Source organism: Oryzias latipes, chromosome 1 (assembly GCF_002234675.1).
Source record: "Oryzias latipes chromosome 1, ASM223467v1".
Taxonomy (NCBI): Eukaryota; Metazoa; Chordata; class Actinopteri; order Beloniformes; family Adrianichthyidae; genus Oryzias; species Oryzias latipes.
The window spans coordinates 30,074,861-30,219,039 of NC_019859.2; the positions used below are offsets into that span (position 1 = coordinate 30,074,861).

The 144,179-nt window shown below is 43.3% G+C and overlaps 4 protein-coding genes and 1 long non-coding RNA gene across 7 annotated transcripts in view; 3 read left to right on the top strand and 2 right to left on the bottom strand.

Moving 5' to 3' along the window:
* Nucleotides 1-45,500: 45,500 nt before the first annotated feature.
* On the top strand, nt 45,501-58,841 carry LOC110015594. Its single transcript, XR_002290810.2, has 4 exons — nt 45,501-45,574; nt 45,648-45,710; nt 56,655-56,878; nt 58,643-58,841. It is a non-coding gene; the product is annotated as an uncharacterized LOC110015594 (long non-coding RNA).
* A 9,474-nt stretch (nt 58,842-68,315) lies between these two features.
* Nucleotides 68,316-106,687, bottom strand: LOC101156558 (coiled-coil domain-containing protein 85A). Of its 2 annotated transcripts, XM_020705635.2 has the most exons (4): nt 105,878-106,687; nt 103,862-104,942; nt 74,645-74,702; nt 69,090-69,303 (listed from the first exon to the last, which is right to left on the bottom strand). In XM_020705635.2, the coding sequence occupies exons 1-4, from the start codon at nt 106,121-106,123 to the stop codon at nt 69,285-69,287; spliced, it is 1,404 nt and encodes a 467-aa protein (XP_020561294.1). In that variant the 5' UTR covers nt 106,124-106,687; the 3' UTR covers nt 69,090-69,284. The 2 variants fall into 2 exon arrangements, with proteins under 2 accessions (XP_011477970.1, XP_020561294.1); XM_011479668.3 differs by lacking the exon at nt 74,645-74,702 and having other exon boundaries at nt 68,316-69,303; nt 105,878-106,684.
* Nucleotides 106,688-109,506: 2,819 nt separating this feature from the next.
* LOC101163146 (protein transport protein Sec23A) lies at nt 109,507-119,694 on the top strand. Its single transcript, XM_023960211.1, has 19 exons — nt 109,507-109,678; nt 113,676-113,903; nt 114,104-114,161; nt 114,262-114,348; nt 114,469-114,705; nt 114,813-114,895; nt 114,983-115,127; nt 116,288-116,446; nt 116,527-116,642; nt 116,720-116,843; nt 116,929-117,009; nt 117,086-117,175; nt 117,294-117,400; nt 117,524-117,677; nt 117,815-117,892; nt 117,996-118,157; nt 118,244-118,330; nt 118,411-118,632; nt 119,242-119,694. Exons 2-19 carry the CDS (start codon nt 113,683-113,685, stop codon nt 119,329-119,331), a joined length of 2,301 nt encoding a protein of 766 aa, XP_023815979.1. The 5' UTR covers nt 109,507-109,678; nt 113,676-113,682; the 3' UTR covers nt 119,332-119,694.
* Nucleotides 119,695-127,220: 7,526 nt separating this feature from the next.
* Nucleotides 127,221-133,650, top strand: LOC101156799 (germ cell-specific gene 1-like protein). The gene is made up of 5 exons (XM_004066250.4): nt 127,221-128,273; nt 129,288-129,335; nt 132,165-132,317; nt 132,428-132,539; nt 133,000-133,650. Exons 1-5 carry the CDS (start codon nt 127,997-127,999, stop codon nt 133,292-133,294), a joined length of 885 nt encoding a protein of 294 aa, XP_004066298.1. The 5' UTR covers nt 127,221-127,996; the 3' UTR covers nt 133,295-133,650.
* A 2,952-nt stretch (nt 133,651-136,602) lies between these two features.
* Nucleotides 136,603-144,179, bottom strand: part of tmc5 (transmembrane channel like 5) — a 14,011-nt gene continuing 6,434 nt past the window's right edge. The window contains exons 7-20 of one of the 2 annotated variants that reach the window (XM_011479693.3): nt 143,068-143,149; nt 142,732-142,986; nt 142,469-142,611; nt 142,232-142,376; nt 141,963-142,115; nt 140,798-140,976; nt 139,859-140,038; nt 139,688-139,783; nt 139,530-139,605; nt 139,050-139,183; nt 138,566-138,739; nt 138,380-138,458; nt 138,208-138,291; nt 136,603-138,131 (exon numbers count right to left, since the gene is read on the bottom strand). In XM_011479693.3, the coding sequence (XP_011477995.1) occupies nt 137,421-138,131; nt 138,208-138,291; nt 138,380-138,458; nt 138,566-138,739; nt 139,050-139,183; nt 139,530-139,605; nt 139,688-139,783; nt 139,859-140,038; nt 140,798-140,976; nt 141,963-142,115; nt 142,232-142,376; nt 142,469-142,611; nt 142,732-142,986; nt 143,068-143,149 (2,491 nt within the window). In that variant the 3' untranslated portion in view covers nt 136,603-137,420. The remainder of the gene's footprint in view (nt 138,132-138,207; nt 138,292-138,379; nt 138,459-138,565; nt 138,740-139,049; nt 139,184-139,529; nt 139,606-139,687; nt 139,784-139,858; nt 140,039-140,797; nt 140,977-141,962; nt 142,116-142,231; nt 142,377-142,468; nt 142,612-142,731; nt 142,987-143,067; nt 143,150-144,179) is intronic. The other variant, XM_020705631.2, reaches the window with a different exon arrangement.

Genomic DNA, 144,179 nt, shown 5'->3' on the forward strand with positions numbered 1-144,179 from the left:
GAGAAGGTCATTCTCTCGTTACGTCGCATTTGTCTGCTTAGTTCTTGTTTTACACGACCTGGCTTAAGCCCAACCATGAGCTGATCTAACAAAAGATCTTCACCATCATGCTCATCTTCATCTTGCTCCCACCACCTGGCAACGAGCTCTCGTAATCTCAACACAAAAGTGTGCACACTCTCGTCGGGCCTCTGCTTGCAATTAAAGAAACTGGCTCGCAGCTGCGCTCTGGAGGCTGATTGGCCATACAGCCCCTGTAAGATGTCCAACATCTTCTGGCTAGTATTTCTTTCTCTTGTACGTAAAAGTTGTAGCTCTCGTTTGGCTTCTCCTTCTAGGGCACCGAAAATAAAGTCAGCCTCTTGTTGTTGATTAAGTCCCTTTGCTCGCAGCGTGTCTTCAACCTGAGCTCTCCATTCTACAAATTTAGTTTTATCGCCATCAAATTTTGGAATCCAAGCAGCCCCCATAAACCATGGCACAATGTACTGTGTAGTATATGTAGGGTGGGTACTACCGTAAGCGGCCTCCATTTCTAACGGTGGAGCTGGTATCCTGCCGACAACGCCAAAAAATTTAAAGATGTCGTGCCTTCAGCGCAAGGTTCTGGGATACCAGCACGAGTTCCACCGTTAGAAAGGAGGGACGCAAAATATGTTGGTGTCAAAAGAATCTTTAATATGTACCAGTGGTGACTACCACGAGAGAAAAAAAAGCTAAAAAAATTCTAAAAGTCCCAAAATCATAAAATGGCCAGATAAAAGGAGCAAAATCGATCAAAAAACATGCCTATAAAAACACATTAAAAGTCCATCTTGGTAGTTCATGCATAGTAAAGAAACAATAGGAAGTCCTTCAATTTAAAGCAGTCGATGTGCAGCAGTCCACGACAGGGGGTCCCGATTAATACTTTTCTGCTCCAGCAGTGGCCCCCTTCCTGCACGCCACTGGAATGGGGAGAAGGAAACTCAGCTGCAGTTCAACCCGGCTAGACAGTGGCCACGTTCGTGCTCACAACACCAGTTACGTTCCTTTAAACTTAGCTTTATGGGCGATTCATCACATCCATTCCAGGCCCATCACAACTGGCCTCTGGGGTTGGTCCTCCGCAGCCCCCCTCGATCCGACCACACGCCTCTCTTCTCCAGTCGGCTCTCCTGCTGGTCCCTGGCCGCTCTCTGATGGTGCTGCTCTTCTACTGCGAGCCAGCGCTCGATCGTCTGACTGACTCGCAGGGCGGCCCGTTCTGGCACCACTTCACCCCGAGTTGCTTCACCCGGTGAGCGTTCTTCGGGGGGGGGGACTCCTCCGCTGTCAGTCCGAAGCCTGCTCGTGCCGCAGCGATCCTCCCTTGTGTCGGTCCCGGCACCTGCTCGTCTCGTGGTGCTGCTCCTGTTCCTCCCTCTACCGCCTGCCTCCCTGTCAACCGTTCTCCTCTTTATAGACTCCTGTGTGCTTCAGGTGCGGCTCATCAGCAGGTGTCATGCATCACCAATCAGTCCATGCAAGAGTTCATGCAAAGAATCAAGGAGTCCACTACAAAGTCATGCAACACAGAAACCCGCATAAATATTCAATAAAAACATGTGATAAACCACCCGACATATTTCTAGAAATCCATGTATTGGTGAGTGACTAACAATAAACTGTTTGTGTGGACAGAAACAGCAGCATTGAAAAGTGTCCAACTTAGAACTTAACATACATGAGACAAGCATATTCAAAAAATCTAACTGCACCAAACGTGCCTGGAAACAAACAAATGGGACTAACAGTAGCTGACAAACAGCTGATGGGGTACATGCAATATGCCAGGAAAAAGTGTATTTTTCTGATAAAAATGTAAAGAATGTGAGCAGAAGAATTGTGCAGGTGAACAATTAGTCTGTTGCCACACTGCAGATACATGTACTTTGAGAATACAATCCTTTTTCCAAGAGATGGTAAGCATAAAATAAAACACATTTGTGATTTTAACAACCCTGCTGTATTTCTTAAAGGTGCAGTACTTACGTTTTTGTTTAGGGTTATATTGGGGGAACTGGGTTGGTGCAGGACGGAATCTGGTGAGAGAGGGCTGCCAACTTTGTGTGATTGTCCTGTGTTTTCTCTTCTTATTAATTTTCATATTTTATGAGATATGAAAATTTTATTTTATTTGCTTTTATGTTAAGCACTTTATGTTTTCAACCGGAATGAAAGGCGCTAGACAAATAAATAAAGTTTGAGTTTAAAATACTGCCCCCTTGTGGTCAATTTGACTTATTCCAGTCCGTAGTTTCGCTAATTTCTAAATGTTCTTTTAAAAAAACATGCTAAATTAAAACCATATTATTAAAAATATCTGCAATGCAAAAACACCTATTGTATAAAACACAACAGGTATCCTGAAAATCTCTCCCTTGAGCACACACACAGGAGGGTTTTTGGTTTCAAATTGTGAGATATTTACATTTTAAAAATAATAACTTGATGCTTCTGATTGCATTATTATGTTTTTGCCTTTGCTGAGAACATGTACTTAACTCTCAATCTTCTTCAACAAGAGTTTGTCCCCTTGCTCTTATAGGGCTTATTGATGTGCTGATGTGGTTTGGTTTGGATGAGTTTACCAGTGGTTGCTCACTAAATGTATTCAATTACCGGTAGTTGCAGAAGACTGATTCTATGGTTGGGCCAATTTGTTTTGAGATTAATCACCTTTGTACCACAAAAGATACATTATTATCTCTTGGTCAATCATTTAGTGCGAGTTGAATCTCAGCCACCAGAGAAAAATCAATGCAGTCCAAGCAGAGCTCAGCAGGGGTCAGGAAAGACTGTTCCTGTCTTTTTGGAATGACCAGGGATGGGAATTGAGAAAGAAATGGTTCTGCTAAATAATTAACGAAAAAAATTAATCAGTGACTTAAAATGGGTTGTTTTAATACAGGTCTGTAGGCCAGCAAAATATAAATAAAACGGATATTTGTAAGTGGACTACAAAGGATAGATAAAGAAAACTCATCAAAATGCAGAATCTTTAGAGCTCCCCCTCTCCAGTACACTTAGATATTTAGATGTAAATTTTTCACAGAAACATGCTGTCAATAGTGTGACCTATGTCAAAGTAAAGCTCAGGGATGTGTGTGTCATGGTGGAGTGGAAGTTGTCTTTGGGCTCAGTGTGCCCAGATGAAGGACACTGAGACACTAAGAATGCACGGATGACTCAGACTGCATCAAATGTCACCAGAAGATCCTTTGCTCCATAATTACCTGGGAACATATTTAAATGATCTTCAATTAAAAAAAAGTGTCCTCAAGAATGAAAATAAAGCATTTGCTGTGAACATGATGCAAAATTACCACAAAAAATAAGCATGTTTATTGTTGTAATGCTTTATTTTATTTGTTGATATAATTTTATTTGTATATGTCATGATTTCAAAGAACCGAGGCAGACCCAGGTGCTGGAACCCGGAAGGAAAACAGGAGAGTATGGGGTAAGTTAGATGATAAATTTTTGGAGGACATAGATCCGATGGCGAGGATGACGGCCGAAGACAACAGATGAGTAGTTGAATGAGAAACGGTAATCTTGGCTTGAAGTCATGGCGTGGCTGTAGGTTTTCAGCAATGGCTGAACTGAAGGGTTGGCATGAACAGGAATCGGGGCAGGCTTGAGGAGGACCGATAGCTCTGGAGGTGAATCCCAGGTTAACACTCCTGGTGGGTTTTTCCTGAAAACAAGGCATAGGAAAATATTTACTTGAGGCACAAACTTCATGAGCGAGATCATGAGTGACCAGACTAAGCACCATGGAGGAGCAACGAACTGGCGATGAATGCTGGATCAGGATCTCCTTAAGAAGGCAGCAGGTTGATGAGTAGATTGTAAACAGCTGGGAGTCCTCAGGAGCAGAGCAGAGGGCTCTCGTGGACCAGTTTGATCTGGGAGACATGAATGGTGGGATGTGCCTTGAGAGCAGCGGGCAGTTTGAGGCGCACACAGGAAGGGTTGATGATCCTGTCGATGGTGTAAGGTGCAATATAGCGGGGAGCCAGTTTTCGAGAGGTAGCCTGGATGGGGATGTTCCGCGACGAGAGCCACACCCTTTGACCAGGCTGGTCCGTGGGTCCCACCACCCTGTGGCGATTGGTAATCTGGCAGTTGCTCTCCTTGGTGCGGAGGAGAGCGGCCCTGGCCTGGTGCCAAATTTGTTGGCACCGCTGGAGGTGGAGCTGGACCGAGGGCACTGCCAGATCGAGTTCCTCTCACAGAAACAAAGGTGGGGAGTACCCAAGGGAGGCCTCGAAGGGAAACATCCCCGTGGCAGAAGATGGGTGAGTATTATGGGCATACTCGACCCAGACCAGGAACTTGGACCAATCAGAGCAGTTTTGGGCTGCCAGACAATGGAGTGCAGCTTCTAATTCCTGATTGGCTCTCTCCGCCTGGCCGTTGGACTCTGGGTGATAACCAGACGTCAAACTGACTGTGGCACCCAGAGTGAAACAGAAGGCTTTCCAGACCTGCGAGATGAATTGGGGACCACGGTCAGAAACAATGTCAGTGGGTATTCTATGATGGGGGAAGACCTGATCGACCAGGATTTCAGTGGTTTCGGTAGCTGTAGGGAGTTGTGGAAGGGGGATAAAACAAGCAGACTTCGAGAAACGGTCGACAATGGTGAAAATCACAGTGTGTTCATGAGAGGGTGGCAAACCAGTAACGAAGTCCACAGCGATGTGGGACCATGGGCGACTAGGAGTGGGAAGTGGAAGCAGGTAACCAGCAGGAGGTGTGTTAGACGTCTTGGAGCGGGCGCAGGTGGTACAAGCCGCCATGTACTTTCGTACATTCTTCTCCATGGCGGGCCAGAAGAAACGTCTCTTCAGAAGATTGAGAGTCCTGCGAACTCCACCATGGCAGGAGATTCGTGAGGAGTGCCCCCCAGTAAGAAGTTCTGACCTGAGGAAAGAGGGTACGTACAGAGCTCCATGGGGACAGGGAGCATGGTTGTGTTCCTCACCCTGGGCCTGTAAGACCCTAGTTTCAGTTTTCCTGTAGAGAGCATCCAGCTTAACACTGCGACTGCCGGGACGGTAAGTGATTATGAAATCGAAACAGTCAAAAAACAAACACCAACGAGCCTGAAGAGAGGTTAGGCAAAGGAGATTGGTACGAAGGGTTGGATGTTTGCTTACGGTTCTGATGATCTCGTTGCCGGACATCCGATCGTAGTGCTGCGGCAACTAGGTCTTCAAAATGATTGGCTTCCGGCTGGGAACACAAATGATCTTTGATTTTATCATTGAGAGTTTCATCGAAAATTCCTTTAGGCGCGGGTTCAGGCCAACTGCCTCCACCGCCAGTATACGGAAATCAATCAAGTGGCCACTGACCGGCAATTGCGTTGCTTGAGGCTAAGCATGTGGACATCCCTGAGGTTTTTTCCGGAATCCGTTTGTTTTTTTTAGTTTTTCCTTACCGCAAAGGGGGGGTCTAAGGGCAGAGTTTAGTTTAGGTTAGGTTAGGTTAGGTTAGGTTAGGTTAGGTTAGGTTAGGTTAGGTTAGGTTAGGTTGGGTTAGGCTGGGTTGGGTTGGGTTGGGTTGGGTTAGGTTGGGTTAGGCTGAGTTGGGTTGGGTTGGGTTAGTCTGTTTAGTTAAAGTTTAGTATTATCCTATTGAATTATATGCATTTATGATCCTTTTTGATTGTATGTTTACCTTACAATTACCGGTACGAAGCCCATTGAGATGACTGTTGTTGTGAATTTGGGCTATTCAAATAAAACTGAATTGAATGGAATCGAATTGAAGGTTCAGAGCTTGATCTGGACCAAATTAAGCAGACTGGATCCGATACAAACTGAAGACACCATAAATATGGATGTTTTTCTGTTCCGTCAAATTCTGAATTTTTAAAACCATAAAATTTTCTTTCGGGATGTTTTTTCAAACCCTTGATTTTCAAACACCTAAAATTTTTGTAAAAAAATTGATGGGAAAAACTTTACTTCTGCCGTCTCTGTCATGGTGCCTCTGGCAGCTCTCTTCCCCCGCCCCTATCTGCTCTGTTCCTGATCTTCACCAGCTGTGGACACTCAGCTCATCTACCTCCAGATCCAGTTCCAGCATTCATCGTCAGTTCGTTGCTCCTCTATGGAATTATTATTCCCCAAGTGTCCACCTGGGTTCCAGCTCCAGAGCGCTTCCTACACCACGACTGCGGATTGACTGCATCAACCACAAGTTCTCCAAGTTCGTTCTCTGCCGTATCCCTCCAGCCACGCCACAGCTGAGCATCCCGTTCCTCATCTCTCCTCTCATCCACTGGACTCCACCTCACCAGTAATCGTTGGTAATACATCCAGGAAAAATAATAAATCTTCTAACTTACCTTCTCGTTGTCCTTCCGGGTTCCAGCGTCTGAGTGTATCTCGTTTACGAAATCTGAGAACACATCAATTACTAGCCAATCAAATCATGGCACTGATGTGACGTCAGAGTTTACTACGTTCAATAGCCTACGTGCACGATAGAACTTCCGGTTAACTTCCGTGTTTCGAGTGTGAGGCCGACAACTTCCTGTTGGTCGTGTTATTGTTGTGGGGAGTTTTGTTGAGTTGCTTGTTTTGAGTAAATAGGAGCGGATTTCGGGTAAAAGAAAGGCGTTTGGTGTTTCAACGCGTGACAAAGACATCACAACATTGTTTTGTACCCGTGTGCGAATTTGTCAAAGTACAACAGTACTAATATAAGCTTTCATAGCTTTCCAGTATATGTGTCGGTGAGAGCCGAATGGATGGTGAGCACGACGGGAGGACTTCACCCCAAGCAAGACGAGTCGTGTTTCGTATTTGCAGCAATCGGAAAGAAAATGCGTCATGTAAACACGCCGTTCGTAATACTTTGCCCCGGTCAGATTCGTTCGGATCAAAATTTCTTTCCGATCGAGATAGCTGGGTATACCGATCGTTGTTCATGTAAACGGTCATTCCGATCGTGTGTCACTACTGCTCTGGGTTACGTCATGCATAGACGGTGTTTCGCTGAGAGAAAGCTTTGGAGCGCATATGGGACCAATCAGCTGCTCTGCGGACGCCCCGCGTAAAGCCCCGCTCCGCTCTCGCCCCGATGGGTCTCCCCTCTTTTTCACCCCTCACGAGGGAGATGCGGGGGGGATGCGTGTCCACTGACTGAGGTCTGGACCCGGCATCCGAGCTATGCGTTCGGGCTCCGGTGCCAGTGGACCGAGTGAACCTCTCTGAGCAGAGCAGCCGGATTTATTAATGTGTTTGAGGGGAGGGTGCTTTGTTACGTGTGCGTTTTGTTATGTGTGAGAATTCGGACTGCGAGCCGAACCGCCGCTCTGGGTTAGCGGCTGCCGGACTCGCGAGGACAGAGCAGAGCACAAAGTGTGTGTGAGCTTAGAGCAGAAATGCCGCTCAGTCCTTAGAAACTGTTAAAAAAAAATCACGACACATGGAATTATGTTTCTAATTGTGCCCCGACAAATAAAGGCTGATCATTTACGTGCAGCAAGGATGCAGATTGCAGCGTTTCCCACATGGTTTGTCCTGGATTTTGTCTCCATCAAAAGGCTAATGTTGTTAGCCCGTGTTGTTAGCCTATCCTAACACTGGGTTGTTCTTCACTTCTGTTCTTCTTCCACAAAAAAAGCACTGACCACAAGGATTAAATATAAAATGATAAGCGAACAGGCACTTCATAATATTCATAAAATTAATAAAAGCACGTTTGGAAGATCGCCTCGTATATTACCGAGCTGCTGCATAAATATGTGACAGCACAGGTTTGTTTACAACGGGACTCATTTCGGTATTTTCGACACTATATATTTTAGACACGATATTTTGCCCATGTAACCACGCACTGGTCGACAATCCTGTAGATGTCGTTCACGTCGATTTTCGGGAGACCTTGTAGAAAATGGGTGAAATATACCATCTTTCGCAATCAAAATCTGCCGTGTCGCTGCTATAGAAGTCGCAAACCGGAAATGGTCGGCCTCACACTCAAGGCGGCGGAAGTAGAACTCCTTACTTTCGTGCACGGAGCCTATTGAAGCCAAGCAAACCGACCAGTGTTTCATCGGTGAGTAAATAATGCTTTGTCTCCCTATTTTCTTCTCATTGACATAGTTTAATAGAACACAAAAACGTACAACTTTGGTTGTTATTTTAGTTTTTATTTTTATCAGTAGATCTGTGTGTTTTTGTGTTAGGATAATAATTACGGGGAAATTGTGCAGTCAATCCTGGTAACATCGCCTGGGAGACTCCAGACCACCAAAGCTGGTGTGTGTGACAATCAATGACAAAAGCACTAGAGGAACCCGATGGAGACTTGACTGTTTTGACATGATTTGCCGTTCCTGTTTTTGGTGGTAACATGACATGAAGCCCCGAGCAAGCCTGGATGCTTCTGTTATTCATATAGTAAATATATGGCATCAGTGTTGCTAAAATATACTTGAGATGGAAATCAGTAAACAAGTTAATATGTGAAATTTAAGTACATTGTAGATATTTGAACCATATCCATAAACTAACACTTAAGTGATGAACTTCAAAAGTACTACGCTGAGTTAAAACGTGTTATTTCTGCAGGTCAAGTTTCTAGAAGCGAAGTTCCAGAAAAGTTTGTGCAGAGCCAGGAGAAAAGATGGCAGCTCTACATGGGAATACAGATTTATGTGAAATATGATATGACATTATGATAATTTAACCTTAATCTCAAAACTTAAAATAGCATTTTTTTCTCTGTTTCTGCCTGCTAAATAAGCCTGATTGGTTGTCTTGGGGAGTGGAAGTGGAGCCATGTTTCCTGCCTTAAGTGGCTGGCTGAGGACCTGGAAAACCACATCTATGAAGAATTGCATCAAACAAGTTAATGTTTAATCAAAACTGCATTTTAAAATGTTCATATTAGACTTGCTTTATTTAGGAGTTTGTGTTTAGTGGCTCCATGTTTACCGTTTTGAGTTTTAAAGCATTATTAATGATTTGCTGCCATCTTGGGCTTCAATAGAACGTAGTAAACTCTGACGTCACATCAGTGTCATGATTTGATTGGCTGATAATAGATGTGTTCTTAGACTGACTTTTTATTCTGGTGAGAAGGTAGAAGTAAAGTTTTTACCATTAATGTCTTTACATCCAATTTTGAAATAAAAACACTGAAATATTTAAGATAGAAAATAATATTTTTGGGCTTAAAATGTTGCTGTTTGAAAATCAAGGGTTTAAAAAAAAAACAGAAAAAAAATTCAAAGGTTTGAAAAATTTTGAATCTGATGGAACAGAAAAACGTCCATACCCCAACTTTCTTTGCTGTTTGTAAGGCAAAATTTTGTCGGGTAGTGCCTGACCATAATTCAAGGACTTCATGAAGGTCATGTTTGATTTTTAGAACGGGTCACATGGAGAATCATCATGAAGAAATACAACTTAAATGTGCTAACTTCAACACATAAATAGATTTAAACTGATTATTCCAATGACATCAAAATAAGAAATTCAAGAGATTTCAAATGACAAATATTTTACATTTAAAATAATCCTAAAAATATCACAGCAGCAAAAATGTTCTTGTTGCTCATGTGTTTATTAAACCAAATCTGTTTGTCTTCTTGGGGTCTCATGGTTTAACATGAGCTTGTCCAGGTGATGGTTCAGCCAGATGGGGGACGGATCTCCTAAAGTCCCACTCCAACTATATTTTCCCATTTGATCAATGCTAAAGCTTTTTAACTTGATTGGGCAAGAACAGAAGAATTACTGAATACTAAGTTAATTATTCTTTACTGTTACCATAACTATTTGGAGCTGTCTCAGAAAGCCTTGTTAGCTTTCACCGGAAACAGGATGTACACACAAAATGAGTGAACTTTGTGGAAGAAGATCTTTTACAAGTGTAAGGTAAATCCAAATTCTTCCTCTACCCCTCCGGCAAATCCCTATCACTCCGATTGTTGGGGCATTTGGAGGTACAGGGTTGTCCGAAATCATTTTTTTAACCCTTGTGCTATCTAATGGGGTCCACCCTGACATTGATGTGTTTGATTTGATTTTGATTTTATTGATTTATTTTAAGCATTGTAGTCAAAGCAATAAAGAATTTACACATATTTATCAAACTCATTACAGAAATGATGAAATGCATAGATTAAAAAGACAGAAAACAAAACAAAAACGTCACTTAAATCATACATGCTTAATTAAATACAGTGATCATTAACTGAGGTATAAGTACAGTTTGATTTATTGCTTGAAAAGGAGTGGGAAGAAGCAAGTTTATATAATCCCACCCCTACGGAGTTCATTCATTTGATAGTTTTACAGTGTTTTAAATCCGGTTCTGATCAGATAGATTCTCTTGAAGTAACAAAATCCAGTGCCTAGAAATGATTCATGATCTTCAGAAAACATTCATTCATGATTTCAGTAAACAGTAACGATACCGATATGTAATAATAATTGATTATCATTAGAACACATGATAACATTAAACCAGTAATTATTGCTTCACATTGCAGATCAAGTAAACAAAATCAATAGCTTATTGATTGTAATTTAAACATTTCAGTAATCATTATTGCACATTACAATGTAACACTCAGTGGTTGTAATTAAAAGAGCTTTGATTATTTCACCAAAATCCAGTTCACACATGTATTTGGAATTATTCAAGCACCTGTTGATCCTTGAATCCTCTTATCTTCATATCCTGAAATAAGAGTTTCTTTATACATTTTCTTGAATATTTGAATATTTGAACATTTTTTGAGCTCATTACTTAAACCGTTCCAAAGTTTAATGCCACACACCGACACACAGAAACTTTTTTTTGTGGTTCTTATCAATTTGATCTTGAAGTTCCTACATCCCCTCAGTCTGTAGCCTCCTTCATTTTCTAAGAACTGTTTTTGGATGTTGAATGGTAACGATTTCCAACTGGCTCCGTATAAAAGTTGCGCGGGGTAAAAATCCATGACAAAGGTGGATAAAGGTGAAGAGGATTTCATGTAATCCATGGACAACAGTGAAGATCACAAGTCATTGAATAAAAAAGGTTCAGCGCACTGTCTTGTGGGTCTAGATGACCCAACTCCCACTGTTAAAGTGCCTTGGATAGTTCAAGGGTTAAGGGCTAACCCTCGCGGTGACGGGAAGCCCTCAGTCGCAAGGGCGTTTCATGTCAAGCGCTTTTCTTCACGTGGGTGTTGATGCACAGAAGTTTTCTTTTAAATGTAAGTAATGACTTTTAGTTAGTCTTAGCAAGACCTTTTAAATGTATAAAACCAATGTTCTTATGTATTTCCGGGCACTAGCAGCTCCGCCCTTACGTAGCTGACCTGTGACTATTGACAACATATAATCAATTGGGAGTAGCGTTCGAATTCAATGACATAATTTTTCCATAACTCTCCATTTGAAGAATTTAGAATCAGCCTAAATCTGCTGACAGGTAAAAGAGAGCCTGTTGTATTTTTAATGTGGAGGTGAAGTCCATCACACTGGATAAGAAGTGGAATTACTAGCATCTTGAGAACACTACTAACTGTAAGTCACACTGTACATTGTGTACTTTATGTTACTGCAACTCCTGATGCAACACTTTCACAATAATTTCTCTATATGGCACTTGCTTTGTAAAGTGCTTTCCTTTTAAAAGTCAACTTGAGATGTAGACTTAGTTTATCCAAGATCAAATGTTGAGTGTACATCGTTTCAATAAATCTCTGAGAGGAAGACACAATTCCAACTCTTCATCACCTCTGAGATTAATACACAGGAGAAGCCAGAGAGCTCTCTCAGCTGTCACCTAATTCACAGTCTGCCTGTGCTGCAGTTATGGTGGCACTGCAAAAATACTTCACAACACAGACACTTATCCAAAGATGAAATCTTAAGGAGATAAAACTACTACTCAGCATTGCTTACTGCACATGGAAGCCAGGCATGGGAGCGCACTTTAATGCTCCTTTGGAGGAATAGCAGGGATTGTTTGGAGACTTTTGGTCATAAAAAAAATCAGGATTAATTAGTCATGCCTGGTCTCCTCCACCACCAGTCCCTGAAACAAACAGTAAATTCTAGAGGTGTAACGATTCATTATAACAACGATTCAATTTATATGAGTTGTGGTCGCTGAGACGATTCATTGTCAATATAAGTTCATTTTGAACAATTTAATTCACTGACTTTATTCCAGGACATCTTTAGCCGAAACATCAACCAGTGTAACTCAGAGATAAAAACCTAAGTACTGAACAGTGCAGGTGAAGTTTTCCAGATTCCTTGCAATATAATCAAGTGTAAAAACAAGTGTACTAACAAGTAAGGAAAGCAGATCCATTCACATTTCCTAAAGTTCAGCCCACTGGTTTTTTTTTCCACAGCAAGGGAACATTAAAACATTCTAGCACACTGTAGGGTCACATGTTTCAAAAAATTAAGTGTTTCCACACATTAGACTGGAATGATAGCTGGATCATTTTTTCCTGCCATCACGTGTGTCTTGTCTGCTGTGATGCACTTGGTCATTTTTATGTCACAGTAAGATAAACCTACCATGCAGCAATTATTGATTTATCTAATCTTAAAAAAATTTATTTTACTGATTTAGGTCGACTCGATTTGATTAACAACTTGCCCCAGACAGATCGATTTGGTTGGATCGTAGGAAGTAGAAATCAATTCATCAATTAACTGTTACCCCCCTTGTTACAAATAATTTTTTAAGATTTCTGGTGTGTTTCCAGGTCACTTCCCCTGTCGCCACATTCCTGAAACAAATTTTAATAAACAAACTCAAAAAGGCAAAACCCATGTAGGAACCAAAAGGTGACACAACAGAGCAGATGACCTGACAAGGATAAACCAGACACTTAAATAGGCTGAGGGCAATTAACTAAAATGATCACAGCAGTGGATCATGATGAACCTGGAACCAGTGTGACTGAGAGCAACTTGGAATATGACCAAAAAAACAAACAAAACCACAGAACCCTTACAGTTTGACCAGTTTAAACCTTGTGCTATCTTAGATGACCCAACACTTACATTGATGTGTTCTCCCTACCATGACAAAGGTGGATAAAGGTGGAAAGATTTCATGTAATCCATGGACACCAGTGAAGATCACAAATCATTGAAGAACAAAGGTTCAGCGCACTATCTAGTGGGTCTAGATGACCCAACTCCCAATGTTAAAGTGCCTAGGATAGCACAAGGGTTACGTTGTGACTTTCTTAAAGTAAAACCGAGGCAGTATGTACTTTCATCCTGGAAGAGTAATGAGATTACTGTTGGAGGACATATATAACACTTTGGCTCAAGCTGTAACACTCAGGAACATGACTTAAGTTCTTACGTAACAACATCTGTGTGCTTGATTGTCTTTGCGACTCCCGAAGGGTGCTGTTACACAAACTGATGGCAAGGGCTTCGTTCTGCAGTTTATTTGTAAGATGAGCCAGCGTTAAAATGCATTTTTAATTCCTGCAGCCCTTGCAGCATGAGTTGCTGCCTTTAACAATGATTCAACAATTAATGGCACATTACAAGCCAGCTTTGGGGGTAAATGGATAGCAAGAAAATTAAAGCAGTTCCCAGGAGCACCCAGGCTGTTGATAAATGAAGGGAAATCAATCAAGCCTTTCTCATTAAAACGATAATCAAGTGGGTCTGCTGTAGTGGCATTGATTGGGAGGCAGCTTGAGTGGCAGTCACGCTAACTTCAGGGGGTTTGGTGATGAGTCATGGTAAGTGGGGATTTTGAGGCACCCTGTGTGCCACTTGTCATATCCCGATGCCTCCGCTCCCCTGATCCAGGAAGACACTAAAGGCCACAAGTCATGTCACTGTCCGAACCATCCACAAGGTGATGACTGAATTCACTGTTGATTTTATTGGGAGGCTTTTGAAGAACAGGGAGGGGGGAAACATATTTGACTCACTGTCAACAACTGTATTAATTGGTAATGCAGGACCATAGTAATTAATTTAGGCAAGGCAAGTTGCCTAAATTAGTTTATTTGTATAGCACAATTCGTACACAAAGTAATTCAAGGTGCTTCACAAAACAGAAAAATGCATTAAAATCACAATACATCATAGAAATAATCAACGTAAAATTTAGAAAAGAAAAAAATTGAAAATTGATTTGAGAATAAAGGAAGGAAAGGAAAGAAAAGTGCAGATAGGACCTTTCAGTCATATATACGGCTAAACAGAAATGTTTTAAGTCTAGATTTGAACATGAACACAGAAGAGGCCTGTCTTATGACTTCAGGGAGGCTGTTCCAGATTTTAGCTGCAGAATATTGAAACGCTGATTCCCCTTGTTTAGTTCTGACTCTGGGCATCAACAGGAGGCCGGCCCCTGAGGTCCTCAGAGTACGAGATGGTTCATATGGCACTAACATGTCAGAGATGTACTTTGGTATTTAACTTTGTTTATCAAAAATAAAACACCATATCTAAATTCTCAAGATTGTGGATGACTTTGTAGAAAGTTGCTTTACTCCAACACACATCGCTTTATAAAAAAGAAAAACAAACAAACAACTATTTTGATGTTGAGATTTCAAGAACCTTGTCAGGGCTGATCTGATCTGCTGCAGCATTCACAGTCTTTGTGGTCTGTGAATGCTCCTTATGGACGGGAGAGAAGAGCAGCCACTTCAAGGTAGATCTTAACCCTTGTGCTATCCAAGGCACTCTAACATTGGGAGTGGGGTCATCTGGACCCCACAAGACAGTGCGCTGAACCCTTTTTCTTCAATAATATGTGATCTTCATTGATGTCCATGGATTACATGAAATCCTCTTCACCTTTATCCACCTTTGTCATGGTAGGGATAACACATCAATGTCAGTGTGGGGTCATTTTGACCCCACTAGATAGCTCAAGGGTTAAGGGGAGTGTGTGTTGTAGTTCCCTTGAGGCCTTTTTCAAAATGGAATATACGATTGTTGTATGTGTGGTAAATCTATCGTCAAAGTGTTTTCTAAGGCTTATAGAAGTTGGATGCACCTGTGACAGGTGACACTGCCTTACGGTTCCCTTACGCCAAACTCTATAGTTAATGTTAAGCCTTGGGGAGTACTCAAACTGGCTATTTTTGATTTGCTTAAAGTGAGCTGCTCTCCTGGTTGGGCTGGGGTTTGCACTCTCTGTCCCTCTATGCCTCCCTGCTCTCTGGCTTTGGGGGCCAGAGAGGAGGGTGGTTGTTCTCTATCTGCTACCGTGCGAGTGTTGGGGGGTTCCTGCCTGCCGCTGCTGCGGTGTGGGTCTTGGTGTGGGGATGGCTGGGCACTCTCCCTCTTTCTTTTAACATTCCATCATCCACCTTAGAAGAACATAAATACTCACCCGAGCACAGTTGTTAGCTCACCTTTGCACAAATAGTTTGCGTGACTGTATGAACTGTTTCAAATGTGTGAGTGTGTGTGGACAGGCCCCGCCCCTTTTAGATTTGTATTACTTCTAAACCTAACCGTAATGATTGTAAACATGCAGCAACTTGTTGCTTTATGCTGCTTTATGCTGCTTTGTGCTTTTACCCAGCCCCCCCATAATTGCCCTTCTACCCCTCCCCTGTAGTATCCCTCTCTATTCTTCCCTCCTTTTTTTTCTGTCCGGTCCAACACAAAATTGTTACAAATATAAGTAAGATGAACAAATTAAAAAAGGGGTTTCGTTCAAATATACACCTACTGTGTCAAAATTTTCATAACCCCTGTTTTAACAGTAAAATATATCCAACACAAGAGGCTTTCACCTCTCATCTGTTTGCTCATCTGTTGGACAGGACAAGTTAAAAAAAAAAAAAAGAGATCTTTTGGAAATATAGATTCCCGTTAAAAAAATGTCACTCTGTTTATAAACACTGAAATGCATTTACAGAAAAGGATTTAAGAAATGTTCGCTTTGAAAAATCTTTTCATGCCAGTAGCTGTTTTCTTTTCTTCAGCATAAGTCAGCCTCTTCTCGCTTCTCCCATAGGTCCAGTGATGACTCACAAAAGCTGCTCCTTCAGGTGCCTGTCTTAATGTTCCTCATAAAGGGCTTTGTGTTGTTCACTCCCAAAATCCCAGTGCAGGGACAGGCTGACCAGGTGCTGAACCATTCTGTTATTCAGTTAGATGTTCAGGGAGATGTTCATGTGGGGGTTAGATAATCAACAACCCAGTTGAAGCTTAGCCAACAGATTGACTAATGTAAAAGGAGGCTGAGCAGACAGGTTTTTGGCGGTCTGTGCTGAACACGTCTGTCAAGCTGTCTGTCTGTCATTGTGCATGTTTTGAGTGTGGCAGGCGCAGAGGTGGCAGCTGTGTAACAGCACACTGGGGAAATCACTGTCAGAATGCAGGACATGTGTGTCGGCCTGACCCCAGAGATGACCACACGGATTTAGCAGGGTCTGGTGTGCTGTGAGCCGTATGTGTTGGGGGGGACGACAATATTTTTCTAGCAGTACAGTTTCATTTCTTTTTTTTTTCTTAGGTCACACAAACATTTGACACCATTGCAGCTCGAAAGCCCCTTTCAAAGAAGCCTTTAGAAGACTTTATTTGGATGTGAAATGGATCCAAACCCGGTTACGGGTTACGAAAGTCAAGTCAAGAAAGCTTTGGACTGGTTTTCTTGACTTTGTTTCTTCCTTCCTTGGACGGCCGTGATGCAGTGATAGGGCGGTCGACCTCCGATCGGAATATTGTGGGTTCGATTCCCGCCTTGCTTCCCCATGTGTCGAAGTGTCCTTGGGCAAGACACTGAACCCCACCTTGCCTCTGGTGGAAGATTGGCACCAGTGTTCAGCAGCGGAGCCGCCACCAGTGTGTGAATGTGTGTGTGACTGTAAAACGCCTTTGAAGGAGGCAAAAAAGCGCTATATAAATATTTTGTCAGGAACTAGTGGTGGAGGACCCAAGATGCAGGAGACCAGGCATGGTGAAAGTAAAGAAAACATTTAATAAACAAACGGAATCATGACAAAACCAATGGACTGACAGAAAAGGTGATTCAACAGTGTAGAGCAGATGACCTGACAAGGATGAACTCAAAACCAGACATTTAAATAGGCTGAGGACAAATAACTAAAATGACGACAGCTGTGACTGAGAGGAACTCAGAACATGACCAAAAACCAAACAAAACCACAGAACCCTTACACATTTACCATTTTCTTTTGGTTCCTTTTAAATGCATAGGAAGTCTACCATGAGTTTGCTCAGAAACCTTGGGACACTAGGGGTCCCTGAGGACCATTGAAAATGCCACATTTGATTTTAGTTCTATCCGCATCTGGATTTCTCTGATGTATGAAGTAGTGTTTGTGCCACCGCAGTAAAAACCAAAGTCACAGTTTTGAAATCAAATATCCTAACAAAATGTTTAGCTTTAAAAATCTAACTTTCTTAAATAATAAATGTTTGTTTGCAAAATCCCATCTGTGTTTTCAAAATCTCTTTTTTTGGTTGCAAAATTCCTTTTTTGTTTAGTGACCTTCATTTATCAAGTCCACACAAATATTTTCAAAGACATTCTCTCTCTTTCTCTCATTTTTTATTTTTGCTTCTTAACTATACAAATGTGCCACTAGACCAGCCAATGACAGCCTGGGTCCATCCTTATTGGTCTAGATTTTATCAAATAAAGTGTTTTTGCCCAACAATAGCTGTGAAAACCTCCAGCAACGATCCTGCGATCCTCACAGGTATTAAACAGGGTAAGAAGAAGAATGGATATGTGTGTTTTTATGTGTGTGGAGTATACATATATGTCAACATAAAAAAGCATTTATTCAGTATTGACCAAGTTTCAATGTAATTGGATCGAATTTTTGAAGTTTCTCCAAAGTTGTTCTGTGTTTTTGGGGACTTGGATGTAAATAAGCCCAATGGTTTTCCATACTCCCTCACATCTGTTTACATATACATTTTCTTTATTATGTTTACATTTTTAAGCATAATATAATATAGAGTAATAATAATGGATTGGATTTTTCTGCGCTTTTCAAGACACCCAAAGCGCTTACATTATGTCCATTATTCATTCACTCCTCATTCATACTTGGTGATGGTAAGCTACGGTTGTAGCCACAGCTGCCCTGGGGCAGACTGAAAGAGGCGTGGCTGCCATTTCGCGCCTACGGCCCCTCTGACCATCACCGGGATCATTCATGCGCATTCACACACCAGTGGAGCCACACTGGAGGCAAGGAGGGTGAAGTGGCTTGCCCAAGGACACAACGACATTTTGGCTGGTGGGAGCGGGGATCGAACCGCCAAGCCTTCGATCATTGGACGACCCGCTCAACCACCTGAGCCACTGTCGCCCCAGTAGTAGAATAGAATGCTGCTGTACCACCGTGTCTGATAAAGCAGCCAGTTCATTTCCTGATGTCATTTTACGTGACATGGATGTCATTAGGCCTGTGAAAAGCAAATGCATATTTGTATGGGGGAAAGGGAACTAAATAAATAAAGGGAATTATATAAAAATGACGTTGAAGTGAAGGGTGGCATTCAAGCAGCATGAGCGTCTCTGCAAGCCGCCTGAGAAGTGCCTCTGAATGTCCATAAAGGAGGTGTCAAATGGCCTCTGCAGTATTTACAGCCCGGCACGGTAACCATATACCTGCAGCAGCATCAACTCGCTCTGTGGTTGTGTGTTTATGGGTAGGCTGCTTAGTTTCCACAAATGACTCCTGACGTCTGCTGCATTTTCCACAAGGAACTCAAAGGCTGTTGTACCGCAGTGAAGAAGATCAACCACCTCTACTTCATAGCTTTCCTCATTTTATACAGAAGAATCTCTTTCTCTTCTTGGTCTGTATCCATTATTTTGCTAAAAATGTCTTGAGAATAGGATAAATGGACTACTGTCAATTGATTTATTTTCCAATTACAAATTACAATACAAAAGAAGTTGTTCTTGATATTTTTATTTACAAAAAGGTGATTCTCTCTCACTGAAGTCATGTGTCTTCATGTGAAGTGTAATAAGCTAAGTTACAAGGATTGCACTTGCTTAGAGTTTTTCAGTACTTGCATGGTTTTAAAGCAGGCTGTTGATTTTAACCTGTTTGGTGGTTAAAAAATAAACCTTCCCTGACAGATAACTAAGGAACAAAGGAATAGTGTAATGAAACAATAAATGGTAAAAGTATTAGTAAAGAAAAAAAAATAATGATTTGATGAAGAGATTTGAGAATGAGAATTGTAGATGTGATTTGATAAATTAAACCAAGCTTTTCTGTTAATCACCAATAGAGCTTTTTGAATGAAAGTGTAACACTGCATTAAATGAGAGTATTTACAAAAATTTATCAGGGATCTCATTCATTAACTGAATGTGTTTGATTCTTTTTCTCCATTTATACAAAACAACTCCAACACAATGAGGTTTCCCAGGTAATTATGATATATTGAAATATACACATATATTTACAACTTCACCTTTAGTAGAAACCACCACCCAACTACACCCAGTCTTTTTCTTATTTACACAGTACTTTAAAGTTTCTTTTGTCCGTCTTTTGTCCCTCTGGACAAAGCAGTCTCAAAGATAGAAGGGCCTGTGATGCTCCGTCCGCATTCTGATGGTCAACGACTTCTTACCGGATCAGCTGTGATGGAAATCGTGAGACTTTCTGATGAAGGAAGACCTTAGGAAGGGTGGCAGAAAGTTCCGGTATATTCCTCAGCTTTGTTTAATCCATAGAACCATCCGTTACTAATCCATCCTTCAAGTGGCACTCAAACGTCACCCCAGCCAGTTTGTTTCTCCTTCCTCCTTGCTTGGCTCCATCTTCCCCTCTTTTGTGCTGTCATTAGCTGTCATCAGCCACACACCTGAGTAACCGGAAGTCACCGGCAGGAAGTCTCTTGGCCGCCATATTTGTAGTCCACAACACATAATCCAAAACCAAATACATACAAATCAAACTATTATAATGTGCTCACCTGGAAACTTAACAATGACATACTGGACCATTAATATTGGTGGCTAATTTGGAAAGCATTTACTGTTTTTTATCCCAACAGCGATATGACAATCCTATATTTGTGTGGCAATGCTACAAAAGGAGAGAGGAGAAACGTTATTGCTAATGTAATAAATATTTTATGGCAATGTTAATAAGGTCGTGAAACATTTATCCTATGTTAGTACATATAAAAGACTTCTATCGTCAGTGAAGCCTTTTGCACTGAGGGACCGGTGGAGGACCCAAAATGCAGGAGGTCAGGCTTGATAGCACGAAGTAAAAGGCATTTAGAAATAATCTTAAATGGGGGGAATAGTCTGTTAGAACAGATGAACTAAAAGGCAGACACTTAAATACACTAAGAGTTGTGAACTAAATTAAAACAACTAAGAAATGATGTGGGGAAACCCCAAAGCCTAACAACAGATCAATAGAACCAAGAAAATATAAAAGGGAAACGCCAGATCTTAAAATCCGCTAAATGATTATGTATAATTTTTATTTTGCAACAGAAAGCACAATTCTGATGGAGCAACAGAGTGTGGGAGTCATTATCTGTGTATGTTTTTTATTTAAGAGTAACATTTAGTTTTATAAACATCAGTTCATGCTTCTAGTGGTAATTCAACTGGGCACAGTAATTGTTAATAGTTTGCAATCGTGTGGCGCTTTTCCATATGTGGGGGCTGGGGGGGAAGGCATTTTTCATTACACATTACAACAATCAAAAATCTTAACAGACTACACAGGTCTTCACCCCATCCACTTTATGTTTTCCTATTTGTTAAAAATTTGAAAGCATCATTTACGAAGAGTTCAAACAAAGTGCACAGAATTGCATGCTCACTTGAAGATGAATTACCAGGACCAGGCAGCAATGCTGCGTGTGCTAATGGATGAGCATGTTGCATCAATGCAGCGCAGAGTAAAGACGGATTTCAAAGCAGGACGAACTGCTGGAACGCATGAAACCATCTGCAGGTCTTGAAGACGGTGAAAGCTGTCCCACAGAAGGTGCACTGTTTTCTGTGACAGAGGCTTTGAGGAGAGATGCTCAGTCTATTGCAGTGCACCCATGGTAGCTGATCAGGTTGTCTTCTGCACGGATGATGGACAGTTAACCCTGATAGGAGGATCACAGATGGGGTACAGGCAGTGGCGAGGGCTCTTTACAGCAAAGCCCGTGAGCTTGGAGAGGAAGAAATGCAAGGAGAGAGGAAGGGTAGAAGCTTTGCAATCTATTTGGATGGTTAGTAAATCAGGTACAACATTTTTAGATTTGAATATTGATGGTTTTTATGGCTTTATTATTTTTATTGTTTATTGTTTACTTTCGGGATTGACAAAGCTTCTTCTTCTTCTTTTTGGGGGTGCTGTTTGGTTTGCACGCATTTTCACACACGAAAATCTTTTTGAAAAGTCTTCTCTTTTTCTTAAAACCAAAAGGTAAAACTGTCTGTAAAGACTGTCTTTTCCTCAAAATACCTTCCACAACGTTGCGAGGTCACATGACTCGCACCTCTATCTTACCACCATGTTATTTAAAAGAGCCGCTGCCATTACTGTCTTTTCAGTGTCACATACAAATGATCAGTACATAACTAAGCTTTCAAAGCATTAGCCTGCATTTGGTAAAAATTCTCTCTGGAAACAACAAATGATTCTTGGCTGAAAATTATGCTAACTTGGATTGAAAAGTAAATTAACACTGGTGGATGGTTTTAGCCCTGATGGCAACAATGGTGCAGACTTTTATAGTTCTTCTCGAGGGAAATTCTCTCAAAAAGTGAACAAAAGTCACCTCTCAGACGACTCTCTACGTCAATTAATTAAGTTAAGATGATTATGTAAAGCGAATTATCTGTCAAAGGGGGCTCAGGCAGGTCACCAGAGTAATTTGGTCTTCTTTTAGCACTGGAGATTGCTTGGAGATGCTTTTCGTGTGTGCACCATGCAGAGCCCAGATAATCCGCTGAAAGACTGACTGCGTTCAACTTCATCAACTGAATTTTCAAAGTTTATTAAACATGAAAAGCTAATGTTTTTACACTGTATCCACACAGCTCGTTTATTTTGTTTTGAAGATAAATCTAATAATTTAGATTTGTTTAATTTATTATTTAAGAACTCCTCCTGGAGCTTTGATATCTGATCAGATATTAGCTCATTGTTCTCAGCTTGCATATTATGGGGTTTGCTTTACCGATTTTAAGACCCATTCCATTGAAAATGCTGTTTTTGGTGTTTTTATATATGAAGAAAATTCGAATTAAAACTTCTTTCTTGAGTATTTTTTTATTCAAATAGATGTGAATCAGGAGCAGATGAAAACATATTGTTTGAAAAAGCTTGTAGTTGTTACGTACAAACAACAGCTCCCTGCATTGCTCCATTCTGATGCATCCACTCGTTGACTAATAGATCCACGCAGGTCTTAGTTTTCCTCGTCTGAGCTGGCATTCGGCTCAAAACTGGACGGCTGGATAGCTCCAATATTGTTCACAATTGTTGTTGCACCGCTAATATTAGGTTGAGGTTGTGAGGGGCTGTAAGGTAGTGGGAGAGAGTGGAAACAAAGGAATGATGTGAAATGGAGGCGGGCTTTTTCCTCACCACCAGTTCTGCCTGCTAATCAGAGGTGAATTTCAGGTTAGCTTCTGTCGCTCTGCAGAAATATGTCCCAGAAAACGACACAGTTTTTTTTATTTTGGCTAAAAACAGCATAATCATAATTTGAAGGGTTACAGCCTTCAGTTTTGGCTTTGTTGGATGTCTCCTGCGTTCCATGTGAAGCACTTTTAGTTTACCACAAATGTGAATTTGGCCTTTCTCACAAAAAATAAATTTCAAATTTAGAAAAAGGTCCTAACTTTAAAAATTCTCACCATATTGAGAAATGAACCAAGTGCAGATTTGGTCAGTATGAGCACAGATAGCACCCAATGACACAAACCCTGAGCCAGTACTGAGGACAGATGGACGTGTGATAGTTGTCATACTTTTTCTTATCTGTTCCCAACTTCATCTGATTACTGTGTAACTGTCTGTGCAGTCCTTTGACAAAACTGGGTAACAGATTGCAAAGAACATTTGCTCAGACGTTCATTTTGGTTAATGCTGGGTAAATTTAGTTTTTCACTTGTGATGCAACATGGACTGAAAATCTGAAATCCTTCTGAAAACCCCCAACCAACCCCCCAAAGTAATTTGGAAATGGGTAATTGTGAATATACAGTACAGACCAAAAGTTTGCACACACCTTCTCATTCATTTCAATGAGAAGGCGTGTCCAAAGTTTTGGTGTCCAGGGTTTTGGTCTGTACTGTACATAAATAATTGTTGCATCTACATATCTTCACCATCTGGTATTTATGGGACCACCCCTGCATTTGTATATCTGAATAGAGGACTTCCATGCTGACCCGGGTTCCAGGTCCACTGCTGTTCACACTAATGTATCAGGGCTGTTTCTACCCACATTAATGCAGGTGACCCAGTGATGTCTGACCTTATGACTCCGAGCAGACCTGGACAGTGAAAGTGAGGTAGACTCCTGCAGAAGCAGCTGTGTAAGTGGAGGTCAGCAGCATGCAGACAGAGGACGCTCCTGACAGCTCATCGCACCTACCAATCCCACCAGGGCTCAGGAAAGTTGGAGGAGAACACCTCCTTCCCCTTCTTCTTCCTCTAAAGCTTGGCGATCAGCTGCACCTCCATCTGGTTTGGCAGCTGCAGAACCTGGGACAGGAAACTGGTCCAAAGTGTTGAAAACAGCAGAGGATCATCTTCTCCATCCATCTGTGGTTATGTACACAGATGCTCTCCAACTAAAGCCTCCAGTGTTCTGATAGACTGCACCCCCACCAACCAAATTCTGAATTGGTACCCTGGTGCCCAATCTCTGGGCAGCAGATCCTCACCGGTCCATGGGTAACCTGGCACTCAGAGAAAAAAAAAAAAACAAGTAACTTACTTTACTTCTGCTGTATGTATTATCAGATTATAATAGATGTTTTATTTTGGAAAACTGCAGATTCTCTCCACTAGATCTGTTTATTTCTCTCTCTTGACACAAGTCAAGTCATTCTCCTCGGTCACATACATTGTTTTCTTCTCAAAGGAGCTGCTTGAAACCCCCAAGTTTACAAAATTGGTAAAAACCAATACTCTTTGGGAAGTTACTTTGAGCAGAAAAGAGTCAGTGAGCAAACAGAAGAACATTTGATCTTAAGAAAAGTAAATCTATTTTTTTGACAGAAAAAACACAGAAGTCATCCTTGGAAATATGGATTTCATCTAACAGTTGTTCCCACACCAAAAACCCAACAGGGACCGACTCTAAATGTTAAGAGGACATAGGGATTTATGTTGATAATTATTATTTTTAGAAAATGTCAGCTTTTGTGACATTTTGCTCTTTTATTTATATTAAGGTGTGGTACCTTGAGCTGGGAACACAGCTGAAGTCTCAGTATAGCTTTGAATGTTTTTGGTAAAGTTATTGGAAAGTCTATTAAGTGCTTTTTTATCTTACATTTTCCTCAAAAGTTAAATAAACCGGAAGCTTAAAAAAATGGATGCTTGCATACAACAATAAAAAAGACATATTTACACACTATATTCTGAGAGTTAACATGAACACAAACATTATTTTTCCACTCGAAAAGGAAGTAAGATGAAGAAAAATCTTCATCCCGTCCAACTGCAGCTCATGCGAGCTTTCAAATGTTGATGTCGTTGTTAACAGAAGAAAAGATTACATTAAGTTCTTGTGCTGCTCAGCTTATCCTATTTCGTTGAGGAACATTTAAAAATATGAAATAAATAAATAACCAAAACAATCTGAGATTGAGAAAATATGTCCAAAGCTAATATTTTCTATTGCGGTGTTAAATTTGACTAATAGCAATTTTTTTGTTTATTTAAAGCCAAATGTACACAACTTAGTTTCATTCTGATTTATAAAAACCTTAACCCAACTTTTGAATTTAATAAACTAATAGAAAATTTCCACAGACACACAAAAAGTCTTTTTAACATAATAATAACAATAATAAAGACTTTCTCAACGGGCTTTTGTATAACTGATCTCTTCCAAAGGGAAACTCAGCCGGCAGGAGTGGAATCACATTTTTTGGCCGTTCTTACTCCAAAACTCTGCTTACTCTGATTAGGTCAACGTAATCCTTCTGCTCGACTTGATGGAGAAACTCCTTCTCACCGGGGTGGGTAATCCATACAGCAAGTTCAGCAAAAAAATTCATCCACAAAGGTCCAGGCGCGGAGAAGGACCAAATCCCTCAAAGGGCTTTGCCTGAATGACGTAGAGACGGGAACCAAAATGACTGATAACTGTAACCATTGGTGATCTCTGTCTGAGCAGTCAAATATTTGATCTAACAGAAAAACATCTGGTCCCACAGAGAATGCAGATCTGCTCACAGCAGCGCTCATAGGAGAGATGTCATCACTCTGGAGGAGGCCACTTCTGTGAAGCATTACTTTATCAGCGTAAAGCAAGTGGTTGCTTTGATTTGTGGCGAGCCGTTCCATTGGAAGGCCGGATGGACATAAATCATGTCAGCAGAGCTAAGTCATCAGACGCCCTCGCCGTGGGGGTCAGGTTTGGTTTGGTCGTTTGTCGTGGGGGTCCCAATTTCTGTGCTGGTGGGAGCCTCCATGCATGGGAAGCCTGTTCCACCCCCGCCTGCGGGTGATCTTCATCCTCCCTCTGCATGGGGGGGGGGGGAGACAGCAGGCTCCTCTGATGTCATCAGCTGTATCCCACAGGGAGGCTGTTGTACTCTCCCTGCCTCATCTTCCTCCTTCCCTTGCCTCCTTACACCCCCCACATTTATATTCGACTCCTCAGAGTGACAGTCTGAGCTGCCATTCCCAGCCTGCCTGGAGGCTGTCAGCAGGGCGTTGTCAGAGGTTTTCTTTTTATACACCGAAGCGCTGATGAGAGAGACCACCTGCATTTGCAGCCAGGTTCCATCACAGGCAAAACAACAAGTTGTACTTTCATAAATCAGATTTATTAAAGTAGCACAACAAATCCACCCAAAATTGATGATAAAATGATTTCTTTTTTGATATTAATGCGAAAAAATTTAAATAAATTTGACAATGGTCCCAAGTGTTTAATAAAAAAAACTGCATTGAGATAAATGTAAAGAAATTCAAACCAAATTAACCAACGTTTAAATCTCCACAGCGGGCAAGCATTTTTTTTGTTGTGCACACATATGTACTTGCATACAACAAAACAAAATACACAGTTACACAATACATTCTGTTAACATGAACACATACATTATATACACATACACACATACTATATACATACAACAGCAAAGAATCTCAAGGTAATGCAAAAAGGAGGATTTAATCATTGAAGAGAAAGTTATACGGTTCAAAACGGAAAAGTTATTACACCCCTGATGAACCGTTGTCAACACTTATCTTCTTACCAACTTCAATGAAAATTGTGTTTTTGGTGTTTTTAACACGTTCTTGTGGCATTTTTCTCATGATGGAGGGCATATATAAAGAAAATCGAGCGTAAAATTGCATTTCAGAATATTTCTTTATCCAAATTGTTGTGAATCAGGAGCAGATGGAAAAATGCTTTGACTCGATGCAATCTGCAGGCCACAAGCTCCCTGTTCTGGTTATTCTGATTCATCCACTTGCAGACAAATAGATCTGTGTATGTCATTTTTCTCCTGATCCGAGCTGGATTGAATAGCTCCAATGCTGCTCACCATTTTTGTTTCACCGGTAAAGTGGTGTTGAGGGTGTGAGGGGCTGTAAGCTAATGAGAGAGCATGAAAACAGAGGGATAATGGGAAATGGGGGCGGGCTTTTCCCATGGCTACAGTTCCGCCCACTACTCGGAGGCAAATTTTTGATAAAATACTACTGTCGCTCTGCAGAAACTACAGTATGTCCTAAAAAACAACACAGTTTTTTGACTCCATATTCTTACTGTGATAAAAGACCACTGGTTACACCTGTACAACAGATAATCAAAAGATGATCAGATTGGGACTTTAAATCCAGTCTTATAGTGATCAAATAAAACAACAAACTGGGTCTAACGAAATCCGAGAACATATGAGACACAAAGGCGGAAATCTTTCAGTTTGAAGGGCTTTAGGACTCCAGAGAAACCCTGCAGAGTGGTGGAAGGGTTGGGGTTGACGCTGAGACATAAGACGAAATGATTGCAATGTAGATCCAAATACCCGTTTAATCATCTTGTAAGTGCAACATGGAGCTGCAATAAAAACTGTTTGTGTTTAATAAGCAAGCATGAAAGAAAATAGCAGGAAAATCACTTAAACATCCACCAGAGAACTCAAATTGGAAGTAATCTTGTTTTCTTTTTTGCTGTTTTGAACAAATTTGCTCCCCTCTATTTTGCTCTGCTCCCATGGGTCGTTAGCCTGGTTCATCCAAAATGCAACGCTTAGAATCTTTCATTCCAATTAGTGACAGGGTTTCAGAGCTTGTATAATGCAGCACACATTCAAAGCAGCTTCTGCTTGTCTCTTTAGACCTTTCATCAGAGATTCAGACAGCAGTTTTGCTGCTGCTTTCCTCAACAGGGAAGCGTTGAGCGACGCCCCTCACATCGCGTGTCCCCGTCAGAGTCGAAGCCGTTTCATTAGGCATGCAGAGAGGCAGAGTTCGGGCTCGTCAAACATCTCTTTATTGGAATAATGCATTCAAAAACAGGACCGGGGATATGCCCTCCCTGCTCTGGCTGTGAACCGCAGCGTCAGAGAAGGTACCACTTTTCCCTGCCCCTCCGATAAATTTCTGTCAAATGAAGGCCGTGTAAATGTGAGATCGCTGTCACTCAGCTGATTCCACAGCGGCTGGTATGCTGTACTCAAATGTCACTGAGACTGTTTGTTCATTTTCAGTTTGTCAAGTATTCTCAAATCTCATGACAATAATGTTCATTCTGGCGTCCACTTCACTGCTGTCGGGACATGACAGTGTACATGACGGGACTGCCTGTGCGAAATGAGCTGAAGATCACGTGGATGAGCCAAAGCGCTGTTGTGACAAAATGGGTGATTACCCACAGAGTGGACAGATCCACACGGAAATGTTGGGAAGGTCATACATCATCTTCCTTTGCAAAATCCAACAGGGTCAGGAGAGAGAAAATCAGTTCACTGTCATTTCTGATTGAAGAGTATTAGGGAATCCATGTGTGTTTGAGGGTTGTGAGGCTGAAGCCAGAGATCTTTTTTTTTTATGGGGGACAGTTAAATCCTGAGATAAAGCCCTTGAGGAAACCGCCTTGAAAATGTAGGTGGAATCCAACGTATCAGCAGAAATGTGCAGTGCTGTCAGATCACGACAAAACATGAGCAAAGGTGAACACACGAGTTTTAATCTTGTAAAAATAGCTTGTGATGTGCTTGTGTGCAACACTCAGGTTTCTCCTGAAGAACTAAGGCCTAGCTTTATCTCTTTGGATCTGAAGAGTGATTCAGTGTTTCTGCCACCGAGTCACCAAGGAGCTGACCCGTGAGCATTTATGCAAATGTGAGGATAACTGGAACTGACATTATCTGACGAGCTGCGTGACAAGGCAGCAGTACGGGCTGTTAAACTGAGAGATGGCTCTTCCTGTAAGCACACTACATCATGTCCGGGTTTATGGGGGGAAATGAAGTGGAAGAAAGAGCGCCGTGATCAATGTTATACCCCCCGGTGTGGCATTCCAGTTTATGTATGAGGGAACAAAACGATCTCCTGTGAGCAGATGGTGGGATGGATTTCAAAAGCATCATGGCCTTTTACTCTCCAGTCTGTACGTATTCTCAAAGTTAAAATAAACAATCAATATAGGTTTGTTCTGAATTTATTAAGACTTGAAAGTCTAATGTCTCTCAGCAGAACTAAGCTTCATTTTAGGTCCAGCTTATAAATGTTTGGCCAAATAAGGAACGCCTGCTGTTTTTAGTTTCTATACTTCACGCTTCTGAATTTGGGATTCTTGCTTTATTTTGGTGTTATTGCTGTTGGTCTTTTTTATCATTTGTCCCATTGTTTTTGGGATAATGTTGAAACTGAATGTAAAACGTGATGCGTTGATTAAATTAATAAACCCTTTTGATTGTCTCATTGAAGGAATTCATGAGTAGAAAACCTTTGAATAAAGACAAAAAGATTCATTTTAGCATAAATTGTTCATTTTGATATTATTCTCTTAAGGCTAATGTTTAGTTCAGCCAGCCTCTCCTCATAGTAATACACTTGACATGACTCCGCTTTCAGCTATAAAAATATACTATTAACAATGGTACTGTTGTTATTATTGTATTACCCATTGGGGAAGTATGTAAATGACTATCTTCAGTCATTTTGTGTCAGCATGCTAAAAATCTGTATAAAAGATTAAGCATTATCTTTCTTGTATAAATAAAAACTGCTCTTGTTTTAGGGGAGGGGTGTGTCTTCGTCTCCTGACTCCAAGAAATGTCATGCCTTTTTTAAAAGTGCCTAATCTTACATGATCTTTTGTTTACCACACAGTTTGTTATCTTCTTGTCAGACCTCCTGAGTGTCTCTGCCTGCTGTCAGTCAGCTGGCTCTCACAGGAAAAAATAGAAGTGTGTTCCTCAGATGAACCCCTTCATTTCCTGTTGCCTCCCCCTGCACATCCCTCACTTCAGGCGTTGTTGTCAGAACAACTTGGTGTCATGCTGTGAGCAACTGCGTTCAGGGTCGTGGGATGCAGGCGCAGCTTCATGCAGGAGGTTAAAGTGGGGGCGGTGCTCCTCTGGTCAGGTGAAGGTCTGAGTTGTGGGAGGAGAGTCGCCTATTTGAGCTTGATGATGAAGAAGCTGAATTGCAAAATCCTTTTCTTTTGATTGATTCTGAATTTTTTTTAAAAGTCCTGAAACAGATACAAGGAGAGCGATTGATTCAAAGGTTGGCGCTGCAGCAACAAACACATGAAGCAGAGACTGAACCTCCAAGGCATCACTTTCCTATTTTTAGCCGAATCTGTGTAATAAAAAGTGTTCTAACACAACATGCTGCATCAACTCTAACGTTATCACAAAAATGCACAGTATTGCATCTTCAGTGGTCGTTTTTTATTTAAGCTTTATTCATAGTAACCCTTGTGCTGTCCTAGGCACTTTAACGTTGGGAGTTGGGTCATCTAGACCCACTAGACAGTGCTCTGAACAATTTTTCTTTAATGATTTGTGATCTTCACTGGTGTCCATGGATGCCATGAAATATTTCCACCTTTATCCACCTTTGTCATGGTAGGAATAACACGTCAAAGTAAGGGTGGGGTCATCTAAGATATTGTATTGTATTTGTATCCTTTTTTTGTTGGACCGAACAGAAAAGACAATGAGGGATGTTGGGGGGGGGGGGGGGGGGGGGGATAGGAGAGTGATTATAGAAGGGGGGATTAAAATGATAAAGCATCAGCAAGCAACAAGTTGCTGGAAGTTTATAATCTTAACTGTCAGGTGTGGATGTATAATTGATCTAAAAGGGGCGGGGCCTGTCCACATGCACACTCAAATGTTGACTTCAAAAATATTCACATAGAAACATGTCGACATGTACACAATACAACTGCCGTTCTCACACGCATACTTATCCATTCAGACCAACACGTGAAACATTTCATTCAGTCTGTGCAGAGGTGAGATAGCACCTGTGCTCGAGTGAGTGTTTCTGTTCTTCTGGGGTGGATGATGAAATGTAAAAAGAAGGAGGGAGAGTGCCCCGTCATCCCCACACCAAGATCCCTGCCGTAGCAGCAGTGGCAGCCAGGAACCCCCCAACACCCAAACAGTATAGCAGATGTGGACAACCGCCCGCCGGGTAAGCACGTCTGCCACCCAGGCCAGGGCCAGCAGGACCGCCACAGGCCGGCGCTGAAGGGCAAGGATCAGAACACACACCACAGGGACTTGGACACCCCCAGGCCCAGATGTGATGTGATCCCCAGCTCTTGGTCTTGCCAGAGGACTCAGGGATCCCTCTCCCTGCATGGAGAGAGGGCTGCTGGGCCCAGGAAGCCAGCCCCCAAGGGACATGGCCGCCATGGCTGGGCCTGGTTTCCCCCCACCAAGGATGGGGTAGGGGACACATGGTCAGAGGTTCCTCCTTCCTTGTATTAACAGAAATTAAACCTCCAGTTTGTACCTGAGGATGTGGATGTTTCCCTAAAAACATTTACAGAAACTGGTGCATGATCACTGATAATAATTGAATGAATGCTGGAGCCTTTGACATCTTTTAAAAGAGATTTACTGACTAATAAATCGTCTAAACGAGTGTGTGAGTGGTGAACTGGAGAGAAGAAGGTGAACCCTTTAGTTTGGGATGACATGAGCACCGAGCGTCGCAGAAACCCAGGTCATTCATGCACTGCTTTAGAATACCTGTGCACCGCCACACGCACAGTCTGTCAAGTGCAGGATCCAGAATCAGATTGATGTCTCCTCCTATAAGAATTGTTAAGACGAAAGTGAAGAATCTGTGAAAGAAGGAAGAGTTGTCAACATTTGGGCCATAGATATTGGCTTTGCAAAAGTCATTGTTCTGAATTGATTTGTTAATGATTACAAATCTGCCTTCTGGGTCAGTAACTGTGTCCTTATGTGTAAATGTGGTATTTTTATTTATTAAAACATCAATTTCTCTTTATTGTATCCTTATCTAAAAGCACAATTTCTCAAAACTTAATTCATTTAGTTGAACTTTGACGTTACTACACATTTTTACTACATTTTTACAACCTTTTTTTTGCAAACAGACTTAAAATTAAATGAAAAAAGAAAATATGTAATCACAAAATAAAATAAACCAGTGTTCATTCCAGCGATGCACTTCACATTAAGTGGCTGAAGGCCAAACTTTTCTTAATATAGCCCCCTTAAGCTTGGTGAGCGCGCTGGTGCGGAGCCAATGGGGTCAGAGTGACGTCACCTCCATCCATGCTGGCCAAAATAATCCCAGTTTGGCTCTGTTTGGGAGCATGCATATACTAGATCAGGTCTGTGGATAACCTGCTGCTGCAGCAATGGCAAATTTGACAGATGTTGTAAAACTGTTCGAAATTTGCTATGCGTTGAAAATATTGCCTGTCTGGATGATGGGAATTTTGCTGAAATGTGTCACAACACATTTTAAAGTTGGAGCCTACTAAACAACCATGGCTTTTGTAAAAAATACTTTATACATTTCATTTTCTAGGTTTTAGTCGCTAACATGGAAACTTTTAAAGCAGAAATATTTGCCGTAGCTGTACATCAGCATCTGAAGCCGAGGGGGTAAAGCAGAGCGTGTAAGCAGCCTTTACTCACACGGATAATAACACACTGTTGGGGGAGTTTCAGCACAAGGATGGAGCATCTGCTTCTGCCCACTGGGCCTCTCAGCTACTGCAAGCAAACTCTCCCTGGCACTCTGACACGCTCAGAAACCAAACTGCTGCTGCTTCTAATGAGAGCGAGGCCTGCTGTGCTCATTCCAGCTCTCCGATTCCCATCCCAAATCTCCTCACACGTCATCCTCCGTCTCACACCATCCGTGGCGTTTCAGAGCCAATGGTGATGCCTTCCAGCATTGCTCAGCAGCTCAGCGCCACGAGAACACGCTCAAATGACCTACAAGCTAAGAAAAACTAGAACTTCTCTCCTGCCCAGAATCAACCATCTCAAGTCAATGTTTCAACTCTCACCTAATTTTGGATTGAAGTTTGGTCCAGTTTGCTAAACCTTGGCTTAATGTTGCTCATGTACCAGCAGTCCATGAGGATGAACTGAGCAACAAGAACCACCTCATTGATGACCTGATTGTGGTAGAGGTGATTTTGCCATCCAAACATCTTTTAATAATGTCTCTGCTACTTATGCCCCTCAAAGGGTCAAACAGGTGGAGGCATATCTTAAGGGGAGCACAGGTGTGTCTTGCAGTCCTCTTGTGGCTCCCTCAGATGAAGTATTTGTAAGGATAATGTAAGTTACACACACTTATGACATACCAGTGATGCTGCCTTAGGCTGCAGTTAAGCCATTAGTGAAGTGCGCCCATTGGCTCCTTACTGACTGTGCAATTGCTTTGAGCAGTGAAGGTGATACGTAAAAGCCTGTAAGATGCCAACACAGACAAATGGTCTAATTTCCTTATTTCTAACAGTCAGGCCTGCCCAAAACATTAGCGGGTCACGGTTGAAAAGCATGTTTAATGTATTCAACACATCTGTGTCTCACCCACTTCACCTTTACTTTCCCCTGCATGTTGCTTGAGCGTTCACTCCTACCTGACGCCCGCAGCAAGCACATAAAAAGAAATTTGCATTGACATTTTAGCCTGAAAGGCTCACAGGGTTGTCTTGTTAAAACTTCCTTCACAAATTCAAGCACTTTTTCTTTATTTTTGAATTTTACTTTGAACATTTCTGCACATATGTGGTTGGTTTCTGCTTTCTTAGGTGCTAATCCACTGGTCCATGACATCCTTAAAAATCAATTACCAATAGGGGGAAGGAGTGTTGGGTGGGTGGGTTGTTCATACAAGTTCATTGAATTTAATGAAAAGGAAAACTTTGTGTTATGAGGACCTTTCAAACTAAGCTGAACGTCTTTAACATTGACTGTACATGAGAACTGGACTGAGTGATCCCTCCCCCCTCCCATTCCAAACAGGAAGTACCCATTGACTCCAACACGCTGAAGTCCCACAGACTTCTATTGAGAAATGAAGAGTCATTACTTTTTCTTCTGCTATTGCAACTTTTTTTCACAATATTATTTCTTTATCCCAAGTTATTCAAGTTATAAACTGACCAATCAGATGTCTCAATAAGAGCATGTGGTGCCCGCAGGGCCCCTCCTCAAACATTCGAAACGTATGATTGACAGATTATGCTGGGCCAGCTTTCAGTGGAAGGGGTGTTGACATGATTTCATGTGAGGATATTTGGAGCCAATAGATATGTTTGTAACACTTGAGTATGTGTGTGGACAGGCCCCGCCCCCTTTGACTAACATTTACTCCAGACAGTAATGATGATAATCCTCCAGCATCTTGTTGCTTAATGATTGTAGCCCCCCACCAACACCACCACCACTTCTGTAAGCATCCTCCAGATTGCCTAAACTCCCCTTCTCACCCTTTCTTCTCTGCCCTAACCCCTTGTCTCCATCACCCCTCCCTTCTTTCGTCTTCTTCTTTTCCGTCCGGTCCAAAAAAAAAAAATAATACAAATGTAATCAATATAAAAAAAGTTGAGCCTTAATTACAAAAGGGGTTTATACAAATATACAACCTCTGTTGTGACAATAAAATCTGTCCAACACAAGAGGCTTTCAGTTCTTATTTGTCTGCTCAGCTGTCAGAAAGGACGAGTTAAAAAAAAAAAAAGGAAGGGGTGTGGCCTTCCAACAAGGTCACTGCTGATTGGCCACAAAAGCTGCCATAGAAACTTTTATTTAAACCAACTTGGGCCAATCACTGTTTACTAACCTCATCTGGCTCAAAATGGCGGCGTACAGGTCGTGGAAAAATGGCGACTGAATTGGCTTCATTTTGTTGAAGCTGGAATGAAGGCATTTTCCATGAGTGACGTCACACTCGCTCAGTCCATTTCTCTTGTACTGTCAAATCTTTTTAAGTCATCATCAATTTTCCTCTCGCAGCAAAGCAGATTATAGTCCTTTGGACCTACTCGTGTGCAGATGTGATCACAGCAACATCAAGTAGCTTGGAGTTGTTCTTCCAACCTTTTCTTTCAACATGGTTGCCTGTGAGAACCATTTTTTTTCTGTCGTCCATGTTCAGTCAGTTATGCGTAAAGTTGATCCTGTTGGGTTAAAAAAAAGGATAAAAAAACATGTATATTTGTCTGAAATGTTTTCCTGTTTAATAATTGGAAATTAAAATATGTGAAAAAAGTCTGTATGCCATCTCATTTTCCTAAAAGATTATGTAATTTCACTCACCCTAGTTCACACACGTGTAAACACGTGCACAGTATTTACACTGTAAGGCCACACCTAATCACACCCTAAACTGTTGCAACAAGCAACAAGGTCCTGCATACAAACTGAAATGTCTTTTGTGCTGAAGAATTACAATGCGATCCTCTGTTGTTGTTGTAAACTTTTCATTCATTTGATTTCATTCATATATTTATAAAGCACCTTCTACCACCAGCCAAGGAGACCCAAAGGGCTGTACATAGGAAAAGAAAACAAACACAGAACGTTATAGTCATAAAACATAAAAGAACAAAACCAATTTACTTTTACACATTTTGTTACAGAAATACACATTAATTAATATTTAATGTGAATTTTTTTTTTTCAATTGCACTTGTGTCAAAATGTGAGGTTGAAAGTAGGATAAGTGTTCGTTTTTTTTTTTTCTTTTTACAGCATCTTTGTGGCCATGAAAAAGAAGCTGCAGAGGGGCGTGTGTCCCAGATCTGTGGGGTCGTCGGAAGCTGTGAGACTAATCCAGACAAAACTTTTTTTATTCAGATCTCTGATACTTGCACTTATGTTGCGGACACAACCGCGGTTAAAAGTTTTCGAGTGCAATTCTTTCAAATTTGGCCAGTATTTACCAAGGTGGACAATAAAAATCGTATTATACGATTGGTGGTGTTAGGAGGGGGAGGGGGATGTCCTGGGATGCTGCTCCGATGGTTTTCAGCTGATCCTTCATCAGGATGAATCAGACATTCTAGTGACTTGGAGAGTCAGCCAAAAACGGACTTGTCTGCTGCTGCTCCTCTAGAAGACTGACATTGCTTCATGACTGCTGTGATCGAGCAAAACCTCATCTTTGTTTTGGGGATTTTGAGCCGCTGATCAAACCACAGTCTTCTTTTGTTTATTCTGACAATCCCTCCCATTCTTCATGGATCTTTACCTGCTTCTGTTTTAGCCACCAGACAAAACTGTTAGTCATCATAAAGCTAAAGTCCCATTAGCTGTCACACATTTTTCTCTCTGCATGTGACCCTACAGCCGCCCTCGGAAACCATTCTGTGGTTTAACCCCCCTATCCAATCCCTTAACGCTGAGTGTCAATCAGGGAGGCATTGACTTGCATTTCTTTAGACCTTTTTATGACTCAACCGTGGATTTGAACCCGCGATCCACCATTAGGCCAGAGGGTTGGTCTTTTGAGACTCAGCTCATTAATTTTCTGCATCTATCTTTCCTCCTCTGCCTCAGACTCTCCATCGGCAGCAGGAGGCAGAAGCTTAAACAAATCTGCCTCAAAGCAGAGCTCACAGAAATTATGCCTCCATCCATCCATCCATCTTCCTCCGCTTATCCGGGACCGGGTCGCGGGGGCAGCAGACTGAGCAGAGATGCCCATACTTCCCTCACCCCAGCCACTTCCTCCAGCTCCTCTGGGGGGACCCCGAGACGTTCCCAGGCCAGCCGAGAGACGTAGTCTCTCCAGCGTGTCCTGGGTCTTCCCCGGGGCCTCAGCGACTGCATAACTATGGACCGATCCGCCTGTCAATCTCACGCTCCGATCTTCCCTCACTCGTGAACAAGACCCCAAGGTATTTAAACTCCTCCACCTGGGGCAGGGACACTCCACCGACCGAGAGATGGCAAACTACCTTTCTCCGGTCAAGGACCATGGCCTCAGATTTAGCGGTGCTGACCCTCATCCCAGCCGCTTCACACTCGGCCGCAAACCGCCCCAATGCACGCTGGAGGTCCCGGTTCGATGAAGCCAACAGGACAACATCATCTGCAAAAAGCAGAGAGGAAATCCTGTGGTCCCCAAACCAGATCCCCTCCGGCCCCTGGCTGCGCCTAGAAATTCTGTCCATAAAAACTATGAACAGAACCGGTGATAGAGGGCAGCCCTGCCGGAGTCCAACGTGGACCGAGAACAGGTCTGACTTACTGCCGGCTATGCGGACCAAGCTCCTACTCCGGTCATACAGAGACCGGACAGCCCTCAGTAAGGCTCCCCGGACCCCATACTCCCAGAGCACCCCCCACAGGATGCCACGGGGGACGCGGTCGAACGCCTTCTCCAAATCCACAAAACACATATGGACTGGATAAGCAAACTCCCACGAACCCTCCAGCACCCCAAAGAGGGTGTAGAGTTGGTCCACTGTTCCACGACCAGGACGGAAACCGCACTGTTGTTCCTGAATCCGAGGTTCGACTATCGGACGGACTCTCCTCTCCAGTACCCTGGCATAGACTTTCCCAGGGAGGCTGAGGAGTGTAATTCCCCTATGGTTGGAACACACCCTCCGGTCCCCCTTCTTAAAGAGGGGAACCACCACCCCTGTCTGCCAGTCCAGTGGTACGGTTCCCGACCGCCACGCGATGCTGCAGAGACGTGTCAGCCAAGACACTCCCACAGCATCCAGAGACTTGAGGTGCTCAGGGCGGACTTCATCCACCCCCGGGGCCCTGCCACCGAGGAGCTCGTTGACTACCTCAGTGACTTCAGCCCGGGTAATGGACAGCCCCACCCCAAAATCCTCACTCTCCACTTCTTCAATAGAAGGCGTGTCAGTGGGATTGAGGAGATCCTCGAAGTACTCCTTCCACCGCCCGACAATGTCCCCAGTCGAAGTCAACAGCTCCCCACCTGCACTGAAAACGGTGCCTGTGGAGAACTGCTTTCCCCTCCTGAGTCGCCGGATGGTTTGCCAGAATTTCTTCGAGGCCAACCGATAGTCCTTCTCCATGGCCTCACCGAACTCCTCCCAGGACCGAGTTTTCGCCTCTGCAACAGTCCGGGCCGCAGCTCGCTTTGACTGCCGGTACCTGTCAGCTGCCTCTGGAGTCCCGCAGGCCAGCCAGGCCTGGTAGGACTCCTTCTTCAGCTTGACGGCATCCCTTACTTCCGGTGTCCACCACCGGGTTCTGGGGTTACCGCCGCGACAGGCACCAGAGACCTTGCGACCACAACTCCGAGCAGCAGCAGAGACAATGGAGGTGGAAAACATGGTCCACTCGGACTCAATGTCCCCAACCTCCCCCGGTACCTGTTTGAAGTTCTCCCGGATGTGGGAGTTAAAGACTTCCCTGAATTATGCCTATTTCCTCTCATCCCATGTGACAATAATGTCATATTGACAAGCATTCAGATTAACAGCTTAAAGTGTTTGTGTGTGTCAGAGTGAACACACTTTCATATAAACTTTAATTGAAAACGCATCCTAAAGCATTGCAGCTTTCCTCTCAGTCCTCTGGCGAACTCCTGATCCCTGACATCTTCTGTTTTTTCATCATATTAGATTTTACCTGCTCTTTTTCATCTCCTCCCCACCCCACTCAGGTTTGTATCATAATCCCTTACGCTGCAGAGAAAGATTATGATGCAATCTCAATATTAATGTCAATCCCGTGTATTCAGGCAGCCACATCTGAACCTGTTTGAACAAAGAGGCCTAATCTCCTCTCACTTACTGTGATCATGTTTGTTCATCTACCTCTGTTTTCAGGGCGGGGCCTGCTGCTTCTGCGGCAGGCGGCAGGGTTTTCTCTGAAGTTAGCGCGACTCAAATAGCAAAATGGAGGCCAGGAATATGCCCCCGAAAAGATAAAAGATAATTTTAACAAGTGAAACAATTACAGGAAAAAAACACAGGGACTACAGTTTGTAGTTCCAATAAACACTGAAGCAGAAGGATTGTGCTGCTTGAAAACAATAAATCAAACTTTTGTCATCAGTCAGAGGAGGAGTGTCCCCTTTTAGATCTTTTCTGGGTTCCACTTTTTGAGAGATGCATGTTGTTGTGTGAATGCACGAAGACATAGAAGGACTGGTTTTTTTCTCTCCCTACTGAAAAAAATAATCATGACTAACACATTTTAGCTGTTTCATGGGCAGTTTATGGAAAAGACAGAAAAAAATATAACTAGTAATTTATACACTGGAGGGGGAAAGTTTCTCTTGATGGTAAAATCGAGAGCACCTTCCAGAAATGTTGAATCAACTTTGAGTTTTTGAAGAACCTAAATGTGCAAACTGATGCTATGTTCGCCCGGGATGTGTTGTGCGTTCAAGAACATTGTTTCATGAACGCACAATTCATCCTGTGGTGTTTACTCCAGACCGGCACCGGACAAGAACCAGCGCATGTCTGACACCTACATAAAAAGTGGCGAGCTAGCTAGGAGGGAGTAGGAAGTGTCTCAACTCACACTGTGCAGTACTTTGAATTTGTTATCTTGCAGTACTATACGTATCGTGTCATCATGGATGTGTTCATGAACTTGGGGATTAAAATACCAAACAGTGTAAGAGTTGAAGGCATATCAGTCACTGAAGAAGCAGGTGTCGATGAAGTTATAGATTTTCTGAAACAATATGGGCGTATTACCAGAACTGAAATGATGTCTGAATCATGCGCAGAATTTGACGGTATGGACCGGTATTTCTGGTATGGACTTTGCTGAGGTGTTAAAAGCTACAATGGCTCAAATTGGACAGTCCGTCGCTGAGATCCACCCTGCTGCTGAGAAGAACCTGCCAGCAGACCCCAATGTTGTTATATCTTCAAAATCATCAGCAAGACCACCAGCCATTATCCCACCACAGGAGCCATCACCTTTCCTAGCAGAAAGTAAGCCACACCCTGCATCTTGGCAGCATACTACAGAGCCCGGAGAGAGAGCGTCTACCACCATGCTGGATTTCAACCCACCTGAATTCCAGAGCTATGTGGTGGAGCACATAGTGAAGAGCGAGGCGAGTGTTTTCCCACAGAACCTGAAGGTGTTTTCAGGACGACTGCAGAGACCATCGCATGAGGCAGATTACGAGACCTGGAGATCAGGGGTGGACTTACTGCTGCGGGACCCGTCAGTCTCGGACCTCCAGCGTTCGAGGAGGATTGTTGACAGCCTTCTGCCACCAGCCGCTGATGTGATCAAACACCTGAGCACAGACGCCTTGCCTTCAGTTTATCTGGACACTCTCGACTCTGCTTATGGCACTGTACAAGATGGTGATGAACTTTTTGCCAAATTTATGGACACTTTCCAAAACAATGGAGAAAAGCCATCCTCCTATCTGCATAGACTCCAAGTGGCACTGAATGCAGCTGTAAGAAGGGGTGGAGTTAAGGACACTGATGCCAACAGACACCTTATAAATCAATTCTGCCGGGGGTGCTGGGACAACTCTTTAATCTCTGAACTCCAGCTGAAGCAAAGGAAGTTGAACCCACCAAATTTCAATGAACTGTTGCTGCTTCTTAGGACCGAAGAGGATCGGGAGGCAACCAAGATCCAAAGGATGAAACATCACCTCGGGGCTGTCAGACAGAAAGCAGCTACCCATGTGCAGTTGGCTCAGATTGAGACTGGTTGTGAGGGAGGAGCAGTTGCTGCACTAACCAGCATAACACAGCAGCTGGCAGAACAACTTGCTGAAGTACAGCGACAACTGGCATCGTTAACAGCTAACAAAGGCCTGCCTCCAACCAACTCCCGTTCCAAAGCAGAGTACAGCAAACAGCCTGCATCCCGGAAGTCCACACCTGCCCAACGCAAACCTGGGTTCTGTTTTAGGTGTGGTGAAGATGGTCACATTCTTCCTCAGTGCCAAAATGAACCAAACAGTGCTCTGGTTGCCCGCAAAAAGAAACTGTTTGCCCAGAAACAACAACAACCCACGTTCACAAACAGCCAGTTAAACTAGTCGAGGTTCCTATTGAGGGGCAAATGGGAACCAGGATGGACCAAACTTGTCCCAAAGAGAAAAAGACTGTGAAGTGTGCGGGGTTGAGTGAAGCTGAATCAAAGACCACCACGGCCACCAGACTACCAAAGGGCCTAATTGGTTCAAAATGCACTGCTGTGGTGGAGATTGATGAACATTTGTGTAACTGCCTCCTTGACACCGGCTCACAGGTGACGACAATTCCAGTGTCATTCTATAATCAATATCTGAGCCACCAGCCTGTGAAGCCACTACACAGCCTGCTCCAGGTTGAAGGTGCAGCAGGACAGTCAGTGCCATATTTAGGTTATGTGGAACTGGACATTACTTTTCCTAAGGACTTCCTAGGAGTGGAAATGGATGTGCCAACGCTTGCACTTGTGGTTCCGGATGCTCGTTCTGAGTCCTCATCTTCTGTGCTTATCGGGATGAACACCCTCGAGCCTCTCTACGAACAGCACCTTGGCAGCTGTTACTCCACCTTCCAGCCCAGTGCACAGGGGTATCGCGCAGTCCTAAAGCTCCTGCAATTAAGACATCAGCAGAGTAACATGGACAGCGCCGGATCTGTGCACCTGTTAAGCCAAACTCCAGTCCTGGTTCCAGCTGGCCAGATCACTGTCCTAGACGGTTCTGCTAGATTCAACGTCCGTCCACCTGACCAGCTGGCCATCATCGAACATCCAACCTCAACGTTACCTGGAGGCCTGTGTGTCCAGAGCTGCCTGATCTCTCTCCCACACCATCCACCGTACAAAGTGCCTGTCTTCATACAGAACCAGTCAGAGCAAGATATGTTTATTCCACCATTAACCATCATTGCTGGCATTGGAGTTTCACCAACTATCTTATCACAGCAGGTTACCACCTCAGATCCAAATCACAAGAACCCGTTGCAGTTTAATTTTGGAGACTCACCTATTCCACCAGAGTGGAAGGAGCGCATGACTACAAAGCTCCGCAACATGCCCAAGGTATTCTCCCACCATAACATGGACTTTGGCTGCACAGATCGGGTGAAACATCACATCAAGCTCAATGATCAGACTCCTTTCAAACATAGAGCGAGACCAATACACCCCAAGGATGTGGAAGCGGTCCGCAGACATCTCCGGGACTTGCTCAAGGCAGGGGTGATTAGAGAGTCTGAGTCGCCGTTTTCGTCCCCGATTGTGGTGGTGAGGAAGAAAAATGGTGAGGTGAGGCTATGTGTCGATTACAGAAAACTCAATCTACAGACTGTGAAAGATGCATATGCTTTGCCAAACCTAGAAGAATCATTTTCTGCACTGACGGGATCCAAGTGGTTCTCTGTCCTCGACTTGAAATCCGGTTACTACCAGATCGAGATGGCCGAAGAGGATAAAGCTAAAACTGCTTTCGTCACACCTCTTGGTTTTTGGGAGTGGAACCGGATGCCGCAGGGAGTCACGAATGCTCCGATCACATTCCAGCGACTTATGGAGCGTTGCATGGGTGATCTGCATCTTAAGGAGGTTCTCGTCTTCTTGGACGACATCATTGTTTTTTCAGCCACCCTCGAAGAACATGAAACTCGTCTTCTCCATGTGCTGTCTCGTCTCGAGGATTTCGGATTGAAACTATCACCCGACAAGTGCAAGTTTTTCCAGTCCTCCGTCCGTTATCTGGGACACATTGTGTCCGAAGATGGTGTCCACACAGATCCAGAAAAGATAGAATCTCTAAAATCCTGGCCAGTCCCACGCAACTTGAAGGAGTTGCAATCTTTTCTGGGTTTTGCTGGATACTATCGACGGTTTGTTAAGGACTATGCAACAATTGTGAAGCCATTGAATGAACTGACACGTGGCTATTCACCTACTCGCCATTCCCACAAGATGAAGAAACCAGGAGGGAAATACTTGGACCCCAAGAAACCCTTTGGTGGGAAGTGGACCAGTGAACAGCAGAGGGCATTTGAGGCAGTAATTGCTAAACTGACATCTGCGCCTGTTTTGGGTTTTGCCGATCCAAAGTTGCCATACATCCTACATACGGATGCGAGCACTACTGGATTGGGAGCAGTGCTGTATCAGGAGCAGGAGGGCAAGCTGCGGGTCATTGCCTACGCCAGTCGCGGAACGTCGCTGAGTGAGACGAGGTACCCGGCCAATAAACTGGAGTTTTTGGCCCTGAAGTGGAGCGTCGTCGAAAAGTTCCACGACTACCTCTATGGAGCCACTTTCACAGTTGTAACGGATAACAACCCTCTAACCTACGTTCTCACTACAGCCAAGCTGGATGCCACAAGTCATCGGTGGTTGGCGGCACTATCAACATATTCATTCAAACTGCAATATCGTGCCGGAAAGCGAAATCTAGACGCAGACTCTTTGTCAAGACGTGCCCATGGAAACCCTCCTGAAGACCCCTCCTTCCCGGAGTGGGACCTGCTGTGCCAGTCGACTCAGCCGCCAAGTGCGCCTGGTGAAGTGGAGGAGATCTCGCCAGAGGTTGTGGATGCCATCTGCCAGAGCTGTCTAGTGAGAGCACAACAAGGTCCCGATCCTAGTCAAGCTACTGTGACCCTGGTTGAGTCTCTGTCTGCCACTGTTGACAGCATCTCTGACTTTTTCGCAGATGAGTCCCAAGGCCTGCCAGTAATACCATCTCTGTCTCGCACCGACCTCAAAGAACAGCAGAGAGCAGACCCTGCCATTCGGGAGGTCATACATCAGCTCGAGACGGGTGACAAGATCCCACCTACAGTTCGTGACGAACTGCCAGAAATCCCCCTGCTTCTGCGAGAGTGGAACAGGCTAGAGCTGGTGGATGGAGTTCTGTATCGGAGGAGACAGGATGGTGATAAGATTCTTCTGCAGCTAATCCTGTCACCTGACCTGCGCCCCACTGTCTTAAAGAGTTTACATCACGACATGGGGCACATGGGCATTGAGAGGACGATGGATCTGGTCCGCCAGCGATTTTTCTGGCCGAAGATGGCAGTTGACGTAGAGACTACCGTCAAAACATGTGGTAGATGTGTGAGAAGGAAGACACTGGTGGATAAGGCTGCCCCACTCATCAACATAAGGACAAGTCGTCCGCTTGAACTCCTGTGTATGGACTTCCTCACACTTGAACCAGATAGTAGCAACACAAAAGACATTTTGGTTCTTACGGACCATTTTACAAAATTTGCTGTTGCCATTCCTACTGCCAACCAGAGAGCTGGGACTGTTGCAAAGTGCCTCTGGAATGAGTTCATGGTGCACTATGGTATTCCAGAGCGCATCCACTCAGATCAGGGCCCGGACTTTGAGTCCAAACTCATCAAGGAACTGTGCGAGGTGGCCGGCATCAAGAAAAGTAGGACTACTCCGTACCACCCACGTGGGAATCCAGTTGAGCGTTTTAATCGGACGCTGCTGGGGATGCTTGGAACCCTGGAGAACAAACAGAAGTCGCAATGGAAACAGCATGTTAAGCCATTGGTTCATGCATACAACTGCACGAAAAACGAGGTCACAGGGTTTACGCCATATGAACTGCTTTTTGGTCGTTGCCCTCGTCTACCTGTTGACCTTGCCTTTGGTCTACCAGTCCGGGAACCAAGGTCCGTCTCTCATTCTGAGTATGTTAGGAATCTTCGCTCACGTCTGGAGGAGAGCTACAAACTCGCCTCCGAACAGGCCCTCAAGTGTGCAGCAAAGAACAAAGCCCGCTTTGACAAGAGGATAGTTCCATCAAGCCTGAACATTGGAGATCGTGTCCTTGTTCGCAATGTCCGTCTGCGAGGAAAGCACAAGCTGCAGGACAAATGGGAGCAAGGTGTCTACAAGGTCATTAAGCGTGCTGGTGAGTTGCCTGTCTACACTGTGCAACCTGAAAACCATGATGGCCCAAGCCGCACCTTGCATCGGGACCTCCTGCTTCCTTGTGGGTTCCTGCCAGCCTGTCCTAACGACCTTCCTGCTGCAGCACCTGCCCAGCGGCCGAGAACTCGGAGTCTGACTCGTAAGCTCTCTGACTCAGCTGATGTTCTGGAGGAGGAGGATGAGGATGCTGACTTAGTGCCAGAGAGTCATGTATGGTTTCCAGCCGTGTTCACAGTTGAGGGAGGAAGAGATCTCAAGCCACAACCTTGGGTCGTTGCCGCAGAGGAGCCCGTCACACTATCGGCTCCCAGCGACACTGTCCTTCCAGAACCCGGTCCCCTGGCTCACTGTTCCAACTTTGGGGGTGGAACCAATGACCTTGGTTCCACCCCATCTAGGTTTGGGACAGAGGGAGCCGCTGCTGATGTGCCTGGGGGGGAAAGCCCCATTGACTCAAGCATGCCTGAGGCCGTGGAGGTGCCTGTGGAAGAGGGCATACCGGAGGAAGTGCTGTCCCAGGTACCCGAGGTTGCAGATCCCTTGGCTGTCCAATCTGAGCCCTCCGTGAGTCCTGTTAGGTTGCCTAAAGAACCTAGTGTCTCCGTTGTGGCTGAAACTGATTTGGCGCCCCGTCGCTCCGCTCGTCAACGTCAGCCGCCAAGCCGTCTAGCGTACACTTCATTGGGCAATCCGCTCGTTTCGGTGGTACAAAATTTATTTCACAGCCTGTCAAGCGTATACACAGAGGCTCTCAGTCATGTTGTGGCCCCCGCAGGGCCAAATTCTGAGATCCCATGCAACGGGACGTGCATGAACTGAGGGGGGGAGGGTGTAACCTGGGTGATCTCCTCCTTCTGTTCGTCCTGCCCAAATGCGTACGAGTTATCGCGAGACATGCGCATGCTCCCGGTACTTCCCACGTGACCGCGGTGCCTCTTTAAAAATGGCGCAGCACAGACGGCCGTGGGAGGCTACTCGGAGCTGCTGCTACCAGGTACGCTAATCATGCCATACTAGACCGTACTTCGACTTCTCATTGTTACGACTGATATGGTTTCAACTTCCAGGAACGTCTGTCTGTGTGCCAGTTATTTGTGTTACCGGGATTTGTCGGATTTAAGAGGGACCTGGTAAGTTTGAGACCTTGTTTACGTTTTCGGAGCTAGCATGCTAGCGCTAGCCTCCGAGCTAACAGAGCTAACCCATGTTGTTTTGTATTTATTTGTGACTAAGCTGAAATTGTAAACTCTGCATTTTATTTTGAGATGTTTTAAACATTATCCGAATAACAAATGCACTGCAATTAGAGTTATGGCGCAGCATTTATTGATCAATTATGAATTTTCGAGTACTCTGAATTGTCTATTTGAATCGTACATGTACTTAAGTTATTGGATTATTGAAACCGGACAATTTAATGTTGAATCTGTCTCTGTGAACATGACGCATGTTTATTTTGATCCTGTCCCATACAGGCCAGGTTCCATCCCCATTCCATCCCTATTTCCATCTCCATTTTCTTGTCCTTCGATGGCGAGCTGCCTGGAAATTGCCTAGAACCAGTGCGGTAAGGGGTGCAGCAGCCCTGTCCTCTTCCCACTTCACATTGCCTTCATCAAAGGCACAGAGTGTCTGTTTACCTGGACAATAGAACCTGGATTAACATCTTGGTGTTTCAACAATCAGCTGTTATGGAACCCATGAACTCATGATCTCTTTCAAGCCCTGTAAATAGCCTTGTACTGTACATACTGTAAATATATTTGGGGAATAACTACATAAATTTGCACTTCCTGCACCGTAGCCATTTGTTGTGTGTTGTTTGAGCTCTTCACCTCCCTCCCTGAGACGAACCAAGATATTGCAGACGCTAGCCTAAACAAGAACCCTCAATGAAAAGCATAACTTAGAAGTATCCTCATTCGGGCTACATACAGCTGGGAGAGGTTTGGTGTGAAATGTCTAAGCGGTGCAAATCCTGCAAATCTTGCTCCAGGCTTTTTTTTTTCAGAGATCTATTCCAAAGTATGAAAGACTTGGTGCCGTGTTGGTCCAGCGTACAGACCAAAATTATTCATTTCTCCTTCTTGTTGATGTTTACAACTGGCTGGCGCTACTGTGACGACACTAAGACATCACTGCCAAATCCGAGTCTCTTATTGGTCAAAGTTCAGCTGTTTTGCAATTTAGCAGTCTGAAGTTCAGCTGGTTGAACTACAGGGATTGCCCGATTGGTATGTAAAGCCTGAAAACTGACATAAAAACTTGCGTAAACAACAACACATAAACACGTGAGTTCTGAACGCGGAAGCCCTAAAAGTGGGTTTACGAGCATATACAAAGATCTTTTATTGAAAGTGGCAGCTTGAAAGACAGTTGTATCGCGGCTGGTGTTAATGTAGGTTTCTGGTGCTCTCTGGAACCCGAACCACGGAAAAACGTGAAGAATATTCTCACAAAGTGTCCTCTGGTCTGTTTCGCCTTTTTTTTTTTTTCCTGTGAGAGCAGTGGCTTTCGAAAAAAAAGGACATTAATTCTAGCTTCAGTAAATCTCTCCAAATGACGAAGGCTCCAAACGTTTCTTCAGTTTCCCCCATGGTGGAATGTCTTCTTTAATGTCGCTTCTGCCGTATGTACAGTGGGCTATTGTCAGACGCTTGGGCACAGTAAAGAAAAAAAGGCAATAAAACAAACCTGACATGTAATAAATTTAGAGCATGGAAAGCAAAACTTTAGAAAATGAAGAGAACAAGGATATTATGTTGTTAGCACTCTCACCTCACAGCGAAAAGCCCCAGGTCAGATCCCAGCTGGGACCTTTCTGCGAGGCATGAACTCGTTCGGATGACAAAATGGCTGTCCAGTGCAAAGTTTCTGCTGGTCGGTGGTTCGTAATCATGGGGGCTGCGGGAGGTCAGGCAGCAGAGCCCCAGTTCCCTGCTGCCGGGGGCAAAGCCTGATGGATAAAATAGCTGTGCTGGTTCTGGCCCAGAGAGTCTACGGTCTTCCTAATGGCAGCAGACTAAGAGGCCATAAGAAAGGTGAGCGTGATCAGTCGCCATGCTGAAAGCACTGCAGGGGATAGATCTTCTCAGATGCCAGCAGATCCTTCCACTGCAGACGGCTGCGCAGTAAAACAGGGGGACGCAGCTGCACTTGTTGCCCTTGAAGATCTGTAAAATTAGGGGGGGCATTGATTGACTGTCTTAACTTTGAGTTTGTGGATCACTTAAAATGTTCAATAATGTTGGAAAATCAACGTCCTGTAAACAATTCCCTCACGAGAGTGTTATGGCAGATGCTTACTCTTTTGTTTTACAGGATTTTATTATCAAAAGAAAAATTAACCATCAAGCCTGTGTAGATAAAGAAATCCTCCGATTTTTTCTGATCCGTCTTTTTACCTTTTTTTTTCAAAACTGCATTTATCTGTAGAAAGTAATTTAACTAACTTGACTAACTTCCAGCTTCCCGGAACTCACTTATTCCTTCATCAAAGAAAGGTGCTACAATTTTTAGAAACACATTGGTGGAGAAGGTTTAGCTTGGAAAAAACTACTTCAGCACCATGTGATGCACTATCTTTAAAGATAGCATTTCAACCTGAGGAAGTTTTTAGACAAGTTTTTCATTTATCACTTGTTCCATCAGCAGATCAATCAAGCAAATATCTATTTGTCCTTCCATCTGTCTATTTATCCGTCCTATAATCCTTGTGTCTGCACACCCGGCGGCCTGGTCGCGCGCTCTGTCCATTTGTTTGAAGACGAGCCATCGTTTTTCACAAAACATGGACTTTGGTAGAAACAATCATAGAAGTCCTGAGGTCAGTGGTATGTTTTCTGAAACGGATCATCTCCTGGATGACATTCGCATCGCAGTTTCCTCGTCTTCTAGAACACACATGAAGTACAGGAACAAGCGCTGCTAGGAGTCAGACATTTTTCTAATTGTGACAAAACGCTCATTTGTGATTGCGTCATATTTTTTTTTAAAAATAATTGTTTTGAAAAAAATTCCTTAAAACATCTCAGTTCATGTGTCACAAGAACAGGCAGATGACTGGATCCAAATGCAGCAGGTTTATTAGCTCAGCTAAAAGTTCACAAAGCTAAATAAGGGTCAGGCAGGAATTGATAACAGGCAGAAGATCATCAGAGTAGGGACAGGGGACAGGGGACAGGGGACAGGGGACAGGGGGAGACTGTCACAAACATTTCTTTCCACTGAGCTGAGCCCAGTGCAGTGCTTAAGTATGCTGTGGTTGATTAAGTGAATGAGAGTCAGGTGTGCAGCATCCAGGATGTGTGGTTAGAACTCATGACGCCGGTGATCAGAGGGAGAGACAGAGCTCTGACTTAAAATCATGACAGAAGAAACACGCAATTTATTAAAACATCTCGTGTTCCCGGTATCTCTGGCAGAAATTATGTTTCATTAAAATCCTCCGACTGTTTTCCAGGGAATATTTTGACGTATGTTAAAAATATGTTGTTATATGTTAAACTGAAACTGTCCTCAGAGGTGAAGAATTTAAGAAATCCTCAGGTCTTATTTTGAGGCAGAATTAATCAAATTCAGCTTCTAATGTTGACATGACAGATGTGGAAACATGGACCCATGGATTTGCTACATCACAGACTGAGACTCAGGCAACCTCCTCCACTATTTTTACTTTTTAACTGGAGCACCCCGATATCACTTCAATGATGCTCCACCTCCATGTTTTACAGGTAATATGGTGTCCTAATGCTTTCCATCTCTCTTTTTCCTCCAAAATAAAATGGCTTTCTGCTTAAAAAAACTTTTACTGCAAAAGCTCTAAACTACAGAACATATGAAAACTCTGACATTGGAAAAAAACAAAACTTAACGAGACAAGGAAAACGTTATGGTGAGTGGCAGGACACTCAAACAGAATCTGATGCCGAGGGCAGATTAAGAGTTTATTCCTCAAAAAACAAGAACAAGCTCAGACGGACAGCTAAATCACGGAACTAGACTGAGAAACTACATAGTTACAAGGAGCTTGTCATGTGCGGGGAGGCTCGAGAGCCGGTAGGACCCAGACGCAGAGACGGGAGGCCAACTGGTTCAGGACTAGAAGGTTTATTAAACGAACAAAAAGCGCTGCAGTGCAGGGTGACCAAACAAAAACGAAAACTTACTGTGACGTGACGAGAAACATGGAACAAGGACGCTAAGACCAGAGGACGTGAAACACATGACCAGAAGTTAATGGACCAGCACAAGAGGAAGGCAGAGACAAGACTTATATACAGACAGGGCAGACAAGACACAGGTGAACACGATCAGGGCAGATGGGGACCAAAGGAAGTACAACTCAAGACATGACAAGACAGGAACCCTTTCAAAATAAATCAGGAAACAGAACCAAACAAGACAGAACAAGAACTAAAACAAAAACCAAGACAAAACAAACTCAAACCATGACAGAGCTGTTGAAAAGTAATCATCTAGGGAGCAGTGACAGGCTCAGGCTTTAAAGACATTGATGAGATGAGGATCAGGTGTGCAATGTAGAGAGGAAATAAAGAAAAGGTCAGCCACGCCCACGTGCTCCACACTGATCACAAGAGAAAAAAGGTGATCCTTCCAATAATGAGATTTACCTTTTTATCGCCTTTACAATGACTCCAATTTCTGGTTTTATATCAGAGGTTCTTGAACAAGTTTCAGTTTTTTATTTTTTATTGTAAATTTGTGAGTAAAGTGAAAGAACAAAGCAATTGAGGATTGTTAACCAGAATTTTAGAGTTTTATTAAGATAGGAAAATGCTGGTGACATGGAGCTGCAGCTTTTCAGTTAACTCATTTTTATTAGGTCAGAGTCAGTGCACGTGTGTGTGTACATGTGTGTGTCTGAGGATCCCAAATTTGATGAAAACTGTAACGTAATGATTGGATCTCTTACAGAGAGAATTTTAGAGCCACAACCCTTTAAAAACATTCCATTTTTTTAACCACAATAACAGAAAGGCAGCATGATATCCACTGAAGACGTTCTAAAGAGAAGCTGTCAGTCAGTCGTTGTTTGTGCATGTATGTGTGTATTTGTGCATGAATGCGTCTAACACATGGCATGCCTTCCAGCAGCTCAGTGAATTCTCATCCTCTTCCTCATCTTGCTGGGTCCAGCTGAGGCTCTGTGTGTCTTTGCTCTAGTTAGTAGGAATGACTCTGGTTTCATTCTCGTGTTATGTTTCTGCTGTAGTTCTTAGAAAGGGATTTCAGGCAGACAGAACTGGATGTTCCTGCTGTAAACACAAGACTGTATTCTGTCTTTACAGTGGGAGGAAATTCTATGTGGTGGTGGTTTCATGAGCTACAGATAGGCTAAATGTTTGTTTTGTTGTTGTTTTAGGGCCTCGATTCTAAACGCAGCTGCAGCCTCCAAGTGATATAGAGATATAGAGCCTCTGCTTTTTCAGAGTTCAGAAACACGTATGAGACACGAGCATTCAACACCCCCCATCCTCACCCACCCCAAAAGTAGATATTCAGTCCGCGTGATCTTCAAACCTGCAGATGAAAAGAGTCAAAGAACTTCAACCACTTCACTCGTTCTGTTGTTAAATATTCCTTTATGTATGTAATCCTACTTTTGTGATTTCTTTGGATTAGATAATGTAGCGCCTGGTGACCGGGGCCCTTCCCACGAACTCCGGCCGGGCTCAGCCCGAAGGAGCAACGTGGGACCACTCTCCCATGGGCCCACCACCCGTAGGAGACCTCAAAAGGGGCTGGTGCAATGTGGTTTGGGTGGCAGTCGAAGCCAGATGCCTCGGTGACCCAAACCCCGGTCATGGAACTTGGCTGACAGGATATGGAACATCACCTCTCTGGGAGGAAAGGAGCCTGAGCTTGTGCGAGACACATAGCCTGGCCTCTAAAACTCAGTCCTTAGAGAGGGGTTGGACTCTCTACCACTCTGGAGTTGTTCACTGTGAGAGGCGGCGGGTTGGTGTGGGCTTACTCATGAGCCCCCATCTCAGCAGTGTTGGAGTTCACCCCGGTGGACGAGAGCATCATGTCCCTCCACCTTCGGCTAGGGGTACTGGAAAGTGTCCCAACGGGGGAATCCATTGTCCTCCTGGGACACTTCAATGCCCACGTGGGCAATGACAATGGCACCTGGAGGGGCGTGATTGGTAGGAATGGCCTCCCTGATCTGAACCCGAGCAGTGTTTTGTTATTGGACTTCTGTGCTCGTCATAGTTTGTCCATAACGAACACCATGTTCAAGCACAAGGGTGTCCATTAATACACGTGGCATCAGGATACTCTAGGCAGGAGGTCAATGATCGACTCCGGCCATGTGTCTTGGACACTCAGGTAAAGAAAGGGGCAGAGCTGTCCACCGATCACTACCTGGAGGTGAGTTGGAATAGTTGGTGGGGAAGGAGGCCGGAAAGACTTGGGAGACCTAAACACACTGTGAGGGTCTGCTGGGAACGTCTGGCTAAGCCCTCCGTCAGGAAAGTCTTTAAGTCCCACATCTGGGAAAACTTCAAACAGGTACCGAGGGAGGTTGGGGACACCGCAAGTAAGGGATGCCGTCAAGCTGAAGAAAGAGTCCTACTAGGCCTGTGGGACTCCAGAGGCAGCTGACAGGTACCGGCAGTCTAAGCGAGCTGCGGCCCGGACTGTTGCGGAGGCAAAAACCCAGTCCTGGGAGGAGTTCGGTGAGGCCATGGAGGATGACTATCGGTTGGCCTCGAAGAGTTTCTTGCAAACTGTCCGGCGCCTCAGGAGGGGAAAGCAGTTCTCTACAGGCACCGTTTTCAATGCAGATGGGGAGCTGTTGACTTTGACTGGGGACGTTGTTGGGCGGTGGAAGGAATACTTCGAGGATCTCCTCAATCCCACTGACATGCCTTCTTTTGTGGAAGCAGAGACTGAGGACTTTGGGGTGAGGCTGTCTATCACCCAGGGCTGAAGTCACCGAGGTAGTCAATAAGCTCATCGGTGGCAAAGCTCCGGGAGTGGACGAAGTCCACCCTGAGTACCTCAAGTCTCTGAAATTCTGTAGGAGTGTCTTGCCTGACATGTCTCTGCAGCATCACGTGTCAATTGAGAACTGTACCACCGGATTGGCAGACAGAGGTGGTGGTTCCCCTTTTTAAGAATGGGGACCGGAGTGTGTGTCCCAAATACCGGGGAATCACACTCCTCAGCCTCCCTGAGAAAGTCTATGCCAGGGTACTGGAGAGGAGGGTCTGTCCGATAGTCGAACCTCAGATCCAGGAACAACAGTGCGGTTTCCATCCTGGTCGTGGAACAGTGGACCAACTCTACACCCTCTTTGGGGTGCTGGAGGGTTCGTGGGAGTTTGCTTATCCAGTCCATATGTGTTTTATGGATTTGGAGAAGGCGTTCGACAGCGTCCCCCATGGTATCCTTTGGGGGGTTCTCTCGGAGTGTGGGGTCCGGGGAGCCTTACTGAGAACTGTCCGGTTTCTACGGTTGACCGTAGCAAGAGCTTGGTTTGCATAGCCGGCAGTAAGTCAGACTTGTTTCCGGTGCATGTTGGACTCCAGCAGGGCTGCCCTTTTCTGTTCATAGTTTTTATGGACAGAATTTCTAGGCGCAGCCAGGGGCTGGAGGGGGTCTGGTTTGGGGACCACAGGATTTCTTCTCTGCTCTTTGCAGCTGATCAGGTCAAGCCGGGACCTCCAGCATGCATTGGGTCGGTTTGCAGCCGAGTGTGAAGCGGCTGGGATGAGGGTCAGCACCACTAAACCTGGGCCATGGTTCTCGACTGGAGAAAGGTAGTTTGCCATCTCTCTGTGGGTGGAGTGTCCTTACCCCAGGTGGAGGAGTTTAAATACCTTGGGGTCTTGTTCACGAGTGAGGAAAGATCGGAGCGTGAGATTGACAGGCGGATCGGTCCATAGTTATGCAGTCGCTGTACCGGTCCGTTGTGGTGATAAGAGAGCTGAGCCAAAAAGCAAAGCTCTCAATTTACCGGTAGATCTTTGTTCCAGTACTCACCTAATGTCATGAGGTCTGGGTCATGACTGAAAGAATGAGGTCCCGAATACAAGCAGCTGAAATGAGCTTCCTCTGTAGGGTGGCTGGGCGCTCCCTTAGAGACAGGGTGAGAAGCTTGGTCACACGTGGAGAGCTCTGAGTGGAAGCGCTTCTCCACCACATCGAAAGGAGCTAGTTGAAGTGGCTCGGGCATCTAATCCGGATGTCTCCTGGACGCCTCCCTGGGGAGGTGGTCCGGGCATGTCCCATTGGGACATTGAGGCCCCAGGGAAGACCCAGGACACGTTGGAGAGACTACGCCTCTCAGCTAGCCTGCGAACGCCTCGGGGTCCCCCAGAGGAGCTGGAGGAATTGGCCAGGGTGAGGGAAGTCTGGGCATCTTTGCTTAGACTGCTCCCCCCCGCGACCCGGTCCCGCATAAGCGGAGGAAGATGGATGGATGGATGGATGGAAGGATGGATGGATAAATTGATGATGTAAATCTTGATTGATTTTTTTTATTAATCCCAACAGTAAAAAGGAAAACTGAAAGGAGAGAGAACATTGAAGTGTTTTTATCTAAAGATTTTATTAGTTCATAGTTCAACCACCTTTGTGTGAAGTGCATCTTAAGTACAACAATTAACTGACAATTTCAATAGGAACATGTTTTTGTTTAAGCATATTTTACTTCAAAAGAATAAATAAATGGTTTCCAGCAGTAAAGTGATGGTTTAAAAGACTATTGGACTTTACTTCTTGGGACGTTTTCAGAAAAAAACATCCCACCTCTTTAAAAACCCGATGCAGGCGTGCTGAAATAAAACAGAGAAAGTAATTAACCTTTCCTCTACATAGATCTCTCACTGGAACTAGTCAGTGCCCACTCGTGAAATAAAGTCATTTAAAAGTTTGAAGAGAGCAGTTTTTACAGCAATCCCAGGGCTGGACTGCACCTTTTAAGCTTTCCTTCACCATGCATTCAGATTACAGGCTACTGATTGCATAATTACCCCCACCCCCCTTTACTGCATCAGCTGCTTATTACAGTCAGATTGATGCTGAAAATAGATTGATTGCTCTGTGGCGCAGGTCTCATCAGTCAACACCCTTAAGTTGAAGGAGTGTTTGGGTTTGCAATGATTATGGATAAAGAGAAAAAAAATGCAAACGTTTTTGTACCTTTGTTAAAAGTATTTTTTAATCTGATGATACCAAAACCTTGATGGTGGATTTACTCATTTCTTAACTTGCAGGAGTCCTGTACAAGAAATGTAATGCTATATTTTAAACAAGGCAGAGTGATGACAACAGTAGCTGCGTTTACATGGACAAAAAGTAATCGGAATGAACGCCTGATCGGAAGAAAAGTGTGTCATGTAAACACGCCGTTCAGAATAGTCTGGGCCGATCAGACTAGTTCGGGCCAAAATTTCTTTCCGATCAAGACAGGTGGGTTATGCCGATTGTTGATCTGACTGTGGTGCATGTAAACAGTTTATTCCGATTGTGTGTTACTACTGCTCTGGTTTTACATCACGCATCGACGGGGCGGTGCTTCAGAGAAAGCTTTGGAGCGCAAACAGGACCGACCGGCTGCTCCGCGCAAGTGAACCGTATCTGTGAGCTTAGCAGCCGGATTTGTAGCTTTGTGTTTGCGGGCGGGCGGGGGGGGGGGGGGGGTGCTTTGTCTCTGGGTGAGCTGCCGGACTCAGGAGAACCATGTCTCCCAGTGGAAGTGTGTCTCCAAGCAGAGCTCGGACCGCCAGCTCACAAACCGGCTTTGGGGCGGTGTGTGAGCCTTTCAAAGCAGAAATGTCGCTCAGTCCTTAGGAACCGCTCAAACAATCAACGGCATTTCCCGCATGGATTTTATGTCCAAATGATTTATTCTGACTAAAAGTGTGGTGCATGTAAATGTTTGTTTTAGTCGGAAAAAATTTTTTGGGCCCATGTACACGGTTGAATTCGAATCCGATCTTTGATCCGATCAAGATATTTTACACATGTAACCGTGGCTAGTGAGGTTGTAACTGTGCTTGAAGGAGTTATGTATGAAGGTGGGTTTGAGGTGACTGACCTGTAGGTGAGTGTCAGTCCTTTGCAGTGGATGCTGCAGTCACAGAGAGCCAGTGCCGATCTGGTGTGACATGTCTCCTTCTTTAGGTGATTTAAATTGAGAAATGCAGAAAAATTGACAAATGGTTCTGCAGACTGTTAGTCCTGTTGGAAGATCACTGCAGGAATTAAGAGCATACATCAATGGTGGGTGGAGGTATTTTTCTTCTTCTGCAGATTGTAAAGCAGAAATAAACTGACCACTTGTTAGGACCTTGTTACGAGCGTGTCCTGGGTCCTCCCCGGCGCCTCCGCCTGGTGGGACATGCCCAGAACACCTCCCCAGGGAGGCATCCAGAAGGCATCTCCAGATGCCCGAGGCACCTCAACTGGCTCTCTAGATTTGGAGGAGCAGCAGCAGCTCTACTCCAAGCTCTCTGAGGGTGCCCAAGCTTCTCATCCCATCTCTTTTGTTTTTTATTTTATTTTATTTTTTTCCTTGTCTTGTCCAACAACTGAGCAAACAGATGAGAGCTGAAGACCATTTGTATTGGACAAGTTGTACTATTGCAGAAAAGGGATATGTATCTTCTGATAACCAATGTATATGTTTGTATAAACCCATTTTTGTTTTTATCTATGTTGTTTTTTAATTTATCTATTACATTTTATGTTTTAAATACATTGTTTTTTGCAGAGGGAAAAGAGTGGGGAAAAGTTTGGGGCAAAGAAGGGGGGATAGAAAAAAAAGTGAGAGGGAGAGAAAGTAAGGGGATACAAATGCTCATTTGAGTGGGTTATGATTTTAAGCTTCATACCATTTATTCTAGATCCCCTGGAAAGACAAATATTACATTCAAGAGTGACATTCTGACACTATAAGCAGAAAATATCTGTCCATCAATACACGGTGGGTAAGGAGGAGGGATAAAGCAGACAGGGAGCAGGGTGACAGTGTGCACGTGGGGGTGGAGATGCATGCACGCTGCCAACATGTACCATGTCATCATCTGGGGAACCAGATATTCCCTAGCCAGACCTGGTGAGAGGGGGCAGGAGACCCCCGGACCTGGAGCATCACCCAGCCAGGTGCAGAGGAGGTCCCCCTTAAGGGGCATAGGTGACCCCGGCGTCGGGGCCAAAAGGCCACAGGACAGGCACGCTCAGCCGCACCGGACGGCAGCCAGTGGGGCCATCGCACGCTGGACACTGAGACGCGGGTCAAGGACGGAGCCAGGACCAGGAGGTTTGTTTGATGGCAGCTTTGTCACGCTAAACAGAAACTTAACTCAGCGAAATCAAAGATGGGAAAAAAGTGAAGAGGCACACATCGCATGCGAAAACATTTTTGGCGGTGGCAGTTATACAAAGCCAAACTGCGCTCAGAGTAGTCAGCAAATTCAAAGATAGGAAAAAAGAGAGATATGACACAAAACATGTGTTTTGCAAACCCAAAAAAAAAAAATTTGGAAAGCAAAAAAAAAAAGTTTTTGAAAGCAAAAAAGAAGTCTTGAATGCAAAAAAATGATTTTAAAGCAAAATAAAAAATAATTTAAAAGCAAATATTTAATATTTTCATTTGCAACTTAGAAAGTTTCAAAGTCAGGGAACAAAACTTAATCTGAGAACTATCGTCCTATAAGCATTCTACCAATAAAAAAAATTTAGAAAAACGGGTCACAACACAACTGATCCTACATCTAAACAACAGTGAAACCTCTCTCCCTCTAATGCAGTTTGGTTTCAAGAAATATCACTCCACTGATACAGCCACTTCTTGTTTCCACAAAAATGTGAAACAGCTGCTTGACAGGGGAGGCTTTGTGGGTGCTGTATTCCTTTATCTGAAATGCGCCTTTGACACTATTAATCATGATGTTCTCCTTGCAAAGTTAACTTATTTTAATTTCTCGAACAGTGCACTTTGCTGGATGAAATCATATCTCTGTCACAGAAAACAAGCTGAACAAATTGAAAATTCGCAGTTTTCATTTCTTAGTTTTTCAGATGGAGTCCCTCAAGGCTCAATATTGGGGGCACTTTTATTTAGTTTGTATGTGAACAACCTGCCAGATGTATGCAAGAATACAAAAATACAATTATATGCAGATGATACAGTTCTGTGTGTTCATGCCAAAACACAAGCTGAAGCAGCTGCAGTTCTGTCTGGAGCCATGGTTCCAGTCTCATCTCAATACTAAAAAGACAGTCTGTATGTTTTTTTCACATCAGCCAACGAGGGAAGAACAACCATCTGTAGTGGTCTATAGGGAGCGATTGATTAGAACTTAACTTTTAAAGATCATGTAAAGAAAATACCTAATATTGTCAAATCTAATCTGTCAAATTTGAAGCAAATAAGGTATTCTCTGACTCCTGAGGCAGCAAAGGTTTTTATGCATTCAAGGATTTTTAGTGATATAACAAATTGTCTTACTACATGTTCCCAGACAAATGAAAAGAACTTTAAAACCCCTCAAGTCTTTGTTTAAGAGAACCCTGTAAGTTTTAGACAGAAAGCCTCTGCGTTATCATTACTGTGACATTCTAACCAAGTATAACATAATGGATTTTGAAAGTTAAAAAATTTACATAAATGCCTGTCTCATTTTTAAAGTTTTGAATGGGCTGGCCCCTCCCCCTTATTAGATTTTATAAGTGAAAAAACAAATGTTGAAATAGGCACCAGGGCTTTAACTCGAGGGGACTGTAATGTACAAAGGCGCAGGACTAAATTTAGCCAAACATTGGTGTTAACCAGAGGAACACAGTATGGAATACACTGCCACAGCACATCAGAAACTGTGAAAACTATCCTACCTTTAAAACAGCTCTTAAACAATGGTTGAAACCAAACCAGTCCTGCAGACATTGATGTTATTGTTGTTTTGCTTGGGTTTTTTAGACTCATGTTTTATTGTAAATAACCATTGTAAGTATCTTTATCACTAATATTGTGCTATTGCTTTGTGTTGTAAATGTAGTTGTTGAACCTTTTATCCTGCCGTAGGACAACGGATAAAAGACCATCCCCACCCAGATGAATCAAGGTGTCCAATATGCGAGTAAAAGTGGAATGGAAGCCGGGTGCCGACGTAACCCCAGAGAGAGTCACCCCCGGGCAGCACCGCCAGCGTATCCCAACTGGCCCCCTAGCCAGCCGCAGCAGGCGCCTCCACCTCCCAGGGCGACCGGGAGTAAATGAAGAAGGAAATAAATAGAATAAATAAAGAGTACATAAATAAATAAATAAACCCTTTACCCCTCTGTTGTGGAAGCAGCACTGATCCCTGGTGTGCCAGGCCAAGCGCCAAGTGACCTGGCTGCGGGCAAAACACCAGCCAATACGTAGCCCCCTCCCCCCACCTTTGGGCAACCAGAGCTCCGTAACCCGAAGAAATCCGGGCCCTGCAGACTCTGCACCCCTACTAGGTGATGTGACTAATCAGAAGGAACCAGGAACCATTTTTTGCAGGTCCCGCCAGAAATTGTACATTCATCAGAAGCAAAGGTGAAAAAAAGATACTGCTGTACAAGTTCCAAACAATTTTTTCAGGGGAAGTCAGTTACTTAAGTGAAACTAGTTTTTGTATGTACTGTCATGGTGTGTTTATGTTTTTATATTTGCAAACCCCAAGTAAATTACACAAATGTTTGTTTTTCTTTTTGAAATCTAAAATCTGAACTAAATCCTCAGCAGTTTAGTTAATTATTTTTAAATAAGTTAAAAAAAAAAACACTAATATTTGAAAATGTCTGAGCCTTTTCTACGATTTATTCATCATTGTTTTGTTATCTCATTGTCACATTACTATGCAGGTCACATTACCAAAGCTGCCTCTCTTTTTAGACGCATAAATTAAGGGTTTTAAAGCTTAGCTTTAGAAACAAAGCATCATCTGTGCTCTTTAGATGAACAAAAGGGTTTTTGTTGCACCATTGAGCAGTTTAGGCATTTTCTCTGTTCCATCTGTGGAGAGTGGTAATGACAGATCTGTTATCTCTGCTGGCTATTAGCTACAGAGTGCAAAGTCATTACAGAACGTAATCAACTCCTATTGTTCAGTGACAAGTTGCTAGCTAATGAGTCTAAGACGAATGTAGCATCGACCTCGTGTTGGTGACCTACAAGCAGTGGGAAGTTAAACAAGCCCTGTGGAGAAAAAGGCATTGGAGCGTTGTTACAGCAGCCCGTGTGTGATCATAAACAAGTTTTTGTTGTTCATTTACAGAACGCAAACCTTTGCAGAATGCAAATGATGCAGATTGTGCTCTTCATTCAGATGAAGTATAGCAACCCTACAGCAAAGAGCACTTGCACAAAAAGAAGTCTGCTATGAGGGGCCGTATAAGACATTATTTATTCTGAACCATTCACATTCATACATTCTTGCTCTCACAGTCATATATACTCTCTTTCGCATACATATATTCTCTTACGCATCCATATATTCTCTCTCTCACATTCATACATTCTTGCTCTCACAGTCATATATACTCTCTTACGCATTCATATATTCTCACTTGCACATCCATATATTCTCTCTCTCGCATGCATATATATTACTTTACACATACATACATTCTCACTCTCATTGTCACTCTTAAAAAAGAATGTATGTATGTGAAAGACAAGTATATATGAACGTGTGAGGAAGAGTTTATATGTGTGTGTGAGAGAGGAGTATGCATGAAACGGAAGTGACTTTGCATTAAAAGGAAGGCACTTTGAATGAAAAGGAAGGCACTTTGAATGAAACGGAAGGCAGATGATTTCTCGTGCTCTGATTGGACGAAAGGCCGCCACCTCCCATTTTGAACACACTCTAAACCCTATCACTTGTACTGACTCATAACTATTAAGGTTACACAACTTAAATGTCATTTTGTAGTTGATTCAACTATAAAGTATTAAGCTCTATCAAGATTTTTTCAAATTTAACTTAACAGTGCTAAATATTTTAAAGCTTATTTGTATCTGGCACTCAAAAATTTTAAGATCCGTGAAGTAGCGTTATGACGTCATCACGTACTGGTGGGAGGGTCTTTCGTTTTCTCTACGTTAGCTCAGGTGGCCATGTTGGATTTGCCGAATGCGAGTATGCGACGTTTGAAATTGAAAGTCGAGCATTTTATTATTCTGCAAAGCGTTGCGATTTCGTCCCGCTTCAAGACGCCCCAACCTCGGGTTTTTTTTTCATCCGCCTCATTGCTGATGGTGCCGTCTTGTCTTCAGCCCTGATTTAATTTGGTAAGTATCGTTCATGGTTTATGAATGAATGCTTTAAAAATGCTCTTATACTACCGTAAATGTGGTTTACTGTTGTTTAAACATATGTGTGTTATGATTGTTTTAGAGATTAATGTGGAAATGTATACATGATTAGTTTGTCATAGCAGACGTATGGCGAGCCAAACCCAAAATGCATTTTCTGCCCGTAAGTTACGACAGTGATGAGGGTTTTTTTTTTTCAGAGGTAGAAATGATCTGTTATGCTGCAATCAAACTAAACATGATCCGCGTGTGAAATTCGCGTTGGAGGCCTCTGTCTGTGGCTAAAGTTTGCTGCTGGACATTTGTCCAAAAATGTCACTCAAAGCCTCCAACGGTTGTGTGGGAGGAGCTACCGCCAACAGTTTTAAGCCTGGTTGCTACATGGAAGCATTGGGTTTTGAATGCAGTTTTAAGCTTTTATAAATCACTGATCTCCGTTATAAAAAAGGTTTTTGTAAAAATAAATTAATCAACGTGCTCGTGTTGTGTTCAGGTACCGAACTACAGAGTGTTCAGTGTTTCACCTCCAGGTAGACGCCAAGGCCAGCCAGGTAACTTGTCTCAGTTATTTGTCTAGAGCTATTTTAAAAAAACAAAAAATGCAATAGGTTGTGTAGTGCAATAAATGTTTTTTGATCAGAATATAATTGAAACATTTTTTAACATTGAAAAATCTCTTTTGGACTTTTTCAGATACTGAACTTTTAGAAAGTTCACCAGAAAGTCACCATTTTACCAGAAAAGAGCTGCCAGTGGGTGAGTTTTATACTTATTTAATACATTCATCCTGAACTATTACCATTATTAGATTTATACTGCAGCATGGAAACATTTATGCACATTTTAACTAGCCAAAGGTCTAAATAGAGCTGAAATTATTTACAATTTAACTAAACATATTTAGATTGCAGGCTGAAGGTGGCACAATGGAATGGAGGTGCAAGTTGTGTTCTGTTACTTTGGCACTATGCAGTACTACATATAATACTGCAGTACTACATAGCCAATATTCCAAAGTGTTTCCACTGCCATGTATGTGGAGACACTTTGGAATATTGTCATGTCTTTATGACAGTATATTACAATAATAAAATGATGTTGCATTAGCACCATTCCATCATTTGAAACCATGAAAACTCATCTGTCAAGATCTGAAATGGATTTATGTAGAGTAGATGCAGTCAGAGGAAATTGTGCAGTTTTTACATGTTTGTGTAACTTAAAGCTGCCCTTTTCTGAGACTAAGTCCACCAAAACAGACAGGAACTGGCCAGCTTGGTTAGGATTTATGACCTCCAGGTGAATTTCTAATGTGCATAATTCAAAAACGGATAACAAATCATTTGTAGACAGCTGTAAGAAGCCACGGTGTAACTTGCCTTAAAAATTACTTTGGGTCTTTGACCTGAAGTGGATCATGACATAAACACTGTATTGTCCTCTTACTAGAAATAGACATCTAGAAAAGGTATCATTTTATTATTTCTTAAAGTTCCTTAAGTAAATATTGGAAGTGTTTGCTCTGCATTTGCTTCAAAGGTAATGGATATTTCTTTTTATTCTTTTAGGACCAGCGTGACGTGAACATGAGACGGGCACTTGTCCTCCTTGCACTTCCTGTTTATCTGCATGAAGATGCCTCCAACTTCTTCAAGACCTGTACAGTAAGTGCACACGACTCCCTGTCAATGGTTTTCACTAATCCTTTAATATTGATTGAGATTTTATTGAGTGACATAATAAATAGGGCAATTGTTTGTAGTTTGTAAACTGAGTGATATTTTTAAATGGTTTTAAAAATGAGACGGAAGATGAAAGGCGAACATCAGGGACTCCTGATTGGAAGGAGTGGAGTTTCGTTTACCTTTTCTGCTCCTGATTCATCATTATTTGAATAAAGAAAAATGAAGCTTTAGTCTTAAATTATTTTATAAATGTCCTCCTTCAGAAAAATGCTAAAGAACTTTTTAAAAACACAATTTTAATTGGAGTTGGTCCTTAAAACATCATAGCCAGTTGATTAAAAGCTAACAGAATGTTAGCATGAAAAGATTCCTATTGACAGGTGGCAGGAATGTCAGTTTTGGACATTAGTGTGATGAATATCTTTGAGGGTCTGAACTCATCTGTGTTTTTTGTTTTGTATTTTCCAGAATACCAGACCTCACAGACACCGCTGTGGGTATCTTCTCAGTTGTCGTGGTGACGCTCCTGATGCTGCCGTCAGTGGTCCCACACATCTGGCTGACTAATCTCTTCTAACTCTTCGGGGACATCTATGCTCTGGACCTACAGCACCCCAAAAAACTTGAACTTGCCTTCATATTTATTCAGAATGCTGTCTTGAGCCTTGAGGACAGCAAACCACTGAAAGGACATTTATTGACGCTGGAGAATGTTTCGTTGAGTGAGTCTTCCAGAATGGACTATTTGTTGGTTTAAGTGTTATGTAACTAATGTGTTTTGTTGTGATCATTTGCTTTTTCTGCCGTACAATACAAAACCAACTCTTTTTGTCAATATGTTGTGTGGCACTCTTATAATGCAGTTTTATTGCACTTATTGTTTCTTCATCCTCTTGATATTTGTGCTTTTTTTTTAAAGAGCAATTAAAAAAAGTGTATTAAGCAATCATTATTGTGTGGCCTTCACGTTTGTTGGTTTTTATCAATGTTAGCCTTTAAAATGTAGTGGGGCAGTATCCATATCTCTGTTTAGAATACATTTTAAGCTGAAGAATTTTAAATATTTTCAATGCTACACATTTAATGAGTTAAAGAATTTATAAAGCATTTGAGTGAATTTTACATATTTTATGAGTTGAGTAATATAAAAATATATTTAGTTAAAGCGTTTTTTAGTTAGAAAATATTTAAAACTTAAAGTAAATAATCTCTTTATAAGTTGAGGAATCTTAATATTTTTTATATGAAATAATACAAATGTAAGCCAACTGACAATATGAATTTTAATAAATGTTAACTTAAAAGTTTTAATAATATAACTTAACTGTTGCGTAATCTGTTACAAAATAATTTTTAAGTTCAGTCAACTCGCTAGGGATTACAGTGCAGATGCTAACATGAACAAGCAAGAAATCCCAAATTAACAGACTTGTGGTGTGGAAAGGTATGTTTTTCAGCTAGCAGGAATAATCAAAGTATCTGTTCTCTGTTTCAAAATGAGATTGCCACAAAACCGTATGTTATCTCATACTGGAACAGCTTTGGATGTAGAATTCAGTGGGAAAAGGTTTGGACCCTGCCACAAAAGTATTTCATCACCAATAAAATCAGAGAAATTTCTTTCAAAATTCTTCACAAATTTTATCCAGTGAAACATTTCTTTACTAAGTTTAAAAAAGATCTGGACATAAACTGTTCATTCTGTCATTCCTCACCAGAAACTGTGCCTCATCTTTTTTGGTTTTGCTCTTTCACTCAACTATTTTGGAAAGATGTGATACATTTTATAAGAACTCATCTATGTGAAGATTATAGATTATTTTACGAGCATATTATTTTTGGATATTTTACACAAGAAAGACTTAATGCAGAAAAAATATATGTAGTTAATTTACTTATAATTATGGCTAAATACTTTATACACAAGTGTAAATATGCCAACAAAAAAACCGTGTTTTATGTTTTTCAGAAAGAAATGGTTTTGTATGTGAACAGTATTAAATCTTCCACTAACAAAAAAGCTGTCAGAACAGTTGAAACATGGTCTCTCCTGAAACTTTAACAGATTCCTTTGCCTTATTATTTTTGTTTTCTTTTTGCATAACCTGTTTTACATGGTTATCATTATGTTTTTTTGTTCATTCTCATGGCGAACGTGAAGATTGTATTTTGCACACAGTGGAGTTTTGTGTTTGGTATTTTGTATGTGCAAGATATTGTTAATAAAGTTTATTTTTTTTAAAAAAACGAACCGGCAAGAAGTAGCCACGGGGGTCCTGCAGCCATCGGAACCTTAACAAATATTTCATCTCCACCTCACCGTTGCCTTTTTTAAGAAATGACAGCTGGAATTTGTTTTAATGTAAATGCGTGTTCCAGCGTCTACAGGAAGTGTCGCCCATAATTCACGCAAAGGCTCATGGGGGCTAGGAATAAGGTGGATACGGATTTTCTGTTTCGGTGGCACTTTTATTACCATTATTGGTATTGGAGACATTCCTTTGTGTCTCTAGAGATGCAGACAGATTTGTGACCACTTGAGGTGAAGATAAAATATTTCTTAAGGTTCCGATGGCCTTCTTATTGGTTCGTGTTAGCGTCTGTTCAAAATGGGAGGTGGCGGCCTCTCGTCCAATCAGAGCACGAGAAATCATCTGCCTTCCGTTTCATGCAAAGTGCCTTCCTTTTCATTCAAAGTGCCTTCCTTTTCATGCAAAGTCACTTCCGTTTCATGCATACTCCTCTCTCACACACACATATAAACTCTTCCTCACACGTTCATATATACTTGTCTTTCACATACATACATTCTTTTTTAAGAGTGACAATGAGAGTGAGAATGTATGTATGTGTAAAGTAATATATATGCATGCGAGAGAGAGAATATATGGATGTGCAAGTGAGAATATATGAATGCGTAAGAGAGTATATATGACTGTGAGAGCAAGAATGTATGAATGTGAGAGAGAATATATGGATGCGTAAGAGAATATATGTATGCGAAAGAGAGTATATATGACTGTGAGAGCAAGAATGTATGACTGTGAGAGAGAGAATATATGGATGCGTAAGAGAATATATGTATGCGAAAGAGAGTATATATGACTGTGAGAGCAAGAATGTATGAATGTGAATGGTTCAGAATAAATAATGTCTTATACGGCCCCTCATAGTCTGCTGCATTATAACGTTAAGTCATAAAAACCAGAATCAATAACGTGTTGTCTCAACTTTGAAGCGTGCGCCCGCTGTGGAATTTTTTTTTTTTACAAGTGAGTCAATGCAGTTCTTTAGAAATTTTTAAATTGAAAGCTAAGAAATGTAGGGATTTAGGTACATTAAAAGTAAAAGGTTTCTGGTTTATAGGGATAGCTGGCAGATGACAGCTGAGGGGAGGCAAGGCTCAAAAATCTGATTTCAAAGAGAGACTTTTCTAACCTGAGAGGTCCCAATGGAAGTTGATGCCAAGGCATAGAATGTTTAGCTCAAATACTTTTTACTTTTTGTTCTAAAAATTATATAGTTTTGTTACCATTATGCTATATCGACCATACCAAAGCCAGCACTACGTTAGAGCGACCACATCATAGTTAACATTATGCTACAGCGACCACGACAAAGTTAGCATAGTGCTACAAAAAACACATCAGAGTTAGCATTATTCTACATTAACAACGTCATAGGTAGCATAATGCTGTGTTACCTACAGTTACAACAAAACTCTCTATACTGCCATCCAGTGTGTGATTGTGTAATTGAAGCATGCTGGATCAAATTTCTCTTTTTTCAAATACTTTGTTTTTCATTCAGAAAAAGACATTATTCAGGGCTGCTATTTTGGAGAAATCTCATATTCATAAAGGGTAAATGGTCAAACTGCAAACCTAATTTTGAACACTTTAATTATGAATTGATGCAATGTGGTAATTCAAACAAATGAAAACACAAAAAATCTATTTCAACAAATCTAGTTTTTTGGAAAAGGTAGATTTTTTGTAAATATGCTGTGGCTCGTTGTTACATTTTTTGGGTTATGTGCTGCTTCTGTACTCTGGGTGTACGTATAGTCTCTATTTTATCTCTGTTTCCCCTTATGGCATTCACATTCTTGTTGTATTTGTCGTTTATAAATAAAGTTTACAAAAATTAAATTTTCATCCAATAGGGTTGTAATGAAATCTTTCCATTTTTAGACATCACTGGTGACCGATGACTGAACTATTCTACTATCAAAGTAGAGGTGGAGCGCTTCTCAACCAAAGCTACATTTGCTAAATTCTTTGCTGTTGCTGTTTTGGTTTGCTCGTTTGACTCTTCATGAACTGATCCTTTCAATAGGTGGATTAGTGTACCCTTGCAGCAGAGTCCATTCATGGATATGTTCTACTGTGACTTCACCTGTGTGTTGGTGCTATTAGCAGGAAGCAGTTTTTCTGTGGCGTTTAAAGGTTTCGCCTTGCAATGGTGGCGCATGCAGATGGGAGGACTGACCTGCTGCGACCTTGGCAGAGCGCTTTGCCAGAGGATGGTAGCGACCTCGGGATGAGCACAATGTGCTGCAATGCAGTAGCGCAGTTCAGGCAGCTGCATGCTCTCACCCACACTCTCTGGCACACACTCGCATAAGCTGGAGCATTGTTCCATGAACATGCACGGATGCGCACAAATCAATGCAACCACACACTCTGTGTCTTCCTGGATAGGCAGGCAGGGGAGTGTCCTGCCTACACTGCAGCTGTGTAGTAACACACCGCGCTTACAGGAGTGTCCTGAACAACACACACCCACTGATATAAAGACACATCCCTACCTATGGGAAATGAGTCTTAAAGAAACATAAAGCACGAGAGTAATTAAATCAAGAAAAATGTTAAATGAAGTGCGATGCTGCACAATTATAATGTCTGCCTGGTTTTTCCTTTCACTTGGTGTTATTTAATGTATCACATGTGAAATGCTTCTGTTTTATTCCCAGCAGGGCGTCCCAGCAGGAGGACAACGTAGCACCGTGGTGCCACAATCTGGGGGCTTAGACACCTGCGGATACTTGCGAGCAACCATGACTCAGCAAACTCATCTAAACAGATCACTGTCCAATTGTTTCCACTTTAAACACCATAAAATGAAAGGGCTGCCATGACTTCTTTTCTGGGCAGCCCCTGCATCTTCATTGTTAATATTTAAGAATGAGTCAAGAGATATCTAACGTTTTAAGTGACGCAGACATAAAAAAGCACACTTGAGTGAAACAGCCAGCAGCAATTTTCTTTCATCTTTGTTCGCCTTGTTGTGACCTTATTTGTACCCGTCTCATACTCACATCATACTCTCATTATTGTGTCAAATCTGCAGCAAATAAGCTTGACATGTTACTGGCGTCTCACAGGATGCGTGGAGCATAAGAAAGGGTTGAAATGTCTGCTGTCATTTTCTCCAACAAAATCCCCAAAACAGGCTTGTACACGCCGGCACCGTCAGTCTTCAGTAGATGCTCCAGGATGCTGGAGGATGTGATGGGAGCTGAGGGACTTTCTCTGACAACCGCTTCCTTCCGCTACAAAGTTCCTTTTAACAGGAACAAGCTCTTTTCTCCTTATTGATTATGTAGTTAGAAAATCTTCTTTTCTTAGTACCTTAAAGATGATCATGAAACAGATGAGGATGGGCTTCAGACAAGATGAGCATCTCTGTGTGTGCACAGGTCACATGAAGAAGCAATGCACTTTTTTGATAAAGAGGTCTGTTTAATATTTGATATATCATATGCATATAACAGGTTTTATATTGGTAAGTCAAAAATAATAATATTATATTCGTATACATAGATATATAGAAAACTAATCCAATAATCTACTTCTTACTTGGACTTTACTTCCTTGTAAAAAAGAATATGGAGAACTGCATCACCTTCTCCCCAGCTTCAGTATAGGCGCTTTAAGGGAGCAAACAAGATAATACAAAATAAAATTACACCTGAACATGGCATCTCATAGAACAAGAACATCTGTCAGCAGCTAGTAATGTTGACCATCTTGGTTTAAGACACAGGAAGAGGTTTTTCTTTGCAAGTATATCTTTGAGAATGTTTTCAATAGAAATGGCAGAAACGGTATTTCAGTTTTTTGGGAGGAAGGACGATGGTGGTCAACTGGATTTTAGGACTGAGAAACAGAACAGTAGATTACACCAGTCCCAACACATTTTGGAGACATTGACTCGGCTGAAGATGAAGAGGACAGGAGGAAGAACAGGCGCGTGGGGAAATAATTCATGTTCGGAGAGTCAGTGTGCTTCTTTACCAGAGGTCTACTTTTGTAAACAGAGCAGCACGAACAGTGTCATGTCTTCTTTAGCTCCTCCTCCAGATCCAGCTTCATTCCCCGTCTCCTTAGGGTCTCCTTATGAGGAGTGAGGGCCACTGTTGGCAGGGAGACCCGTTCACTCGGATCCATCAAGCCATTTCATGAGTTTTACAAATGGCATTGCTATCGTCCCCACCCTCATGGAGAAATAAAAACATGGAGGCAGGTTGCTTGAAGGAATATGAACATGGATGAGGTCAGGAACTACAGAGCGTCTGGATCCTCGGCGGTTGCCTTCCTGGGGCCTCGCAGTCTGTGGAAGCCAGAGACGCAGGAGGGCTGCTTTACTGTTGCCCCTCTTTCTTTTGAGAAGCACTGCGGGGCAAGTTGTCAAGAGGAGGCATCAAAACTGTATAGAACAAGGAAAGAAAGAAAGTCACTTCAGATTGACACCAAAGGACATGACTGGTTCTGAACTGATCCAGTCAACCTGAATTAAACAAGAAATGATGGAAATGTTCAATGAAATGTAAAGATAAGCAGAAAGCCCCTTTTGTTATCTCACACTTTATAACAGAACACCACAGTTCAGTCATGCCGGGGATTAGAGGGCACATCCACATTGCACACATTCACACACCAGTGTTATCTTTTTATAGTCTGCCTCATTTGGCAAGTGTGAAAGCTGATCTGGATTCTGGGATCAAACATGTGAACCGAATCTGCCTGAGAAGATGAATCTTGGTTCACTTGTGATCACTTCAACGTGATTACAGACAAACTTTCCATGGACGAAAAGACGGAAACCAACCTAAGGAAGGACATGAAAAAAACACAGCCGGGATCTGAACATGTCTGAAATATATGGTGGCTAAATATGGTATGAGAACAAGGCAGATACATGAAAATCTAAGCACAAATTTCTTTCTTTTTTTTATGGCTGTCTGCTTCAGTCTTTGGTTCTTTGTGTACAAATCCTGAGTTTGTTATCACTCTTCACGGTGTATATTTTCTTTGGCTCCCAAGAAACTAATCAAGAATCCATGCTACATGTACGGTGGCCAACAGGGCTCACACTACGTACAAAAGAAAAAACGCAACGGCATTACCCGAAGCACAATGAAATTACCCGCAACACAACGACATAACCGCAGCAACAGCATTAACTTCAGCACAACGGAAATGAGGACAATTCAATTTCAAACTATTTGGCACTCCTGAGAGCTACGTGATATTTGGACCAGATTAGAGTGTTTTCTTACTAGATAACGTAATTTCTTACAAATATAGGTTTGTCTAAAGATATAAATTTACCCAGCTCCACATAGTGACATCTGCTTCTAATGCTCTTTGTCTTTTTTTTTTAAATTACGACTTTTAAGTCGTAAACTTACGAGAAAAAAAGTCGTAAATTTACAAGTTTTTGTCTAATACATGTACGACTTAAAATCTCGTAAATTTAGAAGAAAAAGTCATAGATTAAAAAAAACACCAAAGTTTTCCGTTTATCTGACTCAAGCAAGAAGATGAAATATGCGGAGCCTTTTGTGAAGCTTTATTTCCGGATAGGTTTAAAAAACAAACAGATTCAGAACCTTTTGGCGACTCAAAATTAGATTATTTTCACTGGAGCCGGCTTTCCGGGGTTTAGTGTCGCTAAAGCGGAGTTTCATCTGTATAAAAAGTAGCTCAGAGACACGTTTGGGTGTAGAGGACCGCTGCAGCCTTTATTTTCCTTTTCATTCACACACCCTGAAGTTCATTTGTCACCTTATGTCATGAACCTGTTATCCGAACACCAATGCGGAAGTAAACAGTGTTGCATACGCCCCCTCCTCCAGATGAAACGTCCCGTTTCAACATAAAACAATAAAGATTAATGAAAATGGTCTGTTGTATTAGCATTAGAACGTTGACAATCCCAAAAAGTGCTCCTCCTCAGACGGAAGCGTCACACAGACATAGAGATCTTGTCTTTAATGGAGGAAGAAAGGATTCAAGTGGACAGCCGCAGGGATACCGACGCCGTCGGCGAAAGCTTCATCGGGCTGCAGAGATCCTGCAAACCACCCATCAATAAATAAAACATTAATAAATCGTAAATCAAACAAATGAGCTTCAAAACATTTGGAACGTCATCAATAAACATTCAGCTCACCTGTTCAACTAAGTTTAGTCAGTCTGCTCTACTGCTGCGCGGCGTTCACTTGCTGCTGCATTGAATGCTTACCTCCACTTTAATCTCATAAAATTCCATTTTTTTTCCGTACACTTGCTTACGGAAGAGGATAAGGGCCATGGAGAAAGAAAAAAAAGGGCATAGAAAATTCTCACTTTTTTCTCAGAATTCGAAAACTCCATCGCACCGAATAGTTTGAAACTTAATTATTTTTTTCCCACTGGTAGGAAAAAAAAGTAATCATTTCCGTTGTACTGAGATTAATGCTTTTGCTGCGGTTATGTAGTTGTGTTGCAGGTAATTTTGTGTTCTCGGATAATGCCGTTGCGTATTTTCTTTTGTATGTAGTGTGAGCCACGTCGGCCACTGTATACATGGCCCTAAACCAAAACTGAAAATCAGACGTACTTACACCAGGCAATCCGTACCATATAGGAGTACATTTGGCCCTCACAGTCTGTTTTTTTTGGCCATTGTGATTGCTTTGTTCAGTTCTCAAGCAGGATTAGGCAAACTGTGACAAGAGGTAGTCCAAAACATGATTCAATGGATTGTGGTGTGGTACGGACCAGTGTGACTGTTGAGCGTGTCAGACCGAAAAGCTACGATGTCAATTACCGGATGCCTTGTCACGTGTCAGTTGATCAAATACGTTATTAGCACTAACCAATCCGTAAACAACACTGTTTAACAAATCCCACCTTAGTCACAGTTGCCCTTGAGGCTATATACCGGCTGTCTGAGATGGAATACTGGGCAAACCTGTACAGGGCATGCAGGACTCCCCGTGCATGCATGGCTTTTCTCAAGGCAGTTTGGCTTCCTCCCAGAGTCCAAAAGCATGCTTCATAGGTTCATTTGTTACTCTAAACTGTCACTAGGTGAGACTGTGAGTGTGTATGGGTGCCCAACAATAGCCAGGTTGGACTCCGGCAGCACCATGACCGCAAAAGATTGTTACAGAAATCTTGTAATCAATTTTCACAAAACAGCGACCACATCTTAGTTAGCATTTTGCTACAGGGACAATGCCATAGTTAGCATTATGCTACAGCGACCACGTCATAGTTAGCATTATGCTACAGCAACTATATCACAGTTAGCATTGTGCTACAGTGACCACTGCTTGGTTGGTATGTTGAGTTTCGTTTGAAAGGCTTAAGAAAAGCATCATCTGGGCCCTTCAAGTTTACAAACTTAAGAAGCCGAATGCGCGACTCTCACCGGAAGTAAATAACAGTAAAGTACCAGTGACGATTCTTATTTTCAAAGTAAAGCTATTGAATGCAAACTCCATGCATGCCGCATTTGTGTGAAGTCTGTAAGGAGCCATTACTTGCACCTTACTAATGACTGGAGTGTAGTGTAGGGGCACTGTGTGCCAGCATCACCTGTTGGTCATAAGTGGGTGCAACTTCTATTTGACGTTCAACACTTCATGATGCATTTTCCACACGCAAGTCAATCAAATGTTACACTTTGGCAGAAAATATGCATTTTTCTTCATGCGGATGTGCTCTGACGCATTGAAGTTTACATTTAAGTAATGAGTTATTGTTTTAGCGTGACCTCTTTTAAGGTTAAGGTAATAAAAACAATGTGTTTATGTCTTTCCGAGCGATAGCAGCACAGCACTAACTTAGCTGATCCGCGAATATTGATGAAGTCATCGAGTGAGATTAACGTCCGGATTTTAAGACACTATTTTTCCATAACTCTCTATTTGGAGGGCTAAAAGTGGGGGTAGGGAGAAGCCGTAGGGCAGGTCCAACTCCAGTCAAACTCCAGTTTCAGCGAGGGCCACATCAGCATAGTGGCTGTCCTCAAAGGGCCAGATATATCTTATACATGTAACTAAATGTAATGAAAAAGGAATGTAACTTCTCCATAATGTTAAATAAATCATTATTTATTCATTATTCTTTTTAAAGTGACAAAAGTTGCATAGAAAACATATGTTTGCTTGTTACTCTAGCATAAATCATTTTAAATTTGATTCTGTCAGGTTAGGTTATATGGACAGTGTTTAAATCCCAATGTATAGTTGCACAATCATATATATATATATATATATATATATATATATATATATATATATATATATATATATATATATATATATATATATATATATATATATATATATATATATATATATATATATATATATATATATATATATATATATATATATATATATATATATTAGTCCGATTCACCTTGGATATGAATAGATACACATCAATTTTTATTTTTTATTTTAAGAAATTAGAAACTTGTTTGCTCTCGAGACATAAAATGACATGGCGGTCCACATTTGGCCCGCGGGCCTCTAGTTTGACACATGTGCCGTAGGGGTAGGAGATGAATTCAGGCCTTAATCTCTTCCCTTGATATGGCCATACAAGCCTCAATGGCACTAAAGAGGTTGAATAAAAACCAAGAGAAATGAAAATACTACTTTTTAACTTTCGGTGGTCTCCTTTAGGCCTGAATAATAATAAAGTGAGGTAAATAGATTATGGAAAAAAAGGGGAAAAAAAGTTTTATATATAAAAAAATGCAAATACATATAAAAATTGTTCATAAATATATTTTATTTTCACTTTTAAAAAATAAATATTTTAGTTGCATGTTTTTGTAGATGTATTTTTCCCTTGTTTCTTTGTCCTGCAATTCAGCACTTTGAAACTATTATTCATGAAAATAGCTCATCTTTGTTTGTGCATATATATTCTTTAGAAAGAAAAAAAGCAAAAAACTGTATTAGCAAAATTGAAATATTCAGAAATGACATTCCATAAAATAAAAACAATGAAAATAGATTATAGAAAATAAACAACTACATCTCTGATTTTGACACCAACTCACTCTTTCTGTCCTTCTATTATGTAATCTCTGTCTATATTTGTACCATGACCTATGCTGTGTCATTATGATTTTAAAATCATGACATGACAAATGTGCTAAACGTCTGGATAAATGCCTGATAGGCAGTACATGGTTTTGTGTGTCATCCCCTCCAGCTGCAGGAGCTGCCTGGGTCTGCATGGTTAGCACGTCCTTTTTACCTCTGATCTTGTAAAATCCATGAAAGAGAGAGTAGAGAATGTTTCTAAAGGTTACAATGGAATTACATGTGGTTTCACAGCCTCAGGAGCTATGTTTTTTTTTTCATGTCATCAAATATTAAAACACTTCCATCTCAGACCAGATAGAAGGTTCAGAGGGACGGCAGAGGGTCACCTCTAGCTCTGTGGTCCCACCTGACTCGCGCTACGCTCACAAAAGCGTCACTCAACATCCCCCTCTCAATATCCTGGCGTTCATCCCCTGCTGGTCGGGAAAGGGTAAGAATTGCTTTGTTATCGACAGATTCCACGGTTTCATGTAAATCCCTCCAATCCAACAAAGGGTAAGAAGGTTTGAAGACTTCTGAGGCCCACTCAGCGGTTGAGCAGAATAATGGGAACTAATTACAGGATTATGGTCCCCTGTGCAAAGAACTGACAATGACTGTTCTTCTTTTAGAGTTTGGAGGGAAAAAAACAAGGTGGGGAGGGGTTCTTACCTGTCCCATAGCTTGACATTTCTACAGTTGTTGGTGCAGCAGCTGGCTGATATCAAGGCTGTTTAAAAAGAGAGTAGTGGGAGACACAGAGGAAGAAAGACTTTAATGTGGTGGCTTTGACAGGCGCAGAGAATCTCATTAATGAAAATTTTAGAACCGGCGTCTATCTGTGAAGACAGAGAACTCATATACAAACATTTGGATTGACGAGCTGCTGGGACAGCCAGCGCTAATGTGTGTCAGACATGGAACTGAGGAGGCAAAACAAACACTGGAAGACAGAGTCTGACATTTAGAAATAATCCCGCTTCTCATGATGGGAAGACAAGGAGGTGCTTTTGGTTTCCAAGCGTGAGACCGTCTCCAGATATTTGTGTAAGCCGCACAAAAGGAGGATGAGCTGACGTCGTGTGATCACTTCCAACAGAAACTGAGTCACGGTGGAGCTGCGTGCCCAAACGGAGAGGAATTTCCAATATCTCCTATTGCATGAAAAGGCTCTGAACTTCTGATATATCCTGGAAATTCTAAAAAAGTGAGAGAAAATGACTTCCAGTGCAGTTATGATGAATGATCGGTCTTGTTTTAAACCCATAAGACTGTAAAAAATAAAAATAAACGCCAAAAAACAAAAAAAACAACCTTCTGAGGCTCCAGAAATAACAAGGATGCAAGTGTGAACGCTTGCAGTGATGACCAGCAAAGATGCAGGTAGAGACGCCCGCAGGTTTTTATACAATCATAAGCAGTCGGACATGAAATTCAGTTCTGACAGAAAATGGGAATGGAGACTTTAAAGGCGAAGAGACAGAAACCCACAGCTTCCATTCAAATTGTCAAAAATAAAGCTCAATTTACAAAAACTAACAAGAGGAAGGATGCAGTTTATTTTGAAGGTGGAAAAACAAATTTCCATTCTGTATGAGATACTGGATCATTTAAAAACAATAACATGTCATTTAAATCTTGAGGCATTATAAACACAATTCTGTGAGAATTTCTAAATTCATGCCTGGGCATAGACTGAAAATTTGAATACTGGGAACAAAAATGTCACCGTTTGGTTTACTAAACATTTCATTTCATTTAAGCAAGATATAATTTCAAAATTTCCGGTAAAATAGATGTGAAAAACTTGACTTCTTCATGTCTCAGAGGCTTAAAGGTGTGTTAAGCGGAAACATTTCTCAGGAGGATAGTGGCAGAGATGTTTCCTTGAGGTGAATTTCTCATCTTGGTTCATCTGTGCTCTGACGTTTTTTAGGTTATAGCAATCTAGCTTTTGTCAATAATTTATATTTTAAGCAGCATAAAAATAGCACAATAGCACATTCAGCTTATTTTTTTATTTTTATTTTTTATTTTTATTTTTTTAACTTGTCCTGTCCAACAGCTGGGCAGACAGACGAGAGCTGAGGGCCTCTTGTGTTGGACATATTTTGCTTTAACAAGAGGGGTTATTAATCTTCTGACAAACCAAAGGTATGTCTGAATAAACCCCTTTTGTAATTGAGGCCAAACTTTATTAATTTCAATCATGTCTGAAAATCTTTGGTGTTGGACCGGACGGAAAAGGAAAGAGGGGAAGAAGAGAGAGGGACGCTAGAGAGAGGGGGGGGTAGGGGGTGATAATAGGAGGGGAAGGGGGATAAGACCATGAAGCAGCATACAGCAACAAGTTTACTGGTTGTTAATCATTATGGTAAGGTTCAAATGCAGTACAAAAAGGGCGGGGCCCGTCCACACACACACTCAAATGTTATAAACACACCTGCTAGCTGCAAAAATGTCCACCTGTCGACATGTACACAAAACAGATAGTGTTCACACACGCATACTTATGCCTTAAAACCAACTAGTGTGAAACATTTCAGTCATTCAGTCATGCAAGCTATTAGTGCAAAGGTGAGCTAACACCAGTGCTCAGGTGAGGTTTTATGTTCTTCTAAAATGGATGGTGGAACGTGAAAAGAAGGAGGGAGAGTGCCCAGCCATCCCCACCCCAAGACCCCCACCGCAGCAGCAGCGGCAGCCGGAATCCCCCCAACGCCACACGGGAACCGGCAGGGAACAACCGCCGCCCGGGCGACCAAGCCCGCCACCCAGGCCAGGGCCAGCAGGGCCGCCGCAAGGCCCCCAGAGCCAGAGGCCAGGGAAGCACGGAGGGAAAGAGAGCGCCGCCCCAGCCCAACCAGGAGAGCAGCCCCCCCGCCGCGCCGGGAGAACCCAACGCAGAGCCCCACCGGAGAAGGACGCCCACAGCCCCAAACGAGCACCCCACCACCACCCAGGAGTTCCGGGCATCCCCCCGCCCCAACCCCAGGTACGAGCCAGGACCCCCCAAGGGAGACACGCTCCGCACTCCAGGCAGCCATCCGCCCGGCCCACGGTTGGTCCAGGGAGGAGCGAGGCAGGGGGCCCGCCGCCCCCGCCCAGGAAGGGGGAACTGCGGGGAAAAAAAGAGGGCCCACAAGGGGTGTTATAAATATGGCCCGACCAGGCTCGGCCACAGTTGGAAATTTGGCGGGGCCCAGCACTCAGGAGCAAGGACCAGAACCCACCCCCCAGGGACCAGACACCCCCGGCTCAGATGTAATGTGAACTCCCCCACCGCGCGGAGAGAGCACCGCCGGGCCCAGGAAGCCGGCACCCCGGGGACACGGCCGCCGTTGCAAAGGGGCCCGCACCCCCCACCAGGGAAGAGGCAGGGGACAGATGGACCCAGGTCCCACCTTCCTTGCAAAATGTGTGTGCGTGTATGTGTGTTTGAGATGGTGTGTGTGTGCATGTGTGTGTGTTTATGTTGGGATGTATATATTGAGGGGGGAGGGGTGTGTGTACTAAGGGGGGTGCAGTTAAAATTGGCGGGTAGGGCACTAAGGGGACATCTCCTGATTACTCACAGTGACGTCCCCTCACCCTCCCCACCAAGGGGTCCTAAATGTCTAAGGTGCGGTTAAAATTGGCGGGTAGGGTGCTAGGAGGACATCCGCTGCTTGCTGGCAGTGATGTCCAAGCACCCCCCCTACCAAGGGCCCTACATGTCTAAGGTGCAAGTAAAACCGAAAGAGGGGGGGCCCACTCCATACGGCAACCATAGGAGGGGGGCCACTGCCTAGTAAACCCCCCCCCAAGGCTCATCGCAGGCTAATCCCCCCACCCCCTCACCCTATTATGAGGTTATATGAGGAAGGGGGTAAGTTGGGGACAACTGATAGACTGTCCCCCGGTGGTCAAACAGCTGTCCCCTGCCCCCCCCCAGCAAGGGGGCCAGGCCCACCCAGCCCAGGGGCCCCACCCCCGGAGGCGCCGACACCCCAGGCCCAGCACCACCCCCCCCACACAGAGAGAGAGGAGCCAGAAAGCGCCGGCCCCCCCCGGAGCAAGCCCAGGCCCCCACCCCCAAACGCCGGCCCTAGAAGAGCTCTGGTCAGGCCTCGACGGGACCGAGGCAGCCAACCGGCCGGGGAAACCGCCGATGGCCTCAGCGGAGACCCCGACCCGCCAACCCCCCCTGCCCCGTACCAATAGTGGACCCCCCCCCTCCCCCAGAATGCCCCCCCACAGGTCAGGGCCGACAAGACCCCCCACCCCACCCCCCCCAAGACCCCGCAGCCGAAGCGGAGGACACCCAGAGCGACCGGGGGCCCCAAGAGGGTTGTCCCGTCCCGCCCCAGAGCCAGGGAAGGGCCGATCCCAGCCCCAGGCGTAGATGGGAAGCCCATCCAGCGCCGCTGGCCCCCCCCCCCGAGCAGCGCCCCCCGCCAACCCCCCCCAGCACAGGCAAAGGGACCACCCCCCCAAGCCAGGCCAGACCACCACCCCACCCCCCCACCACGCACCCCCACACCCAAGCCCAAAGGACCACGCAGCGCCCCAGCCCGCCCCACCCAGGCGCCGGACCCGATCCCCCGACCAACGGAGCCCCCAACAACCCCCGCCAGGCACCGGAGGCCCCGACCCCCACCCCGGCCCACGGCAGAAGGGCAAGGAGCAGCGACGACCAGGCCCCCCCCACCCCCTAAGTCACGGAGTTAGCTATGCACATTCAGCTTAAACATAGGCTACATTTCATGCTTTTTTTTCTTCCGTCTGCGCCCTCCAAGGGTCGCCCCAGTCAAAATTCCGCCTCCATTTATTTCTTCATCCTCCTTTCTGACATCTATGTATCCATAAATCTCCCCTTTGCTCTTTAAACCTCTTGCCCAGCAGCAGTAACTTAAGCATCTTTTTACTCCTCTTCCTTTGAGCATCTCCATCTGTTCTCCTGATCTTCTCTTCCTCATTCTATCATCCACATGGCCTCCAAAGACACCCTCTGCTCTTCCTCTTTATAGGCCTTCCTCTCCTTCTTATACACCTTTCCTTTCATTTCTGCTCACACATCACACCTTCCCCATTCATTCGACAACAGACCTCTTCACCTCTTTTTCATTTTGGTTCTCTGGACTTTTGGGTACTTAAAATCCTTCCTCACCTCTTCTCCCTGTAACCTGTCAGGAACCAAGTGCAGCGATGGCGACTGAGCAAAAGATAGCCTTCTGAATAACGTTTTAACACATGCTGCAGCAACAGAAACGTTCCTGTTTTCACATTTCTAACAATTTTCTGAACACACCAGCCAGAAACATGACCAACCGTCGAGGTTGTTCACAGATTACTGGTAGAAGTGGAGACCTGACACCTAAATATTTTACATCTAAATCCCCCCAAAAAGGTCAGTAACACACAGAGCACGGGGACAGCGACATTAATAAACTTTGTGGGTTAATTTTCTTTTAACTGTGGTTAAAACTTCCCTATCTTTAATTGTGAATACATTATTTAAATGCCAGAATATATGGAATAAACGCTGCATGTTGTACCAGTTTCCTCCCAAATATGACTTTTCTCGATAAAAGAATCAACCCATAGTCTTTCCATGGCTGTGCTTTGTTCAAAGTCTGATTCTCTTCTAGATTACATGGGGTTGTTAGTGTGCACATTGACATAGTCACTGCAGACTTCCAACCTTGAGGGCTGTTTGGATGTTGTTGCTGAATCTCCATGCCTACAATCCCTAAATGGATTACAGATGCTCCCTGATCATTTGGAGCATATCTGAGGTTAAAAACCCTTTAATGTATTCATAACTAGAGAGATATGAGAATTCCACGCTGCTGCATTTTTTATTTTTACTTTGATCCTCCCATCTGAGGCTGTTCCCTTGGAAAAAGTGACAGCAGTGCGCCCCCTGAGGGCTGAGCCAGGATCTTTTCAGCCAGATGCCAACGTGTTTGTTGGGGACTTTACTGTGGAAGAGTGATTCAGGATCAGTCTGAATGTGATCACACTCAGACTGAGACATGGCGCCAATCTTCGGACTCTCCTGAAAGGTGAGGCAGGCCTTGTGTGGCTCTGCGCTCACATCTGGGAACGAAACTTCCGCTTTATTTATTCCTCTCACTAACAAAACTTGGAAAGTGTAAACTACTGCAGCAAAGCATTCTGGGCTTCCTGCAAGGCGTATTTGGCTTTGGTTGCAGCCTTTAAAGCTGCAGAAAACAACATTGGTCTCAACTTTTCATATCTCTCTCTCTCAGCCAACAATATCCTCTTCCCTGGAGTTCATGATCACGTTCTGCCCCCCTGGGGTGGCAACATCTGACATTAGACACACTGCTGTGCCAAAGCTTCAGGAGCCACCTTCACCGCTTCCCCTGCTGTTTATCTTCACGAGGTGAAATGAGAGCAGGGAGGGGCTGCGGGGGTGCAGCAATAAGCTGGAGGGTATTTTCATCTGGAGGTCATGGCGTGTGGAGGGGGACCGATTTCACAGCTTAAGTTCAGAGTATGTAGAGGAGGAAAATCCTAGTGGGTTCCCCCCTCAGACTACAAACTACAGCTTTACCTTCATCTGAGAGTCACGTGGAAACGTCTGACACAGGATTTCACCAGACACTGACTTTAGCTTTGACTTAGGAATGGTTTGGACTCCGAACATTTAAAAACATCTCAAGTAAAATTCTGGCAAATAAGTTCAACGTTCCCAAATATATTGGACTGTAAATGAGTCCAAGGCTTTGATCCATTATTGAATGCATGTTGGTGGATTTTTGATATTTTATGCATCAAAATAGCACTTAAATATACTGTATCTTTTTAAAAAGATATTATCAAATGTTTCCAAAAATATATATTAAAAAATATGTCATATGTAATGTGAGTCTAAGGCCAAAAAAGGGCGGGGCATGTCCACAGACACACTCATCCACATACCCAAATATGACAAACATACTTGTTGGCTCCAAAGACCTTCACACACATCCATTTCAACACATTTGGAATACAAGTACAGAGCAGCTCACGCACATACATGTGGACACAAACAAACATGTGTCAAGCCTGTATCATACCTGCATGTGTACTATTTGTTCAAAGGTGAGCTGGCACCTGGGCTCAGGTGAGTGTTTGTGTTCTACTGTGGAGGATGATGGAATGATGGAGTGAGACAAAAAAGGGGGAGCGTCCGGTGACCTCCACTGCAGATCAAGGTCCATGCTGGAATACCACAGCATGGACAGAAACTGTTCTGATGACTTGGCACAATTTAGTGTAAAAGAATTGGGTTATGCTGTAAATACTTGAGTGTCTTACAGGAAGAGGAATTGTTTCTTTATCTGCTTCTGACTAATTTTCAACTTCTTGGATACGCTACAGTCAAGTTGAGCTCACCTGGCCTCAGCGTCAGCCCTTCACGAAGGCTTTCAATTCAGTTCAGACTTGGTGGTCACAAACATGATATAATGCCCCCATCCTAACCTGCAGAGAGCCAAAGGTTGGACTCGCAGTAGCAACAATGTTCCAGTCTAGCAATTGCTAATCAATTACAAACTGTACATCGACAGCAGAGTCACCACTGCTTTGATGCAGTCAACCACACATTACCAAGGTTTCCTGTAAAACTGTTGCAATAAGTGGACATCAGCAGGTTCCTCTAGTGTGTATATTCCCCTGCAGCTTTTGTTCAAAGCACTGCTGAGCACCAGCCTTCCTTAAGCAAAACTGAATGAGGCTCATCTGCGTCCATGAGAAGCAGAGTAAAGATCATTTCTGTGAGCAAAAACAGATGCAAGGATGGAAAGGAAAAAAAAAACAATTTCTGCTGAGCTTAGTGGCAACTGCATGGATAATTAGATTTATTTTCCATTTCTTTATATTACAAGACCAAGATATCAAGCCCGACGGTGAGAATTTTAATTTAAGTCCCTCACAGAGGAAGTGTTTTTTCCTTTGCAACACCTCTACAATATTAGACGAGCATCATCTCCCAGTTGCATTTATTTCCTGAGCACAATGTTCTCCCAAAAGGCAAACAAAAACAACAACCCAGTCCTGTCAGCAGCCTCATGCTTGGGTCAGTTTTAGGTTCAGCTCTTTACATTTTCAGTCTCTACAACTTTGACACAAACAAGCTAAAAAACGGACTAAACAACCACAAGAGTGTTTAAAAGTTATTTTTCCCAGTTTTGGATCAAGACATTGTGATTATGTGAGTCTTGAATGCACATTGTCATGAAAGGGAACTCTACAGAGGTGGAGAAGCTTTGAGGATGATAAGTGACAAAGTCAGACCCAAGTCGCACTGCAGCACTTTGGAGCCTCTAATAGACGCAGCTGCAGCAAACATCCAGCTGAAATGTCACATCAGGCATTGTGCTGCATGTACAAGTACAGCTACAGCTCAGCCCGCCCATCACTTCACATCCAGTGTCTCTTCAGTGAGTTAATTCAATATGTTTAAATTCAGATTTTAAAACTCACCTTTATGCAAATGTGTTAGTCTGTGAGAATTGCCTTAAGAAAGCATCTGGATTCTTATTTTATATCCAGAAAAAACTATTTAACGACACAAAATCCATTCTTTAAACTTTCCTTCTGTCTAAGCCTTTACAATAAATGTATTGGCTTTGTCTGTCTTTATTTCAATACGTTGTTGTTCGCCTTTCGCCCTATCACTCCAGGGGTCGCCACAGCAAATCAGCTTCCATTGTTTCGCAGGTGTAGTTTGGAAGATATTTTTTACGCCGGATGCCCTTCCTAACACAAAGCTGTATTTTTTCCCGGCTGGGGACCGACACAGGGGCACCCAGACTTGGGCTGTCTTGTAGCTGCATAGTAACTCTAATTCTATTGCTCCACTTTTAGAGGCCATTTTGGAACTTCCATGACAGGAAATGTCGGCGTTTAAGTTCACCTCTGTTTGCAGAACACACTTTGATAATAAATAATAGATAATAGACATAAAGCATGTTACATTCATTCTTTTTTTTTCAAAAAGTTGTCATAATCCCATACCTTCAGTTTTCACAAGATCATATCATTAAAACAACAACTAGTACTACTAAAATATACTAATTTATATAAGTACGCCCACATGCTTTGCTGAGGGCTTTTTTATCATCCATGTATTTTTTGGACCTTTTAAAGCCTTTTCCAGTTCACAAGGTTGCTCAAGCCTGGATGAAGGTGGGTTATAACCTGGACAGGTTGCCAGTTATAAATGTCCTAAAACTCCAACTCTGACAGGAATTGGCTGTTAAAAGAGACTAAACTAGTTCTGAAGGTGCTGAGTCAAAAGTACTGAGAAGTTTCTTTTTAAATCTATATTTTATTTCTTTTTTAGAAGTTGAATTAAAAGCACTTCACACAAAACAATGATCTGGTGTGAACCTCCTTCTTGGATCGTCATATTTCCCCCAAGTAATTGTGCTAGTTACCGGACTGTAGACACACACTTCAGGTACAGAAGATGCAAAAGATTGAAGCTGCCAACAGGACACCTGCGGTGAAAGAATGTTCCCAACAACCGTGAAAAATGGTGAGCATTTCTGTCTTTGTGCAGAACGTCTACCTGTTGATGTCACGGTTTATGGTGATGTGCTGAGGTTCTGTCTGACAAGGATCTTTTGTTGCCAGAAGTAAAATGATCTGGAATACACACAACCATAGCAGATAAAAAATAGTGTGGATTTTTTATACAAGTAGAGAAATAAAATCCATCAGACAAAATTCTGACGGTGACAGCCCCAAAACATCACTGCTCTAGAGGAGATCTGCATGGAGGAATGGGCCAAGCCCTCCAGGAAAACAGTTTCTGGCAAGATATAAACACTAACAGTCATAAGTTTGGGCACACTTGTTCATGTAACTGTGCCCAAACTTTTGACTGATCTTAGCAGAATTATGTAAATGTCAAGCAAAGGTAGAGTTTTGTCCATTTCGCAGAAGCATGGAGTCCAACGTCAAAAAGGAGCAAAGATTTCATTTTTGTTTTGCAAACAAGCTCCACGGTGATTCCCTCTGGAATCATTTGACATTTCAGTGATATACAGTGGTGTACTGTACTCACACTGATGATCACTAGATCTCTGACTGAACCGCCACTGCAAAAACACGCCTATACATGCAACACCGTGTGCCCCATTTCAGGTATTTTTCCGAGACAGGGCTTGTGAAGAAGCTCCAGAACGATGTTCATGGTCATTTCAGGCATTTTATTTACTGCATTCCTTCTGTGTTTGACCTAGTTCTGCTGACAGATCAAAGATTCATTTGCAGACATTCAGAAAGTAGGCTATACCAGTAAAATAAAGAAGGGATATATGCATTTCAGATCAGCAGAAACAGCCAGTGGGTGGTTTAACAAATCCAGGTTACTCAGATCTGGATTTTAACCTGCTTTACAATTAATTTGCTCATTCTGTCTCATGGACACACAAACACCCAGGTCAAAGGATGACATCCTTGCTTGTAAACAATCAACTACTGGTGAAATCTAGAGAGTGACAGAGACCACCATCTTATTTCGGAGTCTGTGACCTCTTCGGGGAGAACTACCCAACAAAATGAGCTAACTTCCTAAAAACCTGGATGGTGGCTCTTGATGTAGTTACGGGCCAACTTTCCCAAGTACAACATTGGATTTAACAGGATATGAAGGATGTATGGACAAAAAGCTACCTTGGTGTGGGGGTCAGAGTGTGGAGCTAATGGGATTACTTCAGAATAATGTGGCTGCTAAGCTCTTTAAATTCTACCTCTGTACACAAGAGCTGGAGTAAAAGGCTCTAAATTTCCTCGCAAAGAGATCTGAGAGATCGACTGGGGAGATGCAGGTCCCATTCTGAATAAATCACATTTATGGGAGGGGAACTCTTTTTTCTGTGCAACAACACACCAATTATTGGCTCCTTGTAAGTCTCAAAAGACAATCATGACCACTGGAAACAATTTATAACCCGTTAACATTTATTTCTATTAATTAGTGACACTGAAACAGGAGCAAAAAAGCTTTGAGAGGAAAAATGGAGCTGCTCTGGAAAATGCAAGCAATCATCTCTAAATATCTGACAAAACAGGTTATCAATTTGATGTTAATGTCTAAATGAAGTCTCCACACACACACTTGCTCCCCTCAGTGCTCCCCGTCCTTCAATAGTTTTTCATCTGTCAATTTCTCCCAACTCTCCCTCGCTCAATTTACAGAATCAATATGAGGTCATTTCACGTGAGCATTCACTCTGATCTTCTGAAAATTGGCTACGTAAATTATTCAGGCTGGTAGTGGTGAATCTCTCTGAGGATCGGTGACCTTCTGTGCAGTCAGACAATCGGAACGGGGTCATCAGGTAGGGGAACTACGTGGCTTAATGTTGCTAAGGTCGCTGCATTATTTTACCATTATATCAGAGGTGTAAACCTGCTGGCACTCAGAGCTACAACCCCAGACTGATTGGCTGTTTTTTCCTGCCATCCATTGTTGGTGTGCATAGAGCCCATCAACCTACACACTCAAGAGAAGTCCTGCAGTAATGCTACTTATTCCCTGCATCCTTAAGGAAAGAGTCATTTATAAAGCACACACATAGCTGCTTTTGTTTGGTCAGCATAAAACAGCAAAAGCAACAAGGGCAGAACACTGGCGGGCAAACGCAAAGCAATGCTACACAGCACTAAAACAACAGACATGCCAAATGAAACCAGTCCATCAGCACAATAAAAAGGAGGTTTTAAAAACACTTAATGATTTAAACAAAAGACAATAACAGACGAGAAAAAGACCACATTTATTGAGCGTCTAAAGAGAGATAATTGGTGAAGAGAAATGCATACTGTGAACTCAGAGCAGGTAGTCTGTGGTCAAGTTTGGTTGACGGTCGGATTCCTATAGCTTCTGGAAACCTTGCCAAGGCCGGTTTGAAGACGTGGTCCAGAGCATGGTTCTGGGGACTCTGGTGCCGTATGGATCTGATGTGATGCTCTTCAAAGCTTTAATGTCAGAATGGAATCTGTTCTTCAACTTAAGACAACTCAGAGTTCCACCATGGAAGTGCTTGTTGGTTTAACTTCAGATGGCCACAGGAGGCTGATTTATGAGGGAAGCAATTTACTCTTAAATTCTCACTCCAATCATCTTTTGATCTAGTTTCAAATTGTTCCCAGTCGTCTTTTAATTATGATTATAGTGGGGCAAAAAAACTATTTAGTGAGCCACCAACTGTGCAAGTTCTCCCTCTTAAAAAGATGAGAGGTCTGTAATTTTCATCATAGGTAAACCTCAACTATGAGAGAGAACATCTCTGATTTCTTAAGGATTTATTTGTAAATTATGGTTGAAAAAAAAAAGTATATATATATACCCACCTTGCACGTCCATGAGTCGATGTGTCCTTGGGCAAGACACTGAACCCCACTTTGCCTCTGGTGGTAGGTTGGCGCTGGTGTTTGGCAGCGGAGCTGCCACCAGTGTGTGAATGTGTGTGCGAGTGGATGAATGGGTCTGTGACTGCAAAGCGCTATATAGGTATACGCCATTTACCATTTACCAACTAGTGAATGACCTGCAGAGAGCTGGGACCAAAGGCTACCATCAGTAACACATTACGCCACCAGGGACTTACATCCTCAGTGCCAGACGTGTCCCCCTGCCATAGCCAGTACATGTGCAGGCCCGTCTAAAAGTTGCTAGAGAGCATTTGGATGATCCAGAAGAGGATTGAGAAACGGTCAGATGAAACAAAAATCGAACTTTTTGGTAAGAACTCTACTCATTGTGTTTGGAGGAAAAAGAATGCTGAGTTGCATCCAACTGTTTTTCATGAAATATGAGTTATTAGTTCACTTTGAAAAAAAAAACTGTTGTTGTCTATAACATAGTTTTTTCAAAGTGGTAGGAGTTCATTAGAAATTCACCTCTGAGTTGTGGGCAGAACTGTTGGTGCGAAGAAACCCTGTCCCAATCCTCTTTTTGCTTACACTCTCTCCCGCTATCTCCACTCACAACCCCAAACAATGGGGCAAAAGAAATGGCGAGCATTTTCGGAGCTGTCTAGACATACAGTTTTGATCCAGATTACAGTTTAGAGGAAGGAAACAAAGACACTAAATGATCAGTTTGTCTATTTGGATGCATCAGAATGCAGTGTAGCAGGGAGATTATGGTTTAACGATTGTTGTTTGTATGTTAAACCGTTTTTCAAATACTCAGAAACGCAGTTTTAATCTTAGTCTTACTTTATATATATATATATATATATATCCTCCACCATGAGAACAAGAACAAGAATACAAGAATATGTTAAAAACATAGAAAACACAACTTTCATTGGAGTAGGTGTTTAGCTCCAACGTTAAAGGCCAATTTTACAACAAAACAAACGTGTGTACAACCTGGTGTCAGAATGAGTTGTGTCAAGACGTTCATTTCTTTATTTTATTTTCATACGAACTTTGGTGAAAGAGGGGCTATATTATTGAAGTTTAGTTCGTACACGATTAGGGAGATGTTTTTTGAGGTGGATGGACACGCGTGTTGACCAATCGGTACTCTGACTTTACTGTTTCCAACTCAACTAAAAATCTTGGCAGTTTGAGTTTGTGGTAAACTCCTGTCCATGACAGACTTCTTTCTTTTTTTCCTCTAAAATGAGATGTTATAAATAACCTTTCGAGTTAATCTATGTCTGTATCATTATTCTATGCCACATGTCATGTTATGAAAATGGTTTGGCAGCAAGTAACGATTAAATAATAGGGGCTCCTGGATCAACCCCTGAGGAACTCCACAGTTTGTACAAAGTTTTTTGTGTGCGTTTAAGACTGGAATCAACATGGTGCCTGCCTTTACAGAACAATTTAAAGCAACAAGGAGCCTAAGATCCACAATCTGAGGATTCTGTCCAAATATGAGGCTGTAAACTGGTTTTACACAGTTCAGTTTATAGATTAAAATCAATCTAAACCTATACTTTCTGTAAAGGAAAATCAAAATAGAAGAAAATGTTTGCTGAGAAATAGTTCTAAATCCACACTAATGAAACATATTTGAATGAAAAAGTCAGTTTTTCATTAATATGTAGAAACTAACTTGCATGAAAGAGGCTTTAGCACCACATCAAAAGAAAAAAGCAGCATGTCCTTTTTTTGACATGAGCCAAACTGCAGTCAAGAACCTGAGCTTTATGGGAACCGCTTAGTTCAAACCTCCAGAGCAGAGTTAAGAAATAAAAGTCAGATCCAGATCCACGGAAACATCAAAAGTTAATCACTTCTAAGTTGAGCAGTGCCCCACCTCTACTAAAAGTTTCATGCAAACCATCCATTAATATTTGAGCAGGTCAAACAAACATAACTTTGTTCTGTCGAGTAAATTAAAAATACAGATCCATGCTAAATAAAGACCCTTCCTGATCTCAGTGACTTCAATTTTGGCTTGTTGGTTTTTGAATAATCTGGTTAACAAACGATTTTGTGATTGTACAGATCACCCCAGAGAGAATGAGGTAAAGTTCATAAATGCAAGAGAAAGACAGTTTTGTTTACAAGTATCGTTACCTGATTGAGCCATAAAACTCAAGAATACTTGATCCCATAATGAATGAGGTGTTTACTTACTAGATTTAGATCAATATGACCCAAAATTATTATTCTGAATGTAAAATTTTGGTAATGACATCTTTCTCTGGCTAAAATGATCAACTGAGTGTGTTAGCATGACATAACTTATTTTGGATCGATAAATGGGTTTATTTTCACAGAAAAGCTTATTAGTTTTGTTGTAGTAACATTTTTTTAAACTAGAGTCTAATCTGAAAGCATTCAGACTATTTATTGAATATTGGACATAAATGTAAACCATAAGCTCCCCATCGCAGGCATCTATTAGGAACAACATGTATTCCCATCAAAAATAGCATTTACCTAAAAACAGTCAATTACTGACTATGAATGTAAACACAAGCTTCCCAATCTAATAGGAACAAGTATACATTTTTAAAAATAAAGTTTATCTAAAAACAGTCAGAAGAATATTGGACCGATACTAATAAACTCAAGTTATGCAAGTATTGGCCAATACCAATACTTCCACTGATATATCGCCCATCCCTTATTAGATACATTCGAGGAAGCCAAATTTATCTTACTGAAATAATTAAAGGCAAGTGCCTGACTGAGGTAGAAGGAAGGAACGGCAAGGTGGAGCATGAGTGTCAGGAGTAACGCAAGCAAGCATGGATAAAAGCACAGACCCTCGTTGAAATAAATACTGCTGTACATCTTCCTTTGGTCTACACGGAATCCATGTTTATGTGTGGTGCAGATTTTTGTGATTGCAGGGTCAAATCTGTCTTTTCAACACAATGTTGTCTCGTCAGGCAGCGTTCAAAGGCAGAGATTTCCAGAATGTTATTGTTCACTCACCCAAAGCCTTCATATTCTAAAATATCAACACATGGGGAAAGTTTGGATATCAGAAAGACTTAACTTCTGTGTGTTTACCCTCACATTGCTTCAGTAGGCATTCGACTCTCACTCTCTAAGGAAAATTAAAAATTTAAGCAGAGATAAACTGCTGTTGTCCTATTTTAACATGCCCCTACCCATCACTCCACACTGGTGATGAATTATACAACAGACCAGGCATGCAATTGTGAGCAGAGAATACTACAAATAATCAGATCTCAAGTGGTTAGAAAACAAAGTTTTTTTTGTCAACCAAGATGGACGTTCACTCTTAAAACATCACACACAGAATGTCAACACTTAAACCTCCCACAAGCTTCCCAGAGGTGCTTAGCCTAGATGAGGGACATAACCCCTCCTGAGGATGCTGGGCCTTACCCATAGACTGTAAAAACAATGGACAGCTCAACTCCTCCCTTCTCGGATTCCCAAGTAGGAAGTATCATTGCTTCCTGATACGGGCGCCACCATGTTGAAAGCAGTCGACAGTGATTGGTCCGAGTTGCTCATCAGATCTGGCAACTACTGTCCCCATTGCCATAGATACGATGACCCAGAGCGACTCGGACCAATCACTGTCCACTGGTTTCAACATGGCGGCGTCCGTATCAGGAAGCAATGGTGAGGGATTTAGCATGATTTAGCGAGAGCTGGAGGTAAGGCATTTTCTATGGGTGACGTCACACCTCTACTCGTCCATTGTTTTTACAGTCTATGGCAGGGGTGGGCAATTCCAGGCCTCGAGGGCCGGTGTGTCTGCATGATTTCCAGATACTCTTGCCCTACTCATGGCTGATTACCTGGTTCAGGTGTGTCCAGCCAATAATCTTGCCCTACTCATGGCTGATTACCTGGTTCAGGTGTGTCCAGCCAATCAGAACATGCCAGAGCAGGGTATGCTGGAAAACATGCAGGACTGCGGCCCTCAGTGCCCACCTCTGGTCTATGGTCTTACCCAGATGCTCCTATCAGTTGGACAAGTCCAGAATACCTCCAGACATCCAGGAACATCTGTAAAGTTAGGTTACCTGAAGCCAAACCCATTGTTGAGCAGAGCTTGCCTTGCTCCAGGTGCTCACCTGCAAGTCCCAACCTTGGGTTTGGCTTTAGAATGGGACTTGGGTGACTTCCATCTTTGCGACGTAGCAGACGCTGATCCCAAGAATCACTTCAGTTGTCCTTCACTCGGATCTCTATTGTTACTTGGCTACAAGACCATTTTACTCTTAGATTCAGACTAAATGTCATGTGAATGATGCTCCTGCTTCTAGTGGTGTAAAAATGTAAGGATGTAGAGTTTTACTAAAGGTGATTGCAGAAGATCAGGAGTCCTTAGAAAGATCATGTTACAAAGTTATTACTTTGCTTTTTTCTCCTCAATAATGTGTGTTGAGATAGAGTGAACAAAGAAACAACAAAGGCCAGAACAGAGACAGAAGGAAGACAGAAAAAAGGTCAAATTGAGACACAAGAAAGGTAGAATAGCAGACAAAAGCCAAATAAATACAGACTGAAGGCAAAGGAAAGGTGTAATGAAGGCAGCAGACAGACAGAATAAAGATGGAAACAAGACAAAATGAAAGCAACAGGAAAGCGGGCCAAAGACAGGACAGATCAAAGGAATCGGACATTCAGAACAAAGACAGAGTAAAGGTGGAATGAAGAAAGAACAATGGCAGAAGAAAAGGAATTTCATTAAAAACAAACGTGAGAGTAGATGCCAATGTTTGATAATAAAGCTGAACTTAAACAAATATTATTAACGTAAGTTTTCTATATCTATGGTATTTACTCTAATTCAGGGAAATGGTCTCACAACAGAAGTCTAAAATAGACATTTCAGTAAGTAATGGTCAGTCCTAGAATCACTGTATCATCATATTATTGGTATTGTGGGTTGTGTATTTCATGTGATAATATCTAGTTTTTTATCACTAGATTTCCTTCCATTCTCAAACATTTGATGGCAAAGCCTGGGTAAGGTGAACAGTGAAGGTGAACACTTATCAGGTGATGAACCAGATCCCAGATCCTTAAATAAATGTAAGATGTAGGAGCGAGCCCTTCCTTGTGACTTTGAGACTGACGGAGACTCCCTCGGGCTCCGTCCTGCCATCAACATGGCAGCCACTCAACTTCCATTTACAGTAATTACCTGGCCTGGAAGGGTAATCCCCACCCCCCATCCCACCCCCGGCTCAGCAGGTCACACCCAAAGCGTGCCATGGAGGAGCAAAGGCTGGTCTCCAATCCATCAGCTCTTCGTTTTTACCCTACAACCGCAGCTACTGCAGAACATTTGTCATGTACCTCTGGGGCTTCTGCTGGAGTGAAGCAAGCCCACAATAAACAGCTTCCTTCATAACTCAAACGGTGCTACTGTGAGACAAATGTTTGGGGGACAATAAAATATCTCAAAAAGATCCCAGATTTTGGTAGAAATATGTTTTGCATTGCAAGATTATAACGGGAATCATATTCACAGTTCTGCCCTCTTTGTCCTTAATTTATCATCTGACATATTTCATCCTCAGTTTCTGCTGATATCTGCTGTCTTGGGGGTTCGGTGAGGAGTGCAGGACGGGAGAACCGTCTGCAAAAAGAAGACATAAAGGACTGGTTACTCCATGCAGCAAGAGCCACATCTGAGAGAGGAAGCTGGCGGCAGCTTGATTAAAAAAGACAATGATATGCACTGGGGGCAGATAAACAAAATGCCTAATCATGCGCTCCTCAGCTAATGAATGCTTTGATGGTCTTCTTTAGGCGGCATGTTGGGATAATTGGTCTCAGCTTTAATTTCAAATTCAAACGTCACGATGACATTTAGAAGGAACATTTCCCCTCTGCTGGATCACAACTAAGGCACTGAGAATGACTTGAGAATCTCGGAGGGAGGCTCATCCATTTGTTGAACAAATATTTGTTCAAGTAGGTTCAACTGAGGAATATTACATACAGTCATGGGAAAAGTCATGTGTTTTATGAGATGATTGTATTTGAGGATAAACTGATTCACAGATGATGAAGACATGAGGCTACATGTCCGATTGGGTCGACTGACGCTACATCACACCACTTTGGGAAGTTTCTGAAATAATTCGACGCTGTAGCGGTTCATGTGAGGCTGATAGTGATACTGAGAATCCTTTAGCCCCAAGCAGCTGTGACAAACACTTGAACGCCAGCATGTTGCTCAGGCTTTGAGGCTTTCTGTCTGTTGCCTTGTCGCCTCGGCAGATTGGCGAGGAAGATGAAGTCAGAGAGGAATCGGACAAAGAGGGGAAGAATATAACCAGTAATCCACTCAAAAACTTCCTCAACCTCATTTGTTGATCCCGGCCTGGCAAACACCGCATCTTCCATCTCCTGCTGGAGAGGAATTCAGAGTTCTCTCTCTGTCCGACAGCTGGCCGTGCAGAGTGGCAGCCAATTAGGATGAAAAGTGAGAGGAAGACACAGAAGAAAAGAAGGAGAAAAAAAGCAGCTTCCATTGTGAGACTGAAGAGGAAGAACATTATCTAAGAGCCCTGCTTCAATGAAGGTTTCCTGTTACACTGACAGCACTTCCAAAGAAAGCCAGAGGAGCTGCAGAGGCTGAGCTCATCCCACAACCCAAAGATCCACGGATGCTGCTAGTTAGAGGATGGACCACCATTCATGGTCTAGGATGGAAAGTCGTGCACATATGTGAAGGCTGAAATAGTAAACAGAATTGGGAGAAGGTTGAACAGCATGCTTCTCAAAAAACATGAACTTTCTTCTGGTTAAAGAATTGACCAATGTGTCAAATAATATCCCATTGCTGTTTTTTTTTATTATTACAGAAAATCAATTCAATGAAAGCATGTATGTTCATATATAGATGGCAAAGATGCTCAATTACAGTAGGTTTCTAAAACAAAAAGATTAAAAGTTGATTCACATTTCTTTATTCCGTCCCTCTAAATTATTTGTAGGCAGCCACTGGTTTTTTTAGTTCTTTAAATGAAAAACACTTACAAATCATGAAAACATTTGATCAAGATTCATACTTGTAGTTTAAAACTCTGAAAGCATGAATCCAAAACAAAAGTATGTTGTTGAGATTATATATTCTTAAATGTACGTGTGTTGACCGATCCGGATACCAAATATCTGAACTTTTGTCTTTCTTTATTTAAGACTAGCCCTAAATAAGAATGCCACCCACTTCACACACACACACACCCCTCCCGGCCCCCATGCTCGAAAGCAGCATCAGTGCTGCTTTCCAGACATTGGAAACATCTCCAACTGCAAGGGTGTTAGCAGAAACTTTCAAATTGACTGATTTTGTGTGTGTGTGTGTTTTTTTTTTTTTTTTGGGGGGGGGGGGGGGGGGCAATCATAGGCTGATTTCTAAATTCTTCCAAAAGACTAAAACATGCTCTTAAATACTTTACATTCCCCAGCATCGCTGGTTTCTTTCCTGTTAGCCGCACATTTCTTCCCTTGTTCTGTTGAGGACAAAAATCTCACAAGCCTGACCTGGAACCTGGAGCTGAGTTTGTGGCCCCCGGCTCCAGCCAGAGGAGGCTTCTCTCATGAAGCTGAACACGTCAGCATCCACAGACGTAACCCTTATATAATGCGGGTAACTAAATAACCCAGCATTAATGGTACGTGGACTGTTGTTCTATTGGATCTTTCCAACTGAACTGATGAAAAACATCATCTCTGTCATCCAATTATAGCTGACAATCACTGATGTAATAGTCATTTTGCCTTTAGCTAAATCCCTTTGTAAGAATTGAGATCCCACTTAAAGATCAATGTTAAGGGCTCCTCTCTCATGAATGTGAGCTTTCTCTGTGCTTTGGTGTTTACTGCACGATGAATGGCGTCACGAGGGCAAAATGTCCCCTCACGCAGCATTCATGCAGCTGATAAGCAGAACTGGTGATTTCCTAAAGCAGAAAACACGATTAAGTCTCGTTTCACTGAAAAAAAAGTCCCCCTTCACTGATGAGATGCGCAGGCTTAGAGAACATTCACCCCTCCAGTCTGGGTCAGGAGACTGCAGTGCTCATGGCTGATTAGAGGGAATTTATCTCCGGGAAAGACAGATGCTGTTAATCTGAGTCAGCACTGAATTTAAAGGACCCTAAAGAAGGTTGTTTATGCCTCGACACTCACGCTGTAATCAGGCCATCTTTTGGACCTGGCCTTGGACCGTGTTCCTGAAGATTAAAGTCTATAGGATTCAGTGTCACTGGCAAAGTCATCATTTTTGTTACAGACATAAGAGTTTATGGTTACATTTGTTTTGGTTTTTGCGAAATAGTAAATTCTGGGTGGGTTTTCCTCCTGTTGTGTGTTTGCAATAGAAAAACCCTATATCTTCCCAAATCTATTTGCTTAATGTCCAGCTATCCTAATCAATAAATGAAGAAGTGAGCAAACAGGTGACATTTCACTGAGAGACAAGTACCTGTTTTATTTTTGTTAATTCTTTTTTTATAAAATGGGTTTGATGGAGACGAAGAGCAGGTCGGCAGAAACGTAAAACATTTCATTCCTGAATGTTAACATGAGAATTGGACAGATTGGTGAACAATGAACTGAACTGAACAGCTGTAAATGATTTCAGGCGTGCTCATTCCACAGAGGAGCAGCACATAACAGGAGTAGAACCCACCCTGAACAGAAAATATCAAATAAAACATGATTAAAAAACCCAAAGAGCAAAATAAAAAGGCACCAATTCTCACAAGAGCTGAAAAACAGGAACAATTTCTGATGTTTTACCTTTGGCACACAAAAGAACACATATTTTATTAAAAATATGGGTTATTTTTCAGAGTTATTTTCCAACCAGGTAGTAAGACGACTCAATTTTTGAGGCTCCGCCTCGGCCTCAGCAGCGTGTCTGCATTTCGCCCACGCAAAAGAAACAACATCCAAACTTTTCCAGAGATGGATGTGCATATTGTGCATATTAAAAAAAAAGGCATTTTTGTCAATCACCGCTTGCTCCGTGGAGAAAGTGTGTGTTTGTGTTAGCCTGGGGGCGGTGCTGGCAGTGGAAGGGGCGGTTCACCACCGGACTACGTCAGCTCGTTTTCGTGGATTGGGAGGGGCTCAGAGAGCAGGTTTTTAGAGGAATGCTCAGAAATGCGTAAACAGATCAAAATACCACTTTGGGGATGTTTCTCGTGAGATATAAACATTATAATACACTTAAAAGCTCCAAAAAAGTTGATTTTGTATGGTATATGCTCTCTAAACCAGTGTTTTTCAACCAGTGTGCCGCGTCAAACTAGTGTACCATGGGAGATGGTCAAGTGTGCCATGAGAAATTTCCCTCATTAACTGATCTAAAAACATTTTCCATCTCCAGGAAATCAGCTCTTTGTTCATCCAAACAGGCCCTGATAAAACACTGAGTAGTTAGGAATATAAAAGATCTTAAAATTACTTTTTCTTTGTGTTTATTTAATTCTACTAAAGACATTTTGATGAGAATGACGGTACCGCGATTTAGCTGCAGCTATGACAGTTTGCAGAAAAGTCCCGCCCCTTCAACAGTCTCCGCCAATCATTCTTGAAGGCTTAATCACATGTCATCAGTCTGACCAATCAGAAGTGGTTAAAGTCTTCACTTCCTTGTTCTTAATTCTGCTGATAAAGTCGCTCAGTTCTAACAAAAATACCAGCTAAAGCTCGTCTTTAGCGGTGTAGCTTTCCATAGAGCCCGGTGTCAGACCGTGGAACAAGTGAACAAAACAATGAAGCTCAGAGACGCGAGTCTTTCTGCAATTTTTCGGCAGTATTCACACCACATCTCCCATGATGCATTGGCTTAAAGGGCCAGTGTCCCAGCGCACAATTAGTTGTCCTTGTGAAACATCTTGAAGCCACAACTGGGCTGTCGATCAATTCAGACCATGAATTTCTGCTTTTGTTTTTTTCTTGGATGCTGGTGTGCCGCGGGATTTTTGTCAAGGTTAAAGTGTGCCGTGGCTCAAAAATGGTTGAAAAACACTGCTCTAAACAAAGGAAAATATCCATCCATCAACTTTCCAAACCCGTTTAATCCCTTTTATGGTCACAGGGTTGCTGGAGCCCATCATAGCTAGGCAAAAACAGAGCACACATTAGGTCACCAGACCATTGCAGGGCCACATAAGCACACACATGCAAATTCATACCTAGGGACAAGGGAAAATATGCCAAATTCATTATACTGCATGTTGTCTGTAAATAAGTCATCACTTAGTGAAGTGCTCTCTGTTCAGAAATGCTGTACCAAATCAAACGTGATGAGGTATTGGATCAGAAATTCAATATTTTTTAAATGAAATGCAAAGGGAACCCTCTGAACTCTGCTTCAAATAGTCTGCAGTTTGTCAGCATGTTATGAGTCAGTGAGTGGGCTGTGGCTAAAAATTCAGTGTGAAGAAGGGATCCCCTTTATCCTTGAACAGATTTGGATCACTTCAGTTCAAATGGGTCATCTGTGGTTTGGCTGTAAGGAAAGCAAACGCTGACCCTGAATAAGTCATTTTTACACACATCTAAATCACATGCTGGCATGCAAGCGCATGGAACATGAAATATTACTGTGCAAAAGGCTTAGGGGATAATCCATGTGAGGGAAGTGTACAACATCATCACAGGAATTTAATTCCATCTTCCTCCAAAAAGAGGATGAGGCAGGAAGGCTGGATCAATGAAAAGCACACATGAAATGATCCTCAATCTGTTCCCTGTAGTTTTTTTTTTTTTAACCACACAAACTATCATCTGTAATCCTTGACCTTCACTGGACCTCAGAGGTTTTGGGGGAGTTACAGTGGATGTGAGCGTCATCAAGTGAAAATGACATTTGGGTTTTCCTTTTCTGTTACTGATAGAAAATCACAATCACATCATGCCACTGAAGTGCTGAAGATGCTAGGAAGTGATCATAAAAGCATATATCAGTCGACAATCTCCCGAAAAACCACAAAAGCTTCATGAAAATTTCATGGTGCCGGTTAAGGGCTGTTAGGTTTTACATTTCACTCCGAGCCTTTCCAACAGTTATGCCACAGTTGGCAAACAACTAAGCCCGAGGTCCAGCGAGTGTCCAGTGCACGCACGACATTTCCAGTTAAGGATTTGGAGGCTTTAAAGTGTTGTGGCTCTCACAGCCCTCATTTAGGTCTCAGTTTACATAAAGAGGGAGCTTTCTTAGAGCTGCAGGGCACACAGGCTGCTTCCATAGAAACAGAGTGACGATCCAAATCAAAGTAGAAGTTCTCTTTATTATAATCCGACACGATCCATACGGATTATAGAAGGGCTAAAGGTAGCGTGTTTACTACCAGGCTATCATTTCTGATGCTGTACTGCAGTTCTTAAAAAAACTCTGGTTAGTTAACATTTGATTTCAAAACTGTGCCACAAACAGCTCTGTATTCAATGACATCTGATTGTGCGCTGTCTCCGACATGCTGCTATGATGAGATTGAAAGTCAAATTCAGGTATTAGAGCTTCTGCACCATCTTCAAAGCCAACAAACATCCAACTTTACAGCTTTAGAGAACTTCAAATTTGCAAAGACATTGTGTTCAATGTCTTTGCAAATTTGCATGTAAGGTCTCAATAATGTCTTTGATTCAATTCTGTCCTTCAGAACAACTAAACATGACAATCTAAACTTTCCTGCTGTTTTATTATGACACTTTATTGTGTTTAATAGTGATTTACATTTTCATTTGTCTGTGATTATGGACAATATTTGTCTTTTGTAAAAACTGAAAGTTCTAACAATCTCTGCTTGACAAAAAGCTAACCTGAAGAGAAGCCTTTGTTTTTTGATAAGCCAAAATGGGGAGTACTGACGAAAATTAAGACAAAAAGTTGCAAGACCGTCTGGAAATTTGCTCCAAGGATGCAAACCTTGGAGGAAATTTAATTCCACCTTTTTCCAAAGAGGTGGAAAGTAGATTGATGCTGAGCTAAAATAAGTTTCAGTTATTTAGGAAGGAAATACCATTTAAAGAAACAATCTACATGCGACTTTTGTCAAAAGAAAAGGATTTTGTCTTTTTATAGAAATGTATGTGTTATTTGCAAATTATACAGGAAGTAGCAGCATATTGTTCAGTCAATTAAGAAAAGAATTTCTTAAATTTGGAATGTGGTTTGTTAATTGGAACTGCTTTTGGATTTCAGTTGTGATTTCACAAAGTCTCACCCCTAAAATGACCGTTTCTGCAGATGGATGCTCCTCCCTTATAAGCTTCACCATAGCTTTAGTCCATTTCAGCTCAGAGTTGTTCCACCAACATTCTCTCCTGAAGCTTTAGTATATTCCACACCTCTGTCTTCAAATGGGTATGCATGATTTTAACATTTGTAGATATGCAAAATTTCCAAATCCTTATTTTGTTTACTGGTATCGAGATCCAATCTGTAACCCATCCACTCCGACACGTTTGGTTTGCAAGGCCAGAAATCTCAGCAAGGATTTCCATAACTCCCTCTTTCCAACCCCCTCATCCAGCTCTTCTGGGAAGAGAACTCTTTTTTTTTTTTTTCTAAAATCCAAACTCCCCAGCTTCAAACTCAGCCATGTTGCAAAAGGTCACTTCTTTTATTATTTTTTTCCTTGTCTTGTCAAACAGCTGAGCAAGCAGATCAGAGACGAAGGCCTCTTGTGTTAGACAGATTTTACTGTTACAGTCAGAGGCGTTTCAGGCTAGTTAGTCGCCCTGGGTGAAACAAAATATTTTTTTACTTTATAATTTAAAAAAAAGTAAAACACACTTGTATAGTTGAATTTACACTTATGTTATAGTGTGTAATCAGTTGTGTTTTCTTCTTGAAGGCTAGCTGACTTCTAGTAAAAATTGTCACATTTTTTAGTTCTTTTTTTTCTTGAGCAGAAAATTTCCAACGGCTTCATTAATGAACATCAATGGAAACTAAAGGACATATTCTTCTTTATTTTGTGCTTAAGTGTCACATGAAACTGATGTGAAACTATTGTGTACATTGCATCTGTAGCATTGACTGTATATGAGAAAGTCAGAGAAGCTTAGATGAAATCAGATGAAACAGATGAAATCCATCAATAAGCTAATTAACAAGACTAGTCTAATTAAGTGCAAACCTTCATTTGTCGGGATCGGTGTGGACACAATATGCAGGACGCAGAAAGATCAGAATCAAAGGTTCCTTTTGTTAAGTATTGTTAGTAGTGTTTGGACCGAACCGGACCGGACCGGACCGGACCGGACCGGACCTAAAGCCAGATGCTGTTAGCTGACAAACAAAACAATCCGGCAACAAATGCAAGGAAGACGCAGATTATAAAACAGGGGGAGTGATTAACCAAGAACAAACAGGTAATAACAGGTAATAACACTGAGGGAGAATTACACTGGGAGGGAGAAGTCAAGACACCTGAAATGAGAGGACAACAGGAAGTAACAAATAAACCAAAATAAAAGCAGAAAAACCCATCCTGGCCCAAATACCTTAAATCATTAGCCATGTGGCAAATGTTGCTCCAAATTTAACTCACAGTGATGCAGACTCGTTTCTATTTTTCTTTTCTTTAACTTTTCATAAAATCCAGTAAACCCAATAAAGTATATTAATTTTATTGATGACAACTACTTTTTATTTGGAAGCAGCAGTTAGTTTGTTGCGGGGTCTGGATTCATAAGCTGTCACTCAAGGCCCTATCCCCCGCCTCTCTACCTGTTCACAGCCTCTGGAACTGCGAACCCCCCCCCCCCCCCCCCCCCCCCCCGCACTCCACCAGGGTATTCTACACAGAGGTCATCATAGCAGCAAACTGACACGATAGTAGGGGCACCCTAAAAAAAATTTCAACAGTTTTACATGGAAATGGCTAGTTTTAGTCTAGGAAAACTGCGGGGGGGGGGGGGGGGGGGGGGAACTGGCTCATTTTGTTCTTTTTTTGGGGGGGGGGGCGCTCGTGTGCCCCCACAAGGTTGCGCCCTGGGCGACTGCCGACATTGCCCACGTTAAAAACCACCAGTGGTTCCAATAGGGGTGTATGGATCTTCAGACAAACAGAGTGTATATTTGTATAAACCCCTTTTTTATTTGAGGCTAAGCTTTATTTAAAATAATTATATGGACTGATTTTTGGACCGGACGGAAAAAAGAAGATAGAGAGAGAGTGGGATGTTAGAGATGTCGATAATACAGAGTCATAACATAAGAGTGTCATAAGTACATTGCATGACTTAGTTCTCACATGCACACATCAACACACTAACAAATAGTCTGCACACAACTCTATACTGTTTTAAGTATATTTACACATAGAAGACTTTTCTCAAAGGTTGCACCGACTGAAATTAAGTTAAGCACACAGACAGGGACACAGAGAGGGATGTTAAAACAGTACCTATGCCAGTATTTGTGCAAAAATGAATAAACAGGTGGGTTTAAACGAATATGTGCTTCGTAGAGTGTACCTTGACCACAATGCTCCACCAAACGCAGGAGGCCCAGCATCCCACACCCCAGAGCTGCCGGCAGACACCGCAGCAGCCCAGCCGATCCAGACACTCAAGAGCTCCCCCGACTGTCAAAGACCCTGGAACAACCACCTTCACGCACACCGAACCCCCACCACAGAGATGAAGCCGGAGGACTAGACCCGGCAGCCCTCCGGCTGAGGAGTAGGAGGAAAAGAGGGCACAGAGAGCTGGAGCCCCCATCAAAGTAGGGATCTGCCCCAGCCCAAGGCGCTCCAGGCCCAGACCAATGCCCCGACCACACAAGACTTATGCCGGCACCCAGATGAGAGGTAGGCCACCCATGGGACTTGTGAACCCCACCCACCCCCAGAGGCAGGTCGAGACCACCCATGCCCGGTCCGCACTGCACACCCAGGCAACCTGCCGCCAGCCCCACCGAGGACAAACCAGCGAAAGGCGCAGGAAACCGACTGCCCGACTGGGGATTCTAAGGTGACAACAGCCAAACTTCCACCATTTGGCTGCACCAAGAAATTCTTCCCATAAAAGTTACAAACAGAACTAGTGACAGGCCCTGGCTAGTCCAGCTCTTGCCAGGATATAGTCTCATTTACAGCTGGTTACATGAGTTCCAACTCTGTTTGGATCAAATGCCTCCTCCCAACGGCAGACATGTAGCCTATATTTCCAGAGAACTGCAAAAAATACGAAAATAATTTTTTGTTTTTATTATGATAAAGACAAAACACCAAGGTTTTGCTGTATTAAAACTTGTGAGATTGAATAAAAACCGAACTTCCGTTTATTAGTACACAGATGAAATTCACTAAGACGGTACAAGCTTACAAGTAAGCGTCCCCAACAGCTCTATTCAGCACCATATAACTTAATGAACGATAAACCTCTCTGAGCAAATACCAAAACATTTTCTGTACACCCACCGCACTGACCTGACACAAGACACCCCCCAATCACAATTAGTGGTAATGTTTAGTGATATGCACAGTTGGCTCCATGCACCCAACCTCAGTCATATCAATGGGACATCGCTACACACAACATAATGTGTCTTTGTTGTCCATTTGCTTAGTATCAGAAGCACATGCTACTACATCTGTAGTGACAGAGCTAGTGAACTTCTAGAAATGCTAAAAGCTTTTCAAAGGCTTTGTCTATCCTCTGGGTAGTGACAACATGCAACAAGCTTATGATCAGATTTGCTTGGTGAAGTTGAGTAGCATGAGCCTGCAGCATGTGAGTGCGAGTGCCGATGAAACTTTCCCTGTCATACAGGGTCACGTTTAAAATATTGTGGTGGCTATACCGTAGTGTGACTCAAAGCACACAATTAACCTTTAGAAGCGAGCATGATTCACCATGCAGTATGGTTTATCATAATACACAATGAGTCCACTGATTTAGCTCTTAGGTTTTCATCTCCAGTGTTTGCTGTTGTAGTTCTTAGATTCACTGGCTGACAAACCAAAAGCTGCTTCGGAATTTTGGTATTCATTCACTGACACTACCACTTAAGCTACGGACACACCGGACATGCATTCAAGAACGCACTAAACCCGTTTCTTATACTTGCGTATTAGGGATGGGCCGATAAAGTTTTTTTCGGCCAATACCGATAACCAATATTCTCCCTGCAGATGTGGCCGATAGCCGATATTTGCCTATATCGATATTTAAGTGTCTACAGTAACACTTAGTTTAGATTCCCTTTTTGTTTCTTTGTCAGAAATCCACATTTTTTCTTTTACTGGACAATCACATTGTACTTGACCCTTTTTAACATACAGCAAAGGATCTCATAGGAACAAGTATCATTTTAAAACTTCCATATACATATATGTGAAAGCATTCAGACTATTTATTGAATATTGGACATAACTGTAAACCATAACCTCCCCATTGCAGGGATCTATTAGGAACAACATGTGTCCCCATGAAAAATAGCAATTACTGACTATGAATGTAAACATAATCTTTCCAATCTATTAGGAACAAGTATACATTTCAAAAATAAAGTGTTTCTGAAAACAGGGGCACACCTCGGACAATTTCTTAATCTATTGCAAGGCTTTACGAGCACACACAAACTAATTGGTGTTCATTTGGACCCTTAGTCTCTAAACATGAGCAAGTGACCTTGACTTTAGTGTCAAAACTGGGATCCCTCTCTGGCAGTAACAAGCAAGAGATGACATCAAAATTATAATTCATGATTAAAATCTGATCTAATGACATTGTTTTAGCTTTGTGATCCTAATTTCTGCATTAAAAAAAAGACTCTGTGAAGAAAAAAAAACCTTAACTGAGACCCTTTCCGACAATAGGTGACGTTTTAAGGATTTATGCCCCACAGTTGGACTAATTTTTCACCTTGAAGAATTTGTTCTTTGGTACCCGAGAACATAGTGCCACTCAGCACTTTTTTCCCGGACTCCAAAAATCATTATCAGCCACTGCTGGGTGTTTAAACAACAGCCAAGTTGCTACTTTGATTTTTTTTAAGCTCGGCCCTGACATGCACGACTCCCGCCGATGTCCCACAGATGGGCATGGAGGCAGCAAAGATGTGTCCCGAGTCACTGTGTAATCACACCTCAAGTCTGAGCGTTTGTTCTTTGGGCTGCATCTTCTCAAACTGAAAGGAATATGTTCTAAACTTATGTTGTCTCTGTCATTTCTCAAGGCAACACTCACTCTTCCTAAGAGGCTCAATAACCAATACTGCTGTAAATGTTGCAGCACTGCAAAGAGGAGGAGTATCAATTTTCTAAATCAAGTAATCATACTCCCTGGAATGTCTCCTCGAAAACATACACGGCGTGACATTAGCTTTAGTTTTCTGGGTTTTTCTCTGAGGTTTCAGACTGCTGTTTTCAGTGACTCGCTGCATTACTTTTCTGAAAGGTTTGGGGCTACAGAAGCACAGCTGAAACGCACACTTACCATTCATGCCATTATAGATGCTGCGGTGATGCGGCGACAGCTCGTCTCCGGCTGGCCTCCTCTGCCCCTCTCTAACGGGGCTGCCGAACTTCACCTGGTCAGGGCTCAAACTGTATTGATGCCGGTGGGTCTCGGGGCTTCCGCCCTGGATCATACAGCCCTTTTCATGATGATCCCCAGTACCTAAATGCACATGCCGGGGTTCTGGGCTCCCACAGCCGGTGCTGCTGATGCTGCTCCTCTGATGCCTCTGATAAAGCTCCCCGCTGCCTCCCTGGCCAACATAATGCTGCCTCTGGCCCAGAAGGAGGTCAGAGCTGTGGTGTTTGGGATGCTGTTCCGGGCTACGCTGGCCTATGCTCCTTGCGTATTTTTCTGGGCTCAGGCCCCGCATAACTCGACTGTGGTCGGGAATCGATATGGAGCCGCAGCGGGGCCGGCAGAGCTGGGGCAGCGTGTACGGGTACTCGAGGCTGGTGCTGCGGTGGCGTCCGGTCGGGTGCACAGGACTGGAGCCCTCCCTGTCTCCTCCACTTCCTCCTCCAATTCCAGTGATGCTGCTACACCTGGGTTTGTGCACAAGCTCCGGGCTGCCTTTGTCTCCAATGCTGACAGCACCTCCTGCAGCAAGGTGAGCCTGCTTGTGGTGAGGGTGATCGGAGCTGTCAGCACTTCCAGCGCTCGAAGTGCTGCTCCCGTCCCCTACGTCTCTCATCAGGAGCCCCTGTCCCGGCACCAGAAGCAAACTATTCTGGCTGTCTATGGAATTGCGGCACCCCCCCATTCCTGTGTTCCCCCCTGATAAGTTACCTCCGACGAAACTTCCTCCTTTCTCCTCATCCAGCAGAAGGCACAGCTCCTTCAGCTCCAAGTTCTCCCGAATCACCTCCTCCTGTCGGAGCTCCAGCTCCTTGAGCTTCTGGAGGTAGAGGGTCACCTCTTTGCGCATGATGCTGGCGCTGTAACGCCCAAGGCGCTGCCACTCCCTGGAGACACGCTTTCCTTTCTGACGGTCGTCGTCCAAAAAGCAGCACAAGTCCCTCAGTTCACGATTGTCCTCTTGCAGCTTCTGGTTGATGTCCTGAGAAGGAAGAGAACAACATGATGTCCTCCCAATTAACCATCATGCAGCAGCAGCCCGCTTATGAGAAGATCAATTACTTTGAATCACTACCAGGTGTAGCATTTTCCCTCTATTCGCTTGACAAAATTGAAAAGGAAATTGAAAAGGATGTGGCCACTGTGCTCTGTTTTAATGCTCTTCCAGGTATCGCTCAGATGCTGTGTGCAAACCCGTGAAATGAAATCCTAATCCTCTCTACTTTTCCCTTAAAAGAGCAGAGTCCCTGTATTCACTGTGAAAGCAGATTAGAATCCTCAATCCCAGACTGCATGGTAAACAGAGATGACACACCCTTGACAATGTTGCATTAAACAACATTAAACAGCCTGCAGCTCCTCCCTCTCCTTTAAAATACCCCCCCCCCCCCTCCTCTTGTCAAACCCTGCAGCTCCTTCCTCTGTAATTAGGCCGCTTGCATGGGTGGAGGTGACGAGGTCTTGGAGAGAGAGGAAACCGATCCCAGAGCTCTGAGTCTACTTCAGGCGAGCCTCATCTGTGCTGTAAACATTGTGAGCAGTGCATACATTAGCCATGTTAAAGGCAGCAGTGAGCGGCGTGAGAAAGGCCGCATGCTGCTTCAAAGCAAATGCCAAACTCCTATGGGCTGTTTGGATTCTAACAGGCTGAGGGATGTGCAGGAATTTTCTAGGAATGTGAGGCCTGTGCAGACAGGAAGGCATCCTGATAATCATTAAGAAGCCACTAATTTGGCTGATAGGCTCAGTCACACAAACACAACAGGGAATGTGGCTGCTCTCATTTGCACGAATCTCTCAGAGGCCTACACGCTGAACTTAAGTGATGTCTTCATCCACGCATCCCTCCTGTCATGCGCGTTCTCAGGTGCGCCCCAAACCTATGACCTCATCCTTTCTCCATGTGCGCCCCCTCACCTTCAGCCCCCTGATCTCATTTAGGTGCAGCTGGAGGCTGCGGTTGACCTCTCGGATGAGATTCCCATGGTCGAGAATCACGCTCATCTTGTCGGCCTCAGAACGTCTCAGCCGTCGCACCAGGTCCTCCTTGGTCCACTTGAGCAGATCCTCGTCCGTGATCCCGGAGATGTCCTCCGCAGGACTCTCCGTTTTCGCTATCGACAGCTGCAGCTGCGGCTGGGGCGGCGGAGTCACCTTCTCCATCGGCGCAGCTCCTCCGGCATCCACAAAGGTTACAAAATACTCGGAGGTTCGCTTCCAAGCTCTGCGCGCATCCGCTCCCCGCTCTGCTCAGGGGTGGAAAGCCGTTACCGACAGCAAATCGGTGGCATAGTTTTGGCCTGTGTTCCTCCACGCGCTCACACCCTCACCCACGGAGCAACAGCTGACGCCGCCGGCTGGGATCCAGCGGAGAGAAAGGCTTTCTGCTTTATCGCTGCATCATCATCCTCTCAGCCAGGTGGACCTTCTTGCGGCCGGCGTGCAGCTGAATCCAGAGTCCGAGTCCGGCGTGAGAGGAGCTGCTGGGAAACCTGCAGGAGAGGGGCCGCCGTCTGCTGTGCAAAGAAGAAAAACACACGAAGAGCAAAAAGCTCTCCCCTTCTCTCCTCCTCACCGCCTTTCTCCTGCTCTCTCCCTCCAGGGGTTTGCCTCTCATAAAAAAAAAATACTACCCGGCTGCAGCGCCACCTAATGTTCAGATCCGTTCTTGGAGAGGAAACAGAATGTGCAAAAGGGCGTTATGCAATGCGATTTTTAAAAATACATTGTTTTCTCTAAAAATATTAATACTTTATACTACTTAATGGTATGTTAATCAAGACCGTTTTAATAAACATTTAGAAAAGTAAGTTTTGATGTTCATATGTCTAAGCATTACATCATGACGTCCACGTCCAAACTTCAGCACCACAGACAGCTACCGATTAATGCCATTTGTGGTCCAACCTGGGCTGTGTCCGAATTCTCACCCTAATCCCTAAAACACTTTATAGTGAGGGACTATGTACTGCCATGAATTTTAAAAGCAATTCGGACACCATGCTCACTATTTATTTAAAACAGCAAATATGACATCACAGATTTCACAAAGTGAAAATCTAATTCATGAGCGTTTTATGACAACTACTTATATGTCAGAACTCCTTCACTACTCACTAGTGCACTATATAGTCCATTCACGATTCTGTAGTGTTGTCCGAAAATCAAGTGCCCTAGAAATTTCCCTAAAGTCTCTGCGAAAAGCCAGTGTGCTCATTTTGGTGAATACAGACCAAAATTTATGCAAAAACAATTCATTTAAATGTATGTTTTAATTAACTATCAATGTTTCTATCAGAACATGGTGGATTCATATAGTCATTATAGAACGTTCATATCAATTAGATTTTCACTTTGTGAATTTGGTGACGTCAAAATCGCTGTTAAAAAAAAGTAGTGAGAATGCTGTCTGAACTACTTTTAAAATATAAGGCACTACATAGTCCCGTACCATATAGTTCTTTAGTATATAGGGAGTAGGGAGGGAATTCAGACATAGCCTGTGTTCTGATGATGATTACGTTGATTGATTATTAAAATAAAAACATTTAAATACCAACAAAGTACAACGTGGTCTATATTCCCCTATCTAGTGAGCATTGAAGCACACTGGTTTTTCGCAGAGACTTAAGGGAAATTTCTAAGGCACTCAATATTGGAATTGTAGATTCGGACAGCCCTACAAAATGGTGAGGGCAACATGTGATTCACTGTATAGTTAGTGGTGAAGGAATTCAGACATGGCCCTGAAGATGTGTCGTTTTATTTATCTCAGTGTTTTTCACTGAGATAATGATTTAAGCCGTGGCACACTAGTGTGCCATGGGAGATGGTCAGGTGTGCCGTGGGAAATTGCCCTCATTAACTGATCTAAAAACATTTTCCATCTCCAGGATATCAGCTCTGTGTTCATCCAAACAGGCCCTGATAAAACACTGAGTATTAGGAATATAAAAGATCATAAAAGACTTTTAGCCGTAGCTTCAACTGTTTTCGGAAAAGTCCCGCCCCTTTAACTGTCTCCACCAATCATTCTTGGAGGCTCAATCACATGTCATCAGTCTGACCACTTAGAAGTGGTTAAAGTCTTCACTTCTTTGTTCTGATTCTGCTCATAAAGCTTGTCTTTAGTGGTGTAGCTTTCCGCGGGATCCGGTATCAGACCGTGGAACAATTGAACAAAACCATGAAGCTCAGAGAAGCGAGTCGGTCTGCGTTCGGCGGCCGTTTGCACTACATCTCCCATGATGCATTGGGTTAAAGTGACAGCGTCTCAGCGTACATTGAGTCTTCATTGTTAAACATCTTGAAACCACAATGAACACGCATCAAACAGTTTTTAAAACTTCTAACTTAACCTATATTACATCTTTTAGAAAAAACAGCTGCAACTTCCAGCTTTTTCTGCCACAATTATCACAAAAATGTATGTGAGATTGTGGAGGGACCATATATCTATACAGACTAGGAGTTTCTTCTTTTTTGTTTTTGGATGCTGGTGTGTCGCAGGATTTTTGTCAAGGTTAAAGTGTGTCGTGGCTCAAAAAAGGTTGAAAAACACTGATTTATCTTATATTGCAAAAGTTATTTGTCTTTCAGGAAAATAAATTTAACTTACTTAATGAAAAAAATCATATGGAGTTAAAGTTTTTTTAAGAGAATTATAAACATAAATAAAGCAAAAGGTCTAGTCAGCTTTTTATTTTTAGTTAAAAAAGAAAGCATAAATAAAGGAATAAAAACGGACTCCACTCAAGTGCAGCTTTTAAGATATTTATTGAGGCATATTTAAATAAACCTAAACAAGTTATGATTCAATTGTCAACACTTCTAAAACAATCAATATCATGCAAAATTATAGATGATAAAAAATAATAACTAAAATAAAATTATTATAACAATAGTACAAGACATGTTTGAAATAGAGCAGGCAGAAACTTATGCCCTTAAACAAGACAAGAAAGTTACTTATTATTAATATTATTGTTGTTGCTGTTAGGTTAATAATAATAATAATAATAATAATAATAATAATAATAATAATAATAATAATAATAATAATAATAATAATAATAATAATAATAATAATAATAATATCAATAATAATAATAATTATTATTATTATAATTATAATAATAATTACGAAAAGACAAAAAATACTACTGAAAATAATACGAATAATGTTAATTTTTGTAAATTATATTCATTTAAATCAACTATCTATTTAGTGACAAAAATAAAGTGGAGTAAAAAATAAAAGTCAACAATTCAGTCCACGGTCTGAATTGTTCACGGTCTGAATCTGAACAATTCAGTCCACGGTCTGAATTGTTCACGGTCTGAATCTGAACAATTCAGTTCAGGCCAACAATTTAGTTCACCGTCGAACTAAATGTGACCAACAGCTCAAAAATGCACCCAACCAAATGCCGTTCAGGCAGCGCTATTCACTGAATGCAAACTACATTTCCCTTTTTTCCTTTACGTCTACTGCGATCAAGCAGCACGGGCTACGTCACGAAGAGAGAAGCCAATGGGAGACGCCTATTTTCCGAGTAACACGTCATTCTAGTAGAGGGAGAAGCCGGCTGGCAGGAGTCGTCCCCTCATCGACGGTGTCTCTTGTCCTCTGTGTTCGTCTTTTCTACATCTAAATGTTCTAATTCTCTCCGGTCACCTCCGCCTCCGTTTGAACCTGAAAACAAATCCACAAAGCAGGTAAGAGCTCGACGGAATGTCGGTGAAAAGCGGGTCACCGGTCTTCGACTCCATGATCAGAGCGGACAGGAAGTACTACTAGGCTAGCGCTGCGTTCCGTTAGCTAAGTCAGCCAGCCGTACGAAGCAGCGCCGTGTGCGGCGTTGGAACGCCGACGCTTTGGGGAGAAAATGGTTATTCGACCATGATCGACCGGAGCTAATGTTGGCGATGGATGAAATGCGTTCAGACCGACATTACGGAGGCTCCATGATGGGCCGTCAGCAGTCTGAGTCTGTCGACGCGTCTGTCAGTTCCGCGGCTCTCGTCACGAGAGACGACGTGGACCAGAGATTTCCCAAAAATAATCAGGTTTTTGATCCGAAAAGACTTTGTATTTAACTCAACATATATAATTTAATCGAGAAGGAATTTTAATGCGGGGTTATTAATTAAAAAGTAAAGTCGTATTCTAAGAAATGGCTTTCTCTTTTGAACCGATATGGTGTTCAGGAAAGAAGACTGGATTATGATCGATCAGGCAGGACAAACAGAGCGGACCTGCTCTTCTGGGACAACTCTATGCTCTTCTGGGGCAAATCTATGCTCTTCCGGGGCAACTCTATGCTCTTCTGGGGCAACTCTATGCTCTTCTGGGGCAATTTGATGTTCTTTTGGGTCATCTTGATGTTCTTCATCGGGGCGTCTCGATGCTCTTCATCGGGGCGTCTCCATGCTCTTCATCGGGGCGATGCTCTTCATCGGGGCGTCTCGATGCTCTTCATCGGGGCGTCTCGATGCTCTTCATCGGGGCGATGCTCTTCATCGGGGCGATGCTCTTCATCGGAGCGATGCTCTTCATCGGAGCGATGCTCTTCATCGGGGCGTCTCGATGCTCTTCATCGGGGCGTCTCGATGCTCTTCATCGGGGCGATGCTCTTCATCGGGGCGTCTCGATGCTCTTCATCGGGGCGATGCTCTTCATCGGGGCGATGCTCTTCATCGGAGCGATGCTCTTCATCGGAGCGATGCTCTTCATCGGGGCGTCTCGATGCTCTTCATCGGGGCGTCTCCATGCTCTTCATCGGGGCGTCTCCATGCTCTTCATCGGAGCGATGCTCTTCATCGGGGCGATGCTCTTCATCGGAGCGATGCTCTTCATCGGAGCGATGCTCTTCATCGGAGCGATGCTCTTCATCGGGGCGTCTCGATGCTCTTCATCGGGGCGTCTCGATGCTCTTCATCGGGGCGATGCTCTTCATCGGGGCGATGCTCTTCATCGGGGCGTCTCGATGCTCTTCATCGGGGCGATGCTCTTCATCGGAGCGATGCTCTTCATCGGGGCGTCTCCATGCTCTTCATCGGAGCGATGCTCTTCATCGGGGCGTCTCCATGCTCTTCATCGGGGCGTCTCCATGCTCTTCATCGGGGCGATGCTCTTCATCGGAGCGATGCTCTTCATCGGGGCGTCTCGATGCTCTTCATCGGGGCATCTCGATGCTCTTCATCGGGGCGTCTCGATGCTCTTCTTGAACATTGGAGATGTGATGTTTCACTTGCTGGTCCCCTTGTTGACATGGTCTTGAACTTGTCCCTTAGCTTGCACTGAGTCATATCAGGACTTTCCTACATGAAGGAATGCCCTGTCGATTGGGAAGCGTTTCATAACTGTAGTCTGATTACTTTATAATGTTTGTTTCGTGCAGACAGAGTCTCTGTCATCAGTCAGATCTACAGAAATAGTTTGATATATTTGGTTATTTATGACACCAATGTCTTTAAAATACTTTGAAATTATATTTCCCCTTTACATAACCAAGCTATTAAAATGCAGAAATCAGAGAAAATATAAATGACATAATGTACAGTAATCTCATTATCTTTATTGTTGTGAAATAGTTCAGATGAATATGGTCAGAGGCGTCACACATCAGAGATCACTGTTTCAGATCACCAACTACAAACTAGATTCAATTCACTTCACAAGTACTGAATTAAATCGAATATGAGTCCACATGGCTTATTTAAATATATATACCACTGTGTGTGTGTGTGTATATATATATATATATATATATATATATATATATATATATATATATATATATATATTTCTTCCAAACCCACTTTGTTTAAACAGTTCTCAAACTATTTGTGGTTAAAACTGAAAGGCCTTTATTACAAAAATAGAATTTTTTGCATTGCATTCTGTCACAAAGCCTATTTTTAGTTTACATACAAGATTTTTGAAATTCTTAGAATTATTTGTTGGATTTTGAGTAACCGTTGTTTTAAACCTTAAAGGCTTTCAGAGCAAATTATTTTCTTGGTTTTTGCTATCATTTCTGGGTGTTTTTTTATTTCTTTGGGTTTTTTTTTCTTTTCCATTCATGTGCCTAAAACCTTTTCAAACGTACGTGTTGACACATAGATCTGGACTTAGGTCGCCGATATCAGTGTCATAACAGCGTAGAGATACTAAAGGTTTGTTTTTACAATCCAAATGTTGAGTAACTATTAATAAATGCTCTTTAGAAAACAGTATGCATCCTTTCAGTCGATGGCTGCATACCTGGGCATTTGTCCCTGCCCTAATCCAGGGCAGGTGTAATTGTCGATGTAATTGAACACATTAGGGGTGTGACAGGTGTGTGCGCCTTCACTCGCTCATATTTGTTTGTGTATGTTCCCTCTGAACAGCAGTTATTAAAACTAGAAAATAGAACATTGTTCTAATGTTCTTGTCCTGAAAACAATGCATCTTTTTTTTTGTTTTGTTAACCGCACACAGAGTCCTCCTCAACATCAATTACTATTTTTTTTATCGTTCTATTCAGACGGCAGCAGAAAACAGTTTGACTCCTAATAAGAATAAAATTGTTCTTAAACAGAATCCGATCGTAAAGATTATACGTCAACAAGGAAATATTCCAATCCACATTTCCGACTCTGTAATGTACTTCAATACTGTACAGAAGACTGATCCTTTATTTTAGAACTACATACGTTTTTTTTTTTTTTAAGTATCCTGAAGACTTTGGTTTGAAAGTTGGCCTGCACAATAAATCGCAAATTTACTGTTATCGCTATATCAAGCTGTGGAATACGCATATCGCAAAAGACGGCGAAAATTACAATAAATGGTTACCTGAAATGTGCTAGAACGATGTTATGGCAGCTTGAAGAATTTCACGAGTCAAATAAATCCTTTTATGGATTTGACCAATCGGAGCGTTTTATGTTGGATGCTTGCCTCCCATGTAGACGAGGGTCATTTGGGGTATAATATAAGTTATGTCGACTCTTATTTAAATTAAACTGTTCCAGTGAAATGGAAATGTTTTTAGTTGCTTGTTCATGTACTGCCAGTTATATCGTCATGGCAATGCTAATTATTATTATCGAAATACGCAACTTTTCCTCATATCGTGCAGCCCTAGTGTAAAGTCAACATCAGAAACAGAAGCAGAGTCAAACCTTCCCTCAAGCCTGGAGGGCTTTTGTTCTCTGACTTAACCAGAAAACTCTGACTGTTTGGAAGGAAAAGTGTTGTTGAAAATCAAGGATTCCTTCTCTTGTTTTTTTTTGGGCCAGCAGACTGTGCAGATTTCAAATTCTTGAAGAAGTCGTCGGTTTGGTGTGACAGTCCCACAGGGGAGTTGCTACAACAAGCTCCTGGAGAATCTTTGCAAAGGGCGTCACAAATGCCTTATTGACACACCGATCTAAGTCGTCCCTGCAAAAATAGTACCTGTCTAATATTTGGACGCACCTTCCCATTCATGTTGGTATTTCAGCGCCGTTCCCATCGTCATTAAACCAGCCGGTCTGGTTTTCTGGTGACGCGGTTGTGCGTCAGGCCTCTTATTTTAGCACCAAAGAGGCAGGTTTAAGTCTTTAAAGAGGTGACTCTGGTTAGAGACGGCAGCAGAACTGACAGGAGCGCGTCCGGGCAACACGGTTTTCAGTCTGAAGGAGGCACCTCACTGACCTGAATCGGGTTCTTTCTGTGCCCCAGCTCAACGATGACCACCTACCAGGAGTTCATCCAGCAGAACGAGGACAGAGATGGGGTGAGGTTCAGCTGGAACCTCTGGCCCTCCAGCCGGCTGGAAGCCACCAGGCTGGTGGTCCCCGTCTCCTGCCTCTTCACACCTCTGAAGGAGAGACCCGACCTCCCCCCGGTTCAGTATGAGCCGGTTCTGTGCAGCCGGGCCAACTGCAAGGCTGTGCTCAACCCTCTGTGGTAAGTTTTCCTCCAAAATATTGCTTTCTTCTGATTCTTCCATGTTTTAAAGTGTCTGTTTGAAGATTTCATGAACGTTTAAAACTCTATTCTTTTGATGAGGCTCTGTGTTTTAGCTCATTGTTTCCAAATGATCTGACATATTCCAGTGCCGCTGACAGTTTAAGAAGCAGCTTTTTGTTTGAATCCTCTTCTTACAGCCAGGTTGACTTCAGGGCCAAAGTGTGGGCATGCAACTTCTGCTTCCAGAGGAATCCGGTGAGTGCTGAAGTATTTGACATCTGCCCCCGCGGCTGAACACGACCCGCTGGCATTCTTTTTGAGTGGGTTGTTAGAATCTGTCTTTGTGTTTGTGCAGTTTCCTCCTTCTTATGCCGGAATATCAGAAGTGAACCAACCAGCTGAGCTGATGCCGCAGTTTTCCACCATCGAGTACATTGTTCAGGTAAACACTTTGACACCCATGTCTTCAGAGTAGGGGGATGACTCCCCTTTTTAAAAAAACAAACATTTATTTGTTATTATAGATGGGGAAAATGAAATCATCTTTCTGTCCTCTTCACAGAGAGGCCCTCAAACCCCCCTGATCTTTCTGTACGTCGTTGACACATGTTTGGAGGAAGAGGACCTCCAGGCTCTGAAGGGTTCTCTTCAGATGTCCCTGAGCCTGCTGCCCCCCAACGCCCTGGTGGGTCTCATCACCTTTGGGCGGATGGTCCAAGTTCACGAGCTCAGCTGTGAAGGCATCGCCAAGAGCTACGTGTTCAGGGGCACCAAGGACCTCACCTCAAAACAGATCCAGGTTGGTTCTGGAGAGAATCAGGAAAATTAGGTTGATGATGGATAAAAACGTAGGATGAAGCCCGATGAAGGTTTGAAACGTTTCTCCATCTGCACGTCTGCTTTCAGGAGATGCTCGGTTTGATGAAGCCTGCAGCCACCGGACCTCAAGGTCGTCCCGTGGCTCCCCAGGATGCCGCTGCATCGTGCAGGTAGGAGGGACAAGATCTAGACAAGACAAGACATCCCAGTCTGTTTATGTTGAGCCGTTGTTAAGACTCCTGCGGGTTCTTGTCCAGGTTTCTGCAGCCCATCCACAGAGTGGATATGAATCTGACAGACCTGCTGGGGGAGTTGCAGAGAGACCCCTGGCCCGTCCCCCAGGGCAAACGGCCGCTCCGCTCCACCGGTGTCGCCCTCTCTGTTGCCGTTGGCCTTCTGGAGGTACAATAATCCCTACAGACATCCGTCCTCTCCCTCCCATGCTCTGCATATAAAAACGAATTAGGGCCTGGTTGTAACATGAACTTTGGCCGCTCCGCCACAGCTGGGCCACATGTCAGCGCTCAGAAAGACGCACGGCGCCTGATAATCATCTGGTGCTGTAACCGTAGATTTACTCTCAGTTCAAAGGCTGCTTCCTTTTTGCCATCTGTCTTTTCCCTCTTCATCCCCTCTCTTCCCATTTTGATAATCTGTCCCGTTACGCAACTCAAGAGTGTCAAAGATCAAACCCCCGCTAAAGTCTTCATCAGCCAGGGGCTGATATGTGCTGATTTCTTCTCCTTCCCTGAGTCCGAGCAGCAGAAACCTGCTTTCCTCTCTTCTGTGTGAAATCTCTGCTGGTGTGGAGCATCAAACCACTCTGTGCTGTACTTTCCCAAACTCCTGCGCTTTAGAACGGGACTGTTGTCCCAGACTCCTGCGCTGTAGAACGGGACTGTTGTCCCAAACTCATGCGCTGTAGAACGGGACTGTTGTCCCAGACTCCTGCGCTTTAGAACGGGACTGTTGTCCCAAACTCCTGCGCTGTAAAACGGGACTGTTGTCCCAGACTCCTGCGCTTTAGAACGGGACTGTTGTCCCAGACTCCTGCGCTTTAGAACGGGACTGTTTGCCCAAACTCCTGCGCTGTAGAACGGGACTGTTGTCCCAAACTCCTGCGCTGTAAAACGGGACTGTTGTCCCAGACTCCTGCGCTGTAAAACGGGACTGTTGTCCCAGACTCCTGCGCTTTAGAACGGGACTGTTGTCCCAAACTCCTGCGCTGTAAAACGGGACTGTTGTCCCAGACTCCTGCGCTTTAGAACGGGACTGTTGTCCCAAACTCCTGCGCTGTAAAACGGGACTGTTGTCCCAAACTCCTGCGCTGTAGAACGGGACTGTTGTCCCAGACTCCTGCGCTGTCGTCGGCTTTTGCCTGCTTTGTAGCTGCCTCCCTTTCAGCTGCATTCTTCGCAAGTCCAGAGCAGAGGAATGTCGTTGAACAATGTTTGGAATCACAAACGTGTCACGTTCTATAAGAATGCTGCTCCAACTGGAGTCAAATCTGTGATGTGAAGCAGCAGGCGGAGGACTTAAATCTGCTCCCGTCTCACCTTCAGGGTACGTTCCCCAACACGGGGGCTCGCGTGATGCTCTTTGTTGGCGGGCCGCCCACCCAGGGTCCGGGCATGGTGGTGGGGGACGAGCTGAAGATTCCCATCCGCTCCTGGCACGACATCCAGAAAGACAACGCACGACACTTAAAGAAAGCCACAAAGGTGACAAAAGCTCAAGAGCTTTTCTTCTTTTTGGGGAAAACGAGTCCCTTCGTCTCCTGACGTTTCTTGATGCTCCACAGTTCTACGAGGCTCTGGGCAACAGGTCGGCGGCCAACGGCCACTCCATCGACATCTACGCCTGCGCTCTGGATCAGACCGGACTGTTGGAGATGAAGTGTTTGTCCAATCTCACCGGGTACGTCCACTCTCACCGTCTGCCAGCGTCCAACCTTCTACCCTGAGCGGGGGCAATAAAGCTTGTGTCTCTTTTAGCGGCCACATCGTCATGGGAGACTCCTTCAACACCTCGCTCTTCACACAAACCTTCCAGGGAGTCTTCAGTAAGGACCACAACGGAGACTTCCGCATGGCCTTTGGTGGCGTTCTGGAGATCAAGGTAAAGAGGTCGCTTGCTCGCCGTCGTTTCCTGGCAGAATGTTTCCCGTCCGTCAGAGGAGCTGACGCCAGCTGTCTCTTTACAGACATCCAGAGAACTGAAGGTTTGCGGCGCCATCGGACCCTGCGTTTCCCTCAACTCAAAGGGACCCTATGTTTCAGAGAATGTGAGCCCCTCCCACGTTACACTGTGGACCCCTCCCTCACCCTGAGCTGTCACTCATCAGTGTTTGTTTTCTGTAGGAGATGGGCATTGGGGGAACAAACCAGTGGAAGATGTGCAGCCTCACCCCCTCCTCTACTTTGGGCATTTACCTTGAAGTTGTGAATCAGGTAAACGTCTCTTTGATCATGAAGCTCATTTCAGGATGAGAGCTGAACTGATCTGGATTCTCTGCACTAAAAGGCAGGAATGAGGTCAAACTGGGTTTTTCTGTTTTGTCTTTTGTAGCACAACGCTCCCATCCCCCAGGGGGGCAGAGGGGCCATCCAGTTTGTCACGCAGTATCAGCATTCCAACACTCAGAAGAGGATACGGGTCACCACCATCACCAGGAAGTAAGAATCTTTTAAATTCCTAATCATTTTCAGGTGATTTCAAACTGGGTCAACGTCGACACACCTGTATCGACACAGGCACACCTGTATTCATTCCTGCCTCTTTCTGCCCCCCTCCCTAAGCTGGGCCGATGCGCAGTCTCAGATTCAGCACATTGAGTCCTCGTTTGACCAAGAGGCGGCCGCCGTGCTCATGGCTCGCCTGGGGGTCTTCAGGGCGGAGTCAGAAGAGGGCCCCGATGTGCTTCGCTGGCTGGACAGGCAGCTGATTCGCCTGGTGAGTAATTCTGCTCAAGAATGAGGATGCATATCTGTCATAGCTGAGGCTTTGAAGCAGCGGCCCCGCCTTCATGCTGGTATTTGATGTTATTGTGATTGGAATGCTGGGTATTCAAGCAACGTTTCATCCCTCAGTGTCAGAAGTTTGGGCAGTACAACAAAGAAGATCCCACATCGTTTAGGCTTTCCGAGTCCCTGTCTCTGTACCCACAGGTAAGTCCGCCCTCTAGTGGCCACTGGTGGTAAACAGGCTCACACTGGGTCTGGTTGGTTTTTCCATTACCAGCGTTTACGTTTGTTGTCCCTCCCCCTGCAGTTCATGTTCCACCTGCGGAGGTCGCCCTTCCTGCAGGTGTTCAACAACAGCCCCGATGAGTCGTCCTACTACAGGCATCACTTCACCAGGCAGGACCTAACCCAGTCCCTCATCATGATTCAGCCCATCCTGTACTCGTACTCCTTCCACGGACCACCAGAGGTCAGCCTCGCTCCCCCCACCCATCCGTAAGTCTCCCACCGGGGCTTCTGTTCCAGTCCTGACCCTGTGACCCTGTCTTCTCACAGCCCGTGCTCCTGGACAGCAGCAGCATCTTGCCGGACCGCATCCTGCTGATGGACACATTCTTTCAGCTGGTCATCTACAACGGAGAGGTGGGACCTTGTCCTTCAGCTTCCATTTTGCTCAAACTAGCACAGCGTTAGACTTACAGCGTGTGTGTTTTGTTTTACAGACTATTGCACAGTGGCAGAAGGCGGGCTACCAGGAAATGCCCGAGTACCAGAACTTCAAGCAGCTCCTCAAGGCTCCACAGGACGATGCCAACGATATCCTGGAGACACGCTTCCCCATGCCGCGTTACATCAACACTGAGCACGGCGGCTCGCAGGCACGCTTCCTGCTCTCCAAAGTCAACCCATCACAGACGCACAACAACCTCTACGCGTGGGGACAGGTGCGCGCTCACGGCACACACATCTGTTTGTCTAAGGCTTTACACTTCGTCAGAGGGGGCGGGGCTTCCGGGTGTCTTTGGATCCTGAACATATTTGAAACAGAGCCAGAAATGAAAGCCGATGGCAGAAGTCGATGGTAAAGCTCGCAGGTGACTCAATTAAAGCTGAGATGACTGGAGAAGTTAAAAACAAACAAAAAGGAGGACAAAACAAAAAACCTCAGAGGTCAATTCGAAAAAAGACGGTCAAGAGATGAGCCTAAAAGCGCATGGAGACCATTTAATGTTGTTTTTAAAATTGATGTTCAAAAGCCACATCTGAGGAAAAAGGCTTTTGGGAATTATTTATTGTAAATGGGATATCTTTGGAAAAAACAGACTTGAGTGTGACAGTGAAGGTTTAGCTTCCTCGTTGAATTCAAACGGATGCGTCAAACGTCTGCCGAGGCCCAAGCATTCACGGATCCTGTCTGGGCTTGGTCAACCAAAAGTCTGGAAGATGTTAGGAATCCTCTGGATGCCTGTGGGGGTTGTGGGATTTCTGCTCCCTTCCTGCCGTGGATCGTGGTGTTTGCTTTGGAGTTGACGTGTTTTCCTCTCTTCCTGCAGGAGTCGGGGGCTCCCATCCTGACCGACGACGTCAGCTTGCAGGTCTTTATGGACCACCTGAAGAAGCTGGCAGTTTCCAGCTCGGCGTAAACACAAGAGGAACGCCACATTCCCGTTCAGCTTTCAGGATCCATCGACATTTCCCTGATTTTTGTGAACGAGCCAGACTCACACAGTCGTCTGTTTGTACTAAATCGATTCTCACTTTGTTCTATTGTGGCCTGTGGGGTCCATAACAAGGTTCCTGTAAAGAAATACATTTTCATAGAGGAAAACATATTTATGTGAGTGTATGAAGCTAACAAAGGTGTCTCTGAAAGTCTGGAGCGACCAGACTGATGTTTGTCTTAAATGAGTGTCTGCTGAGTATGTTTGCTTTGTCCATAGCTGAAAATGATATGTAGAATGTTTTTGAACAAATAAATTATGATTGCATCTCGAATGCTCCCTCAATCTAATGATTACTCCTTCATTTGACGGACATTAAAGTTCCTTCAAGGACCATACTTCCAGTGTTTTCCAGGAAGATTCCAGCTTACCAAGGATCATGTCTGCAGGCAATCAGCTGAGAGCTGAGGCTGCTTGTCTTCCGTTTGGGTTCATTTTCTGCTCGATGACCATCTGCTGTTTTGCCCTCGGTGATCTTTGTTGTCTTTGTAATCAAAGGAGGCTGAAGAAGGGACCAGTTTTTCCATGAAGCGCGTACAGAGAGCTGCTAACATAGAGCAAGCAGTCTATGCTTTGAGGCCGAGATTCCTCCTAAAAATCCACTTGTTTTGTAAAAGCAGCAGATGGAGAGCAGCTTCTCTGTCCTTTTGACCGCAACAGAAACTGCTGTGAGGAAGAGATTGCAACATTTTGTCACAACACTGCATGAAGGCAACAATATCCCCAAACAATGGCGATGTTTCCTTGGCTTTGGTTGCAGATGTAAAGCCCACATGACACACAATCAAAACAGGCGGCGGCAGGCATCACTGTAAGCTGATTCCAGAGCAGACAGTATGATTTCGAGGATCAGTGAGTGACAGATTATGAAGACTAATCCTTCAGGGCTACGTGTTAAAAGGCAAATTCTACTCTTATCAGCTTTAAGCAGAACTTGCAGCAGAAATAGAAATGAGGTCTACGGCGACGATGAAGAGCTTAGGCCTCACTGTGCCGCGCTCTGAAGCCACATATGCTCCAGGAGAAACTCACAAGATGCAGCATGACAACTTTGGAGGTTTTTTTTTACACGCATCATGTGCACAATACCAAAAAGCAGCACTTTTCTTCACACATTCTGCAGTTTACATCAAGCTTTTGCACAGGAGTTCAGTGAGTCCAGCTCATACAGAGAAAAGCTGGCTGACCTGCTGGGCTCACTTGCTGCATCCTGAGCTTCACACAATCAGAACATTTTCATTTCTTTGCGGTTTTTTCTACTCCGGCTTTGGCAAAGCTGCAGCCTTCTTATCTTTGAAGAATCCGTTCAAGTTAAGAATTCACGGAAATCTATTCTGGCTTCTGTGCATTAAAACAGGGTTACGTCACTCTACATGTGGTCAGATTAGAAATTCGAGATCTATTTTTGCAGGAACTACAAATGCTTTTCGTCTGAGAATTTCGTCAGGGGGTCTAAAGCTGCCGTCACTAAGGATCTTTTCTTCATTTAGGTCTAATCGATTGAGACGAGCAGAGATGATCTCAAAACATCAGTTCCCTCTCTAAATTTGTGATGAAGAAAAACTTTGTTGAATGACTAGTTTTTAACAATTTTATACATTTTATACCAACTATCAAATTAATTTTGATATCCCACAGATAATCTGATTGGATAGAAAAACGCGTTGCCTTCCTCTACCTCCTAAAATGAAGAACTTCATCCTGTTTTTGGAGAACTACTTTTATCCATCCGTCCATTTTCCAAACCTACTTAATCCCTTTTGGGGTCTCTGGGTTGCTGGAGCCTATCCCAACAATGAAATAACCCCACACAGAGAACACAAATGGACACGGAGAAAAGACACCCAGGATTAGAACTAAAACCTGCTCACTGTGAATAGAGAGTGCCAACCGCTACCCCACAGTACAGCCCTTGAGAAGCACTTATTTTATTCAATTAACCTGTCAATCAAAGTAAATGTGTTCATGGAGAAGAAGATAACTTTTTTGTGCAAACCGAAACAAACGGACAAACGAAAGCTGTGGGACGTCCAGCCCCAGGGCCGTACTGGCATGGACACTTGACTGCTCTCCTATGTGAAAGGGTGCAACCCCACTGCCTAAAATAGAATTAAAGTTTGTTCAGAAACAGCCGTTCAGTAGAATCCCAGTCGAACTTGAGTCCAAACTTTGACTAGAGCCCTCCAGAATCTCCGGGATGTCTTTTTGAAGTCAGTCGGACCAGCTGTTGGGATGATTGCTCTGCTGCAGAAGCATCCGGCTCCTGAGCTCATGAGGTGATGGGGGACGATCTCCTGTGCTCTGGGACTGATGAGGAAGTGCAGAATTCATCATCATAAATGACAAATAAGGCCCACATCACAACACGACCACCGCCATGTCTGACTCTTGCTCTGATGCATCTTTCCAGATGTAATTCACCTTCAGAGGTTTAGTATCAGAATATTTAATCCAGGCTTTTTTTTGTGTTTTTCTCATTAAACACTCCATTTCGTCCTAAACAGTTGAATCATCTTCTGCTTCTTTGTTGACGTCTGGGAGGAGCCCTTGCCAATCTGTTTCTCCCCCACATTGAATTTAACTCTGAAAACAAAAGATGTCTGTTTATTTCCTCTCTTCTTTTGATGGCTTCATATCTCAGCCTGTTTGAAGATGAACTCTCCACATTTTTCCATCAGGAAGTGAGTGTCATCTGTCAAACAGACAAAATCTTCAAAAACCCTACAGTGATCTCGAAAAGAAACTGTATTCAGACTGTTATTTAAATACGAATTCAGGAATGTTTTTGTTTCTTTTTTTAAATAAACATTTGACTTTTTAGCTACAAGGTTATCATGGAGTCAAAGAGATGCAGATCTTGAAAATGTTGTGGTTTCAGTGAAAGTCCTGTTTCGGATAAGGGCTCCTTTGCTTTATGAGCACAAGTTTTGTGACCTCTCCAAGGTGCTGCTTTGGCAAGCTTCTGGGAAAAAACGAGCTCCTGATGATGGGCTCATCCAACAAGCTGCGATGAAAAGAACTCTGAGTGCTTCAGCAAACCAAGAGATTTCTGACCAAGTTTTACTGCGCAGGAAAAGTCAAAACTGCTAGTTTTATCTCTCTAGTCTATTTGGTGAGCCATCCTTCTTTTGTGCTAAGTCTCTCAGTTATGGGAGTGGTGTGTTTTTCTGTAATTACTATTTCTTTACGTTTTTGGTATTTTAATCTCTACACACACAATACGTCCTAATATTAATGTTGCATGCGCAATTCACATGCATACAACAACTTCAATGGCAAAAAGGAGTAAAACAAATGTATAACTGAAGTTTCTAAAATGAAAAAAACTTAGTCACCATGCCAAAAAAAACAGGTTGGCGCCAGTGTTAGGCAGCGGAGCGGCCACCAGTGTGGGTGTGAATGGGTGAATGGGACTGTGACTGTAAAGGGCTTTGGACCTCCAAAGAAGGTTAAAAAAAAGCACTATATAAGTATACGCCATTTACCATTTAAGATCTTTCAAATCCACCAATTAGGTTTATTTCTATGAAAAATGATAGATTTGGAAGGTTATTTGACAAGTTTCCCCTACAGAATCATTGCGCCAAATCTGGTGCTTGCATCACGATTTGCAGGATCTGTTCTGTTATCTGCCCCACTGTTAGGTTGTACCCACACTGGATGAAGCTCATCGAGCCCCACGAAGCCCACGGACCCATCCAGTGGTTCCAATTTAGTGGCACAAATATTATTTGATATTTGTTTCCCTGAGCTGCAGCAAACATTTTCAGATAACTTCTCTGACCTAAACCGTTGACTGTCAGTACATCATAAACAGTTTTTGCTGAGCAGAGCCGAGTCATTGAACAAACAGCGTCCTTCCCTCAGACTGCGGTGAGCTGTCGGCAGCACCCATGGGCTGCTGTAAAGGCACACTGCACTAAAGGAGGACGCTAGCTGAGGGTGTTTCATTTTTCCGTCATCAGAGGAGTCCATATCCACATTAATCCTGTAGAAAGACTTTAGATTTGACTGTCATAAATAAAGCCTAAATGCAGGAACATGTGCAGCAGCTCAGATGCAGCTCAGCATCTGATTCCATTTGAATCAGATGCTCCTTTGGGGAGGTGGGCAGCCCTGTTTCCCCCCATTTCCACCTCTGTGTTTGTGTGCAGCACCGGATTCCAGCTGAGGTAACTGAGATGTCAAGCCTGTCTGACCCCGTTTCATCGGGATTGAAAACACTCTGCACTCAGGCTCAAGTAATCCGTCTTTCAGCTGAGGAACCACCAGCAGCACACTTCAAATAGCTGTCACAAATGACCCCATCCCATTCGGTTGTCTTCATGCTCACCTTTATTTCAAAAAAGTGAAACCATCCATTTGTAAGGCGTTTAGGTGCAGCCGGAGGCAGTAACATCACCAGAGTCAGCTGGTTTTTCGACAGCTAACGAATGAAGGAGCTTGTTGTGGGAGGAGCTCAGTCTGCATCTGTTGTAGAAAATTCTTCATGAACTTGCTTTATTTTAAAACCTTTCAAGAATTTTACTTTATCCTTTTTGCAATTTGTTGTAGTAACCTGATTACGTTTTCTTAGCAAATGTTACTTCTTTTGATATAAGACAACCAGCTAAATATCTGTAGTGTATACCGTAAATTCCGGACTACAAAGCGCACCCGATTACAAGCCGCACCCACCCATTTTCACGTTTAATTAGTTTTATACATAGAAAAGCCGCGTCAGAGTACAAGCCGCGCATGTGTTAGGCGATATTGTCATCCTGACAGATCACGGCCAGCATCTCAGAGTGAGTGCAGTTCATTAGCACATTGTGGGTGGTGCCAGCTTTGCCTCAGGCTCATGTATTTGAGTGTATCGACATCTGTCAAACAGCATGGACCTCTATTCTGTTCACAAGTTCCTCAGTTATGGTGTTTTTATTTCATTTTTTTTACTTATTGACAATCTAGGTATCATACATAAAATTACAAACAGTAACCATATAATCAACATTACATCCCTCAGTTATGATGAGGAAATTTACATCCGCGATTCCACATTTCCCATGAGTCTTAGGGGCTAAAGGCGGGGCCAATGCCCGGCTCGCCATACTGTTGTACGTGTTTAAGAATGAGCAAGTATCAGCAGTGCATGGAGGGGTGAACGGGTACAGCTCTCCTTCCGCTTGTGTCGCGGCAGCGTTATGGGAGTAACAGGGCTGGTTAAAAAACACACCGGTAAAATACAGCAGCGGCGACTGAAAAGCCCGCGCCTCAGCGTGATACGCGCGCCTCAGTGCAGCGCGTGCGTCAGAATTCAGAAGCCTCTGCACTCCGCGGACGCCTCTGCGCTCCGCTCCCGCCCCGCGCGCTCCTTGTCTCCCCTTCCTATCTACTCCGACACCTCTGGCCAGGGCGGCTTCAAGGAGGAGCACTTCGTCCCCGTTGCGCCGGTGGATGGAGCAAATCGTTTCTGTGCAAAGCAATCGGACTTAATACTGTACGTTTTGCGTATGAGGGGCGGATGCGTTGTTACGTGTGGGAGCCTTCAGACTGCCATCGGCCCCGCAGCTCAATCAGCAGGAGAAGATGTCTCCAGCTCACACGGAGGCTGTGAGTTTTTCAAAGCAAAATTCCGCTTTTACGGTTTCCTTAGAAACCGTAAATGGAGTGTAAATTCACTCCATGCGCTGTTCTCTCCGTCACGCAGCAAACCGGCTTTTCCAAACCCGTTGGTGACGGTGGACTTTTTTACGCTGCTTTTAACGATTGCTTTTAACTTGAAAGCTGCATCATATTGTAGCGGCGATCACGTGCACGTTGGGTCTAATGGCACCAAAGGATTCTGGGATGCGGCCGGGCATGCGTGTTTTTTATTTTGTTGAACCATGACTGAAGTGTCTAAGACCTGAAGTCAAGTCCATGCTGTTTGGCTGCTTAGAGGTGTGTTGAATATAAATGCCTTGTGCTTGGTGTTAGATAAAGAATTCAAACTATTCACTGAGTTCGAAAGTACGTACATGGCGGCCGCTAATTAAATCCATAAATTAGCTGCGGCCGCTAATTAAATCCATAAATTAGCCGCGTCACTGAATAAGCCGCAGGGCTGTAAGCGCAGGAAAAAAGTAGCGGCTTATAGCCCGGAAATTACGGTACTTCCTTTCCTTTGTGTGGATGTTTCCTGGAACACATTTTTTAATCTTGAGTATTGTTGAATCTTTTACCAGACATATAGAGACAGAACTTGACCAGGTTTCATCATTTTGTGCTTTAGCATTTTTGCAGATTTGGGTCTGTTTATTCAGACATGACATTTAGATTTTATATTTACCTTTAATATCTGCATTTATGACCCATTGAACATTTGTTATTTAAATGTATGTTGAAGGTTTCAATTAAAATAATGATTTAGAGCATTTAGAGCAAATGTTTGATTTACAGACATGTTTTATTTGTTTGGCATATAGGCACTGGACACTTCATTGTGTTAATTATTGTACATTTTGATTTATAATTGAGTGTCATTTTGTATCTGGCGCAGAATCTTGTTTTTGAGGCAGCAGTAACAAATTGATTTTGTCTGACGTAAGAGCAATTTAAGTTCTATCTATCTAAGCATTTAGGATCCACACCTTGACATAACATTGTAAAGTATTTTTATCTAGATTTATATTGTAACGATCCGGCCGGACCGTCAGTTTAGTGGGGAAGCAAAAGCCAGACTGCTATTTAGATGGCTTCATTGGAGAGCTGTCCATGTCCCATACACCGCACGACCCCGGACAGTCTCAGGCAGAAATAAACAGGAAGAAAGGCAATGTTCCCTTTTGAGCATTTAGCCCGTTAATTCAAAGTACACATACAGCCCAAACAGCATGGAGGGTGACTTCAGCTTCCAGCCCTCTGACTCAAGGTTTCACCTAAGCTCCCCACTTCCCATGAGCCTTAGGGGCTGAAGGCGGGGCTAACCCCCAGGTCGCTACACTGCCCCCACCTAAGAGGGTTAGTGTCCCCACAACCCTCACATAACTGCAGAACTGAACAACACAACACAATTAGCAAAACACAGGAACACACTGGCTGGAGACTCCTTCACACAATCATGGGTTTCGACCGCCACCGTGTACAGTCCTCCTCTTAACTGGCTGGGTTAGCACATCTGCAACTGACACAGTTCCATGCCAGCATGTGCCCAGCCAGGAGAACCAGTCCCCGCCTCTGTGGGAGCACCACCATCAGGGTGCACGTCACCATGGGGGAGTAGACTCTCTCCAAGTGAAGAGCTGCACACCAGCAGCAGAAGGTCCCCAGGCATCCCGGGCGATCGTCTTCATCACTACGGCTGCTGTAGGGTCTGCTTCGTCAAACCCTCCTCCCCAAAGCGAAGCTCTGCTGTCCGCGCTGACAGGTCTCGCAGCTCCGCAGGTGGGAGGTCCAGCAGTGTAGCGCCCTCTAACGCCAGGCCTGGGTGTGTGAGAAGTCCCCTTCGGCGTCTAGCCCTCATGGCCAGTCGCCAGGTTGACCTGAGCCAGGTGTGGTTCCAGCGTTGTTGAGCCATTGCGTCGTGAAGGTTCAGCTGGGCTGCGCACCGTCATCACAGTCTGGTACAGATGGTCTAGCGCTGGCGTCAGGCAAGGCCAGGCTGCAGATGACGGTGGGTGCTCGATCCATCAGGGAGTTGATGTCGCCCTTTCTCCTCCCTTCTCCCGAACTGCCTCCAGAATGGCGTCAGTCCCCGCGGCGTAGCTCTCCATGGTGTGGCTCTCTGTGGAGTAGCAGTGGCTAAGGATCCCACTTCTGACACCAATGTAACAATCCGGCCGGACCGTCAGTTTAGTGGGGAAGCAAAAGCCAGACTGCTATTTAGATGGCTTCATTGGAGAGCTGTCCGTGTCCCATACACCGCACGACCCCGGACAGTCTCAGGCAGAAATAAACAGGAAGAAAGGCAATGTTCCTTTTTGAGCATTTAGCCCGTTAATTCAAAGTACACATACAGCCCAAACAGCATGGAGGGTGACTTCAGCTTCCAGCCCTCTGACTCAAGGTTTCACCTAAGCTCCCCACTTCCCATGAGCCTTAGGGGCTGAAGGCGGGGCTAACCCCCAGGTCGCTACAATATAAAAAAAAAACAATGAGGGAAGGAGTTTTATCTAAACTGTGAACTTGTTTACTTAGCCAGCCAGTTCCTTCCAGCGCACGCTGTTATGTGAAGCTGACCGTTTCTTTGGATCATCTTTACGCACGGCCTCTTGCTGACTGTCACACACAGAGGGAGGCGTGCTGCGCGCGGGGGGTTAGGGTGGGGGTGTCAGAGAAGAAGCATCATCTGAAAATCCCACATCAATTCAAGCTGCAGTCAAATCCTCTTGACAACGTGACGTCCGGCAGGCTGGACGCTCGTGGGCCCGCGCGTGTGACTGCGCACGGGCATGTGTCGGAGCGTCATGCGGGAGTCCTGTAGAGTCGCTGGAGCTTGGTAGGGTCCTAGTGGGCCTTCTGCATCAGCTGCTGACTGTGGACCGACACTTGGGCTCGTGCGTCATTTCCAGTCGGCCCCCATGAACTGTTCGGTCCGGTGCGCGCCACGGCACCCCTCTCCAAGACAATGAGATCCAGGACGCTCCTGTCCCTCAGCCTGAACTTCTTAGCGCTATTCTTCGCCATCACCGCGTTCGTCTCCACGTACTGGTGCGTGGGCACCCAGCGGGTCCCCAAACCAAAGTGCAGCAAGCTGCGCACGCACCAGTGCATCGATTACGGGGTGAACGAGACCGACCCCAATAAGGTGGTCTACAGCTGGGAGACCGGGGACGACCGTTTCTTGTTCCGCCAGTTCCACACCGGCATCTGGATCTCCTGTGAGGAAAACATCCACGATGAAAGTAAGCGCAGGTTTGTGTGTATGTGTGCGCGAGTGGCATTTTATGGCATGACTTAACTGCTCTTTTAGGTCATTTTATTACCTTTACCATACTTTATTACACATTCATTGTCTGCCTGCACAACACGCCTCATTGTAATTGTGAAACTGCGTGCGCAGAATCCGAAAAAAAAGGAAATTTATTTTTATTCCAGATTTTTCTTAGATATTTCCCTTTGTTCACATTTTTTGTCAGTTTCTATACGTTCTTGACAAAAAAGTTCAAACTTTTACTCATTAGTAGAGTATTTATTGTTGCATTTGCTCATTTTCTCTTGCTTTGATAATGTTTTTGTCTATACTCTTGTACTATTCTCCTTACTTCAGATCTTTTTTGCTTTTTACCCGTCGCAACTTATTACAAAAAAATAACTCCAAAATGAACTGTCGCAAACATAATTATATTCTTACAAGCCGTAGGAAGCATTGTTGGTTTGGTCTGGGTCATTCTGTTAATTTCCTCTTCATCATGCTTCTATATCCTCGTTGCAGACCTGTCAGCACATGCTTCCCCATGAAGTGTCACTGCCATGTTGGAGTGGGGGGTGGGGACTGAGCAGCTTGAGTGAATGAGGATTACATAACTTGATGAGTTTTTCCTCAAAACAGCTGCCACCCTTCTTCCACCTGATTAACAAACGCCTCTTAAAACAAATCCTTGCCATGTGACGCTCGGCCGATTAGAGCAGGAAAGCAGGCGGCTTGAACAGACAAACAGTGTCAGCAGAGCATCTCACTTGCCTGCTTTTGTTGCATCAGTCTTACCAAACACAGGCTGGTGGCGCTGAATGACAGGTCACACTTCCTCTGTGAGACCACCTTCACAGAACTGCCAATCAACGGCAGATGGATTATAGAGCCTGTGTGGCATCTGCTGAGCAGAGAGAGCATTGATGTGCTCCAGTTTTCTTTGGTAATCCCAATACTGTTTTTACCCCGCTGCAATGACAGCCGTTTTTCTCTGTCCTTCTGTCAGGTGAGAGATGCAGAAGTTTCATCGATTTGGCGCCTCCATCAGAGAAAGGTGAGTGCCGCACGCCTCGCATGCAGCAGCAGTGCTGTCTACTTTCTATTCACTGGTATCGAACCCTCGTCCACACTAACTAACACCATTTGCTGTAATGTAAACGGATAAAAGGCATTTTAAGCGTCAAAATTAGGATTAGGAGAACCAGTTTTTCCATTCGTCCTCTCAACCTCCAAACTTGCTCAGGCATGCTTGCCTTGAAGAAGTTAAAAGAAATGTGTGCTCTGAATTTACTGTCTGGATGCCCTGAAATGGTCAGGACCTCACATGTTGAAGTGTCAGTTGAATGAGAAATCTGCCACGAACACAGATCAAGGCAGCTTTTCTTCTCAGTCTTCTTGCTGACAGTTTTTCTCGGCTGTGATCCTGCTTCTACACTTCCTGCCCCACAATGCCAAAGATTAGGCATTTCAACTATGGAAAGATGAATTGGAAAGTTTGCCCCCCATCCCTAAATCAGTCCAACTTTTAGATGATAAACTTTGTCTGCCCTCTCAAGAAGAGCAAAGCATGAGACCATGGGCGCTCTGATGAGCTCGTTCAGTCAGACTTTAACACTTTGCTGCAGGAAGGAGTGCTTTTGCAATTGCTATTAGACTCTACAACACCTGAAAGACACTGGATAATAAATATTTTTGTTTCATTTTTCTGTTTTCCCTACTATCTGTTGTTTTTAATAGAGTTATTGTAACAAGGTAATTTCCTCTTTTTGGGACCATTCCATTCTTTTCCAAAACACCCCTTAGTTAAAGCTGTTTGGCCAACCCAGACTTGCTGCACTCTGCCAGATAAAAAATTTTGTGCAAAAATGAAAAAACAATTTTCAAATATTTTGGTTGAATGAATTCAAGGATGACCCAGTTTACAAATAAACCTCAATGTAATTTGATATTTTTCAAAGTTCATGTAGTAGTGTGATAAGGTCAGGGCAAAGTCCCTCTGATGTCTGATACACCAGTTCTAGGAAATCTAAAAGCTGCTGGCCTTGGTTAATGAAGTCATTTTAGCACAAATTATAACCACAGATGCCAGTGCAATGAAATTATGTGAGACACACCAATGGAAACACCTTCAATACAATCAAACCGAGCAACAGCGCTAAGTCGGCTCCAGTGCAAATGAGGAGAGTTACTTTCGTTATGTTTAGAAGGCTTTATTTTGACGATGATTGACGTCTCAACTGGATGAAGGCAGATAGGCAATATAGATAAGACAGAATCACCTGGAAAAAGGAGAGGCGCTGTCAAACTGAGAATTCTAAGACCCACTCCAATGAAAATCATGTTTTGGTGATTTTAACATGTTCTTGTAGCCTTTTTCTCATGATGGAGAATCTTAACATTAAAATTGCATTTCTGAGTATTTTTATTTATTCAAATTGAGATGGATCAAAACGGATGAAAAAAGGCCGTTTGTAAAAGCTCTATTTTGAGAAGCAGCGACTGAAATGGGCGGACCCAAGTCTTCCTGCTCTGCTCCATTCTGATGCAGACAAATAGATCTCTGTACGTCTTTGTTTTCCTCGTCTGAGCTGGAATCTTGATCAAAACTGTACGCCTGAATAGCTCTGATATCGCTCGCCATTTTTGTTTCTCCGCTAACGTTAGCCTGGGGTGGTAAGGGGCTGTAAGCTAACGGGAGAGAGTGTAAGCAAAGATGATGGGAAATCAGCGGAGGCTTACTTTCTGCTTTCGCTATGCAGAAACTGTGTCCCTAGAAAACAACACAAGTTTTTTTTTATTTTGGTTAAATATGGAATAATTATAACTAAAGACCACTGTGAATGCTTTTACGACAGCTCAAAATATGATTGAAGTGGGACTTCAAGAACAGAATTACAGTGTTCCCTCGCTAAATCACCTTTCGTGGTCTCGCTGTTTCACAGTTTTATTTTAGGTGCAGTTTACATGCCTTTTGTTGTTTCCATCCACAACACTCTGGCTATGTCCGAATTCCCACTCTAATCCCTAACTGCTAAAAAACTATATAGTGTGGGAATATTTAGTGCCCTGGATTTTAAAAGCAATTCAGACACATGTTTCCCGTTAGGAAAAACGGGAAACATGACGTCACCAATTTCATGAAGTAATTTTACAATTACTATTTATGAATCCACTGTGTTCTGAAGATAAAAATGTTGGTGGTTTATTAAAAAAATACATAAAAACACTTTTTTTTTTATTGTTCACATGCAAGGCATTGTGGTCTATATTTCCCAATGTTTGCAGAGACTTCAGGGAAATTTCTAGGGGACTCGACTTTGGACAGCACTATAAAATGGCCAGCGCGGTATAAAGTGCACTATGTAGTGAGCAATGAAGGAATTCGGACGTAGCCTGTGTTCTGTGTCCTGATTGGCTGTGGATCTTGTCAATCCATCACCTCCATGCCGTGTCCCCTTTACAGAATGCACTCAGCTTGCCAGACTTAGATAAGTCTTTGATCGTGATCAGATCTTTGTTTTCATTCTATAATACTGGACTTTGTTTGAACTTTGAGAGTTCAAATAGTAGAGAAAACTGTGGAACTGTCTTCTTTGAGAAAAGTGAATAAAGTGTGGAGCGACGGATTTTACAGCCTTAAAGTATATCCTACTTCGTGGATTTCACTTATCACATGACATTTATGGAACGTCTTCCCCACGATAAATGAGGTAACACTGTAGAGTAAAACAATCCCAGCTTCTGCTTCCAGTCATGAAGGTAAAACAGCTGGGTGAGCCTCCATCCAGGACTCAGAGCTTGCAGAAGCATCTGCGTCTCTCCGAGCAGCACTGACTTCGCTTGCACAAACTCTAAACCTTGTTGATCTTTGTTCTTCTCCCAGGGATGCTGTGGCTCTCTCTGGTATCTGAGTTGTTGTACATCATTCTGCTGGTGGTGGGCTTCAGCCTCATGTGTATAGAGTTGATCCACTCCAGCAATGTCATTGACGGACTCAAGCTGAATGCCTTTGCTGCCGTCTTCACTGTCCTCTCAGGTACTTTCATTTTGTCCCCAGCAACAATGTCCTGCACAACATTGACGCCTGTCTGTGGTTATTTCATTTAAGTTTTTAGTCTTCCATATATGTCATTTGTTTGATTTCAGGTCTTCTGGGCATGGTTGCTCATGTGATGTACACACAGGTCTTCCAGGTCACTGTCAGTCTTGGACCACCTGACTGGAGGCCCTACAACTGGGACTATGGCTGGTCTTTCTGGTAAGGCTCACAGAACCATAGAAGAATGACCGTTTTACTTAAATCAAACAGTAAAAAAGATGTTTCCAAACATTCTGACACACTGGAAAGCTTAATGAAGAAATCCCGCTGCATGTCAAGACTGTGATCTCACCTCAGCCTCTCTACCAGGGATGAAAAAGGCCAAAAGCTCTCGTGTCGTTGCAGGATTAGACTGTGATGCTTATAGCGCAAAATGTAGACATGATTGAGATTGCATAAGAGGATAACATTTCACTCCTATTTAACGCACAGAGTATGATGAAATTCATTTCAGGGGATGAGCATTTCGTGAGGTTTTATTGGAATAAATGTGTGAAACATCCTCAGAATAATGGTTTGTAATGCACTCAGTCTGATTTGCAGTAATCCTTCCTTCAAATTCAAACTGATTGTATTTCTGTTACCACATAACCCCCCCTCCCCCCACGTGTTTCCTCAGTGTGGCTTGGGCCTCTTTCACCTGCTGCATGGGCGCATCGGTCACCACCCTTAACACTTACACGAAGACCGTCATTGAGTTCCGGCACAAACGTAAGACGTTCGAGCAGTCCCTCCGGGAGGAACAGGCGCGGGAGGCTTATGGATATTTCCGTGATCACTCGTTGCATTCTATCTCTAAATCTCTGGACGTTTACTCCAGCCAGTCCCTAAAAAGTGGCAGGAGACCGCCACTCCCTGCGGATTCCTTAGACTTTGCTGATTTTTCAGCATCTTTGGGAGAGGAGCAATGCTGAGTAAACCGAAAAGCAGCGGCTGGATTTCTGCGAGTGGAAACAAGGCAAACATTTATAGCCTGGACTGTAGACTGTGGGCTATAGATTGTGAACTGTGGACTGTAGACTGTGGATTGTGAACTGTGGATTTTTGACTATAGACTGGATCTTCAACAGTGGACTGTGGACTATGGACAGTCAGCCGTTGAGTGTGAACCTGAGACTGTGCGTTTGGCTCCATCCAACACATTTCAACACTGCCTTAAAACAGCATGGATGCTAACCAGTCCAGATCCACCAAACAGATGGACACACAGCAAATCCTTTTGTAAAAGTCATGACATTGTCGAATTAAAGGAAATCTTTGATCAACAAAATGGGCGTCTTTCAGTTGCTTTCAGTCTCGGTAAACATGTTTGGTACAGGCAATCAAAGGAAGTTGTACAATGGTCCCATGTTACTATATTGAGGTTCACCTTTCAGAGTGTTTCTGTTTCGCAGATTGTTTTTTGCACAATTTTGCATGCTCTTTCTTTTACAGCACATTGTGTTTAGTGTCTTGACTGGCTGTTGACCATTGTCAATCAATCTCCTCTATGCCATGCCCCCCATCACAGAATGCATTCAGCTGCCAAATTTACTATAAATCCTCAATCGCTAGCAGATTTTTGTTTACACTCCTTTGGGGCCAGCATTTGCTAATCCAAACAATAAGCAGGAAGACGGACCAAAGTCCAAAAGTAAAACTGTGTCGCATCTCTTTCCATCATTTGCATATTGTTTATTTTCTAGAGCTCCTCTGCACTTTCAATATTTTTTCTGATTCTCTTTCACTTTGGTCTGTCTGGAATCAAACTACAAAGAATCTCACCAAGATTCACTTTGTCTCTTTGAACCAATAACAGTTAGATCTGTTTGTTAGGGTTGAGATCAAAAAGCTTCCAATGAAAAAAGAAAAAGCGGGAACAGTTGGGTTACTTATTTGTGCTTTTGTTTCTTCCTGTTCAGTTCTCTCTTCAGACAATGTCTTCTTCAACATGCATCTCAGAGGGGCCGTAGGCACGAACTGGCAGCCACACCCCTGTCAGTCTGCCCAAAGGCAGCTGTGGCTACCAGTGGCGATTTCTTTAACCCATGTGCTATCTTAGATGACCCCACCCTTCCATTGACCTGTTCTCCCTACCATGACAAAGGTGGATAAAGGTGGAGAGATTTCATGTAATCCATGGACACCAGTGAAGATCACAAATCATTGAAGAAAAAAGGTTCAGAGCACTGTCTAGTGGGTCTAGATGACCCAACTCCCAATGTCAAAGTGCCTAGGATAGCACAAGGGTTACGACTGCAAGGGAAGCTCGGCTTCCCTTATAATGTCACAAAATTAATGGTCAAATATGTACTATTGTATTAACTTTTTATTGACTAAAAATGCGTTAGAAAAAGTTCATCTCAAAGACGAGTTCGTTCAGAATCAGTTACATAAAGCAGGTCGGCTGACTCGATTTCCTTCTCATACATTCCCGCAGCGTCACAGTGCATTTCCCTATTGAAGCCCAGCATCCATTAACTTCAATGGGGCTGCTTTGAACAGTTTTTTTTGGCGCTTCGAAACTAGACGGTCAATGGATAAACGCTGCGATTATGTCCCGCCCACGGACGCTCAGTGTCTCTGGGGGTGAATGGGGAGTGGGCTGGCCCGGACTCCGAGCTTCTGCGTGATGATTGGAGGGTCTGTGTCGAAAGACTGCATCTCCTTTTGACTGACAGCAATTCTGTACTATAAGGAATCACTGAAGCTATTCGCGCTCAGTCCCATCGCGGATTTCTAAAGTTCAGTCAAAATAAAAACTGCTGTAACCTATTTGTTTGATATTTGCTTGGCGAAATTGCTTGAATTTCATCATACATTTCACACAATAATACACCACATTCCTTGTTTCAGTTTTACAGAGTTTAATACATTTTTTTTAGATCGTTCATTCATTTCTTCCTTCATTCATTCATTCATATAACGTTAGTAGGGCAGAATTTACTTTTAAATAAAAGGACAATTTTATAATGTAGGCCAAAACTGAGCTTCCCCTCTCTGACAGACCAGTAGCCGCCACTGGTGGCTACATCAGTGGTTACCATCACCAAGTATAAGGAGTGGATGAATAATGGATAGACACTGTAAGCGCTTTGAGTGCCTGGAAAAGCACAGAAAAATTCAATCCATTATTTTGTTTAATTTCCTGTTCCTGTGCCTCATATCATTGTTCTGTACTAATACTTAAGTGTAAAAGAACCCCTGCACTGAAATGTCAACTTGAAGACAAGAACTTTGTATCATGTTTCCACAGTGCTATCAGTTCATCAACCAAATTGAAATCCAAAGGGCTTATCAACTTTCAGAAGTTTTGATCTGAATGAGCATTTCCTGTTTGGAAACTTGCCAGGAAGAACCACTGTTCAAATTTCTCCTTCTTCCTGAGCCATCAAACCAGCCTTGTATTTTTAATCTTTTTTTTTACTGTGGTGGAGCGTGAGAGCAGCATCTGAGGTTAAGCAGTCATTTTATCAGTCCGTTGTGGTGAAGAGAGAGCTGAGCCAGAAAGCAAAGCTGTCAATTCTTCGTTCAAATACTGGCCTGTGGTCATGAGGTCTGGGTCATGACCCAAAGAATTAAGTCCTAAACGCAAGCGGCTGGAATGAGCTTCCTCCGTAGGGTGGCTGGGCGCTTCCTTAGAGACAGGGGGAGAAGCTCGGTCATCCACAGACAGCTCGGAGTAGAACCGATTCTCCTCCACATCGAGAGGAGTTGAGGTGGCATCTGGTTGCCTCCTTGCTCCGAGATTCTGTCTCCCGGCTGGCCTTGCCCCCCGCCCCCTCGGGGAGCTGGAGGAAGTGGCGAAGAGGGAAGTCTGGGCATCTTTGCTTAGACTGCTGGCGCCATGACCCAGTCCAGGATGAGCGGTATTTAGTGTTATTCATAAACACATTTTAGAGGGACCAGTGTGAACCACAGGGGGAAGGAACAGTGCAGTGGATACCCATCCACACAGCTCACCAACTCCCTGCATAACTGGAATTACTCACATTAAAAATCAAACTTTTTTATCTTTTGTCAAACAGGTTTAAACATTTACATTTAATTTCTCAGTTTCCAGATGACCTTAAAATATTTATTTTCATATTTCTTCCCTTATTGTTGAACATGTCTGTCAGTTTTCTGGCATGATCAATCAAAGCTGTCAGAGTGCTAACTTTGTCTTAGTTTGTGAGTTTTTTAAACTGTTCATTAAATTGATTAACATTAAAAAATCTATTAAAAAGATCTTATAGAAGCGTCATAGAAAAAAAAACTTTTTTATTGGTTAGGACACATGATATGCATGAAACAGCATTATCTTGTCAAACTTTTTTTAATATCTGTTCAGGAGAGTTTTCCAATAAATATGAAACTAGTTTAAACTTCACTTCTCTACATGAAAACAAAAAGCACAGTTACTCCGAGGGTAAAACTTTTAAAAAGGTTTTTAGTTCATCATCTACAGTGTTTGAGGATTTGTCTAAAAATATAGATATTAACATTTAAACCAATATAATATTTACAATAATTTTTTACATTTGTTTTTAGAAAAATGGCACTAGAATAAAATTAAAATTACTTCTTAGTAAAAAAATAACAAGAACACTTTCCCTAAAGTATAGTTACTGTCAGCAGTCAGAGCTTCGTCTCCCTCTCTGGTCACCAGAGTACTAACTGCACTACATCTCCCAGCAACCCCAGAGTGCAGTTTCTGGATGCCGCTCACCTGTCTCTCGTCTCCCAATCACTCACAGTACACTTAAGCACTGCACTGAGCCTCCATAAGTGTGAAGTATTGTTTGTGCCACTCTGCCTGCATTACTGAGCGTTATATCCAGACACAATCTTCTGAGTTCCTGGCCCTGTTTTGTTTGTAGACTTTTAGCTGTGCTAATAAACATGCTGCAATTGGAACCAGCCATCTGCTCGTTTTGTGACAGTTTTATATATTTTTTTTAAATCAAGTGAGATGGACCTGCCCTCTCAGGCTGTGCTGCTGTCTTATTGTTTCAGCGTCTTTGGTCTTGGTAGACTTTGTGTTACTCAGCTGGTGGAGTGTGGAAGCCCCCCGACTTCTCAGTAACCATCATCATACTCGTTCTGGGCTTGTTGTCGGGCCAGCATGGCCTGAATTAGGGGGCTGGAGCCAGGCCCAGCTGGGTTCTGTGTTTGAACATGGGCCCACTGCATCCCAGCCTCCTGCTCTGCCTGCTGCCTCGCCTGCATGACCTGCATCATGATGCTCGACGCAGGCGGTTCCTCCTCTGCTCTCAGTCTTGCCTGTGTGGCCTGAATGAAGGCGCCTGAGCCTGGCTCAGCCGGATTCTGAAGCTGAACATCAGTCCACTGCATCCCGGCCTCCTGCTCTGCCTGCTGCCTCGCCTGCATGACCTGCATCATGGCGTTCGACACTGTCGGCTCCTCCTCTGCTCTCAGTCTTGCCTGCATGGCCTGCGATACAGCGGTAGAGACACTTTCCTCCCTGTAGTTATCATGCACCATTTCACCTTCTGCTCTCTGCCGGGCTTCCATAGCTAGTGAGAGCGCACTGAGGGATGTAGGGGGGTCCTCCAGCCTCCGATGGAAGTCCTCGCTTTCTCTTTCAGCCCTCTGGCGGGCCAGCATGGCTTGCATCAGCGCGCTGGAGGTGGAAATGTCGGCGGGAACAGACACTCCATCGCTGTGTCTAGCCTCCTCTTGCTCAGCCTGCTGACGAGCTAGAAGAGCCTGATGCAAGGCGTTGGAATGACTTCCAGAGGAGCCATCCAAGGAAGGTGGATGTGAGCTCTACAATACAGACAGAAAATTGCCAAAAAAACAAGGTTTTGCAACAAACCTAGAGTGAAAAAGTTTGATAACAAACCCTGCCATGCTTTGTGTCTTTCTTTGGCCGAGACTTCTGCAGGTTCTGGAGTTTGTCTAACAAGAAGGACTTATCTTTTCCTTCCTGCAGAGAAGAGTTAGAAAATAAAGAAGGAACAAAGGAATTAAAAAGTCCATCTAACGCTACAAAAGAAAGATATTGAAATGCTCACATTGACAATCCTCTGCTTCAGGAGGTCAATCAGCATCTTGCGGCCTTGAATAAGTTGATAGAAGACGTATGTGATCGCCCTGAACAGAAAGAGCACCGTGTTTCACATGGAGATAAAGGCAAACAAGAAAGCTCAAACCGTTGCTGACATCTGGATGTTAGTGAAGCACAAAGACAGAAAACTTACAGGATGATGAGAGTGATGAGAAAGTAGAAGATTTCACTTTTGATGATGTTTTCGAAGATCCACACGGCCCAGCCAGAACCTGGGAGGGTCTGCAGACCGGCCATCCAGAGTTCAACCACACTGAAGGATCTATCTAGGCCCCGGAAAGGGCCGCAGTTCTGGGAGGGGTTCAGACTACAGAGCAGGACGGGATGAAATAACAGCAGAAACATTCATATTTCTGTTTAGTTTTCAAATTCATGAGGTCAAAGCCTGTTTTTATGTTTGTGATTAGGTTTGGGAGCTCTGAAGTATTTAGTAATGTGCTAACATTTAAATGGACGTTGGTTTAAACATTATTTCAGATAAAAGAACTGAATTCAAGAAATTCATGATTTTCATTTTCAAAAACTTCATTAGTTTATTTTTCACTTAATGTCAGTTTCACATTTCTGCTGCAGAGCGTTCAAAATGTATATAAATGTTTTTGCCGCCGCCCTCTCACCTCCAGGCGGTGTATCCAACTATCGATATGGCTCCCACATAAAAGGGGATGAAGAGGAGGAAGATGAAGATGGTTTGCATCTGTGCTGCCCTGCCGGTTCGACACGGAGGCTGGCAGTTTTGGGTCAGGCTGACCTGGGAGGGGGGCCAACAGAAACATTTACCGTACACACAAACATAATCCTGGCACTGCAAAGCAAACAAACTCCTTTTGTCCGATACAGATCAAATGTCGGATCACACTCAGGTCTTCCCGCTTTCTAAGAATAGTCGACCTCAAAAGCTCACAAAGCAAACTGTGTGGATTTTCCATACCCCTAAATGGAGCTCAAGCACATTAAAGGATTTTAATTAATTATTGAAAAATGTTCACAAACAGAGTAATGTGAGCTATTAGGAAAATACAACATGAGGCCACTGTGACTGCAGAGGCTTTGTTGGGTGCCTGTCAGTCAGCCTCAGGCATTCCTGCTAACATTACCTTCTTCAAATAAAACAAGATGAAGAACTTGAGAATCTGGATGCTCGGTAGAAGAGGAGAAAAGTAGAGTCCAATCCTGTAAGGAAAAAAAAGAGATCTGAAAAACTATAACACCAGCCGGACAAGAAGAGAGCACTTCATAGTTCCTTTTTGTCTACCAGGCCAGTGTCTGTGCATAGATGAGATCCAGGACATTCCTGGCAACATCAAACTCTGGCGGCCCAAGACGCCGATGCAGCTTGGTTCCGATCACACTTTAAAACAAATCAACTTAAATTAAGTTTGAACAATTTAAGAGCAAAAACAGATCAAACTGAACCAGAACTCACTTCCTGAGAAACTCCCCGAAGAAAGATCCCAGCATCAGGAATAAAAAATCAACAATGACCAGACGGTAGAGAGCTTGGCCCACCATGGACTCCCAGCACAGAAAGGATTCTCTCTGAGACACTTCATTCATCCAGTGGTAGCACAGAACTCCCAGAATGGACATCCTGAGCAAGACGTTCCTGCAGAAGCAAAAATGTAAAGAAACTTGGCATCTACTAGAAAGAGTTATACATTTTACACCAACTTTTATTTACTTTTAGGCATAAAGTGCCTTCCCAACACAAGAGTAATATATGACAGCTATTTGTAAAAAATAAACAAATAGTCTTTTTGATTTGTTACTTAAAAAATAGTTTACATTACATAAACATGAACTGAGAAAATAAAGACCCTGGTGGAAAATAATGAAGCTGAGCAATTGTGAATGAAATCCTGAAATAAACTGTGAGTTTTTCTTTTGCTACACCTAAAACTTATTACAGTTAAAGGACCTACACCATGCCAAATTAATTTTTGAGCTTTCAAGTATATTTTAGCTTTCATTCCTCACGAAAAACAACCCCAAAGCGGTATTTTGATCCATGCATGCTAACCTCAATTGAGTACCAGCCCCTCCTAACCCACGAAAACGGGCTTGTTCTTTCGTTGAGAACAGCCCCTTCCAGGAAGAGTCTGTGCCACCAGCACCGCCCCCCGGACAGCACAAACACCCACTTTCTTTGTGAAGCTAGCAGTGATCAACAATACACTTTCATTTTATATGCGCAATATGAACATCCATCTTTGTAAAAGTTGTTGTTTGTTTTCGAGGGCGAGACATAAGCTATGTTTTTTATTATGGGGCCAGGTCAGTCTGGACGCCTTCACACGTCTGTGTTAAATCAAATACTGATTATTTCATGATCTAAAACATTTTAATCTAACAAACAAACCCTCACCTGACCACTTGGCTGTAAATCTGACTGCGGTTGTTTGAGTAGTGTTCAAACTTATTGAAGAGGGAGAAGAAGAGCGGGATCACCAGGTTCATTAGAGACACCACAAAGGGGACGAGCAGAGTCTCCGCCTCCTGCTGCAGTGAAAAGCTGGAAGCGCCTGGCCCCCACTGAGAAAATAACTGAAAGCAAAGACAAAACCAGTTATGAAACCAGGTAAATCATGTGCAGCTGCAGCCTGAGCCTACAGTTCCTGATGCATGCTGGGAAAGACTGTCTACATCACCTTGTAAATGTTTTATGATTCTGTAAAAATACTTTTATGGTGATCTGAAACCTAACAGACATGGATACTTTTGTTCTGCTGCAAGAAAGATTACTCAACAATCTACACTTGTCGTGAAAAGAAAACAACAAATGGCTCTGACAGGCCCTCGGCTCTGAAAGGCCATCAGCTCTATCAGGCCCCTGGATCTAACGGGCCCCCCCTCAGATGGCCCCTTAGATCAAACACTAAAGTCTCAGCTCTATCAGCTGTGTTTGCCAATAGTTGTAAGGAAGCCTTGTTGCCGTGGTGACAGTGGACTGAGAGTCACTGTGAGCTTCAATAGTGAACTTTGCAATGATAACAGATTCATTTTTGGCAGGTGGTCTCTGTTCAGACTATGTTTTTATGTATTTGGGATGTTTGCTAGGCCTCTTCAGAACTAAAAGTACTTCATTAGCAAAATGTATTTTCTGAAACCAAATGTATTTTTTCCTCTCGCTCAACATTCTTGATGAGAATTTTGCTGCGAAACAAAAAGTAAGACTTGTTTTCTAGAAACAAGGTGTGTTAAACGTGAACAAACACATTCCTGTCATGCCTCCCTGGAGATCTCCTGCATTTGAATCACGCCATAATCTTTTCCTGACAGTTACATGTAAGTAGGTCCACTATATTGACTTTCTGTAAATTGTTGCTGCAATACAACAATCCAACTGCGCTCTTTTCCTTACCTTCTTCCTCTCTCTGTGGCAGTTTCGATTTTGAGATGACCCCTTTTTTATTGTTTAGGTTATTGTGCACGCTTTGTGCAAAGTTAGATCTTTTTTCACTTTATGGGCAACATTCCAAAGAGGAATTGTTCTCCCTGTGTGAGATTTAGTTTCTCCTTGACTTGAGTACCTTTTCTTCGTACTGGCAGAGAAAGAAGATGCTGGCAGCACAACCAGCAACCAGTGCGGTGGAAACGAGCCAGGAGCCCAAATGAATCCCGGAGTGCTTTAGCTTTTCACGAAGTGTCAGCAGCTTCTGCTGGGCTTTTTCTGACAGAGACTCCTGGAAAATGAGAGCAAAATCAAATATGGCAAACAAGTTAATCCACGTTTGAATAAAGCTAGCCGTCTGAAATGGTTGTGCTATCCTACAACGCCAAAATCTGCAATGACAGCCACCTTGAGTTGGACTCGGAGGTTGTTCTTCCGCTGAGTCACCGTTTTCTCACCGGTTAGACTAAAATCCCAGCTGCACAGAAGCTGCCATGCACTGGTGGAGGCTGGGTCTACCAGAACAAAGTTCTTCTTGAATGAACTCGCCATACTGCAGGAGGAAACATAAATGCTCAACAGGAAGTCCTAGACCAGGAGGAGGGAATGGAACCAGCATAGATTTAACAGTGCCCTCAAACTCACCTGAATGTCAGGGCGATGCCACACAGCACCATGTACACAACAATGGTGAAGAAGTAAGCCAGCTGTAGGTTGTACTCCACCCCATGCCTTAGGGTTTCGTTGCTGTAGGCACCATAGTACATGACAGTGTGAGTGAAGTAACCCTGTGGACACAAATTCTGGGTCAGAACCTGATTTCTTGATCTTTATTGTTTTATTTTTTTCAACTCAAATAAACCACAATTCAAAATGAACACTTTTGGGTGAAGTCTGGCCCCACTCACAGCTCCAGTCAGTAACTCCAGTCCTCTGAAGCTCACGTTGGAAGTGATGTTGGGGCCATAAACGAGCAGAGGGACGGTGATGAAGCTGAAGTTGACCACGAAGGAGAAAATGTTGAACAGGAGAAGCCACTTGAGAAACAAAAAGTAGGTGAGAACGCTGGTGCCAAACTTTCCTCCAATCTCCTTCATGATGCCGTGCCACAGTTCCAGCGCCTGCCTGGCCGATCGCATAGTGTAACTGCACCTTCTGAAAAACTGACACAACCACTTCTGAACAACTGCAAGGGCTTTTGTACCATTGATAATCTCATAAAAGTACACATTGTTAACACTCACCAGGGATACATTTTCGGATAATTCTGCAAACCATGTGAATTCATGGGATTTCTTGACCGATCTGAACGCCATCACTTTATTCCTGTTCATTTGTAATACAACAATAACATTACAAGCGAGTTCACTCAAACATCCTAGGTGACAATACAACCCTTCACCCTGAATGTAGACAGTTGATCCTTTTTTTCAACCTCCCTTGTTTAGGACAAAAAAGTGATATTTTTCTGCCAAACAGTGTTCCTGACTTCCCTGTGTTTCAGCAAGGGTGATCCCATTTTAAGCTTTGCAGATGATGTTGTTTTGTTTGTCTGATCTCCAGCTATCACTGACTAAAGATGAAAAGTGAATCAACACCTTTCGCTGACCTAGCCTTGGTGCTCCATAAAGGCGTGGGAAATTGCAGCAATCTGGGAAATCTGAAATTTAAAAAATAACTTCCTCTTAATTAGATCATTAAAGGAAGTTATGTGCTCCCTTAAGTGGTCAATGTCTTTCGGTAAAGGCCAAGCCCCCCAACTTAACCCAAATTTGGTACAAACCAGGAAGTAGTAAATGTGGCTGCTCTTCAAAAAAACAATAGAGGTTGGTTGCAGAAGGAACGAATTTACTATTGACTCCTATGTTAAAAAAGTCTGAATTTACACAATATCTATGTGCACGATCTAGTGTCAAAGCTCTTTTTAATGTAAACTGCTTCATGTCCATGACAACTAAAGGGGAGGCAGGATTAAAGTATTCATTTTGCTTTTATTAGAGCTCAAATTTGCACCAATCCGGGTGCTTGTTCCCCCATGTTTGAACTTCAAACTCTCCTTTTGTTTGCCAACAAAGGCCTCTTTTTGTTGCGCAGAATCCAGTGTGTTACTTTACAGATGTTCTATCCAATGTGACTGTGGTAAGGACATGGAGGTCCTCAAGTGGGCATTCCTAATGGTCTACAAGCTTATTTTTCTCAACAACCTGAAAACTCAATGTTCTTTATTTCTACTGCCCGTTTCCAAAGCTAAAACTTCAAAGTGCTTCACATTAAAATAGCAGCACTTTTGAACAGTTTTTTTTTAAAATTTGGCTGTTTTACCAAATGTGAGGGATTTGAGATCATCTAGGAGCTC

Bases quoted from the DNA above. Each gene is read 5' to 3' on its own strand.
- LOC101156558 (XM_020705635.2), bottom strand. From the start codon at position 106,123: ATGGAGAAGGTGACTCCGCCGCCCCAGCCGCAGCTGCAGCTGTCGATA. The intron at 104,943-105,877 runs GTGAGGGGGCGC...CTTCCTTCTCAG, and splicing joins ATGAGATCAGGGGGCTGAAG to GACATCAACCAGAAGCTGCA. The intron at 74,703-103,861 runs GTAAGTGTGCGT...CTTTTTAAACAG, and splicing joins CATCTATAATGGCATGAATG to CCTTGATATCAGCCAGCTGC.
- LOC101163146 (XM_023960211.1), top strand. From the start codon at position 113,683: ATGACCACCTACCAGGAGTTCATCCAGCAGAACGAGGACAGAGATGGG. The intron at 117,893-117,995 runs GTAAGTCCGCCC...CTCCCCCTGCAG, and splicing joins CCCTGTCTCTGTACCCACAG to TTCATGTTCCACCTGCGGAG. The intron at 118,158-118,243 runs GTCAGCCTCGCT...GTCTTCTCACAG, and splicing joins CCTTCCACGGACCACCAGAG to CCCGTGCTCCTGGACAGCAG.
- LOC101156799 (XM_004066250.4), top strand. From the start codon at position 127,997: ATGAGATCCAGGACGCTCCTGTCCCTCAGCCTGAACTTCTTAGCGCTA. The intron at 128,274-129,287 runs GTAAGCGCAGGT...TCCTTCTGTCAG, and splicing joins GGAAAACATCCACGATGAAA to GTGAGAGATGCAGAAGTTTC. The intron at 132,540-132,999 runs GTAAGGCTCACA...GTGTTTCCTCAG, and splicing joins GACTATGGCTGGTCTTTCTG to TGTGGCTTGGGCCTCTTTCA.